We start from the raw sequence: 144,179 nt of genomic DNA on the forward strand, positions 1-144,179 counted from the left end.
TCACAAAATATTCCCTAATCATTCCTGGTAAATCCAAAGGCTTTTCACACTTGATGATTCATTGAGCTTGCTTGCGGTTTTGCAGCCTATGGGGTGGTGCGAGTGTGAGAAACACTGTTCTAAAATTGACCATCCACAATGAGTTTGCCATTCCCTACCCGGGTGCCCTCCCCTCCTAATTCAGTGTGTCATCCTCAGTATCTTTCCCAAAGGCAGACCTGATGGCTGCAGAAAACACTCTTCTCTTATAGCCCAGGAAGTCACTGTGGTTGATCCATCAGATTCCAATTTTCTCTCTCAATAATCTTGCTCTTCTCCATGCACCTTTATGGAGCACCAACTGTTTTCTAATCATTGTGCTGGGTACCAGAGACGCAGAGATAAACAAAGCTTGATTTTTATACCAGAGTAACTGAAATTTAATGGAGGACAAGCATGTAAAGAAATATCTACAACACAATGAGACAAGAATAGGGCTGAGTGGTGTGGAGGAGGAATGACTCATAAAGTAGAAGGTTGTATTTTTTTCCTTCTACCATGTACTTTCTAGTACTGGGTGGTGAATTCCTTCTTGTTTTATTTCACATTCTTTTTAAATCTCTATGCTTTCAAGGCATATCCTTTTCATCTTCTAATACTCTACCTTTGTGAGGGGTGTCACTCTTCATTGTGCCATTTAGACTTACTGAGGATATAGAAATCAGGGAAAGAAGGATTTGGAGTGAGTGGTACTGTGGCATCTGGCTGGTCTTAAGATTCCTGCAGGCGTAGCTGAGGGATGAGACAAAATATGCAGATGTGTCACAGGTGTGTGGCAAATGGGCCTCAGGCCCTTAGGAGAAAGGAACAACAAAATGAGTCAGAATGAATGAGAACAGGAAAACCTCCTGCTCCAGCCACAGAGAGAAGAGCCAGAGAGGTCTCATTAATGCATCTCTCAGGAGATGCCCGCCTCGCTCTGGAATCCTCCACCCTCTGCTCCCCTGTCAAGATGAAGCTAAAAATAAGTGAGATCCCCTCCCTACTAGGACCCAAGCCCACAAGAAGGTTGTACAAATGTCTTAGAACTAAAAGTAGAGTGGTTTTAAAGTGGTTTCCTGAGGAGTGAGGAATGCAGAGAAGCAAGGGAAGTGTTATTACCCAGGAAAAATCAGAGAACATACCCCTCCCTCCCACCCACACACACTTACAGGATTGAACCCAGGGGTGTTCTACAACTGAGCTATATCCCCAGCCATTTTTACTTTTAATTTTGAGACAGTGTCTTCCTAAGTTGCCCAGGCTGGCCTTGAACTTGCATCCTCCTACCCCGGCCTTCCGAGTCACTGGGATTATAGGTATGTGCCACCATACCTGACTCATAAAATCTCCTTATCTTGAAAGGATAATCATGTTTTTGCATAGGAATAATTAACAGCTTATTAAGAACTAAATGAAAAGAATACTAGAAAGAATGTTTTGAAAAGTGTTTGAGGCTTTGGCTGAACCGACAAAGATGATTCATCGTTGGTTTGGAATGCAGAGTCCTAGCCACCCCCCTATACCTGAGGAGAGTTCATCTTGGGAAGGAACCCTTGCACTGAGTGGGTGCCAATGTCAGTAGTGCCTTTGGGAGTAGCTATAGTGGAAACCCCAAAGAGGTGTGTTTCACTATAGACTGGTATGCCCCGGGGGCGGGGGGGTGCTCCCTGCAGACAGGAAGGGGCAGAATGCTGCGCAGTGCTGTAGGGCTTTGGCAGCGGGAGGGCTCTGGGCCTCAGCTGTGGTGGGGGCAGAAGTTTATGCACTCACTTAATATCTACTCACTGAGTGCCACAGTGAGGAGGTGGAGAAGAAAATGAATTGGTCTACAAATCCAAAGGCCTCATAAGGAAGCCAAGCAGCAGATTTGTGGGTGGACAAAATGCCCGGTCTCAAGCTACTGAAAATGTGGACTGAGGGCGATTCCAAGCCCAAGGAGGGTTGTCTGAAGGAGGGGAGACACAAGCATTGGAGCTGATCTGCCAGAGACACGGGATGACTTTCAAGGTACCCGGGGGGCAGAAGCCATCTGATGCAGAGGATCGGCATGAGAAAGTTATTCATTTACCAGGGCTGCCAAAACAACACAGTATGACTGGGTGGCTTATATAATAGGCACTCACTTTTTCCCAAGGATGGAGGCCAGCGGTCCAAGATCCAGGTGCAGGCAGGGTTGCTTCCTCTGAGGCCCCTGTCCACTTGCTCCAGGTGGCTGCAGTCATTTTTTCCCCCATATATTTTAGTTGTTGATAGACCTTTAGTTATTTTTACTTATTTATATGCCTTGCTGAGAATCGAACCCAGTACCTCACACATGCCAGGCAAGTGCCCTACCACTGAACCCCAACTCCAGCCCCTGTGGCTGCAGTCTTGCTGTGTCTTCACAAGGTCCATCTTCTGTGCACCTGTGCCCCTCGTGTCCGTGTGTCCTGAACTCCTCTTCTAACTACACCAGTCAGATTGGATTAGGGACAGACCTAAGGGCCTCATTTCAACCTAATTACCTCTTTAAAGACCCTCTCTCCAAAATGGTCACATTCAGAGGCAAAGATGTTTCAGACGGGATCAGTGGTGATATGGCTGAATGTGGTTTTTGATTTTGTCTAATGAAATGGGTCAACACTTAGATCGCCACAATTCAGTAAACCAGTATTGTCCAAATGTTCAATGCATGCTGTTATAAAACCATGCCTAGATGTGGACAAAAGACCCATTCAAATTGCAAGACGGACCCATGGATTAATGTCACTGATTGGGGAAATTTTAGGCTTTACAGTTCCAGATTCCACATTGCAACTAATCTTAAGAAATTGCTACTTGTCTATTTTTGGTAAGGTTTCAAAGAATAGCTACATTTATATGAAAACTCAGATCTGTACAAGGCCAGATTTTTTCTTTCACTTATTTTAAACTAAAACAACATATTACAACAGATTGAATGCGGAAAATCCAGCTCCTAAAGAGATATTAAGCCCAATACTAAAGATATATGCAAAAATGTAAAAAATATATTGTTATATTGTTAGGACAATTTTCTCAGTAAATTCTTTTGTTTGGAAAAATATAGCCATTTTCATAAAAATGTGCCATTGATGTTAACATGATGAACTTCTTATTGCTCTTAAATGATTTAATAGATATTTTTAAATGTATAACAAAGAACTACAGAGCTATAATCACATGAATCAATAATAAACTTTAAGAGTATAAAGAGATCCTGAGGCCAAAAAGTTTCAGAATCACTTCTGTAAATGTACAACTTCCACCAAGAAGGTATACCATGGAATGTGGAATGTAGCAGAGGATTAACTGAAATTACAAGAAATTTTAACTGAGCAAAAAGCATCAAAAAAATTTTCACTGAGCAAAAAGACTGCCAACAGGACACAATTGGCCACTAAGATGGCCCTCATGACTGTGTACCTTAGCTCATGGGCCTGTTCATGCATTTGCAGTGTTAAAACACCAGCAGCGCCACAGATAGACTCTATAGGCTGTATTCAATAACCCGGGAACACTCTGCAGTCATTCCTTACTATCCAGAGGGGATCGGTTGAGGACCCCCAAGGACAATGAAATCTGCAAATGCTCAAATCCCTGCATAAAATAGTATACACAGTTTACACACATCCTCCCACATTTTGTAAGTCATCTCCAAATTACTTCTAATGCCTGATACAATGTAAGTGCTATTAAATGGTTGTTCTGATATATTGTTAGGGAATAATGACTAGAGAAAAAAAGACTACACCTGTTCAATACTGATGCATTTTTTTTTCTGAATATTTTTAGTGCTGGGTTAGTTGTATCTGTGGATGTGGAGCCTACAGATCCAAAGGGAAAACTGTACATTACTGGTATCCAAAAGATGAGCATTCAGTGACTCTGGACATGGGCTACAGGAGGGCAGGAGACCAGATGTGTCTTGTTCACTGATGTTCCCTCATGTCTAGGACTCATATTTGGTTCTCAATAGACATTTATTACATTAAACAAGAATGAATACCATGGTAACTTTTATACACTGTGATTAACAATCAGCAATCAAGTATTTATTGTGTGGCTCTTAGTTATCTGAACCAGCCTAGAAACTATAAAACATGTTCAAATCATGAAATATGATTTGCATTATCAAGATGTTTATGATGGGGGTGGGAGGGGAAGGGAGGGGCATGGGGTTAGAAATGATGGTGGAATGTGATGGACATTATTATCCAAAGTTCATGTATGAAGACGTGAATTGGTGTGAATATACTTTGTACACAACCAGAAATATGAAAAATTGTGCTCTATATGTGTAATAAGAGTTGTAATGTATTCTGCTGTCACATATAAATAATAAAAAAATAATTTAAAAAAGATGTTTTTGATGATATACAAAGTCTCTGAGTGTTAATGTTATATGTGATGGGTGTGATTACAGAGCTGGGATTTGAGCGAGGATGAAAACAAAATAAAGGGCTGGGGTTGTGGCTCAGTGGTAGAGTGCTCGCCTAGCACATGTGAGGTCCTGGGTTCGATCCTTAGCATCACACTAAAAATAAATAAAGATATTGTGTCCAACTACAACTAAAAATTTTTTTAAAAAAAAGAAAACAAAATAAAGAAAATTCCAAAATCTACATATTCAGGAGAAATGGGAAATACTTTTTGATTAGAGAGAATAAGATGAAACTATGAAAGACTTAAAAGTTAGATGGTTGAATAAAAAATAAGTTAAAAAATTTTTTTGAGCTGGAGGAAAACTTAAATATCATCCAATCTCATCTCACAATTTTAGAGATGAGAAAACTCAAGGCTAGAGATCAGGTAGCTTGGCTAAGGACACATGTCAATCTATGGTAGACAAGACGATTGGATTCCCAGGAAAGGCAATCTGTCATTCATTCTTATATCATGCTGCCAAGATCAAATTGTGACCTGTTGCAATTAGCAATGGAAACAATGATGGTCCCTGAGTCGGAAGAGTGGCATTTACTCAACCTCTATTTATTGTCAGTAAAAGAGCAAAGCATTGTTTCAGGAACATTCTCCCACAGGAGGAATGCAGGAAGATCTTGAAGTCAGGGAAGTCAGGTAGAAAATCTATAAATAAAGACAATCCAAGGTTGAAGTCCTCAACTCTGGTGGGATTGGAGAAGCCTAATGAAATCTGAAATACAGGAATTAGTGACAGTTTGGAAACTGAAATGAAGGATTCAGAGCACTCAGCGATGACCTCCGAGGCTTCCAGACTCCCAGAAGGAAGACCTGACCACATAGGTTTGGAGGTAGTGATAAGAAACAGCTAAATCATTTTCTGATTGTATCCTTTTAGCAACTGATTATCATTTTTAATAAATCTAAAAATATTTTTTTCTATTTAACTTCACAAAAATACATTTAACTGCAACCTGCTTTCTGTTCTTTGATCTTCAGAGATGGCTAGATCACCAAGAACGACCATAGTAATTAAGAGAAATAATTCCAAGCACATAATAAGGAGTGATTTCAAGGACAGTACCTTGAAGGTTGTTGAGGAAGACCTTTGGGTGGCTTTTTTTTTTGGGGGGGGGGCACCAAGATTGAACCCAAGGGGCACTTAACAACTGAGCCAAATCCACAGCCATTTTTGTAAGTTGTTTAGGACCTCACTAAGTTGCTGAGGCTGGTGGTGAACTTGCAGTCCTCCTGCTGGGATTATAGGCATGCACCACCATGCCTCAGCAAGGGGTAGCTCTTCTTGAAGCATTGCCTTAGATCTACATTCAATTAATTTGCTTATCTGCTTTAGAGAGAACATCAAGGGGTCTTTAAGCAAAAACAAAGGAGCAAAAGCCTTTATTGTTAAGGAGCATCACCAAAATAGTATTACACAGTAGTTGACAAATAGAAAGGTTGCTCTAGAACAATAGTAATTCATTCCACGCAAATTCAATGCACTGCACAGATCATTGCTTTGAGTTTTATAACTTTTTACAAAACTTATGTTGGACACAAATAAGTCAGTGGAATGTCCAGAGTGTAACAAGATTATTGGATATTAGTAAAGCTGTGTGGTAGAGAAAATTTTTTAAATCTATGAAAAATCAACTGAGCATGGTAGCATATACCTGTAGTCCTAGCACTTGGGGAGCCAAAGGTAGGAGGATCCCTTGAGTCCAGGAGTTTGAGAACAACCTGGGCAACATAGGGAAATTCTGTCTCAAAACCAAAACAAAACACCTTTGAAAGTCTCTCAGAATGCTGTTACGCATATTGAAACATATATTTCATAGGTTTATTTCTATCTCCTTCTCTCAATACAAGATCTGATCTAGGGCCTGGAAATGTGTCTCAGTGGTAGAGTGTTTGCCTAGCATGCATGAGGCCCTGGGTTTGATCCCCAGCACTACAAAATAATAATAATAATAATAATAATAATAATAATAATAATAATAATGAAAAATAAAAAGCTCTGATCTAGATTTAGTAATAATTTCATGATTATGTACACTATCTTGGTAAATGCACAGTATTTACCTTGTCACATACACTAAGGTAAGAAATTTGAGTTGGGAATGGTGCTACATGCCTATAATCCCCATAACTTGGGAGGCTGAGGCAGGAGGATCACAAGTTCAAGGCCAGCATGGGCAGTTTAGCAAGACCCTGTTTCCAATTTTTTTTTTTTAAAGGATTGGGGATGTAGTTCTGTCCTTAGTGGTAGAGTGCCCCTGAGTTCAATCCCCTGTACTAAACAAACAAACAAGTAAATGTATGCTTGATCTAAGACTACACAGTCTAATACAGCAGCCCCAGCCATATATGGCTATTCAAACATAAGTGGGTTTTTTTTTGTGTGTGTATGTGAGGCTGGGGATTGAACCCATGGCCTTGTGCATGTGAGGCAAGCACTCTACCAACTGAGCTATATCCCTAACCCACTCAAACATAATTTTTAATTAAAATTGAATTTCATTTAAAACTCAGCCTCATTCTCATTAGCCACAATTCAAGGACTCAATAGTTCCATGTGGCTAGCAGCCAGCCACCATGTTGGACAGTGCAGATCCAGAATTGTTGCACAAAGTTCAATTGAACAATAGTGATCTAGAACATAATTGGTAGTTTTCATTTTTAAAATATTTGGTGGTATTAAGATCATACCTGATTTCTAAGCAATGTTAATACCTTAAAAACTAAATTCATCAAAAAATGAGTTCTTTGTTTTGAAATTCTGTTCACAAAGGCATGTTTTTAAAGTAATTAACATGAATACAGCAAAAGAATTTATTTGCGTAGTAGCTTTCTTCCAAGTTCCTCTTCATTTATTCATATTCTAAAATATATATTGAGTTCCTGCTCTGTGGCAGGAAATTTTCTGGGCTCGGTAACAAAATGAATAAAACTTCCTGGCCTCATAGGGTGTATACTATCCCCAATGGGGTGAGAGGCAAATGTTATTTATTTTCAGTACTGATACAAAGGTATCAGGGCACAGAGATGTAAGAATATTCCAATTCTCATTCCAATAAAATGAGACTATTCTAATTCTTAAATTATTGCTCAATAAGAGGTCATAAAAAGGTGCAAATATTAAGAATGTTCATTTCTGATTTTAAAAGCATTTTCATCATTATCAACAACAAAGCATTGCCAAGAATTCAAAAATATAATTTCTGGATAATTAAATCAATGTCTGAAATCCTATTTACCTAAAGAGTAAGAAAGGACTGTCTGTTTTCCAATGTCACCATGTCTCTTTGTGAAATCATGCTGTCACACACTAGTGATGGTCACACTGCTACAGGTTTCCTCCACAAACTCCAGCCAAGTAATTTTGTTCCTGGCTGAGTACTTTGGGTGGCAGAAAGTGTACCACTTTAATGAACAGTAGGGCACATTTCCATCAGTCCTAACTTTATTAGTATTAATAATTCACCTGTCCACAGCTGGAAATTTAGAAAAAAACTAAACATTTGAAGGCAGTTGTATTCCCTCTACCCAGAGAGATAACCACCAATAGCATTTTGGCATATTTCCTTTGAGAATTTATTTTTTCATATATATATGTATACACACACACTTGCAAACATGTATATACATGTGTAATATGTTCATCTATGTAACATGCATGTGTAATCAAAGTTTTACCATTAATATCCTGCTGTTTTCTACTTTGTCATATAGTAAAAACATATTTCCATTCAGATAGAATAGCTCTAAATCATCATTTCAATATCTGTGTGATGTTCCATTCAGCAAATATATCGTGATTTACTTAAACCTTTATCCTGTCAAAGGGTTATGTTCTAAATTCTTCACTATTACAATTTGAGGCTGGGTTAAATATCCTTGTACATATTTCTTCGTGAACCTGATTAAATATCTGACCAAAATCCAGAAGTGGAATTCTTGGGTTAAAGTTTCTGTACTTCTTGAAAAATTTCTGTACCCGTTGCCAAATTCCATTTCAGAAAAATCGTACATTTACCCTTATTCCAGCAGTAATGAGCGGGCCCTTCCTCCCAAGCCCTTACTCATGCTACTATTCTTGGGAGAACTTTGCCTTTTCTCTGTTTTTCACTCATTGGTTCTTAGCTTGCTCCTGGCATAAGCTTTCTAGTGTTCGAAAAAACTGTCAGGTCTCTTCAAAGTCTTCTTTTTTAGACTTAACATCCCTCCAGGATGAATTAGTAAACTATTGTCAACCTGGCACCTGGAGGATCAATAGTTCCGTCCTTGATCTTTTATTTGCTCCACATTCTAATAGATGACTTGGAGGAAGCTATAAAAAGCTTGCTTGCAAATTCTGCTCAACATTTATTCAGTGCCTACCAGATGCAGGCCTTAATGCATTGCTCAAAGGACGTAGTGTAAATACCGAACTCTCTCCCCTGCCCTCTGGAAGCTCCAGAGTGATCGGAGTGAGAAGTGTAGGTGGGACTAGATCTGGTGATTTCCAGTACGGCACATAGAGCAACTGGGGATAATTGCAAATAAAACAAAAACCAAAAACCTAGCACCCTGCCAGGGGACACCAGCCACCTCTACTTTTTACAGGGCTGGGGCACACTGTTGGGAGGCTGCTCTACTCAACAAATATGCATCGAGTACCTTTATTGTGTGCTGGGCCTTGTTCTCCAGAAAAATCCCCTGGGAATTATTTTTGAGGTGCTGGAGCTCCCGGCTCAGCCGCCAGCAGAAGCATCTGAGGCCAGTGCCCCTCAACTATCTCCTGCCTCACTGCAATTTTTTTTTCTGAGTTCCCAAGAGAAATTTTGGCTGGTTAAAATAACACTTAATGGACTTTGAAGAGTTTTGGGGCCCAAATACAGTAACCTTAAAGGGAGACGCCATTGCCAATCCCTCTGGGAGGGAACCAGGCAGCGCCTAACAAATGCCTAAGATGGCAATTCCAGAAGTTCTCTGTGAAACACAAATTAGACTGGACTTGGAAAAAAAATGCTCAAAACTCTAAAACATTCCGCACTTGGAAATTGTGAGATGATCCTGTTACTAATATCAAACATCTAGAAAAGTCTTCTAAGTGGTGCTCTGAGACCAGCCAACCCCTCTGTCCTATGCCCCCTGTACCTTCAGAGCCCAGGTCTTGGGGTCACTTTTCCCCAGAAAGTAGAGCTTTTGTATGCACCAGGAAGTCCCCTGTCTGAGAGGGCTTGACATAGGAATCACCTCCTCTCCACTGTAGCCTGGTCACATGTCCTGACTGGGCTAGATGGACTCAGAAAATATCACTGGACTTTGAACCACTGGGTGTTGGATGCCAAAATCAATGGCCCTTCTTTCCAAAGAAAGACAAAGAGCCTGTGGTTGAAAAGTGAAGTAATGAAGCAGACCATGCTGTATGTCAGATTCATATGTTTTAATCTTTGGACTGGTGCCTGACATTTTGATGTCACAGTGGCATGTGGTTGATTGGACCAGAGTAGTTGATCTTTGCTTCCTGCATATTTTATTGTCCCTGTCCCATTCACTAGAGTTCAGGGAGTGTATTTGGGCTAGCTCCACTTTCCTCTGGCTCCCATTTCTGTAATTTTATGACTAAAAGGAAAAGAAATGATGTGCCTGCCCACCATGGCCTTTGGGTCACTGCCCTGCAGGGCCACTAACATCCTAGGTCCTCACGTTCCAAATCAAGCTCTGTTCACACTCCCCACAGACAGAGTCTATGCCTCCAGGCCAAGTGTGGCTATCAGTGCAGCAAGACCCTGTTGGAAGGATAGACACAAAGGCAAGGCCTGACAGGCCCTGGAAGTGCCAGAAGCCATCTCAGCAGGGATTCCAGATTCTGGAAAGAGCAAGTACCAAGCAACACCCCTGGGCTTACAGGCTCCTTGTCCTGAGCTGTGTTTGTACATGACTTGTCCCCACAAAAACCCACGTTGAGGCTCGGTGTCCAATGGCACAGTGTTGAGAGGCTTGGGCCTCTAAGAGGGATTAATGCTCTTCTCAAGGGGGTGAGTCCCTGTTCTCACAGGACTGGACTAATCACCACCAGAGCAGGCTGTTATGAAGCAAAGCCCACTCCACATGTTCGGCCTCTTTCTCACTTGCTGCTCACACTCCCAGATGCTCTCCTGGCATATAATTCACCCACCATTTTAGGACACAGCATGAGGCTGCTCAGACCAGATAAGGCCATTGGAGCTTTTTGAAACCTTCAAAACATGAGCTAAAATAAACCTTTTTTCTTATAATTATCTAGTCTCAGGTATTGTGGTATAGCTACACAAAATGAACTAAGATACCCTGTGAGGAGGGACCAGGCAGGGATGGAGTAGAGCAGGTCTCCAAGGCAGAGATTCCAGCATTAGAGTATTAGAGTACCTTTGCTTTGAGTCTTTAGGTCACATTGCAGAGGTATACACACACACACACACACACACACACAATGTCTTTCTCCTCTTTCTTTTGTTTTGTTTTTAATTTAAATTTTCATTGAGATAATAGTTGATTAACATGCAGTTGTAGGAAAAAATACAGACCTTGTTCTTGCTGACTGAGTATCCACACACGTGTGAAAGGGCCCTCACTAGGGGAAGACAAGAGCGTGTGGATAGGCCCCTGGCAGGGGTGGGGAATTCAAGGTTGGTACCTGCTCTCCATGTCACTATGAAGTGACGTCTATCAAGGAAGGATCCTATAATATGTTATTTAATGGTTTGTGAGGTTGATTGATTTACATATTTTAAATATTGAGACATACGGTTTGTGGATCTCTCTTTGTAATTCTGTCCCACACCCCTGCAAAGGTTAGGGGTGGGCTTGGGACTGGAGGTGGGCTTCTTCATAAGTGAATTCATAAGGTTCTGAAACCAGACAAAAGAGTTTGCTGTAAATATTGGGAAGGTGTATGGGAAACCGAGTGTAGGGGAAAGATCTTCTTGGAAAGATGAAAGTGAAGAACTCTTATTCCCCTGGGATATGTGATTCATGTTTAGTAAACCTGTCTATTCCTCTGCTTTGCTGTTTTCTTCTTTGTTCTTGTTCTCTGGGATTTCACTTAGCATCCTGGTAAAATTCCATAAGAAAAGCCCCTATATGTCTTGGATAAGTTGAGAGGCTAAGGAAGATGTGGTCCTGACTAACTGGGGAGCTGAGTACTGGGCCTCAGGACAGAGTCAGTGGGACCACGTAGTGGAGCAATGGAAATACCTTGTGAGTTCTGCCACCTTGCCCTACACAGGACTGACCCAGGACCCAGCAGCTTCAGGAAGGCAGAGACTAAGTATGCCCCACCATAGTGCCCAGGTGTGTGTTTAACCCACAGGAGTGCTCATACAGTGTTTGTTAAATGAATGAACCATGTTAACATCTAGCAAGGCACACAAATAAACACTCAATAATAATTGTTGGATAATTATTTTTAAGTGTTTAATTAATTAGTTAATGTAAATATAAACGTGTCATAATTATTTAAATACAAACACATATATTAGTAAAATATAAATGTGAATGATTAAAACAAATTGATTCAATTAAAATATTAAATAATTTTATTGAATGTACTTAAATTTACTCCTAGAAAGTTTGCCTTGATCTAAAGTAAAAGAAAAGCCAATTGTTATGTAACAAAAACTGAAAACAGAGGGATAATTTAAAATAGTTTCAAGCAAATACATCCTGATTTCTTCCTGGCTTTGGCGGATGGAGGGCCATGTTCTGAGTTGTTTGCCATGTACTTGACAGATCTACCCTTTCCCAAGGTGTTTACCTTGGACTGTGGAAGTTCTTCCACCAACCTAATAAAAATCATCACTTCTAGGTCAGGTTTGCCAGGTAAGGTGGCATAAGTGGACTCTGTTTATATAGTTATTTCAAGTTCTGGGGGGAAAATCCCTAGACCATTGTCTCAGCACATGCATTTGCAGTTATTGTGCTTAAATAAACCTATACATCTATGGCTAAGTGACAGGGATGCCAATGATAAAGCAGAGAAAAAGCAGTCCTTCAGCAAGTCGAGCAAACTGAATACCCACATGGAAAGGAATGAAGTTTGGCCCCAATTTTATAACATATACAAAAATTAACTTAAAATGGATCAAAGATGGATTATTTATTAATTTATTTATTGGTACTGGGGATTTAACCCAGGGGCACTTTACCACTGAGCTACATTCCCAGTCCTTTTTATTTTTTATTTTGAGACAGAGTCTCACGAAGTTGCTGAGGCTGGTCTCAAATTTGTGATCCTCCTGCCTCAGCATCCCGAATTGCTGGGATTACAGGTGAGCACCAATGGATTTCCAGGTGAGCACCAATGTGCCCTCAAAGATCTAATTTAGAAGCTAAAACCATAAAACTCTTAGAAGGAAACATATGGGTAAGTCTTCATGGTACTGGATCTGGCAATTAATTTTAAAAAATGACACAAAAGTACAAGCAACAAAAGAAAAATAAATTGAACTACCTTATAGTTGAAAACTTTTTGTGCATAAAATAACATTAACAAGAGAGTGAAAAGATGACCTTACACAATGGGAGAAAATACTTGCAAACCTTCTATCTTATAATGGAGTTATGACTGGTATTTAGAAATACTCTTATAATCCAACAATAGAAAGACATACAACCAAATTTAAAAATGAGCAAAGAGCTTGAAAGGACATTTCTTCATATAAATGATCAACGAGGACATGAAAAGCACCTGACATCCTTTGTCATGAGGGAAATGAACATCAAGGCCACAATAAGAGAGACCTCACACCTAGGTGGATGGACTGAATTAGAAAAAAATGGAAAATAACAAGAATGGAGGAAGTGGACAAACTGGAACCTCATACGTTGCTAAACAGAATGTGAAATGATACAGCCACTGTGGGAAACAGGCCAGTGGTTCATCCAGGTGGCCCAGCATCCTGGGCACACACACCAAAGAATTGAGACAGATGCTCAAATACTTATACCCAACTCTTCAAGCCAAAGGGTGAAAACAACCCGCGTGTCCGACAACAGATAACTGGATATAAATGTGGTATATATTCACAATCCCTGACTTAGGTTGGTTTGACTTAAGTTTTTTTTTTTAACTTTACGCAGGTGCAAAACCATAAATATTCAGTTGAAACCATACTGTGAATTTTGAATTTTGATCTTTTCACAGGCTGGATTATACAGTAAGATCCTCTCTCAAGATGCTGGGTAGTAGCCGTGACTGACAGCTCCCAGGCAGCTCCACTATCAAGTGGAAGGAGCCCAAACTTACTGTGGTGGTAAGCTATGATGCTTGATACAACTAAGTATATTAAATGCACTTCTTACAAAATTTTCAACTTACGATGATTTGTTGGGATGTGACCCAGTCATAAGTCAAGGGGCATCTGTACATACAATGGCATGTAACTGAGCCATAAATTACAATGCTACATGCTTCATTCTATCATGTGGGTGAACCTCAAAAACATTAGGCTAAGTAAGAGAAGCCAGACATAAAATGTCACATATTCTATGATTCTATTTATACAATATCCAGAATAGATAAATCCATAGAAACGGAAAACTAATTTGTGGTTGCCAGGAGCTGAGGTAAGGGCTAGTGGGGAACAGCTGTGAGTGGGTGCAGGGTTTCCTTTCCAGGTGATGAGAATATTTCAGAACTAGACAGAGCTGACAGTCACATGACATGGTGTAGGAAATACTTCTGGATTCCATACTTTAACAAGGCTAACCTTATAAGAGTTTCACCTCAGTAAAACAAAACAAAACCAAGGCAGCGGCAACCACCCCCAGCCCCTTCGCCCTCCCCAAGATGTCACCCTTGGGCCTGGGTCACTTGTGGAGCTGCCTCTGTAGCAATGAGCTGCAGTCTCCACCAACTCTCAGATGAGTCCCTCAGGGCCACGCCTGTCCCAAGTAGGCAGCAAGTCTGGCCTTGTCCTCCACTCGTGGGGCTTGGGGAAAAGACCTAGGTCTTAGGGCAGTTCCCAGTCTCCCTCTGTATCCCTCCTTATCTTCCCCCAGCCCTCTGTTAAGCAGGTCTTAGATGGCATATCCAGGACTAATAACATTTTTTGGAATCCAGTGCAAAATGAGATCGCAGGACCCTCTGTTAAAAAAATCATTAAGAAGCCCTTTAAAAGATGAATGGATGAAGGAAGTGTGGTATATATACATAATGGAATATTACTCAGCCTTAAAGAAGAATGAAATTATGGCATTTGTAGGTAAATAAATGGCTGGAATTAGAGAATATCATGATAAATGAAATAAGCCAATCCCAAAAAGCCAAATGCCGAATGTTTTCTCTAATAAGCGGATGCTGATCCATAGGGTGTGTGTGTGCGTGCATGTGTGCAGGGGGCATGTAGGGAAGAATGAAGGAACTTTAGGTTGTGCAGAGGGGATTAAGGGGAGGGGTGGGGCCGTGGGGATGGGAAGGATGGTAGAATGAAACAGACATTACCACCCTATATATATGTGTGTGTATAATCATACTAGTGGAGTGACTCAGCACCATGTAGAGCCAGAGGAATGAGAAGCTATGCTCCATTTGTGTACAATGTGTCAAAATGTATTCTACTGCTATGTGTAACTAATTAGAACAATTAAAAAAAGAAAAGAAAAAAGAAGTCATCCTTTTCTTGTGAAAAGGAAATTTTAAAAATCATTAAGAATTTCAAGAAGGCAATGAGAGAGTCTTTAGGATAAATGGATAAACTAAACATGGTGTGCACACAGTCTGAGCACTGGGTCTTGTCACATGCACTGGTGGTATCCCAGCCCTGTCTCCTGCCCCATCAGCTGAATGTCCTCCCAGCCTTACCCTCTTGCAGCCTCCCTTTGGTGCTTGGGACTCAGTCTGCCTGAGCTTATAGTGGGCCCTAAAGAAAATCTGTCTGCTACCGAGCTCTCCAGCACCAACAGGAGTAGGTGTGACAGGAGGAGACCCTGCACAGTGGAGGGGGCGGGTCCTGATCATCTCCAAGGCTCACTTGAGGCCTGAGGTCCTAAATTTCAGCCAGGCTGACCCAGCACTGTTAGGTTCTATTTTCACAGATGAGTAACCTGAGACTCAGAGAGGTTGACCGACTTCAGCAAGGTCACAAAGTTGTTTGAGTTTCTTTTCCAGCACAAATGTCACTTAGAGAAACATGACTTTTGTTTTACTTAGCTAATACATATGTAGTTACCTAGTTACCTGCTGGGACTTTAAAGGTCAGAGCTTTTTTTGTTTTGTTTTGTTTTGTTTAAATTGTGTTGGTAAGTTTCAGTTTCGTTTCATTTTCTTCCTATTACTTAAGTTTCAGTTCTGTTTCTCAGGATATTCTCTTTCTCCCTTTGGCGGGATTATCTGATCCTGTTTATCATCATTGTTCTTTTCTACCCTTTAACTTGGTTAAAATAAAGTGGTTATTCTAAGGCAGATATTCCCAAACAGGAATTTTAAACAGACTTAGAAGTTTGGAACCATGCCAATTTATCCTGGCATTGAACAAAATGCATCTACTTTATTAGGTCAGAAATGTGCCCAGGAGCTGCCTCAGGACCTGCGAGCATGCAACCCGACTTACCTATCCTCCCTATAATTCCCTGGTGTGAAAAAGCCACTGAGAATCTCTAACATCCAGATCAGCCTAACCTGCAGAGCCCACGGCCAGGCTTTCTGCCTGACCCAGTGAGTGTTCTGTTCATGAGAGGGAGGAAAGCAACCTATAATCCTGCTTCCTTCTCTCCTTCATGGCTCATCCTCGGCTCTGTAGAAATACAGTCTACCCCAGGGCTGCATGGGATGACAGGCACCAGAACGCATTAGGAACGGACTCTAATCAGTGACCAAGTAGTTAAACCATTCTTCACCTGTGCAGGAAAAGACTATTTTGACAAACACACATGCTTCGGCCACTAACTCACTAAGATACTTGAAAAGCATTTTGCTTGACACTTAAATCTTTGATGTCCCAATATTTGAAATGATTTTGTTTTCCATTCCAAAATTAATATATGCTTAATTGCAGTAAATTAGAAAACAGAAAAAGGGAAAATAGAAAAAAATTCCAAAGGGCAATCCTGCCATTAAAAGTTAACTTAAGGGCTGGGGCTATAACTCAGGGGTAGAGTGCTTGCCTAGCACACGTGAGGCACTGGGTTCAATCATCAGCACTGCATAAAAACAAATGAATAAAATAAAGGCATTGTGTCCATCTACAACTAAAAAAAAAAAGTTAACTCATGTTTTGGTGTATTACTTTCCATTTCTTTTTTTCTACTCTTATATTTGCATATTGTTTCTTGACCATGTCATATATACAATTCCATATCCTTATTTTTTCCCTATGTTTTATCACAGCATTTCCCTGTGTTGATCCAAATTTTGTCAGCTACATTAATAGTTATACAAAATTCTCTCATACATATGATGTAGTTGTTCATTTGTTATTTTTAAGCATTAATATTAAAAATGATCTATTATAAATATGTTTGCATATAAGGTATCTTTCTTTTTATCTCCTTCGGATACATTCCTAGAAGTAGGTGTACTAAAAGGTATACAAAGTTTTAAGATTGAGAATGTTGTTGTTACTTTTTCAAAATGGTTGCAGGAGTCTACGGTCTAAAAGTAGCCCGTATTCTTGGTAAAATAAGCTACTTTAAGCTATCTAAAGTAAATATCCTGTTAAAAGCAGTTTGTGGGCTGGGGATATAGCTCAGTGATAGAGCACTTGCCTAGTATGCGTGAGGCTCTGGGTTTGATCCCCAGAACCACCACTCCTCCAAAACAGTTTTCACATATATAATTTGTGCAAAAATCCTTTATTTGACCAATGCTACTGAAAGATTTTTAGCAGTCTGCTAACATGACCATCTTTGAATTTTAAAATCAAGCTTGAATCAGTATATTTATTTGATAGAGAAGCATACGGAGAAGTATCAAGTGTGGCCCATGTTCCAAAGGATACACAAGACTCGTACACAGAAACAAGGGGGAAACCTGGTTGCATGGTTGCTGAACTGGGTGACCAGTGTTGCAACAGCTCAGAGAGAGGAGCTCCCAGTGGATTGGATGGTTGGGAAAGGCGGGTTGTTCTTTTCTGGGAGTGGTGGAACCTGACACTGAAGAATGACAGGACTTAGATCAATCGAGAAGAGGTGGGAAGGGCCTTCTAGACTGGGAGAATAACATTCATAAAGATTGCTCATCATCACATTGCAAAATGAAACAGAGGCTAAAATGTGCAAGTGGTATAGACCATATGTGTACAACAAAATCTGATGTACTATTTTCTGGCAGTCTACATAAACTCATGAAACTTTAAAACTATGAGACCTTAGCAGTCACTCAACTACCTCCCATATGCTTCATTCTGTGAAGGAGGATGGATATTGGTGAAGGATTTAAAGTTTTATGTCCAGTGTTCTCTACTGGTTCCTTAGTACTAATCCTGTGCATTCAAGTACACCACATGGGAATCTACGGAGAGCAAGACTGTTCAATGCTTTATATGGTGTTATGTTTATTTGGTGAGAGAGAGAAAGAGAGAGAATATTCTTACACAGCCAGGGAAAATAACAGGGTTGGGTGGAAGGATGCCAGGTAGGAGTGATTACGGAGATGTGAGGAGGCGCCTGGTTTTGAATAGCTTTAAAGTTTATTTCCATGCCTCTGTTAGGTTATTTTGGGTGGAATGATTAAAGAGTACAACTATTGGAACTATTTGTGTCTGCATATACTTATTTAAGGAAAGTTTACAAAGTATCTTATAAATTAAACTTTTTCTTGAACCTTAACTACCTATAATTACCCTGTAAATTGTATAAGAAACTCAATGAATAATGAGGAGGAGGATATACCCCCAAGTAACTCATGATTTAAGGGAGGAAATAAGATAAAGAAATATATATCTACAAGTGCAAAATTATTTGGTACAGAGAACTTTTACATAACTTCTATTACTTACGTGGCGTCTTACAAGGAGTGGGCATTCAATACAAATTTGCTGAATGAAGCTGGGAAGGAAAGAGGAAAAGACCATTTCCAGGTGGAATAGCTAGGGGAGAGACCCTGGAAGAGTGGCAATTTGAGTTGTGTCCTCGAGAATGGCTAAGATAGAATTGGGAGGAGATGAGAAACGTTTCAGAGGATGAATAAAACAGGAACCTAAGTGCCTATTCTTGGCAAGTTAGATAAACATGTTCCCTAGTTGCTAAAAATTAACTTTCCAGAATAGATAAATGTGGTAAAACCAGGCACATAGCATAAAATAGCATACACATAGCATAATATTAACACACCCATATATATAGTATAAAATTAACAGTAATCTCACCAAGAGATAATTTTAGGGCAGAGAAAACAATGTAATCTAAAAGCATGGAAAAGTAGATAAATTATTTATCCTCTAAGAAATAAAAACAACTAAACAAGAACCACAACCTAACAACTTTTCACCAAATATAATGCTATAGGCTAGAATAGTCAGAAATGGCAAAATTTCCACTTCTGAGGCTTCTAAGAGATATTAGTGACTAGCAGTAATGTAGTTGTAAAATACTGGTGGACACCAGTTCTCTCCCCATGTGAAAGGTATACAAATTCAGTTTTGTGTGCTTGCCCAGGGCAAAGGTATTGCAAGCACACATGGATCACTCAATTGACACATAATACCTTTGTCCTGAATAACCCTCTGCACATTTTAGACAGTCAGATAAGTAGAGCCATTATTCTAAGCACTAGTCTCTCAAACATAAAGGCTTTCTTGTTTCAAGAATTTTAAACTACAAGAAAATATATGTGCTATTCACAGATGTAAAACACATGTAAAGAACTTTTGTTGTAATTTTCTTTCTCCCTTAAAAGAGTTTCTGTTTTTTTGAATGAAAACAGGCGTAATCATTATTTAATACAAATCCTGAATTTTTTTTTTTTTTGTAGAATGTATGTGGATATTTGGTAACTAAGGTATAAAAACTAGAGGTGGAGATGTTTATACTATGAGCATTTCCCACAAAGTTTTCCATTTTGTATGAAGTATAAACAGAATTAACTAAACTATGAAAAGTATATTGTAGCCCTATAAAAACTAATTTAAAAAGAAAAGGCAAATTGGTGAAGCAGTGCATGCCTGTAATCCTAGCTGTTCAGGAGGCAGAGGCAGGAGGATCACAAGTTCAAGTCTAGCTTCAGCAAATTGGCAAGACCCTGTCTCAAAATTTAAAAAAAGAAAAAAATATCTAGGGATGTAGCTCAGTAGTAGAGCACTGGGTCTCTCTCTCTCTCTCTCTCTCTCTCTCTCTCTCTCTCTCTCTCTCTGTCTCTCACACACAAAAAAAAAAGAAAGAAAAAGAAGAAATAAAAAGGATAAGTATAGCAAATCCTTTCCCCCAAAAGCAATAAAAAACTGGATAAAATTATCAGGAACAACCATTTCAGGACTCTGTAAATTGACCAATCGTATAAAAAGTTGAGAAGAATTTCTTCAATACACACTATTGAACTTCAGTAAGATCAGAGAGCATCTGTGGTGCTTTATCCTGGAGCTGCTCCCACCTACTCCTTCCCTCCGGCTCTACAGTTCCATCAGTGTGAGTAGGTGAGGGAGGTTGCTTCCACAGGGGGAGGATTTCACCTGTAGCAGACCTTGAAAAAAAAAACTGTAGCCCAGGGGCCTTGTCAAAAACAATAGGGATCACAGTAGCTAACAACTAGGGAAGTCCAGCATCAAAGCTAGCTAGCCTCAAGTTAGCTGCAACATTGGTTGGGATAAGTAACACACCAGCTTTAACAGTGTCATCTGGGGACTGAGTCAGCCATGGTAGTCCCTGATAAGCTCCCAAATGTCTGTAGGAATCTGGAAGACTGCCTGCATGTGTATGGTTGTGCACATGCTCAGGAAAGATGATGAGCCTTTAAGATTCTGTGGCACAGACAGTAAGGGCAGAGGTGCAAACTGCCTGTACAGGGCATATGATCTTCAACTTAAACACAAATCCATTCATAAAGGGTAGGAGCTTTATTAGAGGTAGTGCGTAAACACAATTTTCTATTCAGTAATTGGCTGACCACTAAGATGCCCTGACCCAGAGCTAACCCCTAGGAAGTCAGGCTTACAGCAACAACAATAAAAACAATCATAACTGAGCAGAAAGGGCAGCTGATGCATGTTGTAAGGAAGCCAGACTCCACAGTTAATCCAGGCAAGTCATAAAACAAACGAGCAAAATAATAAAATTCACCACCCACAATTGAATGGTATTAGAATCTAAAGTTGCTACAATATATTATATAAAATATTCAGGTTTCAATAAAAAGTTATGAGACACAGAAACAGTATGACCCATACACAGGGAGGACAAAGTAGTCAATAGAGACCATCTCTGAGGGGGCCCAGGTGTTGGAGGTAGTGAACAAAGACTATATTCGAAGAATGAAAGGACAAAATGTCTGAAGAGTTCAAGGAAAAGATTACAACAGCATGTCATCAAATAGAGAACACGCTGATAGGAATTATTAAGAAGAACCAAACAGAAATTCTATTGGAAAGTACAATAACTGAAATGAAAAATTCCTTAGTGGGGATAGCAGATCTCATGTGGTAGAAGAAGAGTCAATGCATTTGAGGATAAGTCAAAGAGATTATTCAGCCTGAAGAATGTTTCAAGGGAAATACTTTCTATGTAATAGAGAATAGCATCAAAAGGCATGGGATGCAGCCAAAATAATATGTAGAAGAAAAATTATAGCTTTAAACACACCTTTAATTGAAAAGAATAATAATCTCAGATCATAATCTAAACTTCCATCATTAATAAACTAGAAAAAAATAAAACTGAACCCAAACAAATCAGTAAGAAGGAAATAATAAAGACGAGACAGGAAATCAATGAAATGAGAAACAGAAAAGCAATAGAGAAAACTCAATTAAATTAAAAGTTGATTCTTTGAAAAACTATTGGCAAAACTTTAGGTAGGCTGATGATGAAAAAATCTGAGAAGACTCAAATTACCAAAAACAAGAATGAAAAAAGCAATGTTACTATTGGCCTTATAGAAAATAAAACTGAATTTTAAGGGAATACTATGAAGAACTTTACACTAACAAACTAGAAAATGTAGATGAAATAGACAGATTCTAGAAAGATAAAAATCACCAAGCTGAGCCAGGCACAGTGGCACATGCCTGTAATCCTAGCAACTTGGGAGCCTGAGGCAGAAGGACCACAAGTTCAAAGCCAGCCTTGGCAACTTAGCAAGGCCCTAAACAATTTAGCAAGACCCTGTCTCAAAATAAAACATTTAAAAAAGGGGTGTAGATGTGGTTCGGGAGTTAAGCACCCTTTATTTCAATCCCTAGTATTAAAAAAAAAAATTACCAAGCTGATTCAACAAAAGAGAGTAAATCTGAATAGACCTATACCAAGTAAAAATCTTGAATTTGTAATTTAAAATATTCCCACAATGAAAATCCCAGGCCCAGTTCTTTTCCCAGGAAAGAATCTATAAATCATGTAAATAATAACACCTTAAACTCTCCCAGAAAATAGAAGTGGGAGAAACATTTCCTAAGTCATTCCAGTAGACCAGTATTAACCTGATACCAAATCCAAAGACATCAAAATAAAAATGCAGAGCAATGTTCCTCATGAGGATAGATGCAAAGAAGAATCTTCAGAAAAATAATAGCAAGGGAAACCCAGCAACAAATAAAAAGTATTCTACATCGTTACCAAATAGAATTTGTCCCAGGAATGCAAGGTTGGTTTAATATCTGAACATTATATAATGTAATACACCATATAATAAAGTACAAAAAACACATGATCATCTCAACAGACCCAGAAAAAGCATTGGAAAAAATCCAACATCTGTTCATGATATAAAACAAAACAAAAAACCTCTCAGAAACTAGAAATACAGCCTGATGTAAGATTGAGCATAAAAGGGCTGGGGTTGTGGCGCAGTGGTAGGGCACTTGCCTAGCATGTGTGAGGCACTGGGTTCGAGCCTCAGCACCACATAAAAATAAAATAAAGGTATTGTGTTCAACTACAGCTAAAAAAATTTAAATAAAAAGATTAAGCATAAAGCAAGGCTGTCATGTCTTACCACTTCTGCTTTGAAATAGAAATTCTAGCCAGTGCAATCAGGGAAGAGAAATAAAAGACATACTAATGGGAATGAAAAAGAAAACTGTTCATTTATAGATTTATGATCCTGCATGTTGAAAACCTTAAAGAATGTAGGTATATATGTATTTAGACACATGAACACATGTGTACACACATGCTTGCTAAAGAGGTAGATGTGGGGTAGCCATCAACAGAGCTGTCCCCAGCAGGGAGCAGAGGCTGGGAGGATGCCACTGGCTGATTTCCCTCACTTTAAATGCCCCTGAGAACTTGCAGCCAGAGGACTAGGTCGGGGAGGATGAAAGAGTGCTGGGGAGGGCTTTTTGAGAACTGAATTTTACACCAGGCAGTCCTCTCAACCATGTGACTGCCTGCCTGAGTCATTAACAGAAGTCCCAGACTCCTCAGAGGTTAGAGGCCAAAGAATGATGATTTAGTCAAATTTCTTTTTTTGAAAAATCTTTTATTTCTTTTTAATTTTAATGTTTATTTTTTAATTGCAGTTGGATACAATACCTTTATTTATTTATCTTTGTGTGGATTGAACCCAGGGCCTCACACGTGCTAGGCAAGCACTCTACCAAACGCCACAAACCCAGCCCTTTATATCTTTTATTGATTTTTTTTAATATTTAGTCAAATTTCTTTGATCATTTCTAATCCTTCTGGCACCATCACCCAAATCCTCCAAAATAGTTCTGCAGGTCACCAAAGTCCAATGGCAGCAATGGTATACATCACAAACTCACTGATTTCATACAAGCACAGTAAAAATCTGAAAATAGGTATCCCTATGATACTGGGAATTGAACCCAAGGCCTTACAAATGCTAGGCAATCACTTTACCACTGAGTTACATCTCCAGCCCTTTTTACTTTTTTGAGTAACCTGTGCATTACTATATTTTATTTTTATTCAACCTCTGGATGTATACTTATGATTTTCATTTTACTTTGGAAAACTATTGTACCTAAAGAAAGGTAAAACAGAATAATAATGTGTGCCCATGTACCCTTCACCTGGATTTACCTATTGTTTTTATCACATTTGCTTTACTTCTCTGTTAATTTTTTTGAGCTATGTGAAATAAGTTGCAGATACCATGACATTCCAGTCTTCAAGGCTTCATCATATACTTTCTGAAAACAAGGCTTTTTTTCCTATATAATTATAATGCCATTATGTTGCCTAAGAAAGTAAGCTTTGATTTATTGACTAATAAGGAATACATATTCAAATTTACCTAACTATACCCAAAATGTCTTTTAGAGTTTTTTTTTTAATCCAGGATCCAATCAGATCATGAATTGCATTTAGTTGTCATGTCTCTTTAGTTTTATTTAATCCACAACAGTACCTTTCCTATATTTGTTCTGATAACACTAATATTTTTGAAGATTCAGGTTAGTCATCTCATATAATATTCCGTAGTCTAAATTTGTCTTATTTCCTCATGATTAGATTCACTTTAAACATTTTAGCAAAAATAAAATATTTCAAATAATGTGTATTTCCAATAATATCTATGATCCAAGGAAGAATACTAGATTGTCCTATTATTGGTGATGTTCACATGGTTAAAGTGTCATCCATTAGATGTAGGCATGTAAAAAATACCTTTTTTAATTAATTGAGGTGATGCTCTGAGAACATGTAAATGGCTCCTTTCCCAACAATTCTGCCCAGGATAGTGAAAATACCTGAACCAATTACTGTATTTGGTCATTGCACAAAGATCTGTTCCTTCTATATTTTTTGGAATTCTTCTATAAAGAGTTTTCTGAGCACCATCCCTCATTCCTTTAATCCCTCCTGACTTTTTTAAACATCAATGATGCCATCTTACTCTTTTTGATACTCAAATTTTGCCAGATTTGGCCAGTAAGAGCCTCTTCATATGGACCTGTGGGTCCTTTTGAGAAGTGGCCATCATGACCAACCAATAAGAAGTACAGGATTTTGTATTGGTTTCCTGGTCAAGGTATAGGAGAGGACTTGAATTACTAGGAAAGGACTTCCCCAAGCCAGAGAGGTTTTTTGGGAAAAGGCTAGATACTTGGAACAAATTCAGGACTCTTTCATGAAGGCAAAATTGTAAGAGATGGTGGGTTGAAGCTGGCTTGACCATCAACAACTCAACAATAATTTGCTGTAACCATGTATTTTGAGAAGTACATGGATTCAGTAAAGTTCATAATATATAATTTACCTGTGTTGGTTTTTAAGACCTTTAGATCAACTTTTTGGGTGTACTCTTTAAAAAGAATTTAATATTTAACTGCTTTAAATGATGTATGTGATCTAACCAAATAAAAACTAATGTGTATAAGATATCTTATAATCAGAACAATTTAAATGATCAAAACAATAAAGTGTGATGATATTGGACACATGTTGGTTGCTTCTCCAGCTTCCACATTTTCCTTCTTCCTTTCCAATGGGAATTCTAATAGTTCTGGAAAAGCTGACTCCACTTCTCTGGACCCAGAGATTGATCAGGCATAGGCGTATAACTTCAGCCAAATCAGCTTGAGTGACTCAGCACAAGTCTGACAATGCTGGGACACATGTCTCTTCACTGTCAGACATGAATGCCCCAGGAGCTTCTGGCCTTTATTTCTGGTTTCATTGTTCACTGGTCTGCTTATTCAACAAACATTTATGGACATCTGCTATGTGCCAAATGGGAGAATACAAAGTTGAAAAAGACATGGTCATTGCCATTGACACATTTATATTATCATGGAGGAAACAGGAAGTGTGATGATAAAGGAATTAAACAGGCAAACAGAAATACTAATAGAAAAAATTTTAGGGATGAATCAGATTGGCTGTTTCAGGATATTATATGCGGTAGAAGCGGATGATTTGAGCACCTTTTATAGAGTTGATATTATTAAGTTTATCAGTCTTGCCTTGAGCCACCAAATTATCTGGGGTTTTGGTGAAATTCTTGCAGTAACCTAACTGTAAAAGGGAGGGCTGTAAAGTCTCCTCAATTACTGGCTAGTGTCTTAATCCAAAGTACAATCTTAGCTTGATAAGTTTTCTAGGTACATAGAAATACATGACAGTAATAATAATATTTCATTATTAAAGAGGCACATAAAATAGTACACTGTGCATTAAATACCATCTAGGGACAAAAGACAACAAGCAGTTTGTTTGCTTAAAGATGTTTTTTATGGGATATATCCCTTTATGCAAGATTAGGATACAAAACACACTCCCACCATGACTATCTAGCCCATCTAATCAGATTATACAGGGAACATATAATATATCAGAGAATCTAGAGCAGGTATTCTCAACAGGGTAGGCCAAGTGGGAGGAATACCTTCATAGGGAGTCATGAGAATCACCAGGGTAGTTTTTCCCAACTAAACACATTCCCATCTCACTCTAGGATTCCCATATAGGCTTCTCCCTTAGTGAATGTGTTCTACCTGTCATTTATGATGGAGCAGAGACAGCACTGAGGGCTAGTCTGGTTGCAGTGTGGAGAAAGAAAGGGTCCTAAAACAACTCATTGAGGGGATAAAAAGCAAACTGTGGAGCTTATGGATGAGGACTCAAGTCATTAAGTTATAGTCTATGCCATTTATGCTTAGGAGCTTTTATTACTGCTTTTTTTATATATTTATTTTTTAGAAGTAGTTGGACACAATACCTTTGTTTTGTTTATTTATTTTTATGTGGTGCTGAGGATCGAACCCAGGGCCCTACACATGCTAGACTAGCGCTCTACCGCTGAGCCACAATCCCAGCCCCTATCATTGTATTTTCTAATGTTGGCCAAACCTAGAAAGACAAAAGAATTCACAAATAAGAATTCTGATGTAAAATTCATACATCAAATGTTGTGGAACATTCATTCCAAATGGATTCTTGTTGTCAAGAAAATGTAAAGACCCTTTGCTTAGGTTCCATGTAAAAATCAACCTGGAAGTGAAGCATTTGCTCACTATATAAGCATGCAGATCTAGAAAGGACATGTGCATATCTAGAAAGATTAGTACTATTATTGATTGCTTAAAGTAGTCAATCCTACGCTTTAGAAATGTAGGAGTAGGAGAAAAGGCAGGAGCAGTTCAGGTTGACAGCAAAATGGGACAAGGATGGTTTAATAACAGTCCTTATAAGTTTGTCTGATTGTAAATTACACCCAAAGAATTTAAGAAAATAGCAGGTTACATGAAAGAATGGTTTTCATGTATTTGCCAACCTGAAATATGTTGAAAATAATTTTCCATCTCTCACGAAGATGATTTAAGGTTCAATTCAAATTTGTACTGAGTTATAAAGCATAAAGTTGTGAGATAAAGAGGGTTCAACATATGTTCTCCCAACAGATGTCCCAACATCTTGGAGTTACAATATGATTCTTATTTTTGTCCATACTCCTTATTATATAGTTGTAGTAGAAATTCTTAGAGCATTGTTGTTGTTTTTAAACCACCTTTTTAAAAAAATTAACCCTCAAATGATCCCTCTGGGTTTTAAAAATTTGGACTGTATCACTAAAAAAAAAGCAACAGTGTGAAAGACATTTTGCAGGCCTTTAAACCTTTAAAAAAAATTAAATCCTATGGTACCTTATTACATTCCTTGAGTTACAGGAAATTCATACAGGCACAAGGATTCAAAGTGTTAGTGTTGGGCACCAAAACGTTATTTAGCAAATTAATGATTTCCAAAAGAAACGTGCGGGAGGGCTTTACCCCAAACTACCATGGAAATAATCTTTTAAGAGCTTTACAGACCAGAAGCAGCCGTTGGGCCAGCGGCGGGTCAGGTCTCCAGTCCCCACCTCCGCACAGAGCAGCCAGTCTGGGCCTGGCGGCTAGCTCGCGGTCCAAATGTCCAGGCCCCCAAGTCACCGCCTTGCATCCCAGCCCAATTCTCTGATCTGCGACACGGAGAATCAACACAAATGATCCCTGTAAAGTTTTACAAGGTGGGAATAATCCCATTGCTGACTTTCATAAAGCCCACCAGGCGGTGGAGGACTTGAACGGGTTCGTCTTGGGGTCTGCGCGGTCCTAGAGTGAAATGCCGGTTCCCGGGACTTGCTCAGGGCGCCGGGACGGTGCTGGCAGAGGTGAGCAGGCGGCTGACGCGAGGAGCACAGCAGTGGGGTGTCAGTCGTCAAAATGGGGTCTGGGTCCTCGGGAAAAATGAAGTCGCCTACTTTCCTCCTCTAACTTGAGCCTCTCACGCTTCTCCCCGTGCCCTGGTGAGACCACTTAGCCCCACCGTCTCACCCGGTCTCCTCCAGCCACAGGAAACGACAGACATTAGGACCTCGCGGAAGTCGCAAGAGAAGCCAGCCAGGCAGCAGTTGGGCGTGGCTTCTCCGAGAAAGGCGGTCCCTGGGGCGGAGAGATCTACGTAACCGTCAGCTCAGATCTCTGATTGGCTGAATTGCAGTGCGCGGAGCCCGCAAGCGTCTCCGCCCGGCCCAGCCGCTCCTCCTCCTCTCCCAGCCGCTGGGTCTTTGCCGGCTCGCGAGGGAACCGCTCAGGCGCCGCCGCCCCAGCCCAGTGCGGACGACAGAGAGGGGAGGCGGAAGGAGGACACGCTTGCTCTCTCCCACCCGCACCAGGGCTCCCATTGCCGGCGCGGAGCCCAGGGGGAGGAGCCGCTGCGGGCACGCCCCGCCTCCGGCCCGGGAAGAGGACGCCAGCGACCCCGCCGGCCGGCCGCCGCCCCCCTCGCCGGTCGAGACCCACCCCCGGCCCTCCCCCGGCGGCATGGAGGGGCCCCACTCCTGACGGCCGCGCCGCCGCCTCGGCCCCCGCCCCACGGCCCCTCCCGCCCGCCCCCGCTCGCATGTCCGCGCCGCCCTAGCCGAGGATGCTGAGGATGAAGCTGCCGCTGAAGCCGACGCACCCTGCTGAGCCGCCGCCCGAGGTGGAGGAGCCCGAGGCGGACGCGCGGCCGGGCGCGAAGGCGCCGCCGCGCCGTCGCCGCGACTGCCGCCCCCCGCCGCCACCGCCGCCGCCCGCGGGCCCGCCGCGGGGTCTCCAGCCTCCGCAGCCGCCGCTGCCCCGGGGGCTCGGGCCGCCTGTTGCTGGCGGGGCGGCGGCGGGGGCGGGCATGCCGGGCGGCGGCGGGGGACCCGCGGCGGCGCTGCGCGAACAGGAACGAGTGTACGAGTGGTTCGGGTTGGTGCTGGGTTCGGCTCAGCGCCTGGAGTTCATGTGCGGGCTGCTGGACCTGTGCAACCCGCTGGAGCTGCGCTTCCTCGGCTCGTGCCTGGAGGACCTGGCGCGCAAGGACTACCACTACCTGCGCGATTCCGAGGCCAAGGCCAACGGCCTCTTGGACCCAGGGCCTCTGGCTGACTTCCGAGAGCCCGCCGTGCGCTCGCGCCTCATCGTCTACCTGGCGTTACTGGGCTCGGAAAACCGGGAGGCTGCCGGCCGCCTTCACCGCCTCCTGCCCCAGGTGGACTCGGTGCTCAAGAGCCTGCGCGCGGCCCGCGGCGAGGGTTCGCGGTGTGCCGCGGAGGACGAGACGGGTGGCGAGGACGGCAACGGCGAGCAGGATGCCGAGAAGGACGGCTCCGGCCTGGAAGGCGGCGGCGCCGAGCCCGGGGCAGGAGGCGGGCTCGGCTTCAGGGCCCAGGAGGAACTGCTGTTGCTCTTCACCATGGCTTCGCTGCACCCGGCTTTCTCCTTCCATCAGCGGGTCACCCTGAGGGAGCATCTGGAAAGGCTCCGCACCGCGCTCCGTGGGGGCCCCGAAGAAACGGAGGTGGAGTCGTGCAACTTTGCCGGCTCCAGGGCCCAGGTAAGGCGCGCGGAGCCTCCCGGGATTCGCGGTTCAGTCAGTGCCGCGACGGCCTCTCGGGCCTCGCCCTGGAACGCCCCTTGACCTAGCCCCATTCTGGTGCAGGTGGCTCGGGATTCCCACCCCGAGGCTCACAGCCTGGGAGTCCTGGTCTTCGTTTTGATGGGCCGTTCAGTTCCCCTCCCTCCCCCCACCCCATGCACACAGAGCCACCCGCCATAACAGAATGCTCTAGAAGTCTGCTCCGTGCCACGGAAGACGTGTAGCTCCCAGCCCAGGGCCCTTTTCGGACGGAGGGTCTCGGGACGTTTTTGGCCTGGAGCATCTCTGCGCACTAGGTGTAGGGGAAAAGTGGAGCGCTAGAAGAGCCTGGCAACGGCAATCTAGCCCTGGGCAGTGCCTACCTCCCCTTTTTGGCTACTGGTCTTAAAGCTCTACCTTACTCCCAGGGGGAGGTGACCGAAAGGTGTTGCCTTTATCTTTGGCATAAAGGGACTGTTTTTTTTTTTTTTTTTTGTTGTTGTTGTTATTTTTAATGCCAGTGTATGTATTCAGTGGAGTCGTGTAGGTCATTTGGAATAGGAATTCAGAGAACTTGGTACTCGCAGAAGAAACCCGATGTGGAGATATGTGAATTGACAGAACTAAGTGGTAAGGCAGGTGGTCTGGATAAAGAAACCTTTTGGAGGGTCGTCCGGTTATGCCCTTTATAACCAACTTTCTAACACTGGAATATCTGTTGGCCTTTATTATAGTCATTAATATTGTCCAAGAGAGTTATTTAAACGCCAAAGTAAAGTAGATGAGAATCTAGATGAGCCACTTGTCACAAACATTAAACAAATGAATTTTTATAGAGCTATGAAAATTTATTTAGGCCTAATAAAGGCCTTGAAAGTGACAATTTAAGGGAGAAGGGGGGTAGGTTTCAGAGTAAATACGATGTACATTAAGAGCTTATTTTTGTGGATCAGACTTTTCAAAATATTGATTTGGATGTCGTGCATTTTAACTTTAGTGATCTCTAGGATGCTGTAGTTGAAAAGGGGATTTCCCACCTCACTTCAAAGTTAATTCAACTTATGTATTTGCTGTCATTGACTGTCCTAGTGCTAAAATTGGGGATTATGTTTCATTAACGGTTGTGTGAACTCAGTACCCATGGACTCAAGTCATTTGGGGGCTGAAAAGTACTTAACAGAATTTAGGCTGAGCGCCTCCTTTAAACTACCAGGATTCTGTGAAGTGACTAATTTACGGTGTAGAATTACCAAGCTCAGGTATAGTAATGCTAGTCCTAGCATTTTCTTGTTGAGTGTGAATTTTTACTATTCTCCAGTGTCTGTGTTCTACTAGCATACAAGTGTGTGTAATGATGTAAAGCTCATTCCACCCTTAATCCTACTCACCAATATATCTGAAAAGATGCAGCATAGCCATTAAAAAAAGAAAGCATGAATGCAGTCAGGCACAATGCTTAGTTAGATATCCTAACATTCTTTTTGTAATAGTGTATATTGTAAAGATAACCTGGAATTCTGGATCTGATGAACTGTCTCACAACCGGAACCGCTTGTATCATTCCATTCATACCATCCAATAAGGATAACAGAGTACACCGCTGATTTTGGATTTTCAAATTCTAGACTTTTTTTTTACCTTTTTTTCTTTAAATTTTTGCTCTTAATACGAATATTGTAAAGCAAGTAGACCAAGGGAAGCCATGTGTGCTAACCAGAGTAATGAGATTTTTAGCTTGACCGCAGTGCATGGCCTTTTCTGGCAACCAGTGCGTGCTGGGAGGAGTGGACAAAGCAGGTTCGGCATCCTGCCATTAATTTCAGCACATTAGTTCTCAGGAAGTGCGGTGCTGTGGCCATCAATTGGAGTGGGGAAATAAATCATAGGGGGTACATTGTACTACAGGTGACATCGAAGGCTATTTCTAGACGCTTAGTATGATGAACTTTTTTCTCTGGGAGTTTGGGGTGGTACCATCATTTCTGTCTTATTAGTTACGACCCCGCATTTTCTGCTTATTAGAGTGGCCTCCGAGTCCTTCAGGTGTGGCTCCTTTGGGCCTTGAAGTCGTTTTGGCGGATCTTGTTGCCCCTAGGCTGTCACTCTGAGGCTGCTGGTGCTGATTTAAATCCTCCTTCACTGCAGTCCACCCCAGCTGTTCCTCTGCCTTGCGCCACCATGGGTCCCCAGGGAGGGAGGGCCTACCTCGGAGTTTGTTGGGAGGAGCCCGAGGCTCGCGCATTCAGCCCGTGGAGGCGCCGTCGCCCGCGGGAGAATTTGGCGGTCACGCGCCGGCGTGGGCCGGCAGACTGCGGTGTGGGCCTGTCCCGCAGGCTCCTCCCTCTCCCACCCCCGCAAGATGGCGGCCGCGCGCCCCCACGTGACCGTGCCGGGTCCCCGGGAGGGCAGGCCGCGCCCGCCGCGCCCACCGCGCCCACTGCGCCCCTGCCCCGCATGCTCTGGGACCGCTAGGCCGTGATGGTACCGTAGGAAACGGGCAATTCGTAGGGCATCCCTTTCCTGCCCCGGAAGTAACCTTGTGGTGACAAGCAACTTCTGATTGCTTAGGAATCCTGTTTTTTTCTTATTGCTGCTCAGACGAAGCTCTTTGGTCTTCCAAAGGGCGTGTTTTCACCCCCACTAAATGGATAAAATAAGAGTTTTCTCCTAATTTTCTATTTAAGAAAAATTATAATAGACCAAAATAGTGTTCCTGGCTCCCTCAAGATTTGTTTCATGTAATATGAAGCAGTTTCTCTTAATTTAAAAAAAAAAAAAAACACGACGTTTACAAGTAGAACATGCTTTTTCCCTTATTTTTTTTTTAAAAACTATGGTATATTATAGTTATAATAGTGGTGTTCATTATGCCATACTCTGACATACAGCTAATTTGACCAATCTCATTCCCTGTATCTCCTCTTTCCCATTGCTTCCTATTTACTTGCTTTACTAATCTCTCCTATTGTTTTAAATAGTGGTTTATAATATTTATATTATTGGGGTTCATTGTGGTATAATCACACATGGACCAAGAGCATAATTTGGTAGATTTCATAGAAAGTGCATTTCGATATTAGTTACAAGCCTTAGAATTTGCCCCCTTTCAGCACATAAGTGTCATGGTTACAATGTTAATAGTTGAGATGACAAGTCCACAGATTACCACTAGAATATACTCACTGGGTCATATTAGAAAACAAAAAGATTGAACGAGTATGTTTTTACATTTTGTCATTTCCAGAGGATTTTAATTTTCAATGTGATTTGGATGATGTCTTGGTAAATGTTACATCCAATAACTTATATAGATTTCAGTAAGTTTATGAATAGTAGTGAAAATACTCATTAATAATGTCCTACAAAATATGTGTGATTGGTGTAGTTAGACCACATGTATAGTATAGTATAGTATAGTATAGTGTAGTTGAAAACACCTGACTGGTTTCAGAAATAGGTCTCTTTATATTACTAGGAAGCTACATTATTAAGTATGTGTTAGGAACAGGAAACTGCCTAAGTATTTTAAAGGTTACTAGCATCGTTGGTGCTTCATTGAGGAGACACCAAACAAGACAAGCTTCCTATGTTTGCATGCTTAAGACACTGAGGTATTTATGAGCATGGATATTCTAATATTGGAGCTTTATCCCCCCCAAATAGCAATAAAAATATGTAAGAAACATAAAATAAATAGACATTGTAGTGGTGTCAGGATTATGAGTTTAGCCATTCTCTGGTGGTTGAGTTTTCAGGATCCTTAAATTTTAGTTGCCTGACTTAGCAAATAGTACTAAAATTTGAATGAAGGATAAAAACTTTTAACACTAAGACACGCAATGCTATATTTTAATGTCATTTAAGCCCATAAATCATGTTTGAACTCAGTATCATTTGAACTTTCAAGAATTCATTGGCTGCGGCTTATTAAAATTAGTAAAGTTACTAAAAAAAAAAGTTCAAAATTGTTACTTTTTCTTAGTATAAATTATCTTTATCATACTTGGTAGACCAAATATTTTCACAAATTTTGCAATACAGATAATGCTGGGACCTGAAAAAGAAAATTGAAAGATTTGAACACAAATGTTGTTACTTCTAGAAAGCTTGATTGCCAACTAGAATAGAGGGAACATCTACGTAAAATGAGGACAGTTTGTTAAGATTTCTGTTGTATTAGACTAAAAAGATGCTTTTAAAAAAATTATTTCAAAAGAATAGTTTTAATGCTTACTGGCATTAGATACCTTTATTTCATTCATTGACTACTGCTAGAATATTTGATATTTTAAAGTGTATCATTGGAGCAGTGGGCCTGTGTAAGGATTCCTCACTTAAACCATTGGGTATGATAACAGTACTAGTATTTGAATTGTTGAATTCAGTGACCAAGTACTCTGGTGTCTGCTACATGGTCTTCAGTAAACATGAACAATTTTAGGTAGAAGATTAGCTTTGCATGGAAGTCAGTAGCAGGTAGTTGTGGATATAGAATCTCAAGAGTGTGGAGCAAGAATAACCTGCAACTGCAGCAAAGAATAAAGGAATAAAAGCAGCAGTTTAGTTATAAGAGCCTTTGGAAGAGGTTTTTTAAAATATCCTAATTAAGTAGTGATTATTTTAATAGCAAGTAATCACTAAAATTTTGTGTATCTTTCCCCAGGTATATTTTTTCTGTACAATGGTTTTCTCAGATAAAAACCCTGAGGGCAAGTGTCATACTAAGGGTGCTGGGGGGGGGGGGGAGAGGGTGGAAAGGAAGCAAATTTTTTTCAAGTTAACTAAGATATGTTTATATCTATGTATCTACATAGAAATTTTTCTTTACTACTTTTTCTTTCTTCTTTTTTTTTTGCGGGGGTGGGGGGCATTGAAAGTATGTTTGTAGAGGCAATCAAAAAGCCTTGAGCTATAGCCATGTTTAATAGAGCCCTTGTTAGAGGTTTAAATTCAAGGTCTTCTACTAGTTCTGTAATATTAACCAGGCCACTAAAACCCCCAGGCCTCATTCTTGTCTGTAAAGTGGGGATGGTAACTACCTTTTGAGGTTGTAGTGATTGAATTAGTAAGTTGCATAATAATTTCACACTGTATCATGAACACCATTCACAGTTGAAAATAATGTTTAGTGCAGTTTTCTTTTCCACTAAGGTACAGCCTCCCATTTTCAGGAATGTGGATTTTTTTTCCTTTGCTTTTCCACTTAGTGAAAGTCTCTGTGGTGGAGTATTTCGTATATATTTCTTTATTGCTATTGGACAGATTGATGTTCAGAAGGATGTACTGTTAAAAAGGCAGTATTTGAGACACATTTATTTGGGACTATTATTTTTCACCAGGAATCTGTTAAAACCTGAAAGGAAGCAATTCTCTGAATTACAGATCATTAAAATATGTTCTTCCTGTATTGTATTAGGAATGGGGAAAATACATTTTTTTTTTGAGAATTTCAATATTTATTTTTTAGTTATCGGCGGACACAACATCCTTGTTTTGTATGTGGTGCTGAGGATCGAACCCGGGCCGCACGCATGCCAGGCAAGCGCGCTACTGCTTGAGCCACATCCCCAGCCCCGGAAAATACATATTTTGAATTTGGAATATCATGAATTACCGTGCAATTATAATCTACTTAAATCTTTAACCAGTTTTCATATTTAACTAGGAAACTATTCTGTAAGTTAAAGCTGTTTTGAAGTTTTGTTAAATTACATGAAGAAAATTTTTATATTTTCTCTTTATAGATGTTATCAAGCTGGCTAATTTTTGAGGCTTATTTAAATTTTTTTTTTTTTTTTTTTTTTTTTTTTTTTTAGAAATGTTAAGTTTGTTGTTTTGAAAACAAGCAAAAAGGCCTGTAATTACTCTCAGCATACAGGGTTTTAATGTTAGTGGCTATATTGTTCATTAAGGAAGACTGTATGTAGTAGTAGTACTTAACCAGAATTCTTTGTGACAGAAGCCTCCTTCATTCGGGAACTATTTTTGGTTCCTATTTTTGTAAATTGTCATTGTAGAAGGGAAGTGCCTGGTCAGGTGTTTATGTTACAGGTGGTAGAGCCTTGGGCCCTTGGTAGTCCATTTCCTTCTGTTCCTATGCTCCAGGGAATAAGTGACCTTTAATTCTTTTCCACTTGTCTTGGTTCATTAGAACTGTCTGATGCTCATTCAGGTGGTTTATTTGAGGTGAGATTTAGGTTTTGAAGGGTCATTTTCCAAGCTTGAGTGCCTAGTATAAGATAGGGATAGCATACTCATCTAATTTATATAACTAGTGTGAAGAAAATATGGCAATAATGTACATGAAAATGCTGGGTAAACAGAGTGAGGTACATACATTGTTCAAAGAATGATTAGCACAATTTGGCTGAAATGGATAAATAAAACTATAGATGTTTAAATAGATAATAAGTGGTTGGGCTACAGAGGGCCTTGAAGGGCCCATTAAAGGACTAGGTTGTCAACGGGTCTCATGTGAGCCAATGAAAATATTTGTGTGTGCACATGCCTGTGTAATCTCCCTGAAGGTCAGCTGTCACTTTAAACTTAATCTGTCTTAAAAGAACACATCATTGATAAAAAAGGATCTTCCAAATCATTCAGTGCTCTCATTATATTTCAGTCACCCAGGTTTGCTTGATCACCTTAATCCTCTTCTCCCCTCATGTCCTGGCTGCCCTTTCCTTATTCTTGCTGACACTGTTCTATTTTGGGACTTTGGGCCTAGACACTTACAGTAGTCCCCTGATTCCCTGTCTTCAGCCCTTCCACTGTTTTGGATACTATTACTAGATACATCTTCCTAAATCAGTATTTCATCATTCTATGATTATGGACCCTGGCCTCTAATAGGTCTTTGACTTACTGTCCCATTTATCCACTCTTTCTTCACATGTCTTGCCTTTCACTTGGGCTGGGTTCGTGCCATCACCTCTTGCATGATGTTCTTTCTAATTATCCTTTTGGCAGTCTTATAAGATTCTTTGCCAATTTCAAATTCTAGTAGCACATGTATTCTGTTAGAGTTTTGGTACTTCTATAATTCTTTATGTTATTGTTATTTTTTTTAAAGAGAAAGAATTTTTTAATATTTATTTTTTAGTTTTCGGTGGATACAACATCTTTATTTTATTTTTATGTGGTGCTGAGGATCGAACCCAGCACCCTGTGCATGCCAGGTGAGCGCGCTACCTCTTGAGCCACATCCCCAGCCCCTATTTTTTTTTTTTTTTGGTTCTTTTTAAACTATGTATACATGACAGTAGAATTCATTTTGATACAATTGTACAAGTATGGAATATATATTCTAGTTAGAACCCCATTCATATGGATGTACATGATAGAGGATTCACTATGGTATATTTGTATAAGTACATAGGAAAATTATTTTGGATTCATTTCACTGGCTTTCCTTTTCCTATCCCCCTCCTTTACCTTCATTCCCTTTCATTTAACTTGATCTGTTTTCCTCTCTCCCCCTTATTGTGTTAGCTTCCACATATCAGCAAAAACAGTTGACCTTTGTTTTTTGGGGGGCTGGCTTATTTCACTTACCACATAGTCCATCCATTTACTTGCAAATGTTATTTTGGCTGAGTAATACTCCATTGTGTATATATACCACAATTTCTTTATACATTCATCTGTTAAAGGCATTTAGGTTGGTTCCATAGCTTAGCAATTGTGTATTGAGCTGCTATAAACATAAATGTGGCTACGTCACTATAGTATGCTGATTTTAAATCTTTTGGCTGTAAACCGAGGAGTGGGATAGTTGGGTCAACGGAAATGGTGGTTCCGTTCCTAATTTTTTGAGGAATCTCCATACTTCTTTCCAGAGTGGTTGCACCAATTTGCAGTCCCACCAGCAATGTGTGAGTGCTCCTTTTTTATATTTTTAAATATTTTTATTTTATTTATTTATTATTTTTGTAGTACTGACGATGGAACCTAGTACCTCACTCGTGCTAAGGCAAGTGCTCTACCACTGAGCTAAAACTGCAATGCAGCCCCATGAGTGTACCTCCCTTCAATATCCTCACTAAGGTTTATTGTTACTTGTATTCTTGATAATTGCCATTTTGATTAGAGTGAGATGAAATCTCAGTGTAATTTTAATTTTCATTTCTCTCATTGCTAGGGATGTTGAACATTTTTTCGTATATTGACCATTTGTGTTTCTTCTTCTGAGAAGTATCTATTCAGTTCCTTTGCCCATTTATTGATTGGGTTATTTGGGTATTTGATGCTAAGTTTTGTGAGTTCTTTGTATATACTGGAAATTAACGCTCTTGAGGGGCAGGTGGCAAAGATTCTGTCCCATTCTGTATGCTTTTTTTTTTCACGTTCTTGATTGTTTCCTTTGTGAAGAAACCTTTTAGTTTGATGCCATCCCATTTATTGATTATTGAGTACCTCCTGTGCTTTAGGAGTCTTATTAAGGAAGTCAGTTCCTGAGCCAATATGTTAAGAGTGTTGGGGCGTCATTTGAGTTGAGTTTTGTGCAGGGTGAGTGAGGGGTTAAATTTTATTCGACTACAAGCTGGGCACAGTGGCACCCACCTGTAATCTCACCAGGTCTAGAGGCTGAGGCAGGAGGATTGTAAGTTCAAAGCCAGCCTCAGCAAAAGCAAGGCACTAAGCAACTCAGTGAGACCCTGTCTCTAAATAAACTACAAAAAACAGGGCTGGAGATGTGGCTTAGTGGTCAAGTGCCCCTGAATTTAATCCCTTTACCCCCCCCCCCACAAATATTTCATTCTACTGCATATGGATTTCCAGTTTTCCCAGCAATGTTCATTTTATTTTGTACCATGTATATAATATTTGTATTATTTTAACATATAAACTGATCTTTCCTACTAGATATTTTAAGTTTTCCTGAAGATTATGCATTATATCTCATTTTTATCAGCATTGCATATATCATAAGTGCTCAGTCATAATCTCATATACTTAAACTTTTCAAATATTGTTCCAAAAATACCAGTATGATAAACTGCTTTAAGACTAAGTGCATCAGGCAGTGATTTGTGTGTGTGTGTGTGTGTGTGTGTGTGTTGGGCGGGGGTGTGGGGGACTTATTTTGAATTGTACTTACCCAGGTACTTTATAAAATATTTGCTGCCATATAGTATAGTCATTCTTGCTTTGGAAATAATAAAAGGAATTCTTTCTTTAGATAAAGAGTGTGTTATGGTACAGATTTGAAACAAACCTTCAGTGTTGAATAGTGGTGTTTATTAAATATTATTTCAAAATTTGACCATTTGTACTCCCTCAATAAACTTTTGTGTGTGGGATGCATAAATTGGTACAAACCTGATAGGACTAAGTTACAATTTCCTTATTCTTTGGGTAGTTGAGTGTGTGGCCTCCAATGTTTGATTTTCAGTTTGTGATTTGCTTGAGAGGTGATGTGAGTCACTTGTGGAGTTGGGATAGTACCTTGCTTGCGGTTAGTACGTTAAATGCTTTGGTCACTGGAGTGAGCACTGTATAAAAATATGTGTTGTGGAATTTTTATGTTTCTTGTTAAGGCTGTCTAAATTGGGATAGTTTCCCACAGTATAACTGATTTTTGTTTTAATGGTTCTTGAGGGGACAGTATAATCACAAATAGACCAAATACTATAAGGTTTGGGAGCACTTTCTTGAGAAGGAGCCCATCCCATATTCAGAGGGGCTGCCCAGTGATATGAGTAATTTTGTTGGATTGGGGAAGTGGTTTGGTTATCTTAGGGTAAGTGCCTGTTCTCACAGGTGCAGGTAATGCCAAATCCTAATATAGCATTTCCCAGCGCTGGAATACTGATAGCCACTCTCTGTTGGGGCTAGTAAATACCAAAATTCTGATCTCTCACTCCTGTGTGAGTTCTATAAATAGCTTTTAAATTTAGTCCAAGTGGTTTGGTACATGATATTTCATGGGTTGATGCATTTAGGTCCTTGGATAGAAGCTCAGACTCTATTTTATCCCTAGTTTATTGAACAGGGGGCTTTTGTTTGATTGATATTTATTTATTTTTATTTTTTATTTATTTTTGGTGGTTTGGGAGATCAAACCCAGGGCCTCACATGTGCTGGTCAGGTGTTCTACCACTAAGGTATATCCCCAGCCCTGTAAAATGTGTTCCTTTTATTTTTATATATTTTTTATATTTATTTTTTAGTTATAGGTGGACACATATCTTTATTTTATTTTTATGTGGTGCTGATGATTTAGTACCTCACACATGCCAGGCAAACACTCTACCACTGAGCCACAACCCCAGCCCTTAAATCATGTTCTTAAAGTTAACTTCAGTTTTTAAAATTGTGATTTTTGATTATGAAGCAAACTACTTTCTCATGATTGCTTCAGTTGTTTTTGGAGGCAGTATGCTCGTTTTAATTTTTATTATGTGAAAATATACATATGATTTGCCACATCACCCCTTTTTGAGTGTATAGTTCAGTGGCATTAAATCTGTTTACATTGTTGTGCAGCTATCAGCATCTCCATCTCCAGAACTTTTCTCTCATCCTAAACTGTGACTCTGTACATGTTAAACAGTTCCTTATACCCTCTCCCCCAGCCCATGGTAACCATTATTATTGTCTTTTCTTTTTGGTATGGGGTGCTTTACCATTAGCCACCTCTCTAGCCCTTTTTATTTTTTGAGACAGAGTCACTAAGTTGCTTAGGGCCTTGCTAAGTTGCTGAGACTGGCCTTGAATTTGTGATCCTCCTGCTTCAGCCTCCTAAGTTGCTGGGATTACAGTCATGTACTGTCATACCTGGCCCATTATTATAATTTCTTTGAGTTTAATAACATAACTTTTAAGTGGAATAATATTTGTTCTTTTGTGTCTTACTTATTTCACTTGAGTACTGTCCTCAAGACTCACCCATATCATAGTATCAGAATTCCATTCCTTTTAACGCTGAGTAATATACAGTCATGTATATACCACATTTTATCTATTCATTCATCAGTGGACATTTGAATTGTTTCCACCTTGTGGCTGTTGTGAATAATGCAGCTGTGAATAGTTGTGTGCAAATTATATTTGAGGGAAAGCAGTTCTTTTGAGCATATATCCAGAAATAGAATTGCTGGATCATATGGTGATTCTTTGTTTAATTGTTTTTAGGAACTGCCATATTGTCTTTCATAGTGACTGTACCATTTCATATTCCCACCATCAGTGCATCAGGGTTTGTACATCAGGGTTTGTGCATCAGGGTATCCACATCCACACTAGCACTTGTTTTCTGTGTTTAGATAATAACCATCCTAATGGGTATAAAGTGATATCTCATTGTGGTTTTGATTTGCCTGTCCCTTATGAAGAGTGTTGTTTTGCATATTTTTCATTTATTTGTATTTGAAAGAGTGTTTTTTGGAGGGAGTACTGGGGATTGAACTCAGTGGCACTCAACCACTGAGCCACAGCCTATTGTATATTTTATTTAGAGACAGGGTCTCACTGAGTTGCTTAGCACCTTGCTTTTGCTGAGGCTGGCTTTGAACTAGCTATCCTTTTGTCTCAGCCTCCCACCTCAGCCTCCAGAGCTACTGGAATTACACCACGGCCGGCAAGACTGTTCTTTTTAAGTTTTGTACCACCTGTGAGCAATGTAAGAAATGGTTGACCCTAGGCAAGAAGCTTCTTTCAGTTAACACAACAATTTGAGAGAGGATTATGACACTTTATTTCTGTTTCCTCCCCTCCCCTCCCCCCCAGGACTTTGTGCACACTAAGCAGACATTCTGCCACTGATCTATACCCCTAGCTCCACATTTCTGTCGATTTTTGATATACTTCAAGCAGTGTTGAGTTTTTCAGAAACAAAGTCCCTCTTAGGCAAATGTGATCCTACAACTTTATAATGAAAGATAATATGTCCTGGGTTAGGGTATAATAATTTGGTTATTATTAAAGGAATTCATATGTACATTTAAAAAAAATATTGAAAATTGATAAATGCCATTAAACTAAACATTTCCAAGGTTGGATGTTGAAATAAAAGGTCTGTGTTCTTCTCATTAGATGGTTCTTTATTGTGGGTTTCAGAAGACACTGTTAGGCTGAAGCTTAGTTCCCAAGAGTATAATGTGGTGCTTTATTCCCACAAATAGAGCTGTCAACTGGCAGCTCATACTCCTCATCAGACTAGAGAGTGTGATTATATAGGAGAGCAAAGTACCTTAAATGGAGATTCTTGGGAATTTTAAAGTTTTTGGATCACTTCATTTCTTTACACAACTAAAAAATCAATGCAGATATATAGAAATGTGATTGGTTCTTGAAACTGTGAGTCAATTTTGATGAGTGGTGTTTTCGATTCTGAAGGGATAAGGTCTATTTTATTTTTTGGTTTAATATGTCATAGTAACAATATGTACATAATAGTGCTTTAATTATGGAAAGCTGTAAGATTAGCATGCTCTTTATTACTACAAGCAGCAGATCTCCTAGGCATAAACTAGTTCATTATTGATTGGTGGAGCCAACTCAATTAGGTTTGCTGTTAGAAGATGTGTTAGTCAGCTTTTTGTTGCTGTGATCAAATACCTGACCAGAACAGCTTAGAGGAAGAAAAGTTTATTTTGTGCTCACAGTTTCAAAGGTCTTAGTCCAAGTTGGTTGATTCCATTGCTCTGAGCATGAGGTGAGGATGAACATCATGGTGGAAAAGTATGGTGGAGGAAAGCTGCTCAGCTCCTGGCAGCTGGGAAGCAGTGAGGAGGGGCCAGGGACAGATATAGGCCAAGGCCATGCCAACAGTGACCTGTTTCCTCCAGCCATGCCTTCTCTTCCTACAGTTACCACCCAGTAGTCCATTCAAATTATTAACCCATCAAATGGATTAATTCATTACATCTCTCATAATCTAATCATTTCATCTCTAAACATTGCTACATGGAGCATCATGTTGCCAACATATGAGCTTTTGGGAGGCCCTTCATATCCAAACTGTAACAGATGACTTGATCTTACTAGTAAATTCACTATCCATATACATTCTTCACATTCTTGTTTTAAAAAAAAATCACATGTATTAATAATAACTTTTGTAAAACTTTTTCCTAACAGAGCATCATTAGTCTGTTACTAAAACCAAGCAATGAGTGAAAATTCTGTAATGATTACTGTTAAAGTAAAAATGCCCTTACCTTTGGATGATTAACATGAAGGGTACCTTTTCCTATGTATCTTCCTTTGATTCTGGTTCAGTGTGGTATAGAATTGACATCACTAGCAACTCTGAATAGCAATATGCAGTTTTTATGTTACATAACAGCTGGGAAAGTAAGTAATTGATAGGGTATTTCTGTTAAATGAAGATAAACATTGATAATTCTTTTACTGGTGGCTTTGACACTTTGTGCCCTTTTGCCCTTAGTGTGTGATCACTTACTTGATCTCTAAAATTTGCTACTAAAGTGATTACCTAAAACTTTAAGAATTTACTCCGTTTTATTTTTATGGGATGAATTATTCTGTGGTGTAGATTAATATGTCCCTCCTTTTCTTCTCTAGAATGACACTGCTCATGGTGATTACTTGCAAAGTAATGAGACTAGTTTGATAGAACAAGCCCCAATACCTCAGGATGGACTTACCGTGGCACCTCATAGAGCTCAGCGAGAAGGTATGCTTCCTCTGTTGAAAACTTAAAATATGGAGTACTGTTTACACTGATGATTAATTCTTCACTTCCTTTTTAGAGTAGTAAAATCCTGCTTGTCCTAGGTTTCATTTAAAAGCCAGTCCTCCCAGTTCTGCCCTCTACATTCTGGGCTCCTCCCTGTTCTTCAGCCATGGCTTGTTGGAGCATGCTCTTATTTGTTCTGTCTCATAGTTGTCTTTTTGGCTGTATTGCAAACCTAGTCATGTGCTTCCAGAGGGCAAAGACTATTCTAGTCCCAAAATATTTAGTAGAGCCCTTTACAAAAACCTATAGAATGTACTTAATGTCTACTGAGAAAACAAGTTTTACAGAGTTCAGTGTAAGAGTGAATAAATTGTTCACAAATCCATTTTCACTGCAATATGACATTTTTAAGTAGAATGGGATAGGAGATGAAAAGACATTGCCATATAAAAAGAAATGAGCTTGGATATTCTCTTTGCATTTTTAGAGTCTGTTAGCCTATATTGGGAGAAAAGTTCAAGTGTAGGCTGCCATCTAGGCTCTAGAAGAAATAAGAATACAATAAGCACTATACTTGGTTATAACAACTTTGAGTTTATGTCAGTATGTCTTCTTTTAGTCACAGTAATAATCCTTTCTGTGTAATTCATTTTTCCTTATAGAGGAGAAAGGGGATGTTTAATGATTTAAAAAGTTTCTGTAATTATCACTTCTGTTTGTACTATCACAGTACTCCTGTCTCTCCAACTAAACTACTTTAATCATAAAGACTTCTTCAGTTAAGCTCATTGAACATATATGAATGACCAGTGAAAGTCCCTTTGTCTTAATAAAGTATTTTAGAAAAACAAAGACTATATCCAAATGACAGTAATTAACTATAAGGTGGTATAGATGATTTTTCTTATATTCCCAACTTTTTAAAAAGTGAATATAATACGTGCTGTTTAATTTTAATTTATGAGGGTTAAGGCATTCTCAGCCATCCCTTGCCACATACTCTCCTGTTTTATCTTGATTCTGGTAGATAACAGCAAGTATTCAAGCTGAAATTCAAGCTGAAACTATATCATGTTCCCATGTCTTATAGTGCCATCATGTCTTTTTCTGCTAAACTAAATTGAAATCTGCCTCTCCCCCCCAAAAAAGTTTCTTTGACCCTTAAATCCAAAGATTTGCAGAGGTAGAGCTGTTTTATTTCTGAACATGAATTAGTTCCCAAGGGTTTTATTTAATAGCATCATTCTTTAAGTAATTCAATAGTTTTGGGAGACAGCAGACTCTCCCATCCCCACCTTGGTTTTTATAATACTGTACAGGTCTTAGGAGTTACAGGCTTCTCATCTGGATTTTAAGATTTCTTTGATCTCCATCCTTAAAATACCTGGCCCAGAAGCAGGCTCCCAAACACTGTGTTTGGAAGCTGACACCAAGCCCTGATCATGCTCCCTGTGTTTACCACGAGCACCTTTCCGTGCATATTTCTGTATTTTATGCTTTGTGCCACCTTTCTCAATGCCCACCTTCCATAGTCTGTGGCAGTCTTATCTCCTCCTCTCTTCTATTGTCACTGTGTATGTTCTATCTATTTCATCTATTTTAACTTTTTCTAGAGCAAATAAATCCTCCTCTTCCCTCCCTAATGCCTGTTCCCCTAAATCCAACAGTGACCCACCATATTCTATTGTTTTCTTTCCTAACGTCTTCCTTGTAACCTGTATATATTCGTTATTGTCAGCCTCTGGTGTTACCTCCCTACTGATTAAGGGCTTCTTCTGTTTATACACTGAACAATAATCTGATTTTCTTACTTTATACTCAGTAGATTGGCCCTTTGCCAGTAGGCTTTTTTAATTTGATTTATTTCCTAAGGTGACGATTTTACCAAAGCAGGTTTAAAATGAGTAGTTGGAGGTTTGTACATTTGCTTTCTTCATGAGTAAACTGATTATTAGTTGAATTCAGAGTAATTATTTTTAAGTTTAATGTCACTGATGTCTCCTAGTTTATTATAAATTGTGGAAAGTTTTGCTGTAACAAACCTTTGTAGTTCACATTAAGTTCAGTTTGTATACTAATTTATAGTGTATAATATTAAGGGCCACATTTGAGAAAAATGACTAATTAGAAATTTTTGTCAGCTTGTTATCTGTTAAGTATTTTTTTTTACTAAAAATTAAAATGTTTTCTAAAGTTTTTACCTAGTGTGTATAAATAATTGAAACCAAATTGAGTTGATCCTAAAAGGCTCTGTTTGTGGTAATCTTAATAAAGTTTTAAAAATTATCATTTAGAAAGATATTTTCAGTACAAGCATCTTTTATTATTACTATTATTATTTTTTGAATCTTTGATGTTAGCAGAGTGCTTGACACTGGGTAGGCACTTAGCATGTTGAAGGCATGTAGAAAAAAATTACTTCGTAGATGAGCATCATATTGCTGTGGCTCTGTTTTACTTCATGACTTACGGCTAGGAGTAAAGATAAAGTAAATAGTTTGATTACTAAAGAGTTGTTAAATTATAGGGTTACTTTGGGTAACTGAAGTGCATGTCTCATCCCTATAGCACAAGTCAGTGTGTGTGTTTTTTCTTTCAGCTGTACACATCGAGAAGATAATGTTGAAAGGAGTCCAGAGAAAAAGGGCTGACAAATTTTGGGAGTACACTTTCAAAGTAAGCTATTCTCACCCACAAAAGATATTTCATATACCTTGCTAAGTGAGTTTTGGAAGAACTTATGGCAGTTTTGCTAATTTAAGGGAAATATCTTTTTTTTACACACACATATATGTATATATCTGCTTTTTAAGTAAGGAAATGTGCTGTTTTCAGTATACACTGCATGGTTTGCCAATTTTTTGTTAAGATGTATCACATTAAAATTACAGTGGCAATTTTATTAAATAGAAATTAAAACCTTAGATTTAAGGAGACAGTTAATATGTAAGAGATACTGTTAAAAAGCAAACATTTTCACCAATATTTTTGAAATCAAGACCACAGGCTTTGTCTCTCCTGGCATTGTTTTTCCATTCTGCTGGCGATGTTTCTTCCTCTCCTTTCTCTGATGTCGGTAGTCCTTGTGTGTTGTGGCTGCTCTCAGTCGTCTGTCCTTGAGTCAGCTCTCTGAATAACCATGGAACCCAGCTCTGCTACTGCCAGGATACAACTTCTAGGTCTCCTTTTTGCCTGTTGACTGTGGCAGATTCCTTGTCCACATCTTCCCAGCTTCTCCTGCTGGGGCTTCACTGTCCTTCCTTTTCTCTAAGCCTGGACCACACAGGTGCTGAAGCCAGGTGGAATGTGGTCATGTTTCTGTGCTGCTTTGCTTCAGTCCTCCTCCCTGGCATGGCATTGTTTGCCAGATTTCAGCTGTACCTCTCTCAGAGTCCCTTCTGACCCTCTGGCAGAAAGTTTCCTCTTTTATCCAAGGTTTTCTACAATCATACCTCTTGCAGTAAATTATCATCTTGTGAAGAGAAGGTGTCTTTATCATCTGTCTTGCTCAGTACAGTTGTTGAATGAATTTCAGGACTCTGGCTTCTACTCTGAAGGAGAAATAGCCTTGATTTTCAGGTTTCCAGTCTCCAGATGTCTCACTGTGGCAGTGTTCTACTCTTTGCCCTGGATGCTTGGCATCCTGGTTCTCCTTTGGTTGCCAGAGCTTCACTGTAACCTTGCTCTGAACCAAGGCCTGAGTTACATACAGCTCAATGCTCCTTCTCAGAGGGCCTCCTTGACATCATAGCTACCCTTGTTCAGTGCCTTGTTCCTCTTCTCAGTAGCACTGATTACTGAGGGAAATTCTTATGCATTCATTTGATTTTATCTGCCTCTGGCATAAGACTGTGAATTCCAGCTTATGGAAGCATCCACTTTCTTGTCCATTTCTATGTCCCCTGACACAAGAGTCAGACTGTGCTAAGAAGCTTCTTAATAAACAAACACTTGAATTTTAATATAGATTGTTTTGAAGGTTGCTGGATAAAATTTCACTTGTAAGTACCAGATTAATTACGACATAATTAATTGATAAGGCTTAGATATAAGCATAGCTCAGGGTAGAAATTATTAATGGGCCACAATGGAGTCTACTAATGTAAAAGTAATCCAAAGGTCAAACAGTGTATAGGTTCCAGTTCTAGCTCTTGTGCTTCCTTAGATTGTACCTCAGTAAATTTACCTTTTTGAGCTTTAATTTCTCCATCTGAAAATGGAGGTGTTCATAGCTGCATCTTACTCGGATTTTAAAGATATGAGATAATGATGAAGTCACCTCATAAACCATATTTCTCCTAAAAATATGAAATCGTACTACCAAAAAGGGGCAGTATACTCCAGTTGTTTTTCTTAATGATGTATATGTAGTAAGTTTCAGTTGATAGAACTTTTGTCTTTAAAAGCATAGACATATACTATAAGAATGTCATTTTAGAGTCCTATAATGTTACCAAAAAATGAAGACATTTCCTTTGTGAAAAAATTACTAAAGCAGTCACATTTTACGGCTGCTTTAAACACACACACACACACGCACACACACACACACACACACACACTCACATCATGCAAATTGAAAAAGTTATTGGAAAACTTTTGAACAAAATTTCAATGTACAATTAATTTAAAAACTTGGAAGAAATATGACAACAGTAGATGAACTTTATATTTCTAATTGTTAATAAAATTTAAGTAAGGCCCTTTGTTTTACATGCAGCTTTTTTCTAGCCAGTTCCTGCTTAAACAATAACCATACAATATGTGTTTTTTTTAAATCAGGTAAATTGGTCTGATCTTTCAGTCACAACAGTAACAAAAACCCACCAGGAACTACAGGAATTCCTACTGAAGGTAAAAATTACAGATTTTGTTGCTAAAATGATTTTTACATAATATACCAGAATCAAAAAATTTCAATGTCAAAAGAAGCACCAAAAAAATTAAAATACCTAGATAAAGGTTGGCTCCGAACTCTGAACATAGCTATAGAAAATACCATGTTATCTGAATGTAAGTTTTCTTATCTTACATAACTAACATAAGGAAATGATAAAGATATCTCCATGCTTAAAAAAATGCAGCCAGGCACCATAGCACACACTTGTAATCCCAGGGACTCAGGAAGCTGAGATAGGAAGATGGCAAGTTTGAGGGTCAGCCCTGGCAATTTAGCAAGACCCTGTCTCAAAAATTATAAAAAGGGTTGGGGATATAGGGATATAGCTCAGTGGTAAAGCACTTCTGGGCTTAATGCCCAATAACCCCTTCCCACCCAAATGAAATCTTATTCCTAGTTCCTTACAGAGATGTACATTGTTGGGTCCTGCTTGCAAGGATACTGTCTTTGACAGGTGGGTATGCAAAACAAGATGGAGTTTGTTTTCTTATAGTACCTAACAACTGTTCAGCCTTCTTTGTGGGCTTCCTTAACTCTTCCTCCATTTCCTCTTTTAGTTCTAGCTCCTCCTACCTACCCTTATCATGTAATCTTCAAACTGTAGGGAATTAAGAAGATAATACTAACGTGTTATGTAGATTTGTATAGGTGAAAGGTATCTGGAGTTGTTTTGTTCAAACACCTGTTTCTTTTATATTAACTTGATTTTATTTAAAAAAAGTATGGGTAAAGATAAATATTAAAAGGAGAGAATAAGTTTAAATGATCAGTAAGCAAACATTTTAAGTTTATTAATAGGAAGATAAAGCAGAAAGTTCAGAAATAAGAACATTGCCAATTCAGTTACTAAGTTTTAGATAAACTATAGTTATTTAACCTAGGCCATCTGAAATTTTCAGACCAAGGCTGTTTTTCAGGTTGTTTGCTTGAAAGCATGTTCTCTTCAGATCATTTGTCCATTCATTCTTAAATCTGTAAGAGACTGGTTTTCATCAGTGTGCAGGACTTTGAACAGCAGATAAGAGGCTGTTTCTCTGAGGATCCCATAGTTAGTATGCTGTTAGTTCACCTGGATTTCTTGTTAGTCCCTTTGAATGAAGTAGCTTGCAGGGATGATTTGAGTGGTTCCATTGTCCTGTGGTTTATTTTAAACAAACTCTTTCAATTAAGCCTAAGTATTCCTTCACCCACTCAAGTTAGTGACTTTCCTGCACATAAAGATGGGGGCAAGTTTTATTTATTTCCACTCACCAGAGGTCTTGTCCCTCTTATGACTGAAGTTCCAAAAAGCTTAATGAGGGAGAAGAGAGTTGTTGAAGGAGTGGGCCTGTGAACGCTGGCATTCAACTGCTGAATTTAGTGTTCATCATAGCCAATAGAAAGCAAGGGAAAAGAGTGGCCATGATTCAGCCAATCCTAGTCAATAAGGCAACACAAAAATGAGCTCCTGGATGGCATTCAGATTATTGAAGAGATAGGTAGAGCTTCCCCCATTCCACCTCCACATATACTTTTAAAATTTCTTCTACTTACACATCATTACCCTAGATACATGTATGATTGCACAAATGGTGTAACTCTACTTCGTGTATAACCAGAGAAGCGGAAAATTCTGCTCCATTTGTGTATAATGAGTTGAAGAGCTTTTTACTGTTATACATAACTGATTAGAACTAATGAAAAAAAAATAGGTGAAAAAAATTTTTTCTTATTTCTAACTCTCCTGACTCTTGATTAGATAAATTTATCAAACTTTAAGGGCAAGTAATTATGAGCAGCTGTATATTTAGGCTGGGAAACAACATTCTCTCATTTCCCTTATCCTGTTGTCCTTTCCATGACACAATTCTAATGCTGCAGTGTGAGTTGCAGGCCATACAGAGCTAAGGCCAAGAAGTCTTGGAATAGGGGCCGAGCACTGTCATCTTTCAAGGCCTTATTACCTGATACCAGTTTGTGTGTGGAGTTACCACCTACTTGTCCATCTCTCTGGGAGAATTCAATGAGGGAGCACATAGCCCACCCCAGCCTGTGGCCTGGCCGCTTTCTCTTATTGGGTTTCCTTCCCTAAGCTTCGTCTATTTTGTGTCTTGACAGGTTAAATTTTTTCAATCAATCACACACTTTTTGTGAAAGCCATATGCTTTACAAAAAAATAAATAAATAAAACAGCCCCAAGTATGTAATTCACTCTTCAGAATCATGACAGTGATTCTCCTGCTTAGCTAACACTTGAGATACTAATCTTCCAAAATAGCATATACGCCTCCCAGTTACATGAAATAATCTGCAGCATTGTTATTTGTAGAAATAAATTGCCTGTTGTAAGAGACGTATTCTAGGTATACCTTTTCCTTTTTCCTTTTTACCTTTCTTTTAACATCTTGCAAAACTTCCAGAGCAGAACCTGCCCTTTTGATGACCTGCACATACCAACACCCTTTTTAGCTTGTGTGGATGCTGTTGAGGTCAGGGCTGTTGATTCCTTTTCCCCGTGGAAATAGCCTCGTCTGTCCTCTACATCCTGGCGCCTTCTCTGGTTTTGTTTTTATTACCAGAATGTCAGCTCTGTGAGGACAGGGATTTTTTTATCTTCCTTTACCTCTGTATCCATGGTTCCTGAAACAGTAGCTTAGCACTCAGTAGGAATTTAAATGTCACTGACTGACTGAAAGGTGTTAGAGAATTTGAATTGTAACGAAATTTTTTTAATTTTTTTTTTATTGTAGATGGACACAATACCTTTATTTTTTTATTTGCTTATGTGGTCCAAGGATCAAGTCAGTGCCTCATACATGCTAGGCAAGCACTCTACCACTGAGCTACAACCCCAGCCCCTGTAATGAGGTTTTTATAAATGGTTGTATATTAGGCCACAGTGTTTTTAAACATAAACTTGTATATCAAGGTACAAAAACCTTTTATTAGTCAGAGCTTGTGCTGAAGCTAACACCACCTCCAGAGTTGGGAGGCTGGGTAGACTAGAGCTGAGATTGAGAAGGAAGAAAATTCAAAACAAGGTACTAAAATATAAAAGACATGATTTACAGCTGTATTTTTAGCCAATATGCTTCCTTTAGGACTGGAAATAGGCCCTGGAAATTGAAGATAAAAACCACTTGAAAAAGCATTAGTTTGCAAAGATTGATGACTACATATCCACACTCTGCCCAGTGAACACAGTGTCATTGTCTTGAGGGAAATTTATGTACTGTTGCCTTCAATATTTAGAGCAGCTGTCAGTGATCCAGTAATTGAAGTGGACTTCTCTGGTAAAGCTGTTTTTCTTTGGCTGTGTCCATGAGTAGAAATTATATTTAAAATTAGTGATATGATGAATGCTTAGTGTCAGAAATCTTTTTTAAAATGCTAATATCAAGTATAAATATTGAAATGAATAGTAAATTGTTTGGAAAATGTGTCCATCCAGAATTTGTTTCTTCCATTAGTGTTCAGAGAATATGGTTTCAGTGGGGGGTGTGAATACCATTTTTCCAGGTTTATTAACAAGAGGAGCTTCATTCTGAGGGACCATCTTGATTCCAGGTCTGCTGTGCCTAAAAATTAGTAGTGCTTTATGATGCCTTTATTAAAGATCCCTTTTCTCAGTTGTTAACCAGAATAATGTGTTAATGGTTCTACTCTTAATTTTAATGAAAGTGCCACTAAAATGTAAAACATTGAATTCTTCAAAGAATTGGAAAGTTAGTTTTACAAAGAACTGGTTTACTGGGGGATTTTAAAGTGTAAACCAGTTAAATAAAATGACAGAATTTGAATTTGGTTTTTAATTTTTTTCTTATGTTTTAATTTTTTTTATTTTTAAAATTTGTTCTAATTAGTTATCCATGACAGTAGATGGATTTTAACACATTATATTGGATTTTAATTTAAAAATTTTCTTGGCCAAGTGATGGGGGGGGGCGGTTCTAGCAGACTGCTGAAAGGGCATCTCCATGATATTGAGTAAAACCTCTCTAGTGCTTTTGATGGAAATAATGTTGACTTTCATCCAGCTGTCATAATTTGGTTATTTATTTGGGGCACAGTGTTGGTATTCTGATGTTGATGAAATTAACATGTAAAACAAGCGACCCAAAAGTGGTAACTATAAAGGCAGTGATAACAACTTTTGGGAATAGTCTTCCAGGACAAAAATAATATCAGTTATGCTATGCAAAATGCTGAGTTTAACTCAGACCTCGGTGTGGGTGTTACTGCAGTGGGACATGTGTTGAGATACATGTGGTGTATACCAGAGGCGTGTTGAACATTTCCAGGTTCCTTTGCATCTCAGCAATCCCCAAGATGTGACCAGAAAGAGTCATTCAGTGTCTTTTTCTTTCTTTCTTTTTTTTTAGTCGTTGATGGACCTTTATTTTATTTATTTTTATGTGGTGCTGAGGATTGAATCCAGTGTCTCACACATGCTAGGCAAGAGTCTACCACTGGGCTACAACCCCAGCCCATTATTGAGTGTCTTAAGGGAAAGACCCATGCTGCTTCAATATTGGGTCCTCAGTCATGAAGGTTTGGAAAAAGAACTGCTTTTGGATGATTAATGAGCAGGAGTTTTTATCTCTGTTTTATAATTCTGATTTGTAACATCTTGCCAGTAAATGAGAAACTTACCTTGAACATTGCTTTTCTTTCCTAGCTTCCAAAGGAATTGTCTTCAGAGACTTTTGACAAGACCATTTTAAGAGCCCTGAATCAGGGTTCCTTGAAAAGAGAGGAGAGGCGACACCCTGACCTGGAGCCCATCCTAAGGTATCAGATTACCTGACTTGATGCCTCCACTCAGCTCAGCGGGTGCTGAGAGTCAGCTTTTAAGGGAGGTTACAGAGATTTCTCTAGAGTACTTTGTAAATCGGACATTTTAATCCTTGTGCTATTTAGGTGTAGGCTCACAGTAAAAATACCAAACTTGCTTTGCAATTGTACCCTTCATTTCTCTAATATCATAAAATGTTGCTTCTTCTAAGATTTGAAAATATTAAATAAAGCCTTTTATTTTCTCTAAATTTATTGGAAAGTGGAACTTGGGAGATGCTTTAATGTCCAGTAAGAAGATTGGACTGATAGATGAGAAGTGAAAGGAATCAAACCTTTGCTGCTGGCTGCCATTTGCTTTTCTGGAGCCCAGTACTGGTTGAGGTCAGGTTTTTGCTTTCATGTGGTTGTTTGGCCATTGGAAAAGGTGGGTGTAGGTGAGGTGAGAATTAATATGATGCCAGGAACATGTAAAGCCTCTCTTAGATATACTCCCATAGTCTTCCATGTGCCATTAGAGGAAGAACTTGAAGATACAGGTGAAGGAGGAATTTGGTAGCACATAAGCACACCCATATGGCTTAGGATCAGGGTCCCTGCAAAGGTATGGGCATTTCATGGTGGAAAATTGAGGGATTTTTTGCCTAATGTTTTCTATTTTCTCTAAAGGGTTGCATAAGAAAGGATAAACTGAGGTTAAGAGATCAAATGCTCGAGAATAGAGGGGGCTTAAAACCTTTATAGGGATCTGGAGGACAACCTGATGAAAGAAAGCTAGTAAGCTGAACAAGGCATGGCATCACGGTGAAGATCAGTACTTATGTAATGGTATCAATCTACCTCTTTTGCATATTTAAAATCTTTCCAACAATTCTGGCCCAGGTATATACGGAAAGCACATGGTTGAATTTGTTCTAGATGGGGGCTTTCTTGGATGTAACAATAGAATAATAAGTCAAGGGAATTGAGGGAGAATGTTCATTTTCTAACAAATGAGGCACAGTCAGATCTACGTTGTGCTGGGAAGCATGAGATAGGTGGGTCTGATAGAGTGGACTACTGTGCTTGGAGAATAATTGTCTTGGGAGTAATTGGGTAATCAAGCAGAGTCCAGTTGGGGTTAGAGAATGAGATGTCTGAGGAATGGATCTTGAGGTGGGACAGTTGTCTGTGGTGTTGGAGGATAGAGTATGCTTTGGGCAGTCATCCCCCTCATCCCTCACTGAAGACTTCTCTTTAAAAGAGAAATTCAGAAATAATAGCCAAGGAGGCAAATGCTATTTTATTGGAAACTGATAGTTATTAATAAGTAAATTAAGTCGAAGTGATGCTGGAGCCCATATGGCTTAGGGTCAGGGCTTAATTGAGACTCCTTTTGTCTGCTCTCTGAACCTAAAGCTGCCTGAGTTAGGAAGCAGACTTCCCAGGGTCGGGAGAGAACCAGGTATGTGTATCACTTAGTGTAATGGCCCTTCCCTCATGAGAAAGGGGCTGGCCCCAGAGAGTATTCTCAGGATAGGTGGGCCTGAGAAGGAAGGAAGGTTTTGTCTTCCATGGAAACAGCAAAAAAAAAAAACTGGGAGGGGGAGAATATTTTCATTGTTTGACAAACTTCAGAGTGGGAGTAAACAACCAGAAAGGGGGAAATGGGAATGAACAAATAGAACAGAAAACCTAAAATTTTAAGTGGCATTTAAGCTTGAAAGGGTGCTCAAATCAGAAATGTAACAGAAAGCATGAAGTTTTTATTTAACCTGTTGAATATGCAAAGATCAGAAAGCTTGGCAGATACTCTTTGGTAATGATGAGCATAAATTGGTAAAAATTCAGGAAAGCATTGGGCAATACAAAATTTAAATCAGATAACCTCTAAATAGTTATACTCCTGGTTATTTACCTCACAGCTCTATTTCCACTAATGATGAATGTTCAGAGATGGTTACTATGGTATATTTTGACTTGAAAAAACCAACAAACAAATGTTGATACAGACTTGGTTACAATAAAATAATAAAAGATGAGGGAAAGTAAAATAGTAAAGGGCATGTTTCTAGGGAAAAAGAAGAGAGTAGAAATAAGTAGAAGCATTGTCTCCTGGGTCACTGTTGAGAGGGGCCTGGCAGAACAGGTGAAGCTCTCAAGGGTGCTGGAGCCCAAATGGGAGCACAAGGGCTCTGCATAGGGATTTCAAGGGAGTAGTGATGACAGCAAGAGGTAGTTTGGAGAAGAGGATTTAAATAAATATATTGAGGATAATGAGAATCAGCTTGCCTCCCCCACCTTTGGCAAAAGGAATTATATAGAAATGTAGAAAACCAGAATGAACTAAAACAAACAAACAAACAACAACAACAAAACAGAATGAACCCTGGAAAGTGGTTGAAATTGAAGTTACTAAATTCATGATATTTAGTATCTGTAGATACAGAAGTGCAGTTGTGTGCGTATATGTGTGTGTGTACACCCACGTTTTCCCCAGCCCTGCCCATTGAAATTGTCTGGAAACCGCAACATTCAGTAATGATAGTGGTGCTCCAGTCTCAACTTCTCCATACCATTCTCCATTAAAAGGAATTTGGGTTTCTTGGAGGATAAGATGATTGTAAGGGATTAGGAAAAAAAATATGAGATAAGCCTGTTGTACAAAAAGCAAGGAAGTGCTCAAAGAATGATATGGATTTATCAAAAGAACACAGAACCAGCTTGAAAGACTTAACAGTGGTCAGATCTGGGGCAAAGAGAACATCACAACAAATAACAATAGTAACATTGAATAAAATAGGAAACTGAATTTCTGTTGAAATAAATAATAAATGAATCCGTTGAACATTTGACAAGTAAGATATTGACATTATCAAAGTCCTCTCATACTGCTTTCCCACAAAATAATGCTCATTAATTATAAAGAGAGAAAGAATAACTTTATATAGAGTGAAGTAGCCTGACAGACTACTTCAAATAAATTTAATCAGTTGTGTGTCAATCAAAATTGTCTGCCATATGATCAGCTGCAGCAAAAGAGCAGCCTCACTTCCATGATCGTCATGCATGAATCTGACCAGACACACCTATATTAAGAATGCTCCACAGAACACCCGGCCTGTTCCTCCCAGCCAGAAGAGCGTCAGGGAAGACTGAGGACAGGAGAGGGGCATGATAGCTGGATGTAGCACAGGAATCTGAACTTAGTCATTGAGATAAAAAGGACACTTAGGAGTCAATTTGCAAGACTTTCATCAGGATTTGAGGATTAGAAGGTAATAATTGATTAGTGTTAATTTCCCAGTATTGATTATGGAAGAACGTAGGAAATGCTAAATGCTTGCTGATACCATCCCAGGAGTTGAGGCAGCAGATAAACTATTTATGGTCCAGTTTTAAAAAATATATATATATATCTTTGCACTGTGTTTCTAACTTTTCTGTAAGTTTGAGATTTTTCAGAAGGAAAAAAGTAATTATTTCCACACAGAACCACTTGTAGAAATTTTACTTTCTACCAGGACTACATTTAAAGGAGTCATCTCAACAGTAATTCTATTTCGTCTTGTTTTCATTAATTGTCTTGGGACATGGTAACACATCATCAGTACATGTAAAAGATCTCATCTTTAATTCTGCGTAATCTGCTTTTAACTGAACCTTATTTAAATCAGTGTATTATGGTCATTTTAGTTGTTTCATAAATCTTTAAATTACTACAAATAATATTTCAATATCTAGGGATATGTTTAACATGTTTGGATACATTTATCTGTAAGAAAAATTTGCAAAGTTACAATTGTCCAAAAGTTATACATATTTTAATATGTAGTATTTCTGTTACTTCTAAAGAGGTAATAGTATTTTGTACCCTCAGAAGGAAGCCTTGTATCTGTTTCCTACTTCAACAAACAAAACATTCACAATTTCTTCTTTTTGACAGTCTCAAAAAAAAAAAAAAAGACATTCTGATTTTAATCTGTATTTTAGTGACCAATCACATTCTCCTGTCAATAGCTTTTTCAGTCCTTTTCACTTTTTTATTAGCCTTATAAGTGTTCCCTTTAAAGGCAGAAGCTCTGTTCTTATTTCTTTTTGTGTGTTTTTTGGTATTGGCAGTTGAACCCAGGGCCTTGTTCATCATAGGCTTGCAGTCTGCCATTGAGCTACTTCCAGCCCTATCTTTATTTTTAACCATTCAGATATTTTAAAAGTTTATAAAGACAGATTTATCAGTCTTTGATGTTTCAAAATTTTGTTTCCTAAGAAAAACTTTTCAAAGATTACATTTAAAAAAATTTTTTAGTTGTAGATGGACACAATATCTTTATTTTTATTCATTTTATTTTTATGTGGTGCTGGGGACTGAACCCAGGGCCTCATACTTGCAAAGCAAGCACTCTACCACTGAGCCATAACCCCAGCCCCTCAAAGATTACATTTTTAATGTGTGGTTTGTTCTGATAATTTCCCCTTTAAAAAAAAATCTTAGATTCACTTATAGTTGATTTTGGTGTAAGATGCATGGAAGGGGCTGGGAGCAGTGGCACATACCTATAATCCCAGCAGCTCAGGAGGCTGAAACAGGAGGATCGCAAGTTCAAAGCCAGCCTCAGCAACTTAGTGAGGCCTTAAGGAACTCAGTGAGACCCTGTCTCTAAATAAAATACAAAAAAGGGCTGGGGATATAGCTTAATGGTTAAGTGTCCTGAGTCTAATGCCAATACCAAAAAAAAAAAAAAAAGATGCATGGAAGGGATATATATCTTCTCCTAAATGGATAGTCTGAGGTCTTCACAGCTAACATGTTAAGAAGCTTCATTCTCAGTTTGTGAATTTTATATTAGTATATCATCATTCATGTCCCTTAACAATTCATGTAACAGTTGTGGGCTGGGGATGTAGCTCAGTTGGTAGAATATTTGCCTCACATGTACAAGGCCCTGGGTTCAATCCCCAGCACCACAAAAAAGAAAGAAAAGTAACAGTTATAATGGAGGTGAGGAGAAAATAAATAAAAATTATAAATAGGAAATTAATTTATCAGTACAATAGAGATTGATTTGGTTGGTATAGGACGTACTGTGTTTAAGTCTCAGCTAAGCTGTGAATTAGATGAATGGAAATATGGCATTAAAATGTACATTTGGGGTTGAATGGTTTCTGTCATGTCAACAAGTAATCTTATTTTTCTTATTCATGTCATTTTGAGTTGTTTCTGGCTACTTTGATTTTAAATTCAGGTGTAATTGCCACCTGTGGCTATGCATTAATGAGCTCTGGCTTTAGTTCTGCAATAATTTCAGCTCCAGGGCTTTACCCATGTGATTTAAATACATATACCTCAGTGTTCCTTTGGTGAATATGTACTCAGTATTTGGAGACACACCTGGGTTGTCCCTTGGGCTCAGGCCTTGAATTCAGATGTGTCTGTGCATTTTGACCAGTTGTAGCTAGGTGTGGTTCCACCACTGCTTCTGTGTGTGGATCCCAGGCTTAGGCAGTACATTCAGAACTAGAAAGTAGAACTAAAATTTAGATAACTCCTTACTTCAGATCTTGGTTATTTTCCCCTTTCTTCATTTCCCTTTGTGTCTTCCCATTGAATGTTTATTTCCACATTGGAGTTACCAAAAAGCACTTTTGCCTAAATATTCAAGGCAACTTTGACTTATAAAGGTCATCTGTTGTGGTGGTATTTAATGATTTAATGACTAAAGTAAATGATAGGTCAGAAATCTTGGGAGAAATTAAGAATTAAAATTTTTAATAAGCATTAAAAGTATACAGCAGTAACTGAGGGGTATTTGTATTTTGAGTACCTATGCAGTTGATAGTGTTACTTATAACCCTAAGGAATTTGAAGCTGAATAGCTAATTCAGTTTATTTATACGGCATTGAAGTAGGATTCAGATCCAGTTGAACTCTTCATGAGACTATGAAGAAATGTAATGATAAAGTCATTTCAGTTCTGGGCTGTGGTTGTGGTTCAGAGGTAGAGCACTCGCCTAGCATGCATGAGGCACTCGTTCGATCTTCAGCACCACATAAAAATAAAATGAAGATATTGTGTCCACCTAAAACTAAAATAAATAAATAAATATTAAAAAAAAAAAAAAGACATTGCAGTTCTTTTTCTGGGCAAAAAGGCAGGCTGTTTCACCATTTGGGCAGAAGGCTAAAGTGACACTTTTTTTTTTCCCCAGAATTGAAACTTTACCATTAAAAGTGAACCTGTTTAGTAGATCCTTGCAAATTAGTCCTGTTCAATTTTATTTACTCCTTTCCATAGTAAATATATTAGAAAATATTACTTCATGGGGGGAAAAACGCTTTCTGTTCCTTAATGAAACAGCCATATAAAGTCTTCTTTATAGGAAACAGACTCTTTTTTATGTACATACCTGAAATTAACAAATCTCTTTTCTCTTTATATGCAGGCAGCTATTTTCAACTTCATCACAAGCTTTTCTACAGAATCAAAAAGTACACAGCTTTTTTCGGTCCATATCGTCAGACTCTCTGCACAGTCTCAGTAAGCATCGTCCATTCCTTGGAAATTTGAAGGGTTTTTTTGGTTTGGTTTTCATGCTTTACCATGTCACTTATAGTTAAATTTGAGGAATGGTGACATACAAATAAGAAATGTTTGTCATTTCTAATGAATTTTACACTGCACTTTTAAAGAGCATAGTATAAAAAACTAATACTACAAAACAGACTGGTTACCAGGCAAAGCCTAATAATCTCTAAGACTATGGCACATGCCCAGTCTTCAGTTCTTTGCCAGACCTGGCTTACAGCTTGGAAAGATGTGGAGGTGCACTGTAGGGTGTGTTGGCTCTCCTGATGCTGTGACCTTCAGAGCCTCGTAGCTTCTTTGTCTCACTTCCGCTTCATGTTCAGCCGTTTAAAGGCCAGCCATTCCATTATTTTCAGCTAGGTCTTGTTTCATGCAGGCTTTTATCTGTAAAGCCCAGCTCTTGACCCACATTCATCTTCTCACTCTCCTCTATGCCAGGGCTATCACAGGGGTAAAGTCGATTGTTAATCCCCTCTTAAAAACGTTAAACATGGGGTGTGAAATGCAAGCCCCATCTGAACTTCTTGAGCCTGCCTTGGGTCTGTCAGGCTCTAGCTCCATGAAGTCTCAGCACTGTCCAGCATGCCTGCCACTGTTGCCGGGTTCTCTGCTCATTTGTACTCTTGTGTGCATCCGTCACTGTCTATTAAAATCACACCTGTGTTGGACCCAGCTGCACCTCTTCCAGAAAGCTTTTCTGGTTTTTTCTTGTGTTTCTCTGTTTGGTTTTGCCCGTATATTTCAGCATTCATCACAGTCTACTTTGTGTTCTTTATATACATCTTCCTCAGCCTTCCTTTTAAATGAATATTTTGCCGAGAACACTGATATGTACTTTAAAGAATTTCTGCTAAATCTAAGAGCAGCCACTGTATCAAGGAACATTTTTTTCTTTAAATCTTTCCTTCTCCTTTCAACAATTATATTTTTCAGTACCTCTAAAGGTGAAAGAAAATTCACATTTCCTCAGTTTGAGGTGGGTGAAAAATATGATTGGATGTTATAACATCTGGATAAATTTTAAAATTTCATTTATTATTTTGAGTGTGTTTGCGCATGCATGTGCTTTAAATACTTTGAGCATAATTAGCAGTTAGATTTAAAATATGACCCTTTTTTGACCAGTTGCCTCAGACAAGATGCACAACTCCATGTTGAATTTGTGTGTGAATAGTGGCAATGGCTTTTGTTAAAGTTCTGGTCATTCTAGAGCTAAGTAGATTTAACAATCAGTGTTTTCTCCCTGAGCCAGGTATAAGTACTTTTTTAATAAATATCCATCAGTAGCATCTGTTTAATCCTAAAAAGGCATTAGAACACACAGTTAAACTTTTATAGTTCAGATTAACAAGATGCTCAGGGGAGCTTACCCAAGTGAGCAGGGAGGAAGATGGGTGTAAATAAGGAAAAGCTTATCTTGAGGGCCTCGCAGTGTTTGAATTACATAAACAATGCAGATGAGGTTGGCAGATTTTGTTTTAAGGTTATATTAAAATACTGTTGAAAGTACACAATTTGAGATTGTAGGAATCCTTGTCATCACAGTGTTTGTACATGTCTGTGTTGTTTCATGTCTCACTACTGAACATGTTGTTGTCAACATTCACTTGCACAGTTTTAATCGATAGCTCTACCATTTTGCCTCCTACCCTGCCTCGTACCAAAGAGTAACACTCTATAATCCTGACAACTAACTCTGAGAAAGCAGTGTTAAACTGCTAGATGACTTAAAATGTTGAACTCTGGTTTGGTTTTCATGCTTTACCATGTCATTTTATAGTTAAATTTTTATAGTTAGCAGTTAAAATGTGTTCTTTGGGTCAGTGCTCATCTACCATTGCTTGTCACTGCTCTGTGATAGAACAGAAGTTCAGAGTAGACGTTGAGTTTTATAGCAGTTCATTAGTGCCATGGCATTATCGTTGTTTTATAAAATTAACTGTACAACAGTGGATATTTTAAAAAATAAAAACACAAATATTTGAGAGGCGCCCCTTTGGTCCAGTTGCTCATTTTGCACAGGAGCACACAGTAGCTAATACATGTGGTGTGTTTTACTCAGATCCTGTGGTGCTTGAGGAGATAGCTAGTTTCACAACTCCTCTCATAGGTCTGGTGCTTTGTGTCGTGTCCACTTGATTTCTTAGGAGTTCTAACTAGTAGAAATGTTTTCTTCATTGCTAATACTCCACTCACCTCCTCCTTGGGGCAGGGGGAATAATCATTATATTTGTCATCTTTATCTGGCTATTACAATTTTGTGAAGAGTTAATAGTATTGAATTACTTCCTGCAGATAATTTACAATCCTCTCTGAAGACCTCTAAGATACTAGAACATTTAAAAGAAGACAGCTCAGAAGCTTCAAGTCAAGAAGAAGGTAAATGTAGATTCACTAGAATAAGTGATTCTGCCTGGTGTTAAATCAGGGTAGACCCAATTAAGAATCCTGGATCCAGACATTATGGGAATTGGGATGTGACAGAGGTGATGTTACAAATAAGTAGGTAAAGAATAGAGTGTTCACTGAAATGATGTACACACAATTGACTTCCAACAAGCCATATGACATACATATATATACATTCATACATACATACATACATACATACATACATACATACAAATATATGTAATGAGATCCCTACTTACATCATGTGTATTCGGGTGAGTTACAACTTGATTTTCTAAAACTTAAAACTTTTTAATGTTAATCTAAATAGACAGGCTTTCTTGAACAAGGTAGAACATGACCATACATTTGACCAATTAAATAAAAGCTTACAAATGATCAGAGAAACCATACAATTAGAAAATAATCCACAGAAGACGAGATGCTATTAGTAGGATATTTAAAGATAAAAGACTGTGCAGATTATACAATGATCCTTCTAAAAAATTTTGAGAAAATTATCCCAACAGATATATGAGCAAAAGATATAAATAGGCAATTCATAGGAGACTTGAACAGCCATTAAACAGTGTGCAGCCTCACTAGTAGTAGAGAAAATGCAAATGAAAACAGTGATATATCATCTCACACTCATCAAATTGTCAAAACACTTTCAAATCTGACACTGTTAAGCATATTAAGCAGTGGGAACCTTGTACTGCTGATGGGGATGTAAATGGGTACAGGTCTTCTGGACAGAAATTTGGCACAATGTAGTGAAGTTGGAGCTAATTTTATGCTGTTGTCCTATGATTGTAAAATTTGTTGTACAAGTGCTCAAGGAGATGTAGACAGTGATATTTGTGGCACAATTGTTTGTAAGAGCAAATATCAGGAAATTGCCTTAATGTTTCAAATGTTAATGAACTTATAAATTGTGATAGATCTATTCTGGGTTGCAGTTAAAAGGATATTTCTAGTATATTCAAACATGCAGCACCACTTTCACTAGAGTATTCCAACAAGTTAGGTACTAGTTAACTTCTATAGAGGGAGGGAGGTGAATGGTCATATCCTGTCTATGATTTTTTTTTTTTAATTTAAAAAAAACATTGGGATGTGACAGATGTGATGTTACAAATAAGTAGGTAAAGAATACAGGCAGAAATCTCGGATGTGGTTGTACATGGGTATTTATTATGTTAATAGATTTTTTTTTTTAAAGATAGAGAATTTTTAATATTTATTTTTTAGTTTTTTCGGCAGACACAACATCTTTGTTTGTATGTGGTGCTGAGGATCGAACCGGGGCCGAGCGCATGCCAGGCGAGAGCGCTACCGCTTGAGCCACATCCCCAGCCCCATGTTAATAGATTTAAAAATAAAAAAATGTTTGAAATACAGCTAGGTGCATTGGCACACACATGTAAACCCAGCTACTTGGGAGGCTGAGGCAGGAGGATCACAAGTTCAAGGTCACCTTGTCGAGGTGTGTGTGTGTGTGTGTGTGCATAGTTTTTGAAACAATTCATTTTTTATTGATTAAATAAGAGTTTTATGTGAAATTGTTGTAGTTAAAGTAGCATGTCCGTATTAGACTTGTAGTTTTGGATAAGATTGATGTACTGTTAGGTAAAACACATTTGAGAGAATATTTAAGATAATTCAGTAACTTATTATGTCTTGTGTTGGAGGGTAAAGGATATTGAGGAGTGAACCCAAGGGTACATTACCATTGAGCAAACTTTTTTTTTTAAAGTTTGAGACAGGTTCTCACTAAGTTGGCAAGCATGACCTCGAACTTGGGATCTTCCTGCCTCAGCCTCCCAAGTCACTGGGATTACAGGCATGTCCCACCAAGCCTGGCTTACTTATTATGTTTTTGAAAAATTGCTTCTTTAAGATATTTTCTTTATTGGGAAATGCTTAGAAGTGCTGTATCCCATCTGTCAACAGTGTTTCGATAGCATAAATTAATAGCATTATCCTTTTGGATATTTGCTGCAGCATTAGTATAATAAATTAATTTTTCTTCTACTCTAGATGTGTTGCAGCACACCATAATCCACAAGAAACATACCGGGAAAAGTCCCATTGTGAAGTAGGTATCTAATTTCTAAATACATATACTTTTGTATACTTTTAAATTGGTGTAACAATTAATTAGATTATGGATGTATTTGGCTATAATTCTGCTTTTTATTTGGCCCACCTATTCTGTGTTTCCTTTTGTCTCCTTTCTTGCCACCTTTTTTTTTTTTTACAGGATTCATAATTTTTTATACGTTTATTTTATTTTATTGATTGATTTTTATGTGGTGCTGAGGATTCAACCCAGTGCCTTGCACAGGCTAGGCGAGCGCTCTACCACTGAGTCACAACCCCAGCCCCTGTTTTTGTTTTTATTTAAATTGTTTTTCTCTTTAATTAGTCTTTATAGGTATATGTTGTATCCGTATTCTAGTTATGCTAGAGAATTTATTATACATCTTGACTTATTAATGTCTGGTGTAAATTGTGCTGGTATCATTTCCCCAACAATTTGAGGACCTTAGATTACTCTAACCCCTTTTCTTTTCCTGAGTTGTAAATCATAGTTGTCATGCATTTTAATTATCTTTATTGTTTGAAGCCCCATGAAATCTTTTTCCAGTATTCATTTAGATTTTACTATTCCTTTATTCCTCTTTATTCCTTCCTTTGTTTCTGAGCACCCACCTGTGACCATTTTCCTTCCAATTGAAGAACATTGAGTATTTCCTACAATTACATCTGCTAGTGATGCGTGCAGTTAGTTTTTATCGGGGGATTGGGTATAATTTGTCTTCATTTTTAAAAGATATTTTTGTTGTCTATGAATTTCTGGGTTGGCAGTTATTTTCTGTTTGCTTTTTGAAACTATTATTTCATTGTCTTCTGGGCAGATACCTTTGGTCTCTCTCTTATCTTCTCTTCCCATCTCTGATTTCTCTTGCAGATCACATAAAATCACTTAAGAGATTTCCAACTTATATTCCGTTAGTTAAGTGCTCTTTCCTTCAGCCGTGTTCCACAGACTTTATACTTCTCACTCGGGGCCTTTGCTGATTCTATACTCTTGCTTCCTTTTTTTTTTTTTTTTAATTGTAGTTGGACACAAAACCTTTATTTTATTTATTTATTTTTATGTGGTGCTGAGGCTTATCCAAAACTGCATGTACTACATCTTATCCAAAACTACATGTACAGTACCTTGTACATGCTAGATAAGCACTCTACCACCAAATCACAACCTCAGCCCCTTGCTTTCTGTTCTTTGGTAGGTAATTTTAGAAGTTCCCAGTAGCATTGAGCCCCTTTTGCTTATAGTGGCAACCTCATTGGGGTCTTTTGCTATTTCCCTCTTCCTGCTCCCTTGCCTCCTACTCTCTGGGACCACCTCTCAAATAAATTATGTCATTCTAGACTTTGTTTTTGAGGCGAATTCAAACTCATGCTATCTGGCCTTCAGTGTTCAGTTAATCTTATTGTTGCTCTTTTAAAGGTAATATGCTTTTTCCTCTGGTTGCTTTGCTTTTAAGTTTTTCTCATTGTCTGGTTTTTAGCAATTTTCCTATGATATGTAGCTTTCTTTGTATTAATCCTTCTTGAATCAGTTGCTATATATGTTGATTTTTGAGAACTCCTAGCTCTTACCTCTTAAAATTGGTTTTGTGCTGTTCTCTTGCTCCATCTTTTAAGACGTATCCCAAGTCCTTATATATTAGACTTTCTACTATGTCCCATGTCGTCTTTTTAACTTATACTTGTTGTGCATATTGCTTCCCTCTCTGTACTTCAATATATTAACTCAAGATAATTTATTCTTAACTGATTTTCTTCATCTGATGGCCATCCATTGAGTTCATTATATCAGTTTATTTTATGGTTCTAGAATTTAAATTTGTTTCTTTATATTTTCTGGTACTCTTCCAAATCCTCAACCTTGTTCTATTCATTGACCATGTGATACAGACTGAAGGTTCATATCCAGTAATTACATCTTTTGGATTCTCTTTGGGCCTAATTCTATTGTATATTTCTTTGGTTTTCAGTCATTTTTTTTCCTGTCCCTTCTTATGTTGGTTATACACAATACTTAGGACAGTGATTTTCTCCAGATACAGAATTTTGTATTCTCTCTGTTCCCAGCCTTCAGGAGTGCAAGATAACCTCTTTGTAGGATTTCTCAAGGCAGAGCACACATTTATTACTATTATTTTTAGAGACAGACATTAGTAATAAATTAGATATGTACCTGTTTATTTCTTATAGTATACTTATTTCCCTTGAACTTACCACTATGTATTCAAAAAATAAAAACTAATAGGCTAAAGAAAGAGTTACTATAGCTTCTTCATTGAAACGGTATAGCAGGTTAAATTATTGAGGATAAATTTCGTAAACTTTTCACAAGGTTATACTTTCATAAACTTTTCTTTTGATAGCAGTATTGGTACAAGCTGTTCTCCATTGGATGGGCTTACCATGAAATATTCTGAACAGAATGGAATTGTGGATTGGAGGAAGCAAAGCTGCACCACCATTCAGCACCCAGAGCACTGTGTGACCTTAGCTGAGCAGGTACGTAGGGGTTTTGTTTTGGTGCAGTATAAAGTATTATTACTCTTTTTCTGTTTTGTAAGCATTTAGGCAGGAAGCATTCTGGTAGGAAGAAATTAAGGAGGATTTCATTGTTATAGACTTCATGCTTTTATATATGATCTAAGTTCTTAGACTTGAGAAAGTATATTTTAGATAACTTTTATTACATAAAATTAATGCACTTTAATATGACAACCAAAATGTTTATTCTAACTAGAGATGCATTAACTTGTTATATCAAATTTGTTTTGCTCTTTTAAGTAATTATTCACATTTCAGTTACTCTCTTGCTATGGGTGATGTGAATTTTCAAACTGAACTTTCTCATGAGTAGTTGGGCCAGTTTACTGGCACTCATGAGTGTAATTAGGGAACATTTGCTTTCTTAAATGGTTGTGATCAGAGAGCAGAGTGCCCTCAAGTATGTTCAGACCACCACAGATTTGGAGGGAAGTATACATGTGTAAATATGGAACAATCCTGTTCTATCTAGAAAATTGATTCATTAGCCTGATTCTATTTTCTGGCCATACTCAGATCCAGATATTAACTCTTCATGGAATGTGTTCTTATGAACTAAGGCACATTTTGAGAAATTATAAGTTATATCAGTTATGCTTATAAAATAACCTCTTTTCAAAGCCCATCTTATTGTACTTTCCCATCCCCTCTGTCCCAATGTCTCTGTGTTCTCTTGGAGTTGACCAAATTGTGGTTATTAGTTTTATTACACTAAACTTCAGGAGAATACTAGCAAATACCAATCACTTGATTATATTTTATTTTGTACAGTAGTCCCTCCTTATTCACAGGGGGTACACTCCAAGACCTCCAGTAAATGTCTAAAATTGTGAATAGTATCAGACACCATATAGGCTGTTTTTCTCATATAGAGTGCATAGCCATGATAAAGTTTAATTTATAAGTTGCGCACATTAACAACAGTAATAATAAAACAATTACAACACCATGTCATAACAGATGTTATATTAATGTGCTCAGCCTCTCAACTGCTATGGACTGAGTAGTGAATACAGTAAAGATAGGCTGAACAAAGGGATGATGATTTGTGTCCTGGAAGGGATGGAGTGGGACAGCATGAGATTTCACCATGCTTCTCAAAATAATAACTTAGGAAATGTTTGTTTCTAGAATTTTCCATTAATATTTTTGGACCATGATTGATCACAGAAAATGTAACTACAGGTGAGGAGGGACTATTATAATCAGAAGAAAAGAATAGAGATCCATTATAAAAGAAAAAATGGATATTTTTCTCATGATTAATATGAAGTATTTATAACAATATGTCAATCTTAGTAGTTCTGATAGGTAACTTCAAAAATAGGTTGGAAATCAAAATTTGTTAGCATATACAACTATGCAGACATACCATTTTAATGAATGATATCCCAGTAAAAGGAAATCTACATCATTAATAATGTTTAGCTCTGTCTGCCTTTTTTTTTTCCTACTAGCATTCTGCTGAAAAACGGAGTTTATCTTCAATAAATAAGAAGAAAGGAAAGCCACAAATAGAAAAGTAGGTTCAATTTAATGTTCCCATTAATAGAATTGATATGAAGAGATAGTAGCGTTTGATTATGAGCATATTTAGTTTATATGGTCTACATAGTATTTTTTTCTGTTAGGTTTCTATTCATATTTTAAATTCTGGGCTCAATTTTTTTTGGTTGAAAATATCAGCATATGTAGGTGATAGAAGTAAATCTGTTGTCAAATATTATGTTGATTTGTACTCATGGTGGCCAGCTACTTGGGAGGCTGAGGCAGGAAGATCATAAGTTCCAGACCTGCCTGGGCAACTTAGCAAGATCCTGTCTCAAAATTAAAAAATAAAAAGGTCTGGGAGTACATCTCAGAGGTAGAGCCCTTGCTTAGCCATGTGTCAGACCCTGGGTTTGATCCCTAGTATCGGGAAAAAAATACTATGTAGAGTTTAGAGGGGCAGAACTCTCAGAACTAATGATGCATTTTACTTGTAGTTGGATTTTTTTTTTTTCTTGCTAAAACATCTTTCAATTACAACAAGTCTTGGGAAATTTTAGGAATATTGTACTTAATATATTTAGTAGAGAACCTTATAAAAAATGGTAGTAATATGTACATTTGGCTTAGGGAGAAAATTAAGAAAACGGACAACAGACTGAATTCTAGAATAAATGGTATTAGACTCTCCACTCCTCAGCATACCCATGGTGGTACTGTGAAAGGTAAGAAAAGTTTTTTCTTTCAATTCTCATCTAAATATTTTCAACATGATACTATATTATATTAGTTGGTCTTAAGCTGCTGTGTCAGATCCTAATATTATAATTTACCTTGCATTGATGTATATAGCAATTTCCAAATTAAAGTGTTTTGAAATTATTGGGATTAATTTAGGGACTATAAACCAGACATGGAGGTAAACATTTCTTGCCATCCTTATTAGGACTTACCATTTACTCTTCTTCTGGTGGTAGCAGTCACCCAGCCTGTTCCTTCCTCAGGCCAGTTCTACACCAGAGCAGACAGAGGGCCTACCATCGTGGAGGGTCTTTTCTACAGCTTTGCAAGCCACCCTCAACAAAGTCTGGGCATGTTCCTATCTAAGTCTGTTTTTAGAATATTTTTGACCTTTTTTTCCATGACTTAGTAACTGCCTTTATGGGACTTTTGAGGAATTCTCAACCTCAGATTTTTTTTTTAAGCTAGATTTGTTGTGGTTTTCACTTACCCACCATTATTTTATAGTCTTTCTATGTTTAGATTCGAGGTTCATTTTACTGAGAAGTCCCCTTCTGTTAATTCATTGATTACTTTTGTGTGTTTTCCTTATCCTTACTGTTAATGATAATAGTAAAGATTGAAAAAAGAGTAAAAGCCCACAGATCACTAGAAGAATATATTGTCCAAGTGTGCACTTAACATATTTACTGACTGAACCCACAAATAAGAATTTTTGTTTTTAAATTTATTTTAATTATAACACATTCAGATGTGATGCAGCATAAATAATAAGAGTGTATTCCTAAGTGAGGCATATAGATATTTGTATAGAGAGAATAAATAGTGATGAAAGAAAAATAGAGTTTTCTGCCCCTCTAAACTCTACCTTTTGAGTCTACAGCCATCTGCCAACTCACTGAATTGGCCAAACTGGGGAAAAAGTGGTATGGGAAAAATCCATCTTGTCTTTATGAGGATCCAGTTCCAGGAACGCACTGCAGCTCTTTATTCTCTGAGAGTCCCTACAGTGATGCAGCTAAGGGCAGGAGGAAAAAGCTAAATAAGGAAGGCAGTAGATGATCTGGAAATAAGATATCTCAGTAGATGACTGGAAATCTACCAGGCCTCCCTGTCACTGTTCCCTCCTAGCTTGTTTTCTGCACTGCTACCACATAGACTTTGGGTCATTCTCCTGATGAAATTTCTGTCAGATACATGCCCCTCCAAACCATCATGCTGCCTCAGCTCCCATGGTTTGAGAACTCTTGCTCACCCAAGGAGAGCTGCTGCTGCTTGCCTTTGTAGCCTCCTATTTTCAGAGAAAAAGTTCATAGACATTGACCAGAAGCAGCTGTGGTTGTGGATCTTGTATCCCTTGTTTCTTAGATGTGTGACTTTTCTCAAATGGTAGTTTTTGCTTTGGTAAATAGGGAATAATGCTGCCTCACTAGGTTATAAGATTAATAATCTATTAAAGCATTTTACTGGTACTGAGTACCTAGCTGTTCAGTAATTTAGTTTCTTTTTCCTCTGCTAATAAGTTAGAAGAAAATATACATTTTATAGGTTATTAAGAACTTTGTAACAACATCCAAATTTCAGTTCTTTTTCCCTTTACCAACCATAGAATTTTTGAATAAGCCAAACCTTATTTCATTTTGTCTTGTATATATGTCACTGACTCATATGTATTTACATTTACAGTGTTATTATGAATAATGTATACTTTGGACAGCTTGCCTCATTGGTGTCAGTTGTATGTCAACTCAGACTTAAAAAACAACTCTATATTAATTTCTGTTTGAAATATTAGGATTCCAAAAAGGAATTATCTTGAGGCATTTGGTAAACTGAAGATACAGTTGAAATTTTTTCCCATTATGGAACAAGAGCTAATAAAATGTAGATGCTATACTGGGTCCTTGTGATTAGTAGATTGCTAATATCTTTAAATAAGCAGTATTACTTAAAATATATATTTTTAAAAATTTAGTTTTAAAATTTTGATCCTATTTTGAGTAATAAACCATCCACATCACTAATTCCCAAATAAGAACAGTATAAAGATTCCTCACTGCATTCTTCCATGTTGTCTGCTCCCAGGAAGTAATCCATGCTATATAGTTGTCTGTGTTTATTTATAGTGTTTCTTTTTTTTAAACTTTGTTTCACTTAAGAGATACATGCATTACTCAGAGACCATTAAGAACTCTTACTGTTCATCATCATCCCAGTGTTTCTCCTGCCCCACTCTGTTGCTGATTATAAATAAAATGTTTGGCCTCTCAGTTTCTTTTACAAGCTTTAGAATGATCTAAAGGTCTTCAACTTCTTAAATAATCCAGAAGATAGATGTGGTTCAAACACCTATGGTTTATATAAATGGTTCTTAACTCTTAACAAACCAGTTGTTCAGAATTACCAATAACCAGAATTTTTGTTAGAGTAATAATGTAAAGTATTGTGGTGGTGGTGTTCTGCCTTCTTGATCATGTGTAAGACCTTTTTTATCATTTGAGACATGATGGCAAATTTAAAAGTTTGTATCTATTTAAAAGGGCAATTTGTGGCATATTCTTTGACATAATTGTTTCATTCTTCTGTAGCTTCTGAATCTCGAGAGGATCACATAATTTCTGACTATAAAAGTTCCCAAGGTTCTGCACAAGTCTGAGCACTTTCTGAATCATCAGAAAGAAAAAATGCTTTTATTGCAATGAATTCCTGTATTTAGTTCTTTGAAAACCGCAGTTTAATATATGGCAATTTGATAATTAGAATATTCACTAGCAAGTACAATGTAAAGGAAATTATGTTATAAATCTCATTTAGAGACAGTGAACTATTCATTTTGTTACCTGCTGACTTTGAAGTATTTATATGCAGATTTTCCATATATATTCCATCATTTATAGGTTTCGTTTTCATGAGTCCAATTTAATACAAAGTTGTTAACCACTATGGCACATTCAATTGTCTTTCAATCTTTGGTGTTGACTTTGACTTGAATCCATTTTTTTTTTAGTCAAGTTATAACTAATAATTCAGAGAGCCTGTTATTATGTATAAATATGTCAAGATTGCTTTTTTTTTTAAATTATTACCTGCCCATATAATCCTCTGCCACTTTTCTTGTAGCCTGATGAAGTTTTATAAATTTTTCCCTTGGCAATTTGCTGTTTAAGTTATCATCCAGAAGGAATTAGCTGCATGTACATTCATAATGCCCTTATTTTTCTTCAATATTCATCCAACATTTGAGTGGCTGGGCTAGGCTAGATCATCTGGGAACAATCTTAACACTGTTATAAATGGATCTCCTTAAAAAGATGCAAGGTAGTCAACTAAATTGCCCTTTACACAAATAGTGTCTTTTCTCTGACACAGCATTTTGCCAAGTAATTAATAACCATTATCTTTGGTTCCGCCAGGTTGCAACAGAAATGATTTGCTCATCTGTAGTTCTTAAGGATACTCTGGAGTTGCTCATATGGGAATTTATACACTAAACATGTATTTTGTATTTGCTGTAAGGTAGAAACTATGCAGGCCATTAGATTTATAGAAATGAATAGGACAGTTCCCTAAGTCTGGCTAGTATATGAATGTCTAATACCAGCTACACCAGTAATCTTTCCTTATGTGTCCAAAACGGATATAGCTAGTTGATTATGGAAGAATCTATACCCACTCCTATCCCTGATATAGTCCTGGCCTTTGGGTGAAATTTAGAGGCTACCTAGTCTACTAGATGGGAAGCTTTTTTATTTTTTTAAGTAATGGGGCCTTGTAATTTTTACTGAATAGGCTTTCTGGAAGTCTACTCTGTTGTTAAAAGGACTTTCTGACAAGCTATGAGAAATTATCATATCTAGACTTAGAACGTGGCTCAAAGTGGTATTATTGGGCTGAGGTTGTGGCTCAGTGGTAGAGCACTTGCCTAGCACATGTGAGGCAATGGGTTCAATCCTCAGCAACACATACATACATACATTCATACATACATACGTAAATGAAGTTATTGTGTCCTTTTATAACTAAAAAAAAATTTTTTTAAGTGGTATTATTGGATAGACCCTACAAAAACCTACAGAGAACCTTAAATTCTGATTTTTTTGTGTGTGTCCATAGATTGACTTGTTCTTTTATGCCTTTTTAAGAGTATGTTTATTATTTTCAGTTAAAACAGTCACTTAATGATAAATTTTTACCTAGGTCAAAAATAAACTTTTTAAGTAGAAAAACTGAAAAACATATACATTTATAGCTACACATAATTTCTAATGATTTAATTTGAAATTTAATGTAACTACTTAACATGATTTTTTTAAAGTAGAATTATTATTTTTAGATGTGAATTTGGACATTGGATCTGGACATGACACATGTGGAGAAACATCTTCAGAGAGTTACAGTTCTCCGTCTAGTCCACGACATGATGGAAGAGAAAGTTTTGAAAGTGAAGAAGAAAAAGACAGAGGTTTGCTTTTAGGATGGGGTAATAGAGAGAGGTGGGGTGGAGGGAAATTTTTATTTTCTCTTACAAAGAATTTTTTGTTCTATAAACCCCATTATCAAGTTTAAATTTGTTATGAAGGAGATGTTAAAAACCATTGCCTTAGAATTTCCTAGCAATGTTGATTTTATAGATTTATTTCACTGCACATGAAATTGAATAGAAGACAGGATCATAACAGTATGTAGTGTTTAAAAATTAAAATTGTGTGTTAGGTGCACTTGTATTTATACTTTAATGTTTTTATGTTTGATTCTTTTATCATAAGATGTCCTTCTTAGTCTCTAGTAACAATTTTTGTCACAGTCTCTTTTGTCTGATAATGATATGGCCACTCCAGGTCTTTCGGAGGTACTACTTGCACAGTACCTATTTTTAATTCTTTTAATTTAAACCTATGTGTGTGTTTATTTATTCATTTATTCATACATACATACATACATACATACATATCAGGAATTGAACCCAGGGGTGCTTAACCACTGAGCCACATATCCAGCCCTTTATATATTATATTTGGAGACAGAGTCTCACTAAGTTGCTTAGGTCCTTGCTGAGTTGTTAAGGGCTGGCTTTGAACTCCTGATTGTCCTACCTCAGCCTCCCAAGACACTAGGATTACAGGTATGCACCACCCTATTTTTCTTTAAATCTGAGATGTGTTTCTTGCATACAATGTAGCACTTAGTTCATGGTTTTTATCCATTTTGTTGATCTTTATCATTTGATCTGAGTTTTTAGTCCACTTATGTTTAATGTAAATACTGATACGATAGTTAACAATTGCCATTTTACTATTTGTTTTCTCTGTGTATTACATTTTCATTTCCTCCTTGCACAGATACTCAGCCAGCCAACAGTGAGAACCTGAAGACTTCTTGGGTCTTTTCTGGGAATCTACATAGCCCATAGGCATGAGCATAGCTTTCTACCATTCCCAGTAATATGAGAAGGCTTTTCAAAGCCTCCTGTGGACATTTCATTCCCCAGTTTTTCAGTTTTAATGACTTTTTGGTTAGTTTCCTGTTAGCCCCAACTGGTAACTGCCTCAGGCAGCCACATTGTTAAGTAGTTAACCACTAATAAATTATGACAAGTGTCCTGTAGATAAGAGACCATTTAACACAGAGTGAGTACTAGTCGCACAGACAAGTCACACATTGACAGTTTTTTAGTGATGGGACTTTGGAGGAACACCAAACATAGGTTCTTTCTAGAGATGGCTATGCTACTAGTTTTTTTTACCAACCATAATTGAGGACCTATTAATCTACAGGGCTATTTCAGAGCTGGAGAAAGAGATGGGATTAGGGTAGGGCAAAGTAAAAGGCCATAAATCTCTCTGTTATGAGATTCAGCTATTTTTTCCCCCTTGGGTAAATGTTCCTCAGATTGCCGCAAGCCTTTTAGTTAATTTCCATGGTTCTAAAAAGGTTCGATAGTTTTTACAGTGGTTCTTATTGCTTTTATAGTGGGTCATTGGAATTTCTTAGTCTACCATTCTGGTTTGAAAGTAAGATCTTAAAAAAACACATTTAATAGAGGATGTCATTCTTTGGAAAGGGGTGGCTGTTGGGGTTGAACCTAGGGTTGCTTTACCACTGAGCTACATCGCCCCATCCCTTTTTATTTCTTATTTTGAGATAAGGTCTCATGAAGTTGTCCAGGTGGCCTTGAACTTGGCCTCCTGAGCAGCTAGGATTATAAGTGCACCTCCACACCTGGCTGAGGATGTTGTTATTTTTGTACATGCTGGCAACATCTAATTATTAACATCTTGGTCCTAGCGTGTAACCCCTACTGGGGTGGGGGGCAAATTCAAGTGATTTCTCTGTGGTGATCCTTAGATCCACTGTTTTAAAAAGCTAAGTCCTTTCTTGTTTGAGCAGTGTGTAGTTCTCTGGGACGTTAGCTTCTATATTGCCGGTCCAGTCATATCTTAGGAGCTATGCTGTGGTGTTGTGATTCTACCACTGGTTCTATTAATCTGAGTCAATATTGTACTTCTGTTCTGTAGCTTCCTCACAAAAGAACAAAACGAAAATAATTTCACAGAGCTATAAGAGAAATTTTTATGCCTTCCCCAGAATAGACAAACTTATATTATGTTTCATTGCATACTGTGTTTGGTTCTGTTGGTTGTACAAATAATTTTGTGATTCTTTAGCCCACTCATCAGATTTGACTTGGTTGTCAGATACTTGGGTAACTTTGTAGCATTCCTTTCCTGTCAACAGATAGTGTAAGTCAGTCGGCCTGTGTGAAGGAACATGGCCTTTTTCATATAGGCTCAGTTGTTAACAAATAAAAAAAATGAGCCTTTCTTAAATGAAAGAATCACTTAGGGCTCTCTCTACCCAGGGGAAATATACATTGTGATGGAGAGTTTTGATCATTTTTAGAAGTTTTAAGTACATGCAAAGGTTGCTTTAAAAATTATGTGCCTTTGTTCTTTCTGTTGGTCATTGTGAAGTTTTGCTTGAGACTATGCTTTCCAAAGTCAGTATAAAAGAGGAATAAGGCCTAGTCTAAATATCTAGATGAGTCTTTACAATGCTCAGAAAACTACTTGGGACCATTTAAAATCATGGGGCCATTTGCTATGACTTAAGAAAATTTAAACAAAGCTTAGTTCATACAGAAATTTCACTGACCGGTCCAGCTTCTTTTGGACTTCATTTTTGCCCTTAAATCTGCTAATGGGATAATATTGATATAATGCCTGAAATAGGTTCTTGATTTGGGGAAACTCTTTGCTTTGCAAAGCTTGGTAAGAAATACCCCAATTATTAACTAATTAGGGGATATTTATGCTAGGACCATTCATTCACTAATTGAATGTTTTCTCTAATATAAATTAAAGTAGTTCAGTTAATAACACTTTTGACATTTCTCTGTCATTAAGTACCAAGTGCAATTCAGCTTATATTTATGAACAGAAAGTTTTTTAAATGGGCACTACATGTAATTGAATGGTCTGTGTATGCATCAATGCAATATCTGGGCTCATGATGTTTAAGCATTGTGAATTCAATATCATCTTATGTCCCCCTTATACCAAAAGCCTGGAAATCTAGGAATCTAGACCAAATAGTTCTGTGTGTAAGCATAAAAGTGATGCAGTAGTGAAAACAAGTGCAGTATAGTTTTTTTCCTGCCAGTTTGCTGTTTTGATTTTGGGGAAATGGCAGTACATCCATATTTGCCTTGTTTCTTGTGTTGTAGGATATTCATTTTATGACTAATAGTGGCTTTAAATTTTCTTTTCTCCATTGAAATAGTAGCCTGGCACGGTGGCACATGCCTGTAATCCCAGTGACTTGGAAGCTAGAGCCAGGAGGATTGCAATTTCAAAGGCCAGCCTGTGCAACTTAGCAAGACCCGGTCTCAAAAATTAAAAGGGCTTGGGATGGAGCTCAGTGTTAAAGCACCCTTGGGTTCAATCCCTAGTGAAACACACACACACACACACACACACACACACAAAGAAATATATAGTAGCAAGAGTATTCTTTAAAAACTCTTTCATTCTCTACCTTTAGATGTTTGAGTTAAATATTATCTTGATTGAGGTCATTTAAAAAATAATCATTTAGGGCTGGGGATATAGCTTAGTTGGTAGAGTGTTTGCCTAGCATGTATAAAGCCCTGGGTTCAATCCCCAGTACCACCAAAAAAAAAAAAAAAAAAATTTATCTGAGACAAACTGAAGATCTTGGGTTTGACAGTGCAGAATGTGAAAAAAGTAGATTGCCTAAAACTGATTAAGGTTAAAAATAGCTAATACTTTTCTTAGTAATAAGGTGATAGTAAATAAATGTCTGCATTTTATACTGGGCTTCATTCAGTCTCCAAATAACCTTTTGATTTATTATTTTGCTTATATCTCCATATTTTAAAAATAAATCCATAGAAAGACAAAATGTTTTTAAAAGGTCATTTTGGACAGTCAGAACAGGTGATAGAGGGACATATTTTATACTTCAGAGCTAACATTAGATATACTTAATTTTTATTTCTATCAAGAAAGATTTAATGGGCTGGGGTTGTAGCTCAGTGGTAGAGCACTTGCCTAGCACATGTGAGGCACTGGGTTCGAACCTCAGTACCACATAAAAAAATAAATAAACAAAATAAGGGTGTTGTGTCCATGTACAACTAAAAATATATTTTTTAAAAAGATTCCAGTTATGCTTGGGTTAATATATATTTGTATTTGTTTTCTTTAGACTCGGACAGCAATTCTGAGGATTCTGGGAATCCATCAACAACCAGGTTTGCAGGTTATAGTTCTGTCAACCAGACTGTCACTGTCAAGCCACCTGTTCAGATCGCTTCACTAGGAAATGAGAATGGAAACCTTTTAGAAGATCCCTTGAACTCGCCCAAGTATCCACATATTCCTTTTATGCCAACTTTACACTGTGTCATGCACAACGGTGCCCAGAAGTCTGAAGTTGTCATTCCTCCACCCAAGTCTGCAGATGGCAAAACAATAGGGATGCTTGTTCCTAGTCCTGTTGCTATTTCTGCAATAAGGGAATCCACAAATTCAACCCCTGTTGGACTCCTAGGGCCAACAGCTTCTACTGGAGAATCAGAGAAACACCTTGAATTGCTGGCTTCCCCTTTACCTATTCCATCAACCTTCCTTCCACACAGTAGTACTCCTGCTTTGCACCTAACATTTCAGAGGCTAAAATTGCCGCCACCACAGGGATCTTCTGAGAGTTGCACAGTTAATATCCCACAACAACCAACTGGAAGTCTGAGCATCGGATCACCAAACACTGCCTTTATTCCTGTTCATAACCCTGGTAGTTTTCCAGGATCTCCTGTGGCTACTACGGACCCCATCACAAAATCTGCATCCCAAGTGGTAGGACTAAATCAAATGGTGCCTCAAATTGAGGGAAACACAGGGACAGTCCCTCAGCCTACCAATGTGAAGGTAGTTCTTCCAGCAGCTGGTCTCTCAGCTGCACAGCCACCAGCTTCCTACACCTTGCCAGGCTCTCCCCTTGCTGCCAATGTGTTACCCACCCCAAATTCCAATGTGCTCAACACAACAGCCACTTCTGCCCAGCCAGCAAGTGCAGGCATCAGCCAGGCCCAGTCCACTGTTCCTCCTGCAGTTCCTACCCACACCCCAGGCCCTGCCCCAAGCCCAAGCCCAGCTTTGACACACAGTACTGCGCAGAGTGAGAGCACATCCTACATCAGTGCTGTGGGGAACACGAACTCTAATGGCACAATAGTGCCACCACAGCAGATGGGCTCGGGTCCTTGTGGTTCCTGTGGGCGAAGGTGCAGCTGTGGGACCAACGGAAACCTTCAGCTAAATAGTTACTATTATCCCAATCCAATGCCCGGACCAATGTACCGAGTCCCGTCGTTCTTCACTCTGCCATCCATTTGCAATGGCAGCTACCTCAACCAAGCACATCAGAGCAATGGAAACCAACTTCCTTTTTTTCTGCCTCAGACTCCATATGCAAATGGACTGGTGCATGACCCAGTCATGGGGAGCCAAGCCAACTATGGCATGCAACAAATGGCAGGATTTGGGAGATTCTATCCCGTATATCCAGCACCCAATGTAGTTGCCAACACCAGTGGTTCGGGGCCCAAGAAGAATGGGAATGTCTCATGTTACAATTGTGGTGTAAGCGGACACTATGCACAGGACTGTAAGCAGTCATCCATGGAGGCCAATCAACAAGGTAATCACAATAACTCCCAGAGGACTTGTTTTTGAATTCACCTGTTTCTCCTTCCTTCCTTTTCTTGATCATGTGATTCTGTTGTAGCAGAAAGATCTGTTTGTGTGTTCATTTACAGATGTGTTTTCAGTGACAAATTATAAATTGCAACCAGAAAAACCTAGTATAGACCCAGGTCACACAGAACCCAAGGAAGGTCAAAGGAATTTATTTCCCAATTAAGGAATAAACTCTAAAGGCACTTTTCAAGGAATATAGCAGGAATTTGAATTATATAACGTTAAATCTCTTATCTATGGCACTTTTTTAAAAAAATACAATCCTGTTTCAAAGAGTAAGCAAAAATGTTTAATACTGAAAAACTAGAAAATAAGCTAGTCATCTGACATGTAAGGTTTTTAGTAACTGTTCAATATCTGCGTAACCAGCTGACCTCGTGTGTATGCCCAACAAATGTCTAAGAAAAAGAAATTCAGATTCTACTGCATTTTAGAGCAACAAAATAAACATTGGTTTGGGAATAAGGGAAGTAGATCTAAGTTTAATGTTACTACCACCAAAATGAAGGAAATGTGCTTATGCAAGTAATGAGTAAGATACAAAATTCAGTGTTGACTTCCAACCATTCTCTTTTACTTACATTTGGCCTTTATCATTTTACCATATCTTACTCAGAAAAAAAGTCTTGATTTGGGAGTATATCTATTTGGTATTCTTAAAGCAAGATCAAGTTTGATGGCTTTAGGTTAAACTTAAAGCACAAGCTTCATATAATTATTTTTTTAAAAATAATTTATTTGCCATTTTGGAGTGGTATTAATGCTTAGAAAAGTGCCTTCTGAAGAGCATGCCCATTTGATATCTTGTAGTGGTTTGTGATGCGTGTCGTTAAAAGCGGTGACTTAGCAGTTCTCTTTCCCGTTTTAGGCACTTACAGACTGAGATACGCACCTCCCCTCCCCCCTTCTAATGATACGTTGGATTCTGCAGACTGAAACAAGTAAAGCTTGCCTACTTAATACACTCAAGTGTGGGGAGTCATGGGGTTTGGAGGGGAGGAAAGGAAAGGTATTTTGTTTGTTTCTTTGTCTATACATTTCCTAGATTTCTATGCAGTTGGGAGTTTTTATTTCTCTTGTACCAATGTCCAAAATAAGAAAGAATGCAATGCTTCTGAGCCTCTGGTCTCCTGGTTCAACAACAGGCTTATATGTATGATACATGTAACTTAAACTTCAGACAAACTATCAAAAGGAAAATGTTGATGCGTGCTTTTTTTTTACACTGAATACTTGCTGTGTGCAATGTTTACTGAATCTTTAAAACTGTGTATTTGACCTTTTTTTACAACACTGGTGACAGTCATATGGTTTTGAAAAAAAAAAAGAAACTGCTTCTTCCCCAGCTTTTCTCACTCTCACCCTAAACTACACTGCTCTGGCCAGCCACCCTTGCCCTTTCCCTGGCCTGCGGCACGAGTGCCTGGCAGTGTACTTGTCCACATTTCTGTAAACTGCTCTGCATAAAAAGGGAGGGTAAAACTTTTCACCTTAATCCTACATGAGAAGTTAAATTCCCAAGATAGTATGTATATATGTAATAAACAGCATCACACAAATACATATATGCAGTGCTTGTTGTCCAAATAAACATGAAAATAAATAAGTGGGAGCAAGAGGAAGAAGTCAAACCATATGAAGCTGAAAGATATGACCTATGGACAGAAAGCTTTTTCTTAAAAAAAAAAAAAAGAAAAGAAAAAGAAAACATCTCTCTCCTTTCATCATACTTTTCTAGCCTGTTGCTTCAGAGAGACACAAAGTGAACACACTGGTGTGAATGTCATTCTCTGTGTGCTTGTGTTTGTGATGAAAGTCGACAGCCAGTTCTACTCGTCGTCTACCACCATGTCCTGCTCAAAGACACTACTTGAGTAAAGATTTCTTCTTTTGCTATACCAACTGTTACAGTGTTACGTTGTGTTTAAAATGTGTGTGGTTTATTGCAATCCGAACAGAAGCTATGGGTTTCTACAAAAAAAGTCAGGTATTTGTTCCCTAACCTGTCTCTCGTAGCAAAGTCACTTTTATAAACGTTTACCACTATGCTTGATTATAATGTGAAAGACTGAATTCTGAGTGTGTTAAGATGGTATTAATCATGTCAGTGTCATGTCACTAAGTTTAATGCTGCTGTTTAAAAAAAATTTTTTTAAAGCCAATCTATGTACTAAATTGCTTCCAGGTAATTTTTGATTTCCTAAAGTGCACTGAGGTTATCTGGAAGATTGGGTGTATTTTTTGGTGACTGCTGCATTCAACAGCAATGAACAACTACCACTGTATAGTCATAGGTTTAAGGGTGGGGGGTTTTGTTTTCCCATTCCTCAGTACAGAGCAGAAATGATAGATTTTTGTGTGTGGAATAACGTTGGTATGCAGCAGAGGAACTTAAATATTTGGTCTTGGTTCAGAAGCCTAACAGATTGCTAGACAAAAGAAAAAACTTGAAGAAAAAGAAGCTTAATTTAATGCTTCATAAGTAGCATTTATATTTATAGCACCAATGTACATTTTGAAACTTTCAGGGGTGGGAGTTATGGGGAAGGGGTTATAAAGGGGTAGATGAAAGCTTTAATTTAGAAAGAAAAAAGTTCGAGTAAAGGAAATTATTTTGATTAAATATATTTTATTTGATCTGGGTATTTTTGGACCACATTATTAAATTAATTGTTAAGCTGCAGTTGGGTTGTTCAGGTGAGAGTGTTGATACGCCACGTGTGAGCACGTTGGGAATCACTTGCCAGTTGTACTTTATGGAGCTTATTTTATGATTTAAAATACTGTACTGTACATAGGAGGTGTGTTACCTTCTCCTTATTTGTATGTTTACCATATACTTTGATATTTGAAATGTTATGTACTGGAAAGGCCACTTATATTTCTAGAACAGATTGGATTTTATGCAACCTTTTTTCCTTGAATTAACAGCAATAAAAAAAAATGAAAAACAGCTTAAGAATTGTGCCTTATTGCCAATTTTGTAAAAATTAAAGGTAGGATATTATACATGGTGATTTTTTTTCTTTTTTTTTCCGGATCAACCAACCCATTTCCCTGTATCATGGACAGTGAATCCCAAGGTCATTTATCACTTATCATCTGGATGTTCTTCACTCTTTCCCCAAATGACCTTAGGTCATCTGTAGGTCATCTGTGTGATTACTGAAAAAAGGGAGACTTCTTTCTGTCTCTGCTGAGCACACACTGTGTGCCAGGGCTACAGTGGCAGACAGCAAAGTCCTGTCAGCCTCGAGCTTGGCTTTCTGGTTTAGGGCCTCCCTCACTGGAAGTATGAAGGACCTAATTCACTTCCTCAGATTTTTTTGGTTTTGTTTTTTCAACCAGGGAACTACCTTGGTTCAGTATTGAATGTCGAAACCATTGGTTCTCTCTCCTATCATCCAATCTCAAGTCAAAGTTCTAAACCATCTATAAGGTCTAAGACACCGGTGGGAGCCACTCAGTGTGCTATTGCTCTGCCTGAGCCCTCAGTATGGCCCCTGCCTCAGCGTTCAACAAGGTGGTGGACACTCAGAAGGGCCAGGCCCCAGGACACTGGATTGTTTTCTGTAGCCACCTTGTGAGTGTTCCCTTTGTAACCAGGCAGTTGAAAGGATTTGATTGTTTACAGGCAGCAACTTTTCCCTTTAGCAGATAAATGTACACCTGAATGTAATAGGTGAGTCTTGAACCCACAAAATTACAAGAATGTCTCCAGTGTCCTCACTTGTGTTCCTTGCCTGTCCCCTCTCTCCCCACTACACTAAGGTAATGGCTGCTTTAAATTATATTATTCCTTTGCTTTTGTCTGTTTTCTCACCTCTGATATTTCCCCTAAAATATACAGCTTATTTTTGCTTTCCTTGAGCTTTATAAAAAGGGTACCTTTCCATACCTCATCTTCTGAGGCTGGCTCTATTTATCTGGTTTTATGTCCCAATGTGATGTTCCTCATGTTTATTCATTTTGCTACCTTAAAATGTTCTTTTGGTGGCAGGAGGAGAATATAAAACAGTTTATCTGTCATTCTGTCAACTGTCATTTGGGTGTTTTTCATTTTTTTTTTCTATTTATGAGCAGGGCTGCTAGGAACCCAATCTTGATGTATGCAGGAGTTTGTTAGGGTGCACATCTAAGCAATCACTGGACATTCAGATGCTCAGTTTTCCAGGATTTTCTGTATTGTTTTCCAAGTGATTTCATACTCATACCAGCAGTGTACCAGAGACTCCTGAATCCATATCCTGACCCTCCCAAGATGATGTCATAGAGCTATGGAAGGCAAGGACAGGGATGTGCAACCAGAAGATGTTGGCCCACAGGGGAGGTGAGTCTGGAGGCCAGGACAGTGTGAGCAGGGTTAGTGGTCACCACATGGGAAAGGAGACATAAAACAGGCAGTTGTATGTAACACACAAATGGCAGTAGTGTGTGGTTGGGGAGGTGGGAGGGGGGGGGAGAGCAATACATTAATAAGGAGAATGTATTAAGAGATTTGTGGGTATAGTTGATAAAATAAGGTGAGAATGGAGAATTTAGAATTGATAGAATAAAAAATAGGGAGTTACCAAGTTGTAAGTAGTGGAAAAACATTAACTATGGTATTTGAGGAAGTCGTTGGGTGGTTGAGGAAAGAAAGCCTGGAAATTCAAAAAATGGGTAGCATGAGGCAGTGGTCCCGACTAGAGTTGGCAGTGGGAACGGGCCATCTAAGCTTGAGCATTGGCATAGTGAAGTCAATTTAGAAAAGGTTTGATACAAAGAGAAGGAACCTTGGGCCCCTGAGCTTCATTTTCCCTGGATGTTAAATGAGATGGTTTATTTTAAATCATGTCTGTGACGATTAAATGCCATAATAAATAGGAAAGGCCCAACTTAATAAAATAGCACCGAGGAGGCACTCAGATGTTTGCCCAATCAAGTTTTGATGAACAGAAAGTTCCATCCACTTCCTGTTTTAGAAGATGGAAAGAGTGTGGAAAAGAATGTGTGAGTCTAGGAGTGAAGATGATGGTTTTTTGGGTGGTGAGAGACCTCGTAAATAAAGTTCTTCTTTCTGTTAGGGTTAATTCTGCTCCATTCTCTCATAAAAAATTCCTTGCCCTTGAAGATTTAATCTAGTCGGAGAGTTTGCCAATTAGTAGCAGACATGGGCTGTATATACATGGCCAAGTCATCCCATCCTGATTACTCCATGCCAAAGTAAAATCAATCCATCATAAGGCAAATCCACATTTTTTTTTTTACATAAATGCTACAAATCAATTTTTTCTGAGAAGGTTCTAAAGAGATTAAAGCACAGTGTAAAATATCTTTCTTCTCTTTTTAACAGGAACCATCTAGTACTTACAAGCATCATCATTTGAGCTTGGAAGACACCTCTTTTCAATTCTGCATACTGATGACAAAAGCATTCTAAGGTTGAGGCAGTGAAGCCACATGGAGGCAAGCTGTGACAGTAGTTCAACCCCACCACAACCCTTCTGTAATCTTTTCTGGAAAGAAGAAAATGTCAACTCCCCATCCCACAAAAAAGGGCCCATTTATTTTCAGAGAAATGAGTTTTGAGGTGTGTGCTCTGACTTGAAACAGGGTCACTGCATTCCTTCAGCTTCAAGGGGTGAGGCCTGCTGTGATGAGAAGGAAGGGCTCCAGGAACTCAGCTGAGCAGCAGGTGTTTCAGCTGCAGTACTATTGACCCTTCAACATGACCCTGAACAGAGAGGGCAGGCCATGTTGTGCAGCCTTGTCCTCCAGGTACCCCCAGTAACATTGACTTGCACAGTTTGTATTCCTGAGGTCAGTCTAGCATCAATATTTTGTTATCACTATGTACAAATCACAGCTGTTGGGTTTATACATGCAAAGTTATATAATTCCTAAGTGCTGTCTTTTTTTGAAAAACACGCCCTCTCTGTTGGAATATAGGTACCTGATTTTTTTTTTTTTTTTTTTTTTTTTTTTTGGCATAAACATTTATCAGCCTTGGAACACAGGGATGTTAGACTTCTCTCCAGTTCTGGAAAGTGCAGCACATCACACTCCAGGGGACCAACGACTGTTCCCTCCCACAGTCACAGCTCCATCTGCAGTGACTGCTGGACTTGGTCACCAGAAGCTCTTCATCCCAAAATTCTGTTTCTTTGAAATTGCTGGGTGGGAGGTGGGGTGAGGTGGGGCTTGGGTGGTTCTTCATCATTTTTCTCTTTCCTCTTGCAGCTCCAGTTTATCCATTGTGGAAGGTCTCAGCCAGCCTCTCACCAGAAGAAATTGCTGATTGGAAAGCAGTGCCACCTGGTGAGAGACAGGGACAGTGCAAGCAAACAGACGTTATTTCCTACTGACCTAATTTAGAGAAAATTAAGCGTTAGAGAGAAAACATTTATGATTGTTAAGTCTGTGCCAAGATCTTTAAAGAATGCAGGCAGCTGGCCATAAAATCAGTTTTGAGTAGTCTCTCTGAGCCATTGTGATCCCAGTGGTGTAGAAAGTATATAAACATCCCAAAGGCATTGATAGTATTTTACAGTTTGCATTGCACTTTCTTCTGTGTTCATTTGGTCACCACACCTGTGAAGGGGATGGGTGACCAAATCTGTCTTACAGGTTAGGGATTCAGGGTTCAGGGAGATCAAGTGGTGCAGACAACGCCATTGATGAAGGCTGGACCCCCAACTTCAATATCTGCTTCTTTACTGGAACAAGTGCAGTGACTTTTAAGGCTGTAGGACCCACAGAACTAACAACCTCTGGATTCCTAAGAGAGGGCTGGGCCACATCCTAATCAAGTAGGGTGTCTCTGAAGGGTTTCTTCAAATGGTTGTGGGGAAAAGTTTCCAGAATTAGGAAACCTTAGGTCTTTCAGAACTGAACTTTAAGCATTTATCCATGTCAGGTAAATTCAAGGAGTATCAGTGCTGTCTATATTGAAGGTTTAAACATGCACAGATACCCTCTGTTGGAAAACAGCTTGGCTCTACAGAGGTTTTTATTATCCCTGTGTGTCTTAAGCATGCAGTGACGATCCCATTAGTTGGAAGACTTCAGAAATGAAGCAGTGGTGCAAGCAGAAAGAAAAAGTACTGATACCATAAAGCTCCAACATTCACATACGTTTTTCCCAAGCACCTTTCTATCCACCCACCTCCCAAAGAAAATCTCCGAAGCAAAGAATGATGGTGGAAGTAGCCCTCATGAAGAAACAGTAACAATCACCCAAGCGGCTTGTTGAGTGCTAAGAGTGCCACCAGATGACTTAATAGTTAATGAAAAGCTCCACTTTGCTAGCATGTCGAAGTTAGGTCATAGTCATTATATGAAATTGACTGATTCTGAGTGCCTTCATAAAAATCAACTTTTACAAGAAGAGGCAGTATGACTTGTGATTTTGTTCCCAAACCCTACCCACTCAAATGTGACCTTTCTCAGGCTGATTTACAGAATGGGCATAATAACACTTTGTGGAGTGGATTAAATCTGCCAAGTATATAAGCACTAAATGTCTGACACATAGTAGGCTCTTAATGTGTGTGTGTGTGTGTGTGTACACACTGGGAATCAAACCTAGGGCCTCACACATGCTAGGCAAGGGCTCCACCACTGAGCTGTGGCTCCTTCCCCCACACACACACCCATGTCTCCTCCGTGAATTTGTAAAGGTAGGTATCACTTGAATGTCGATGATAGGCCATTCGCTTGGCTCATTTCAGCCTCATAATATCCCTGTGAGGTAGGTGCTGTACCCCATATTATAGTTAGGGATCTTTGGGCACAAAGATTAACAGCTAAGTGTCCAAGGGCACAGAGCAGTTAAACCCAGGTAGTGTGGCTTTAGGCTGCTGCTCCACATCTCCTTTGTGTCAGGTTTTATCTGTCACTGGGGTACAGTCAGCCTTGCACTGGAATCAGGCAGGCCCTGCCTTGGACATGATCATCTGGAACAACTGGCTTTCCTGGGTCTTTCATCTCATCTGAAAGCTACATGGATCTCTGAAGTCCCCTAGAGTTCCAAAGTTCTGTGATTTGAAGCTTGCTTATTCACTTTAAATTATTTTTCAAGGTTTATGATTCTTTAGCTTCTTTTTGTTTTGATGGAATTGAAGTCCTCTTCTGGTGTGGTCAGGAGCACAAACCCCAACTCTGTTAAGGGCTGTGAGACAGGACAGTGTGTTCAGGCCTTGAGAGAAGACTGAAATTAGCCAGTCGGTCACTAGGTGGCAGCATAAGCGAAGCGCTAGCTGCACTTGGCTGTCAGCTGCTGGAGCAGTTTCGGTTCCATCTTCATTTTGCTCTTCACTGCTGTATTGATATAGTTTTCATGGGGGCGGGCTGGGGGGTAGCCAGTTAAACAGTGCTCATAAATATGAATCATGCTGAAGGATGTGGGGCTCAGGTCAGGAAATTATATGAAGTTTTGGAACACAAGTACTGCTTTTGCCCTGTAACATCCAAGTTGAATAATTGTGACAAACAAGGTGTGGCCCTCAAAACCTAAAATATTTACTGCCTGTCCCTTTACAGGAAATAAAAACTCACCAATCCCTGACATCTTCCTTAAGTAAAGAGGCACTTCCCATTGTCTTTAAAGTCCTATTCTGTGATTAGGAATTTGCACCCTCCTTTTTGGTAGTGTTTTCTTAGCACAAAAACAGCGTTGCTTAAGTTACTGGTACTTGCAAACATTAGCTGGGAGCACAGCCTAGTGAGGGCCACCACCAGCTACATCATAGTGACATGCCCGCAGGTCACCAAGATGAGAGGTTAATGCTGCCTGTGGAAAATTGCCAAGGATTTCCAAAGGACACATCGTGTGCCAAAAGGAAGAAGGGAAATTTTTCCTTCAGAGTGGGGAAAAATGGCATCATCAAAGCTGTGTTTCTGAAAAACTCATTATGGGATATATCCAGTAAGAGGATGAGAATCTAGAGAGCACTGGCAAGAGCCAGGAAGGAGCAGGCCTGGGTGTGGGTGCCAGACAGGTGAGAGTGGGAAGTGGTTGCAGATCCTCCTTAACCAAAAGGAGCCAAGAGAAGTAGGGATTTGGAGGGTTTGTGTTTGTTTTGTTCTTTGGCACTAGGGATTGAACCCAGAAGTGCTGAGCTACCTCCAGGTCCTTTATTTTATTCTGAGACAGGGTCTTGCTAAGTTAGGGAAACTGGCCTCAAACTTGGGATCCAGCCTCAGACTCCCAAGTCACGAGGAGATTATGGGTGTGAGCCATTGCGTCTAGCTGAGAAATAGGTTTGGAAGAGAAAGACACGAGTTCTGCTTAGCTGTTAGGTCAGCAGTGCTTCTGAAAGTGCTTGGGTCACCTCATCTGAAGAGCTTAAGTAAAAACAGACTCATTGCCCCTCTCTCCCAAACACATCCCACAGAATGGGGATTTCAGAGAAAGCATCAAAGAAAACTGAGAATGATAATTCAGAGACATTGGAGAAGATGGAGAGAATGTACTATGAAGAAAAAAAACAATGGGAAATGACTGTCATTACCATGTGCAGTATGGATGGGGAATACTCTTGTCACTGGTGAAGACCATTGCAGAAGGGAGGTACCCAGGAAGGGGATTGAGAGCAGAGCTGGGAGGACTCCTCCAGGCCTTGGAACTTACTGCTGTTGGGGAAAGAGGAAAATGACCGGATGGCCCTTTTTTTCTTAGTTTAAATAGGAAGCGTCTGCAAGAGGGAGTAAGCCGAACACTGCTGCATAGAGCAAGGGCTGAGGAGCACTGAGTCAAAGGCCCAGCTGCCCTGAGGGCTGGCAGAGGTCACAACCAAGTGCTTGTGTCCATTTATTTCATAGATCAAATACTGAACCATCAGAGGGGGGAAGAAAGATTTTCTTTGCCTCTACATCAGCCTAGACAGCAAAGGCTTTTCTGGTTTTGTTTTTGTTTTTGTTTTCCTGTCAATGTGGGAAGCTAAAGAAAGAGAAGGGCTAGGCTGAAGATCTTGAGCTTCCCTGTGAAGATTCTGTGTTATTTCAACCCCTCTTCTGGACTTTTCCTTCTTTCCATCACTCTCCCAAGGAGCCCATTTCTGTCTCCTCTACAAGCCCAAATGCCTTTCCAGACAGGGCCAGCTCCTGATTGGCCCCCAAGGTCAGAAGTCAGCTGCTCCCCACAGCCACCCTGGGCCTGGTCCCAGGACCCTGCTGCCTCCCCCACCTTCATCCTTCACTTTTTTGAGCTCAGGTTCCTGTCCCAGCTTCCATCATTCCAAATTAAGTAGAGAGGAGACTTACCCCCAGGAGACCTGAGCCTTGTCCAGGGTCAGGAATAAACGTGGTCACACATCACTCAAAGAAACCTGGGGTGCAGGAGAGTCCCTGACGAGGAGCCGTCTTTCTGCGGTGGCAGTGTGCACGCTGATCTTGGCATGCCGGCAGCAGAGCCTGCAGGAGTGCCGCAGCTGGGCTTGGCTGGTGCGCAGGCAGCAGAAGGTGAGTGTCTGAAGTCAGCCTCCTGGGGCTGGTGGGCGTGAGGGAAGAGCAGCTCGCTAAACATAGGAGCATAAATTCTATTTCTGGGGGGTGTTTGAACCAGTGGGATGAGCGACTTCCAAGCACTTTAGGAGGATCTAGGAACTAACAAATGAGTGACCCTGCAATTCTACTCTAACCCCATCTGCTAGCTACCTTTTTTTGAGCAGCAGAATAACATGGATGTCATTGGCGTGGGAGGCTAAAATATGCCACCCCAAAATACACTTCCTCCGCACATTTCGGAGATGGCTATTCAGAGAAACTGCAGACACAGGAACAGCTCTGAGAAGGCCTTTTGTAAAAGAAATGGGTGACTCTAATGGAAATGCATGCTTGTGAAGTAAACAGGGTGTCAACAGACCTCTTGAGGTTCCCCTTCTGCCTTACCTCATTGTAGGGAGGAACATGTGGACATCCCTGCCCAGAGCTGGCCACAGGATGTCTTGGAGCACTTTCTGAGGGCTCTTACCCAGGAGACTTTGCCTGCATAATAAAAACCTTTGTTCAAGGCATGGCCTCACCTCACATAACCCCTGCCCTCCAGGAGCCCCACTGCCCTGTCCCTGTCTGGCTGGCATAAAAACTTCAGTTCATCGGGCCCTTCTTTGAGTCTCATATTTTTCTTGGTTCCTGTGCACTTGCTCGTAATGTATTTGGATTCCTTTTCTCCTGCAGATCTGTCTTGTGTCCATTTATTTCATAGACTCAAATACTGAACCATCAGAGGGGGAAAGAAAATTTTTCTTTGCCTCTACATCAGCCTAGATAGTTTGACCACTGTGGCTGGCACCCAGGCTCCCATACCAGGAAAAAGAATGGTGTCTACCTTAGAGTTGTGTGTGGTTAATAAAATGATGCATTTAAACTTGGTACCAAGCATACAGGGAACACTAAAACATGGTTATGTTTCCTTTAAAAATGTCATCTTATTCAAAACCTGCCTTGCTATTTTAGGGCCTGTCAAAATTAGGAATGCCACTCTTCTCTGGATCAGACTGTGCTTTGTACTTTTGTTTGTTTTAGCTGTTTTTATTTTACATGATTGTAATCATCCTATATATGCATTTTCTTTCTGTTGTACAGTTGATGTGCCAATATTGATACTTTATTACTAAAGTCCATAGTAACATTAAGGTTCACTCTTTGTTGTACAGCTCTGCTGGGTTTGAGATGCATAATGACATGTGTCCACTGTTAGAATATCATGCAGAATGCTTTTGCTATCCTAAACATCCTTTGTGTTCCACCTATTTATCCCTCCCTCCTACCTCACCCCTGGCAACCACTTTTCCTTTTTACTGTCTCTCTGGATTTGCCTTTTTCCAGAATGTCATATACAGAGTCTCCTCCATTTACAGTGGGGTGACATCAACTGAAAATATCAGTAAGTAGAAAATGGGTTTAAGGCAGCTAAACTACCAAACATCACAGACTCACCCACAGACCACCATTGTTCTCTCTCTCTATCCTGTGACTGCCTGGGGGCTTCAGTTTGCTGCTGCCGCCCAGCATCCCAAGAGTATCACAAGGCACATCACCAGCCCAGAAAGAGACCAAGTCAAAATTTAAATTCTGTATGAAATTTGTACCACTTTCACATCATTCTAAAGGAAAATCATAAATTGGATCACCATAGGTGGGGATGATCAACAGTTGGACTCAATATGTAGCCTTTTCAAGTATGTGTTTTCACAGCTTGATGACTCTTTTTTTTTTTCTTCCCCCATCTATTTATTTATTTATTTATTTATTTAGCTGAATAACATTCTGTTGTATGGAAGTGTCCCAGCTTCTTTACCCAGATAAGGACTCCAGGGCATCTTGATTGCTTTCAGGTTTTAGCAAATGTCAACCTGCTGTTGACATTTGTGTGCAGGTTTTGAGTAAATATGTTTCCAATTCCCTTGAAAAAATACAAAGACCGCAACTGCTAGATCATGTGGTGAGAGTATGCTTAGTTCCATAAGAAACCATCAGTCTTTCATGGTGGTGGTACCATTTTGCATTCCCACCCATGATGGCTTAGTCCCTGTCACTCCACATCCCTGCCAGCATTTGTGTTTTGTTTTGTTTTGTTTTTTAACCATGCTAATAGGTATGTAGCAGTAAAACATCTTAATTTGAGATTCCCTAATGTATAATATCTCACATTTTTCATGTTTATTTGCCAGATTCTTTGGTGAGGTGTCCAGATCTTTTGCTGAATTGTTAACTGGGGCTTTTTTTATATTGTTGGATTTTATGTATCTGTGTATGTTTCGGCTATCAGTCCTAATCAGATGTGTTTTACAAATATTTTCTCCCAGCCTGTGCCCTATCTTTTCATTCTCTTCATGCTTTGTTCTTTTTATTTAGATGAATAAATAAATGGAAATGTAGAGACCTGAAAAGACAAAAAGCAGAGGGTTTCATTCTGTCTTCACTCTTAGCAGGTGCAATGCCAAGCAGTCTCCAGCGGTGTTTCCCTGTGCATTCAGCAACATGCCAAAAGTGGGATTCCTCAATGATTGCTAAGTCCCCAGTCCAGAGCTGCCAGGGCTCTATTGGCAGAGGACATGATTCTGAGGACTTCCAAGTCCCTCCCTGTAGTGACAACCAGGTACTATCTTGGGGCTGGACCAATGCTGACCACGCCCCCCTTTTATTACCTGCCCAGGGGACAGAAATTGTAGGCCTGTAGCACTTCCCCTTATAACTTCCTTTGACCTTATTTGTGACACAAATGACTGAGTTCCTCCCCAGTGTATTTATAGGAACATGCGTATTAGAAGGACCAGTGCTCAGGTTCCTGAACCCAGAGGCTTCAGCAGGGGTTGCAGGTGCTGGCTGGTCCCTCCTCCAGTGTGGATGCACCTCTTTTGGAAGGCATGGCAGGGCCATGAGGGAACAATAAATAGTCCCAGACTGTCTATTCTGTCTGTGTCCTACAGGGTGGAAAATCATTATGTGGCAGTGGAAAGCAAGTTCGGCCTACAGAGGCCTTTTCCTCTGGGTCTCCGTGATGCTCCTCCCACCCCACCCGCTCCCTACAATTTGATGCAGTGTCCAGGTGTTTAAGAATAGCTGCCTATCTTCTCTGGAATTCAATTGAATTTTTTTTTTTTGTACTAGAGAATGAAGTCAGGGGTACTTGGCTACTGAGCCACATCCCCAGCCCTATTTTGTATTTTATTTAGAGACAGGGTCTCACTGAGTTGCTCAGCACTTCTGGCATTGCTGAGGCTAGCTTTGAACTCCCGATCCTCCTGCCTTAGCCTCCCGAGCAGCTGAGATTACATGCGTGCACCATCACGCTGGGCTTGGAATTCAGTATTAATATATACCTATTTCTGGCTACACTGGGAAATATGGCAAGGAGGAAGTGGACTGTTTTAGAGTTTCTCTGAGGCCACTGCACCCAGCCCTTCACTGTCTTGGCTGTGGTAATGTAACAGGGGCTCCCATGAAATTGTCCTCTGCTTTCTCTTATCTTTAGGGGGAAAAAATGCCAAAGGACCTGGCCCCTCCTGATTCTGGCGGCAGACTCATCTGCACCTGTACTGTAACCAAGTTCACTCTCTAAGGCACACTTCCCCAATTGTGTGTATACACACACACACATACACACACAATTTTAAATTATCCATTCAACAAAAATGTGTTGGCTTCCAGCCTTTTAGTGCTGTAGGGACAGGTCATCTCAAACCCACTTGGGACTGGGAATCAAGCCGCAAGAGGAGGTTGTCGGGGGGACCCACACGCTGGCTGGGCTGGTGGCAAGATGCTCTAGTGGGTCCCTGGGGCCCCTCAGCCAAGTCCTGCGGCAGGGTCCTTGAAGCCGGCTTCCGCGAGCCCCTGGCTCCCCCCCCCCCCCCCGCGCCCATCTGGCCGTCACTGCAAACTCCAGCTGGCTAACAAGGTGCCCCCGGGCGCCCCCAAGCGCGGGAACTGCAGGGGCTGGGCTGAAGATGGGTTGTCCCCACTGCTTGGGTGGCACCCGGGTGTGGGGAGGAGCCGTTCCAGCGACCCCCGCCCCCTCCCGGCTTCGGTCCCCTTCCTAACCACCTTTAGGGACTGAGGCGGCGCCGAGAGGAGTCACCCGGGAGCACGGCCCTCTAAGACTGTTGACAGGGCTGAGCGTGCAGGAGTCCGAAACGGGAGCGCGACGGCCGGGCACCACCTGCAATGAATGGTCCCTCTTCGGAGGCAAACAGCGCTACACGCGCGAAGTGGGCATCCGCCAGTCCCCGGCCTGAGCGTGCTCCTGGGTCCGCGCGGCTCCCCGGCCGCGGAGCCTGCTGGAGGCCCAGGAGTGGGGCAAGGACACGGCCCTGCCTCTAGTATGCTTTCATACGTGGGAAGAAGGCGAGAAAGGACTCCTCCCAAGGTCCGGGACAGAGCTCACGTCCACTCCAACCCCGGGACAGGACGCGGTGTTCTAGAAATTGCCCCTCCTTGCTCCCTCCAGCTGTCCCAGGCGCCTCCGCTGCGAGGGGCCTGCAGCCCGGGCAGGCAGATCCCCAAGGCCCAGGAAGCTCCTCCCTCGCTGGACGTCTTCCCTCCCTGCCGCACCTCCCCATCCCAATCTCTTCGCCTCCAATTCGGACTTGTTTCATTCTGACCAAAGAGGGACGAGGGAGGTTTGGACCTGTCCCGAACCAAGCAGCGCCCTCTCCTAGGCGCCAATAAACCTTAAATGAGTGAATGACACCAAGGGCCTTCGGGCGGGGATCCTTGTTGTTCTTTCTCTTACCAGTGAACATTCTAGGACCTTAACCCCAAGGAGAAGAAATTTCAGGAGCTCTCCAGGGGGCCTGTGGGGAATCTTTTCCTCTATGGGGGGGGGGGGGAGGAGGAAGGGCCTTCAAAGCCATTAATTTCCTTAACAACAAGCAGATAGGAAAGGCAGGAAGCACTATTCTGAAAGCAAAAGCAGATGGCTTCATTTATTTATTTTTAAAATGGTACATGTAAAACATGAAGACATACTCATAAACAATATTTTTAAAAATAGAGTAGCATGTTAAAACGCCTTGACCCCCTCCCCCAGTCTTAGCTCTGTCCCAGAGATTGCCACTGTGTCCTGGTGCGTGGCCACCTCACCTCATACCCACCTCAGCACTCCACCTGCAGGGCTCCTGCTACTCCAGACTGTTCTACCTGGGGGGTGGGGGTGGGGGTGGGGGCTTGATGCTTATTACCCCTCCCTGCTCAGGCATGCTCTTTCCCCTCCCATTTCTACTTTGAGAGGGCGTATTTTGTCTTTTGTATAACATTCACATAGGAAGGTGCACATGCCTCAGGCGCCCAGCTCAATCCATCTTTACACATAATCACCCAATTCAAGATCTAGACTATTTCCAGCTCACCTGAAAGCTCACTCATGTCTTCCCAGACAGTACCCTCCCCAGGGAACCACTCTTCTGACCTCTGTCTCCATAGATTTATCTTCTCAGTTCATATGAAAGACCTAAAGTTCTCCCGTGTCTCCAGTAATTTCTGTGGCAGTTCATCCCCAGTCTCCTGGTCTCAGCTCAAATGTTACTTCCTGTCCCATCCTTTCCACAGAATTATGCTGTTCTTTCCTTCAGGCAGGGCACATCACAGTTTGCAATTTCGGGGTTGGTTTGTTTTCCCAACTAGAAGGTAAGGGTCCTGTCCTATTCCCTGCTGTCTCCTGGGCCTCTACTGTAGCATCTGGTGCTGTAGATGTTAAGCAAGCACTCATTTAATGAATGAATGAATATGTGCATGAATGAAAAGAAAAAAATATTCTGGGTATTAATTTGTACAGTCCTGAATTTAAAACTGATTATAATTGTGAAAACGCTGCCTTGTGTTTGAGGCTCTGCACTTCTTGTTACAAAGAAAATATTCACCAAATTCAAATTGAAACACTTAGCAAAAATATTGGAGTTATTCCAGTCTGCTTGGAAGCAAAAGTTGGGCTAATTCTCACCCGATTTAAGAGGATTGCCTTTGCCACCAAGATTGAAAAAAATATTTATAAAAGAACTCCACTGTGGCTACATAAAGACTCTCAATAGTTATCATCTCTACTGAGCTGATATGTTTTAATGCCTTTATTCTTTGTCATGTTTTAACAATGGGTATATTTTACTTTTAAATTAAAACATTTTAAGTTGTGGTTAAAATACACATAACACAAAATTTACCATCTTAACCATTCTGTAACTATAGGGTTCAGTAGTATTTATAGTCACATTGTTGTACAACCAATCTCCAGAACTCTTTTCATCTTGCAAATCTAAAACTCCATACCTATTAAACAGCTCCCCTGGTCCTTCTTCCTCCAGCCCCTGGCAACCACTATTGTACTCTCTCTTTGAATTAGACTACTCCAAGTACCTCATACAAGAGGAATTATGCAGTATTTGGTTTGTGGCTAGCTTATTTCACTTAGATAATATCCTCAGGGTCCATCTATTTTGTAGCCTATGTCAGAATTTCCTTATATGTTAGGGCTGAATTCTATTCCGTTGTATGCATATTTCATATTTTGTCTGTCAATTCGTCTATGAATGGTTATTTCCACCTTTCGGCCTTTGGGAATAATGTTGCTAGGAATGTTGAACTGCAAATATCTTTTCAAGACCCTATCTTTTTTTCTTTTTCTTTTTCGTGGAGGGGGGAAACTGGAGATTGAACCCAGGAGTGCTCTATTTCTGAGCTACATTCTTGGTCCTTTTCTTTTAGTGACATGATCTCACTAAGTTGCCCTGGCTGGGCTTGAACTTGCAATCCTCCTGTCTCAACCTCCAGAGTAGCTAGAATTACGGTGTGAGTCACTGTACCCAGCTCCTACTTACAGTTCTTTTGTATATATATCTGGAAGTGTGACTGCTAGATCATAAAGCAATTCTTTTTCTAATTTTTTGAGGAGCCATCATACTGTTCTCCACAGTGACTGTCACATTTTACATTCCCATCAGTTCGTGAGAGTCCCAGTTTCTTCACATCCTCACCAAAACTTATTTTCTAGGTTTCTTTCCTTTTTTGCTAGCCTTCCTTATGGGTGTGAGGTGATATCTTATTGACTTGTGATATTCATCATCTTTGGAGAATGGTTTATTTAAGTCATTGCCCGTTTTTAATTCAGTCTGTTATTTTTGTTGTTGCTGAGTTCTAAGTACATATTACTTTTGAAATCAGAAAATAATTTTATTTTATGGATAAAAGGAGAAACATGCAGAAAGCCAATTAAGAAAGGTGTAGTGATTAAAAGTTTGGGCTCTGAAATTAGAAGATTCAGTCACCATAATTATTTACCACCCACTGTATAAGTCAGGGTAGGTAACTGCTAACAAATAACCCCCAAAGCTCAGTGACCCAAACAATAAATTGTTGTTCCTTTATTTCACATCCAATGTGTTTGGAAGCAGAGGTGGAGGAAGAGCAGGAGTTTTGAAGGGACAATAGGGCTCTGAGTCATGTAGTCATTCAGGGACTTAGGCTGCATCCAGCCTGTGACACTGACATCCTTAACATGTTCATTTAAGGTCACCATGGGAGGTGATGAAAAGTCATTTTTATGGACCAGTGTTTGCCTGTATTACATCAACCCCAACTTGTAACACAGCCAGCCCCACCCAACTACAAAGGAGACTGGGAAACATCCTCTTCCTGTGTGCCTGAAGGAAATGCAGTGGCATTGTTTCGGCCACTGCACAGGCTGTGGTCACCACGCCATGTCATTCTTCTTCCCACACACAGACACACTCATCCCCTCCTCTGAGGAGACACCCAAAGTCCCCTCAATCATTGCATCTAAGATGTCTACATCCTGCAGTGTTCTCCCTCAGGACCAGATAACTATCTTATTGTTTCACCAACCAATAAGCTACAGGGATGTTATCTGCTCCCACCCCACACCCAACATCTGGAGTGAGATAGAAATAATACAATTGCCATATTGCACAGGAGCCCCATCCATGGAACTGACCAGCTAATTCCTGTGAGACAGATACTGGGAGGATCCCTGCCCTGGATTAGGCTAAGGATTCAACATTGCAGTGTCCAACTGAGATGTTTTCCTGTGCCTTTGCTATTCAAAGTTCTTTAATATAGAAGCAATGAATTTTTCTAACCCTGATGGCTCCACACTTCTGGATTCTCTTCCACCTCCTCTTCTCATTTCTGTTTGCAAATGGGCCAGTCCTTCCTGGCTTCATCTCCTCCTTGTAACACCTGACCAAATACCTGACAAGGACAACCAACACACCCTGTCCACTTTCTGTCCTCCAACCTTTTCCTCAGAGCCCATAGCTGAGTATGCACATGATCTGTTCCTCAGGTTATCATAGGAAATCATTTTACCAAGCTTTTTCTACCACACAAAAGGGTTCACCATCTTTCTGACCTCAAACTGAGACAGAAAGAAGGGCCTAATGCTCACCAAGAGGTGCTTTTTATTCTTCCTTCATTGACAGCTGCCCACAAAATACTGCATCAGCTGCAGTACCCCAATGGGGGCAGAGAAGGGGCTGCAAGAGATGCTTTGCTTTGGTCACTTGGGTCACAGGTCCATCCCAGATGACACTACCACTTTAGCTATTCCCAGTCCAATCCGCAATGAGCCGGTACCTATCCAGGTGAAGCAGAAAGCCTGTGGTAGCTGATAGGATACTGCAATGGTGCTCCTAAATTGTTAAAATGCATGTAAGCAGCCTCCCCAGCTGTGAGCCAGGTCCTGAGAGGGAACCAGGCCATGGGGCATTGCCACATGCTGCTCGATCCCTATTTAAGGCTTATAAAGGTGTGTCCTGCTGCCCCCATGAAGCTAACTGGGTGACCTGTTGTGCTGATGAACCCTTGGGAACTGTGTCATCTGACCAGCTATTTAGCCATGTCTGGGAAGCTCCATGGGGCTCCTCTTTTGTGGACACCTAACTCCACAAAGCCAGGCCCAGCTTGAGGTATAGCTAGAATTTCTTCCTTTCCCCTCCTCATGGGCAAGTCCCAAGAAGGGAGCCGTGGCTGCTTTCCAGATGAACAACCATCTCCAACTATAAACTCTTACTTAGCCTGTGAGCAGAGCAGAAAAGGCATCTTGTCCAAGGAAGCAGCATTCTGAGAATACTGTTCAGCCGCCACAGGGGAGAAACTCCTACCAGCCAACAGGGTTTGCCCACCAGGAACTTGCAGCACTCCAGGGGGCTTCTGAGGTCTCTGGAAATATCTAGGTGCAAAGATCCCTTGGGGAATTATCAGGACCTTGAGTTGGCTGGCCAAGTCTTCCCTCCCTCTGGCTCCCCCAGGAGCGCCTGGCTTGTTCTGTCTTTTCATTCACCACTGGGGACACCCAGCCATCATTTCAAGTTTGATTCTTTCCTTGTAAAGGAAACAATCCATTACTTCCTCCCCTTTGTCACTTTTTACCTTAGAAACGTGGAAATTCTCCAAATAGTAGCCTAGATAAAGGCACTCCTAATCTTACTCCTGATAACAAGACTAAGGAACATCAAAGAAAATCAGCTTCTTAGTCATCAGGGGTTAAGATGTATCGTGTTGGATATCCTGAGAAACCAGGGCTTGTGTCAGAAGGGCCAATGTCACCAGATTTCTGTCACCCATAGAGAATATTATCTTTCTGTGGGCTCAATCTATTTGAGTTAGACCCTCTTCATAGAGTCTTAAGTTACTCAAAAAGGAAGGGTGACCAGGGGGTATTTTGAGGATCTCCATGATGACTGATAACTGCGGCAGACACTGTCAGGGGTGTAGAAGGACCTGCAGACTGGCCAGCAGGTCCTGCCCCTCTGTGAGTCTGGTGGTCCCTGGCCATCCTCCAGAGGCATTCCCCTCTGCTCTGTCAGCCTCCTCTGTCTACTGCTGCAGTCTATGCCTCTCTCTCCAGACCTCTGCACACCTTGACCTCTCAGATTCCCCTTCCACCATGAACTGCCTCATTCTCATGCTATTTCATGGTTCTCGTCCCAAGAGAGACAAGTGGGCCGGTCTTTGCAGTAGTTTTCTAGGACTTTCTGTGACAAAGCTCCACCGAGGGGATGGTTGAAACAACAGAAATGCATTGTCTCAGAATCTGGGAGGCTGGGGAGTCCGAGGTCAAGGTGATGGCAGGGTTGGCTCTTTCTGAGTGATGCATGGGAGAATCTGCTCTTGACCTCTCCTCTGCCTTCTGCCAGTTGGCTGGCATCCTCTGACATGCCTTTGCTTGTAAATGTAAAACTCAGCTCTCTGATCTTCTTCTTCATACATGGTTCTCCCTGGGTCTCTGACTCCATGTTCAATTTCCCCCACTTTTATAAGGACTGCAGTCATATTGGATTAGGGTCCACCCTACTCCAGGATGACCATCTCTCAACCTCATTACATCTGCAATGACCTTATTTCCAAATAAGGTCTCACTTGAGGTCCTGAGGTCAGGACTGCTAGATATGTGTTTGGAGAATACAGTTCAACCCATGGCAGTTCTGCTTAGCTTTTGGAACCAGGTCACACCACCCACAGAGACTGCATTAGTTTCCTAGAACTTCCAGAACAATATCTGCAGGCTGGGTGACTTAAAATAACAACTGTGTATAGTCCCCCCGCAACCCCCAGTTTTGAAGGTTAGAAAGTTCAAAGTCAAGGTGTCAGCTGGACCATGCTCCCTCTGGAACCTGTAGGGGAATCTTTCCTATTTTGGAATAAACAACTTCAGCATATCCTTTGGGGGAGGCAACTCAACCCACACCAGTGACCATGTTATGAGTGACTGCTTCTTGGATCAGGTCACCTCTGTTCCAGTCAATTGTTCCAACCAGCTGTGGGGAGGGAGTCTCATGGCTAAAGAGAGGAACAGCTTGCTTCACTCAGCAGAGGCATGGACTTAAGAGACCCCATAAACATGTCTTCCAATACCTGGTTTCAATATTCTCCCACATAATGTGATCCAACTAGCAAAACATGAAACCCTTTCGTTTCATTCAAAGCCACTTTAATTCTTGTTCAGAAACAATAAGGTAGGGTCATTTCAGAAACTGCTTGCTCACCATGGACTCCGTTTCTCCTCTGGTTAGGTTGAGATGCCTTCTAAGTATTTCTCTCTATTATGCAGTCCATGCACTGAATGATGAAGATCGCCACGGCCCGTATACTCTATGTGACAGTGGAACAAGAATGTGACTTCTGCATGAGCAAATGGAGGGCCACCTTCTCCACTTGGCTCCTGGACCCTCAGATTCCATCGATGGCAGGGTCAGCATCATTACTGGTGGTTGTCCCCAACCTGTCCTGAGTTCTACAGAGACCATCCAAGCTTCACAGTGTAGAAACTCCAGCAGTAGACTGACCACCTATGGGTGATGGGAGAATGTTTGAGTCCCCAGGGACCTCACTTGTTTGCACTGAAATGAGCTCTGTGAATCTGACTTCTACAGCTTCTTCCTGGTACCCATGTCACAAGGTTACCTGGCTTTCCAGCTTTATCCTAAGGTTAACTGAGGGACCAACATTCTCTGAAACCTTTGTTTAGTGTGACATATCCCTTTTTAATAGGCTGGGGACTTGGATGGGGACCCAGCTCCTGCAGTACCTCTGGGGACCGTCCATCTGTTCCCACTCTGAGGTGTCTTGGCTTACAGTAAGTGATTTTGCATCTCCATTCATCGGGATTACCACTGTCTTTGGAAAGCCCTGCTCCTGATAGCAACAGTTGGACCCCAGAGACCCAAGTCCCAAGGCCTTCATTGCCTTGCATGACAGGCAGCTTTCCTGTTGCTGAGGACTACACACCCATAAGAGCTTGGAAGCCGAGTGTTCTTCCTCCTTGATCTGATCTTGACCTTGTTGTGTGATTATGGGCTAGACAGCTTCTCCTGGAAGTTGTGGGTGGAGCGCTGTGAATGCACACTATAGACTGTCATTACGTCTTGTGGACAATGTCATTTAAAAATAAATCACTCATTCCAGCAAGCTGCCAGTGGGCCTGCGTTTCCATACACAGCACCTCGCACTCCCGGGGGGCTCCTTGAGGTCCACACTCTCCTTCCCAACCAAGATCTCACTTGATTCTCAAAACAATCTTCAAGTCTGGTTTTAGGGGTCTGACCTAACACTTAGGGAAACTGAGGCAGAAGCCATTTAACTGATTTGTTAAGGGTTACAGGGTAAAACCAAAAACCTTCATTTCCTAACTTCTATCCTTGTTCTGGGCCTTTGATTTGGAACAGCTTTAGCAGGCCAATGTGTATGCTATTTGTCAAGGAGGCAGGACCACATTAATAAATGCTTAAGAAGGTCACCCTACTTAATCCTGCAGCTCCCTTGGGTCCCCCTGTCCTCTCTTCTTCATGGTCTTTATTAGAAATTCACTTTGCTGTCTCCCATGCTCATTACCCATCATGGTTGCCAGGGGGGGGGGATGATTAACTCCCCTACGATGGCTTCCCTTTGTCTCAATCACTTTGTACCCTCCTAGCCTTTCTCCTCAGGAGATCAAACTCTTTTATCCCCTTTTCTATTTTCCTTTGATGCAAGCTTCATGACTGGGAGGATGTGCTTGTCAATTGCTGTTCTAAAGACTTGGAGGTCATTTCAGTTCCTGCTTCTGTAGGAAGAATGAATGCGGAGGCAGGCGACCCCAAGGCCTTGCCGCCCCCCACTCAGCCTGTTTTTGTTTGCATAATCTGTTTGCAGCAGTAATTGTCCTACATATGAAAATATGAAACCTTATTTTGACAGCTGGCAGTGTCTTTGATATTGTAAGATGTCATTTGGAGAAGAGGGCGATGCAGCCGATCGGAAGCAGCCGTTCCACGCTGCAGAAGCCCAGGAGCACAGCTGCAGGGTGCTGAGGGGGGACTTGGGCTTCACCGGGTTTGTGTGTTTCTGTTTTGTGTTTTGCCAAGTTCCCTGGGCTGGATATCCTTAAACTGCAAGCGCCACATTCTGTTTGGCGAGGACCAGGAGTTCTCTGCCTCAGAACACAGGAGGGAGAGAGAGCAAAGAGACCCGAGGAAGAAAAAGAAAGCGGAAGAGCAGGGGAGGCACTCGAGAGTGGATAAGAGTGAAATGGAAGGACATGACTGCGAGGCAAAGGAATCCCAGGAGAAGACAGCAAATGAGGAGGTGACAACAGGGCTCTTGGTGGAGGGACTGATTGCCAGAGTCAGGCTCTTCCCTAAGATCTGGAAATTCTCCAGCCATTTTTGCTGATCAGAATCACAGGGGGCAGGGGGCGGGGGTGGTGGGGCACTGTTGTGCTCCCAGCTACTCAGGAGGCTGAGACAGGAGGATGGCTTGAGCCCACGAGTTCGAGGCCAAGCTGCGCAACATGGTGAGACCCCACGTCAGAGGGGCAGCAGCTGCCTTAGCACAGGGAGTCCCTGGGTCACCACTTGTCTTTACAGGCTGCAGACAGGTGCAGGCAGGCCCGGCCTGGGCGGACTCCCTCTCTGGCAGCTGAGCAGGAGAAGGTGAGGAGTGAAGGCAGAGCCAGCTGGCCTGCTCTGTGGCCGCCTGTCCTCGAGCGTGTGGCCCTGCACGCAGCCAAGGGAAAAGGGATTCTTGCTCTTGCCTGGGGGTCCCAAAACAGCTGGTGCACAGCCCCTGAGGCTCAGGTGCTGTTTCCCCAGGGACAGCAAGGCCTGCAGCTGCCCTGGCTCATATTCCTACCCCAGCTGTAGAGTCGGTCAGGCTGTGTCCCCAACCCTCTACCACACACACACACACACACACACACACACACACCCCTCTGCTTCTTCCTCCTTTCATTCTGTCTCCTGTCCTGGGTGTTCCTTGTCACCACCATCTGCAAGTCCAACTCTTACTCACAGAGCCCAGGGCTTCATGGGAAATTTTGGCCAGCGCCATTCCTGCAGGTTCAGGATCAACACAGAAACTCCAGGACAAGTCTCTGCTTCATTACAGAAAGAAGGCTTCAGGTACAGTCAGAGGTAGGAGCAGGCCTAGGCTCCCCTCCAGAGTGACTAGAGTATCATCTTGGGTCACCAGACTGCATGGCACCATCAGCCCCTGGAATTAGGGAGGACAGCCAGGCCCTCCCTGACCCCTATCCGTAGCTGCTGGGCTGGCCTGTGTGAACTCAGAATGTCACACTAAACCAGGGCAGCTGCGACCAACTTTGACTGCAGGGCAGGATGGGAACCCACAATGCCACTGGGGAGGCGGCAACTAGTGTGGGGTCAGCCGCCTGCTCCTTTCCAGTCTGAGCATGTGCTGCCCTCTGGGTGGCTCAGCCCTCTGAGAGGTTGGGAAGGCTGCTTTTCCACCCCCTGCACTTGACCTAGGAAGACAAGCAATGTTTCCATCCACGTCACACTTAGCTGCTAGAAGCTAGGTGATTCCAGGAGGAGGTACCCTACTCTCCTCAGAGCAGCCTGGCTCCACAAGAAGTGCACAGAGGAATGGTTCTGAGACCCCACCCTCTGTCCCATCACATTGGTGGAGGAGGGGACAGGCAGATGAGAGGGAAGTGCATGGCTAGGGCTGGCAGTCACCTTCCTGGGCCCAGGAGTGGTGGGGTACAGTGTGGGGCAGGTGGCAGGAAGCCAGCAGCCCCCTGGGGGACTGAATCCTCCTCTGTCTCTGGGTGACTGTGTGTGGCCAACAGAATGCAGAAGTACCAGCTGCTCTGGGGCCAAGCCCTTCCCCAGAGCACCTCCTTTTGCTGGCCTTCTATGCTAGCTTCCCCCAGATGCCAGAGTCGAGCACAAATGGGCATGGGGGGGAGTCTCAAGGAGCCCATGGTCCTGGCATTCAGGATTGCAGAGATTGAAAACAGTTTATCTAACACTCCTGTGTACCCGCCCTTCCCTTTTATAAAAATTAATAATCATGCAATTTACAGGAAAGCCTAATAAACACTAAGCAGTTATTTCTTACATAATTTTTTCTCTGAATACATTACATGTATCAGTTCACAAAGTTGTGGCCAATATATGTGATCATATAATTTCATTCTCTACCTTTTTTTTTTACTAAATATTTCATCTACACATCCCCATTTAGTGGTATATTCTTGCAGCATCTAGTAGCTAAAAGTATTTTGCTAATTAATGCTTTTCTATTATGATGTATCCATTATTTCCCATTGTGCATTATATAAATAAAGCTGCTATGGATTTTTTAAAAAGAATTATTTCCATTTTGAGGTAATTTCCCCAAGTGAAACTAGTGGTTCAAAGGATATAAAGAGTTTAATATTTTGTTACATTGTATCAGATTTCTTTTCTAGAAGACTAAATCTATTTTTAGATCACTAATAATATATAAATAACTAGTTTCCCTTTAGGTCTAACAGATTAAATAATTTTTTTTTTGGGGGGGGGGGGTTCTGGGGATTGAATCCAGGCCTACAAACAGGCTAAGCAAGCTGTCATTGAGCTACACTACCAGCTCTTAAAAGAATTTTGTTTGTTTGTTTGTTTGTTTATCTATTCTTCCATACCAGGGATAGAACCCAGGACTTCACACATGCTATGCAAGCACTCTAGCACTGAGCTACATCCCCAGTCCTTTTTATTTTATATTTTATTTTGAGGCAAAATCCAAGTTACCCAAACTGACCTCAAACTTGCAATCCTCCTACCTCAGCCTCCACAGCAGTTGGGATTACAGGTGTATGCCGCCACACCTGGCAAAAATTGCTTTAATTTCATATTTTAGAAGTTAAAATCAGGGTAGAACTTGATCTTCTGATGCCATCTGAAAATGTCAGAGCCTCTTCACCTCGCAGCTTCCTTGCACACGACTGAACTCAATCAGGGACATTTCTTCAAGTGCTAAGCTCCGACAGCTGGCTCATAAATTCACATGACAGGTCAAAAGGGAAGCATATAGGGGCTGGGGTAGTGGCTCAGGGGTAGAGTGCTTGCCTAGCATGTGTGAGGCACTGGGTTTAATCCTCAGCACCACATTAAAAAATAAATAAATAAAAATAAATAAAGGTATTGTGTCCATCTACAATTTAAAAAAAGGTGGCAGGGGAGCATATAGCTGACCTGGAGCATGTCACAGCAACCACTAATTAATCAGGACCTGTCGAAGGGCAGCACTTGAGCAGGGGCTGAACTTGATGCACCTGGGGAGTGTTGGGGAGAGTGTTTGTGAGCCTTCCTCTCTGAAGCTAGGTAGCAGCTACCTACACCTCCCCCAGGGCTGGCTTTCCTCCAGCCTCTGTTCTAGGTATGGCCTGTCCACCCCCTGACATTGCAAACATGTGGCCCAGTTGTCCCCACAAAATACACCCCTTTTTTTCGAGACCATGCTTCTCAAATTTGGATTTGGAGAACATGGTCACTACTATTCTGGTGTCTCAGTCTCCCATCTCATTAGAATGCAAGCCTATTAAGAGTCAGGGTGATGTTTTATTCATCATTCCAAACCTATAGCATCTCTTTCCTACTTCCTACACCATGGCTTGTTTATATGTTTGTTCTACTTGCTCTCTCACTTACAGACAGCAAGTAGAACAAGCTTATAACTAAGAGGTGCTATTCTTTGAAAATATAGATCCTAAAATAGCATCCTCACTTTACTCCAAGCTCTCTCTCTCTATCTGTGTGTGTGTGTGTGTGTACATGTACCAGAGAGAGAGAGAAAGAATGGGTTCCAAAAGTATAATTTTCCTTAATGTTTTGTATGCAACAACGTAGAAGCTAAAGGCAATGATACCCCCAGTGCGCATTATCTATAGGACAAATTCTGAATATTCCCTCTCCTACAGACAACTGAAGGGCAGTGTTTGGAAGTCACCAACTTCCCTGCTTTTGCTTAGTATACAAATTAAAGTTGGCACGGCTGTGAAAGACACTAGCTATGTGCGTCATTCAAATGGAGAGCTTTCAGTTCAGTGCTGTGAATGCATAGTTTTCCATAAATATTATAAAGATGAAAATAATAATTGCTCCTGCAGGAATTACATACTAGTCTGTTATATCCATACAGAAAATTCTCCAGGGGATCAGAGGATAATTCTGGCAAATGTTTTGATTCCAAATGCTTCACATTCTACTGACTTTATCACAGATTCCAGCACTTAGCATTTTTCTCCGGATTCCTCCCCCTCCTGACACTCTCCAGAAGCCAGTCTTGTTGGGTTGGCAATGTGCGAGAAGACTGTAGCCATCTCCAATCTCCGGCCTGAGAATGAGTTGTTGCTGCAAGACTGAAACATCTAGATGGGTCCGGTCAGTGGGGGAGGTAGGGGATGTCTTACACGGAGTGATGAGTTTCATTTGGCAGGAATTGTCATTCATTATCAATTAGGGATTTTAACTCTCCACCAAAGAATTCAAACCACAAACTCAATACAAATGAGGAAGCAGCCTTTGGAGGGTAAACATCCATCATCAGTTACATTGGAAGGTTCCTAGCACAGGTGGTGTGAATCTAGAATAGTATAAAACACCTTCAGCGGGCCCAGCTCTGTCACACCTGGCCACAACCGCAGCCTCCTAAGTCTAGAAAACTCAGATTTCCATATCTTCTCCTGCTGCCTGGTACCAGTCTTTCTTGCCTGCATGAAGGCCGTGAGCTGCCATCAACAGAGTCTGTTCTCTGTCCTCCTCCCGGACCTTCCACTACATATGAACGAGCCCACTGAGAACTCGCACAGTGCTTCCTGGAGCCGCTGCTCCTGGAGACAAAGAAAAGGCCAGCTGGGGCTCTGCTACTGTTGGAGGATGGGGTGAGCAATATGGACTTGGGCCAAGAGTGCTCCACAGGAAGCTCCCTTCACGTGCAGAACCCCAGCTTTGCCGACAGGATGGGAAAATGCATGGTATGTAGATCAGGTAAGGTGGCATGTGTGACCAAGAGACAGCTGGGCCTTGGGACATCACGAAAGGCTCCACACAGAGAGAAACAGCTTCTAGAGCAGCCTGGACTGCCAATTAGGTAAGCAGAAGCTTGGTTCTGGACACCACACCGTGTGAGGGAGCAGAGGGACTCTGACCCGGCACTCTCCACTGGGAGATCCTGGCTCCAACTAGGGTTCACTCATTTAGCACATCCACAAGCCCTCTCCCGGGTGGCCACCGTTCCAGGGCTAGAAGCCCATCAGCAAATGAAACAAAGAGCATGTGCATAGCAGGCACAGAGCCCTGGGGTTCAAGTCCCAGCACCATAAAAAAAAAAATCTAAAATAAATTAATAAAGTTTTTTAAAGGTAGGGGATTCCTGTGGACGCATGCTATAACATGGAGGATCATCGAAGACCTTAGCTTGTCATTATTCCCCAAAATGACGTTAACTGGCCCAGATGAGAAAAAAAAATAACAAGTGCTGCTTTTGCATTAGTCATATGATTTTACCAGCCATCCTTAGATATGTAGGTCAAATTTCTAGAAACTGGTAACTACATTTGTCAGAGGAATCACATATCCTAACCCCTCAGTTTGACCTTTCTAATTGGCATTCATTTATGATACTTTGCTTTTTGTAGTCATTAACCTTAGTCTCTTATTTGCCTGTACTAGAGCATGAATCAAAATATTTAAAAAAATTAAGATTTTTACCCCAAAAAACCCCATAATTGACATTCTTTACATGAATTTTGTATTATTTTGATGCTTAGATCTTATTTTATTCTTTACAACCTTAAAGTAGACTGAGGAAAAATTATTCCATATTTAATCATTGTTTTTATCATGGCAAATGTTTTGATATGAATAAAATCAATTTTATTCATAAAATGAAATTTCCTATTTAAAAAAAAAAAAACTCATTATGCTAAGAGAAATCAACCAAATCACTAAAGGATGATATAATGCCACTTACATGAGTAACTAAAGTAGTGGTTTTTGCAAAGATAAAAAGTAGAATAGAGGTGGTTGCCAGGGGCTGGTGGGAAAGGAGAATGGGGCATTGTTGAGTGGGTACAGAGTTCCCAATAGGTAAGACAAACCTGGAGATTAGTTGAACTCTAACTCAAATGCACTTCACATCCTGAACCGAATAGGGAGCTCTCATTTATGGGGAACAGACTTTCAGTTTGGGAAGATGCAGGATGGGGGGACAGTTGCACAATGATGTGAATGTCCTTAACGCCATGTAATTGTAAACTCAACATAGTTAAAAGTGGTAAATTTTATGTTATGTGTATTTTACCACAATTAGAACATTATGAGAAAATATCATATATCAAGGAAGGTTCACTTAAAACTCAGACCTCTTTCTTTTTTTTTAAAATGTTTTAACTTGTAGATGGACACAATATCTTTGTTTTATTTATTTTTTATGTGATGCTGAGGATCGAACTCAGGGCCTACACACATGCTAGGCAAGTGCTTTACCACTGAGCCACAACCCCAGCCCCAAACTCAAACCTCTTTCTGAGGCCGTCTTCCCCACCTGGCATGTCAACTCCTTGAAGCTTAGGAAATGCCCAAGAATAAACAAGCACATTCTCTGGTGGAAAAGACAAAACAAAACCAAAAAGAGATGGATGTGTGGGAAATAGTGAGAGACTTGCACTTTTATAAGCTTAGCCTGTGCCAGGGGGTCCCAAACTTTGGCATACATCAGGATCTCTTACAGGGCTGTTGAAACATGTACTGTGTTTGCATTTCTAACAAGTTCCCGTGGCATGCAGGTGTTGTTGATTTGGGGTATCTCACTTTGAGAGCCACTGGCCTATCCAAATCCTTTTAAAGTAGCAGAACCATAGCCATGGGGTTCTCAAATTTTGACGAATTTTAGTAAGGGGTCTTCAAATTCTGTTGTCATCCTGGGTTCCTAAGCCCTATACAAATTTGTACTTTTTAAAGCTTCCCCAGAAGATTCTGACACAGGAGGTTCTCATTCCACAGATTAATAAGTGCTGCCCTAAGTGTGCATTCATTAGCTCAGGGGTTCTCAAAGTATGGTCTAGGGGGTCATCCTCAGTAGCAGCAGCAGCAGCTGAATACTAATTATAACACTAAATTCCTAGGCCCCACCCAACCCTCCTGAATCAGATCCTGTGGAGGTGGGACCCAGCAATCCTGGCTTTAACAAGCCCTCTGTGTGGTTCTAGTTCACATTCAAATTTGAGAACCATCGAGCTAGATCCGTCGACAACTCTTTTTATTGATATCATGGTGGCTAAACGGAGTTCTTGGACAATTGCATATGCATTTTCATTATGTCTATAAACCAGTTACTGGAGAAGGGGACTGTTCATTTTCTTTCTGTTGTCCTGGAAATATGGTTTGTATATCGCTGGGGTTGGAAAGGTTAATGAAGAGAATTAGAAATAATCTGGTATCAGAGGCCATGCCTAGCATAATTGATAGAAATTTCAAAGAGGTGACTTTTGGGAATAATGTTAATAGCTCTGGCCATGGAAAGAGTCCCCTGACCCCCGCCACACACACTTTTTTATATTTGATGCATTATAGTTGTACATAATGGTAGGATTTGTTGTTACATATTCGTACATGAACACAATATAACAATATAAATTGGCCCATATCATTCCCCAGTACTTCCCCTCTCCCCCTACCCTGGTCCCTGGAAAGGGTTTTCCTGGACTGTGGCGAGAGCACTCTGTTGAGATGGTCCATCTGCCTGTCCCAAGGGAATCAGGAAGGAACTAGAGAGGGCCAAGGGTTTCCAGGTGCTTGTTGGAACCATGTCTGCCCAGAATCACCTGGGATTGTTAAGAGTCATGACCTGGCATTGCATTGTTCTCGGGTAGTTTTGAAGTCCCAGATCTGAGAATTATTAAGCAAGACAGATTTGATGTTCTTGCCAAATTCAAGGACTGTGAAAAAGAGAATGGAAAGGTTAGTTTATAAGGCTGGGAAATGAGAAAAGATTGAAGAATTTTCTCCTTCAGACAAGAGATTTAAACTAAAAGGTACTACAGATAATGGGGTCTCCAGCTTTACTAAGGGCACCCATAGAAATGTGTTCAGATTATAACAGAAAGGATTTGCAATAAAGGAAGAAAATGTCTTGGAAATATGGACACTGAGCTGAGCTAAAATATTGACTCTGGAAGATTCTTTGCTAGAGATCTTAAAAAGCAGGGTGACTCTTCAACTGTTTGAAATGATGCCACGGAATCATTTCAACTCCCTTCCAGCCGTGATTCTATGTCCAGCCCTCCACAACAGCATATTAAACTAATATAGACCCTTGTGTCCCTCAAGCTTATAGAAGAGCAACCATGGAAGCTTCCTCCATTAGCATTGCTCACAAACCAGAATCAGCAGGGGTGGATAGATAAACTTAACATGCCATTAAGACATTAGATAGAAGAAGAGGAAAGCCCAGTTTTTTGCTTACCTGTCACTTCATCTGCAGGTAGATGACCTAAGAGGCACCAGCTTTTGTCTGAGCATTCTTCCTGTGGAGGCCAAGTCTCCAATAAAGAAAAATCAGAAAGAAATGTCTGCCTGATGTTATCTTTCTATGGTTCTGATTTGGAGTCGTGGTTGGAGTTAGACATCAAGGCAAAAGCCGCTGAAAGGGAAGATCTTGAAGTGAACAGGCAGCCAGGAAGGAAGCCTCTGAACAAATACAGATATGAATAGCAGCAGAGAGAACAGGCCTCCACCCTGGGTATGAAGGAGGAGCACATGGCCAGTCAGGGCAGGGGCTGGCAGAACCCAGAGTGAACCCGCAATTTCAGGAGATGACGACTGAGTATGGGGGCTGGCACATGGTCAGTGCTCTTAGCTTTTTACCATTTGGCAACAGAAATACATGACTAAACTCATAGACTCACTAAAGCAGCACTTCCCAAATGCATGGTGAGACCTGGCACCAATATGTAACAAAGCGTTCAGGATTCCTTAGTGTCTTGGTCCATTTTCTGTTATAACAGAACACCTGAGGTTTGGTAACTTATAAAGGAAAGAAATTTATTTTGGCTTAGGATTCTAGAAGCTGGGAAGACTGAGATTAGGTGGCCACATCTGGTGATGGGCTCACGCTGCTTCGTAATGTGGTAGAAGTCAGCAGGGCAAGCAGGGACATGCAGAAGAGGCGCAAAGTCAGAAGCCTCTCTGTAACAACCTGATCTCCAGGAAACAACTCCTGTCCCCAGAGAACCAGAACCCACTCCCACAAGGAAGTCATTAACCCTCTTGATGACATGGTCACCCCTTAAAGGTCCCATTTCCTACCACAACCACTGTGGCATTTGGATTTTGACATGAGTTTTGGAGGGGACAACCATAGAACTTGGCAAAATGGGAGAAATAAGGACAATGCTATGTCACATAAGGGTGTTCAGTTGCCAATATCTTGGGGGAAAAATACCCTTCACCTTAAGGATGTATCATGTTCTTTGCTTTTGGAAATAACTATCATGGGGGAAGGTGCTTAAAGTTCCCTGTTCTTGACCTTAGAAGATGGAAAGACCTCCTATGCTCTTGGATAGGCAGAATTAATATTGTCAAAATGGCCATACTACCCAAAGTGCTACACAGATTCAATGTGATTCCAATTAAAATCCCAACATCATTCTTTATAGAAATAGAAAAAGCAATTATGAAATTCATTCGGAAATGTAAGAGACCCAGAATAACCAAAGCAAGAAGAGTGAAGAACTTGAACTACAGTAACAAAAATGGCATGGTATTGGCACCAAAATAGATGTGTAGGCCAGTGGTACAGAATAGAGGACACAGAGACAAACCCATATAAATACAGTTCTCTCATACTAGACAGAGGTGCCAAAAACATACAGTGGAGAAAAGAGCCTCTTCAACAAATGGTGCTGGGAAAACTGGAAATCCATATGCAGCAAAATGAAACTGAACCCCTATCTCTCACCATGCACAAAACTCAACTCAAAATGGATCAAGGACCTAGGAATTAGACCAGAGACCTGTGTCTAATAGAAGAAAAAGTAGGCCCAAATCTTCATCATGTTAGATTAGGCCCCGACTTCCTTACCAAGACTCCTAAAGCACAAGAAATAAAATCAAGAATCAATAAATGGGATGGATTCAAACTAAAAATCTTCTTCTTAGGAAAAGAAATGATCAATGAGGTAAAGAGAGAGCCTACAGGGGCTGGGGATGTGGCTCAAGAGGTAGCGCGCTCGCCTGGCATGCGTGCGGCCCGGGTTCGATCCTCAGCACCACATACAAAGATGCTGTGTCCGCCGAAAACTAAAAAATAAATATAAAAAAAAAAAGAGAGAGCCTACATGTGGGGAGAAAATTTTTGCTACATGCACATCAGAGCGCTAATCTCCAGGATATAATAAAAATTCAAAAAAAAAAAACAACCCAATCAATAAATGGGCCAAGGAGCTGAACAGACACTTCTCAGAAAAAGATATACAATCAATCACCAAATATATTAAAAATGTTCAACATCTCTAGTAATTGGAGAAATGCAAATCAAAACTTACTCTAGGATTTTATCTCACTCCAGTCAGAATAGCAGTTATCAAGAATACAAGCAACAGGCTGGAGTTGTAGCTCAATGCTAGAGTGCTTGCCTCGAATGTGTGAGGCTCTGGGTTTGATTCTCAACATCACACAAAAACAAATAAATAAAAATGAAGATATTATGCCCATCTACAACTAAAAAAATTTTTTAAAAAAAGAATACAAGCAACTATAAGTGTTGGCGAGGATATTGGGGCGGGGGGGGGGGAGGCACACTCATACATTGCTGATGGGACTGCAAATTCATTCAACCAATCTGGAAAGCAGTATGGAGATTTCTTAGAAAACTTGGAATGGAACCACCATTTGACCCAGCTATCCTACTCCTCGGCCTATACCGAAAGGACTTAAAAACGTGATACTACAGGAACGCAGCCACATCGATGTTTATAGAAGCACAATTCACAATAGCTAAAAGGTGGAATCAACCTAGATGCCCTCCAATCGATGAATGGATAAAGAAATTATGGTACATATACACAATGGGATATTACTCAGCATTAAAAGAGAATAAAATGATGGCATTTGCAGGTAAATGGATGGAGTTGGAGAACATCATGCTAAGCAAAATAAGCCAATCCCCCAAAACCAAAGGCGGAATGTTTTCTCTGATAAGTAGATGTTAATTCACAGTGTGTGTGGGGGGGGATGGGATGAGTGGAGGAACTTTGGAATGGGCAAAGGGAAGGGGGGAAGGGCAAGGGGATAGGAAAGAGGGTGGAATGAGACGGACATTATTTCCCTAGGTACATGTATGATTGCACGAATGGTGGAATTCTACTTCATGTACAACCAGAAAAGCGAAAAATTCTATTCCATTTGTGTACAATGAATCAAAGAGCTTTCTACTGTCATGTATAGCTGATTCAAACTAATAATAATAATAATAAAGTTTCTTTGCAGCTTTCAGTTAGTCCTTGATTTTTTTTTCCCATGAAATCCCAGAGTCTGGGAACCATTCCTCTACAGGGTGTGCAGGTGGGGCAATCCGGAGGCTGTGAGCTTGGTGGCTGTGTCCTCTGCTCTGACCTCCTAGGGCTTCTCTTTGTGCTTCTCATATTCTTCCTTTTCACATTTTTGACCCTGAGCCAACTCCTCCCTCTCTTTGCACATGTTTCTCACCTGTTCTCTCTCGGTTTTGCACCAGCCTGTTAGGCTATTTCCCCCACTAACACCATCCCCTTCTTGGGTCCCATTTCTCCTCCCCGTATTTCATATCTGTTCCTGGTTTTGCTCAAGATTTCTTTTTTCCAGCCTCAGGTGCCACATCCCCAGTTATTCCCACTCACTGAGGTGACAACAGTAGAGGGACACCCATGCCATACGAGGTGGAGTGGACACTGTTTGTCCCCTCCAGGAGAGGCTTGTGCTAAGAACAGAATGACAACATGGCCCTCAGGATTGGGCTTCTTGTCTCTAGATTAGTGACATGTCACTCACTGAGATGTTCCCTTTTTGTACAGGAGGGTCACTCCTGCAGTAGGAGCATTTATTCCCCAGAGAGAGCCAGCAGGGCCACTTATCCCAGTTTGCCTGGGACTTCCCTGGTTTTACCATTGAAAGCATCTTTGCCAGAAGTCCCTATCACAGGATCAGGTGGTCACTCCATGGCAGGGGGGACCAGCCCTTATAGGACTATTGGTCAAAGATTAGTCATAGATCGGCCTAAATTCAGAGAATGAATGCCTCCCAGAGAGATGAAAGAAGCCAGGGTCATTTAACCCACAGCAGAGAGAGCTGGGGTGGGATGGGCGGCGGCCGTCTTGGTAACAACCTTCACACACATCGTCCACTGGGCGTGCATGAGGCCGTCCAGCTGGGATCCACCTCCACCCAAGATCAGAGGAAATGGGCGTGAGAGGAGCCCAAATTTACTCACAAAGCCGAATTTCCTGACAGTAAGTATTCTTAGACACAAGAATGAGTGTCTAAGACAGATTAGGCATTGTCCTCGGAGGTCTTCAGCACAGAAAATCCCGTGGGCTTTAAGGTGTGGCTCCAGAACCAGGAGGATGGACAAAATACATTTCCAAGATTCCTTCCAAACCCAGGATTCTTTGCTATCTCCCCATCTACTATGGATCAGAGTATTTTTCTTGTCCTCTTCTGCCTGTAGTTAAAGGTCATGATGACTGGGGGGTGGGGTGGGGTGGGTGGGGGGAGCTTACAATGATCCTGATCTCTTGGGAAACCAGTCACGCTTCCCTAGAGCGTGATGTGGAGGAGAGATTAGCATGTTGCTTTGCTTTTCCCTAAGGAGTGCTTATATTTAGAAAATGTTATTTGTTGCTCAATTTAAAGACAGCAATGCTAGAAATTCTAGGCAGGGAGAAAAATTCCCTATATCTTACTATTGCAACTGACAGAGAGATCCAACTCCTTTTCCCACTCATTGTCCTGAGATTCTCCAGGACGTCATAATGTTTAACCTGGTGATTCAGTTTTACCCGTATGGGATTCTTACATTGGACTTTATTGTGGGATTAAAGTAAAAGGCAGAGCAAACTTTTTTTTAGAAAAAATTTTTTTAGTTGTTGATGGACCTTTATTTTATTTATTTATTTGTATGCAGTGCTGAGAATCGAACCCAGTACCTCACATGTGTGAGGCAAGCACTCTACCACTGAGCCACAACCCCAGCCCAGAGAGCAAACTTTAAAAAAAAAAAATTGTAGTTGAGTTATTTCTCATTTTAAAAATCAGTTTATTTTCCTTCATGGAATTGTCTCACATTCTGGGAAATTAAGCGGAGCCAACTGGTGAATCACATTTAATAGGATAGGTGTTGGGGCTTGGTGGTGTATTCTTGTTGTTTAGGGATTTCCCTATCATGTAAGCAGTTTGGTTGGTTAGAAATTGAGCACTACCTCCACCAAATCTGAGCACCTCTTTACACTTTGTAATTCTGAAGTTGTACTTATCACTGATCCCAGGCCCCCAGGGCAGAGGCCACTGGCACAAACTCTTTGCCTGATCAATAACCTATTTGGCTAATCTCCTCCTGATTATCCCCCCATAGGATTGCCCCGGACTCTGTCTCTATAAGTGCTCAGCAGCACCCTGGCCTAACCCTGATGCTCCCTCACCCAACTTAACACGTGCACGTACAATCTCAGCATAGGTTATTCTACATGTTCACAAGACAGTGGTCTGTGAAAAACTTAACCAGCTGTAACCAAAGTAATAAGACTGGGGCCAGGAAAAATCCTTAACTCAAAGGACAACACCTAGATTCTTGTATGAATAGCTTTTTCAGATATATATATATATATATATATATATATATATATATATATATATGAATTATATACATTATATATGGAAATATATAATATTTATATAATATATTAATATATAATTACATGAAATATGGAATATATACATTTTCAGATATATATGAAAATTATCTGAAATTATATATTACCAATTTATATCCATATATATTTATATACATATACATATATAGTTTTGCCTTTTACCTTTGGATGTAAACTAGATGAAATTAATTATGTTTGGGTGTGGGATAGCATACGAGACCCTGCAGAGATACTGATTTTGTATTTAAAGAAGTGATTCTTCACAGCCCAGAGCCAGAAAGCAGAACACACTGCAGGAGCCTGTGAGGAAGACCCTTAGCCTGGTAGAACAAGATTTAGCAACAAGCCTGGGGTTTCCCCACATGGATTCTTCCTCTAAAAAGAGGAGACGTGCCTTTTGTCCAGTTTTGTTTTCTGCGGGCATCACTTTTAGAGTTAGAGGTGTTGTTAGAGGCACCATAGCTATTGAGATCACTCTGCGTTTGTATTCTGTGTATATGAAGGAGACGCGTCCTAGTGGTCATAATTTTTCTACATACTTTTCTAAATCACAGCTTTCTCAGTAAAACTCATGCAGTCTTAAGCATTAAGTGCATTTATAAAACTATCTTTCTGATTTTTTCTTATTATATTCCTTCAGCTACCCTCCCCAGTCTTGCTGTGCTCCCATGAGCACCATCCCAGGCTTTAATGCGCGTCTTTCCGTCTCCTTGCGGCCTCCCCCGTGCAGACCTCACTTACACAGCTTGGTTGTGCTAGCCGTCTCATTTCACTTATTTTTTCACTCAGGGTGGTTTTGAGATCTAGCCATGTGGATAAAAGTGTCTTATTTAGTGCTTCTGGTTACAGTCTAGTTTTTTCATCCTATGCAGACGCTGCATTTTACTTATCCAAACTCCCACTAAAAGACAGATTATGTCCAACTGTTTACATTGGCAGTTAATGCTACTGCAAACACAGTGACATAAGTCTCTCTGAGCATCTGTCAGAAAGATTCTCTAGGTTGTCACCAAGAAACAGTATTGCTGGGTCACATTGAGAACATACATATACATGTTTTCACCAAATACCACTCAACTTGCCCTCATAAATGACAGCCTCAGGTGACTCCTGCCAGTTTGTAGAGTAATGCATTCTACTTCCCACATCCTTGCCTGCCTGTGATATCAAACACCTTTTTATTTTTGGCCAGTAAAACAGTTGTAAGTCAGTGTTTCACTTTAGACATAATCTGCATTTCTCTGTTGATTATTGAGTTGGAGTCTCTTTGTATATTTTTTAGCCATTCCAGTTTTACTTCTACAGATATCTTACGTATTTGCCCACTTTTCTATTTTCTTCCTGATCTGGAAGAGTCCTATTGATGTTTTAGATTTTAAGCCTTTATCCTAGTTTTGCAAAAGATCTTCCAGCCCATCTATTACCTTTATCTAGTGTATCTAGTTCTGGAGAGAAAACTTTACTTTTGATGGCATCTTATCCATCCACTTTGCCTTGGAGATCTGTCCTTTCTGTGCCCCTGCTTGAATCATCCAGCTTTTGCCGCATGGCACTCCACTCCAAGGCATGGGGGCCTACACCACCTCGGACTCCTCCCGGGGGTTATCAAGTGCTTCTTTTGGACTGGGCCTCATGGGCTGGGGTTGCAGTCTCCGGTCCTCACTCACAGGGCAGGAGCTCGTCTGGGATGGCCAGACCTCTCACCCACAGCCTCTCAGCCTCCAGAAGACATTCCCAGGAGGCTTCACAGGGTGTCTCAGGCCTTCCAAGGAGGACCAGCCCCATTTCTAGCTTCTGCTTCCTCGTATTTGTCAACACCGAGGGACCAAAGCAAGCCTTGGCCAAGCCCAAGGGCAAGGAGTGGAAAGAGAGAGCACTTCCTCGTGGGAGAGGCTGAAATCAGTGCTGTTTCCCCCGACCTACTGTGCCATTCCCAGCTCGTATTGATATTTCTCCTATATTTCCTTTTAGTAACTTTGTGATCTTATAATTATTCAGCATTTCTTTCTTTATGTGGTTGTGATTTTTTAATTTATTTAAATTAATCATTCAAATCTTTAGATATTTAATATATGATCATATAATTACATTTGGTACATGAAATTAATTTAGGGACAGTTAACATCTATTCTATGCTCAGTTGGCCCATTCATAAGCATGGTATATGTATTTCTATTACTTGATTGGTCTTTTGTATTTCTTTATTAGAGTTTTTATTTTTGTCTATAATTCCATGTGCGTGTGTGGGTTTGTTTTTTGTTTTTTGTTTTTGGCTACGTTAATCATGGATACTTTACAGTTTGGGTGGTATTTATTCAACTATATCAACAATGTTGCTCTCCTCACCCATGACATTTCACCAGACTTCAAATGATGGAAATGTGGACTAATGGCAGAGTTGAGATGTTGTAATGAAACTCTGAATCTGTATACAAAGCTTGTTATCCAGTAATATTAATATCTGAGATGACATCATTTATCATGCTTTCTAAAATGCATCAAATGACTAGTTTCAAAATGAAATCAGCCTGTTGGAGTATTCACCCAAGAGATTTTAATAGGTCTTTCTCTCCCAGTAAATGCAGGAGGTCAGTTCTCAGTAAAACACACAAAGGCAAAAAAAGGTCATGAACTACTCTCTCTGAAATCTCCTTTATTTCAACAGCTCCCAAGTGTTAGGGAGAATTAATTGCTCAACTGTAAAAACTGGGTCCCAGAGAAGTTTCAAAAACCAGCCAGATGGGAGAGAGTTTTATGACCCACGTGGTCTTATACCCTAGCAACGAAAAACCAGAGGGGGAAAAAAGGCTTACAATCCTTTGTCAGCACAATGACTATAATTTTCCTTTGTTCTGGAGGGTAAAAACTGAGAAAGATGAAGGCTAAACTTACATACCTGAATTTTCATAATGTTGGGTGCTTGGGGTTGTAATCACTTGCTCAGAAAAGGATTATAACTGCTTGCCATTTTTGCCGAGGGAAAAGAATATAATGAACCTTTGAAGAAACACGTTTAGACAGTTTAAGAGTGCTTTGTTTCATGGATGTATAAGTGCATTCAGCAGGATGATTACTTGGTCTAAGGAGCAAGTATAATATACATTCTTTGTTTAAGATTTTTTTTCTTATTTTTGCATTTCTTTTTCTTGGAAGACTTTTGTTGTATTTTAATCCCTCTTCGATATGCATTCATTTTTAATATCTGGATGCACTACCAGTACTTCTGTCCATGGGGTGCATGACACAGCCCAGTCTGGGTGGTACAGTTCAAAGTACCAGCTCTCCACTTGGTTGAAAGACCTTGGGCAAGCCACACTTCTTTGTACTCATCAGTGTACTCATCTGACACAGGAAGGGTTTAGATAATCCCAAATGTCCTCTCAAACTCTAAGATTCTGAATATCTTCTAGGACTCTTGGCCTCTGGAGATAATTTTTGAAGTTTCTATAAATCAAAGTGAAAATCAGCCACCTCCTTAAAACCAGCGAAAAGCTTAGAGAACACAGTAATCACCAGGCCTCTGTAATCCCTGCAGAACTGAATCAGAAATTACAGGGATGCTGGGGGACCCGTGTGATAGTGAGGAGCAACGTGCTGGCTTAATATGTCTTTCCAAAGTCCGTGTTTCTTCTAGCAATTTCATGAATTGCCATGAAAATTTGAAATGGATGAGAACTTTGGTTTGTCCAGATAAAGTGAGTTGATCTGCTTTTTGTTTAGACCAAAAGGTGACTTTACCAGAAATTGTGCTGAACATCTAAGGCATTAATCTGGATGAGTGAGCTCAGCCTGACAAAGACGCTCGGATGCCCTTCTCGGCAGCAAGGCTGAAAAAGCAATCGCTTTCCCTTGCTGAGGCAGGATCTGCTGCCAAGCGGGGTGCAGGGGAGGGAGAGAAACCAGAAAACCAAAGCCATTCCAAAGGGACAATTGAGAGGCCTCAAGTAAACAATCAAGCAATGTCCATTGTTTACCTACCCATCAAGACATCAGGTCTACATTCTCTAGTAGCTTGTAACATTGTTAATAGGAACCCTCTCTTCATGGAAGGGGACCCAGAGCCTGCAACTCCTGCTGAGATGGCACCACACCCTTCAGCTACAGCCCCCAGCCCAGTGTCATTGCATCCTTCCACATTTGGTTTTTTTCCAACCTCTTGCAGTGGGAATCTGGGGAATCTACCTGTTGGCTGGTAGCTGCCTGGGCCCTGACATGTTTCTGGCTAACCATTCTTCGTTCTTGGAATCCACTCCTGTTGCTGTTGTGTTGGCCTTTCCACCATCGTCCTGGTTCTGCTGTGCTCTGCAGCCCAAGACCCTCCAGGCTGGTTGGGCACACTGGGGGTTCCACTTCTACATCCTAGATACCCCAGGGGGCCTCATCTGCTGCCGAGAGCTACCCCGCAGCCTGTCTTCTCTTGGCTCTTGATGTGGCTTTTAGTCCCTTTCTTACTCTGACAGGTCACCCATCATGTCCAGAATGTGGCCTGCTACATTCTTATGTCTACAGCAGAGACCAACCAGCAGAGCAGGAGCCATCTCTCCTTTGTTCTGAGATCACTTCAGGGCTCCCTCGGAGGATGCACACTGAGACTTTTCTTGAGTTAGAGCTGTGGAGTCATTAGAGACTGTGGCCACTAGTGTTTCCCTGAGAGATGACCAGGACAGACATGGTCATTCGGGATTGAGTTCCTCTTCCTTGCCCCATATCCTCTTCCTCCAATTTCTTTTTTTTTTTTTAATTTTTAATATTTATTTTTCAGTTTTCGGCGGACACAACATCTTTGTTCGTATGTGGTGCTGAGGATCGAACCCGGGCCGCACGCATGCCAGGCGAGCACGCTACCGCTTGAGCCACATCCCCAGCCCATCTTCCTCCAATTTCTATCAATGACACCACGGTACAGCCAGTGACTAGATCTGGAAAACAGCTACCTCCTCGTCCTAGTAGAAAACCAACCACCAAGTACGTCTGAAAGCTGTGTCACTGCTTTGGTCCGTCTGTGCTGCTCCTCAGCTCAGGCCCTCATTCTGTCTCACCTAGACCAATGCAATATCCTCTTTCCCTGAAACTCCCATCCCACCCTCGCCCTTGACCTTCTTCACCCTAACCTTCCCGTTGCTTCAAGAAGGAGAGTTCATGTTTGCCAGCACAGCAGCCAGAGCTCTCCATTAATTGGCCATCTCTCATCACTCACTACCATGTACCCTTTGAAATACGGTGAAGAAAGGCTCAACATTATCCCTAATCTGATCAGATGTTGCACCTCTCATTAAACTCTGTACCCAGCACAGCAAATGTCCTGTTGCTTAAACATGCCCTATTTCTGCCTCTGATCTGAGGTATGAGATTCCTCTCCCTGGGACTTCCTCTCGGTCACCTCCTGTCTCCTCTTAAGCTGACCTCACATGTTCCTGCCATCCCCTCAGTCAGCACAATTCTCTTCTTTGCACTATCATGAAGTTTTGCACCTTTGTTCTCAAGATGTGCACAGTTGTTTATGTGTCTACCTTTTCTATCAGCTTATAAACAATCTGATTGAGTCCAGAGAAATGTAATCTTTCTCTTTATGGTCATCACAGTCATTGGTAATGGTAGGTACTCAGAAGTGTTTGTCAAAATGAATCAAAATTATATTGTTACATTGTGTAATTATGTGCAAGTATGGATATATAGCAACAAATCCCACCAGTGTGTGCTACTATAATGCACCAATAAAAATGTGGGGAAAAAATAAATATCAAGATGAAAAAAAAAAAAGAATCTGTCCAAATATGTACCCAAAAGCCTGCTTCCAAATACATGCACACATTCTTGTACTACAGGCACACCTATGTACATGCATGTTCAGGCACACATGTATATGTTCATGTATACACATATGCACACCTACCCCTGCACACTTGTACACATTCATGGACACACATAAAATCACAATTCATACGTGTGTACATATACACACTTGCATTAAAGGCAAACCTATATATACATCCACACATGTGTATACATGCAAATATTAAACTCACATCTGTATGCACATGAAGGTGCACCATGCATTCATGCACCCTCACATATATGGGTAAATATGTGCCCACACATGCACACAGGTACACACACATTACCATTCCCTAGAAAAATGAGGCTGGGGTTGTAGCTCAGTGGTAGAGTGCTTGCCTCGTACATGTGAGGCCCTGGGTTCGATCCTCAGCACCACATAAAAATAAATATATATAAAAAAAATACAATCCTTTAAAAAAAACGAGGTCTGCCAAGGGCGGTTGCATGTAGAATGGAGAGTTACTGGCTTGTGGTGAGGGAGTAAGGCATTGGGTGGGATTTGGGGAATACTTATTTCCACAACTGACAGCTCTTTCAGGAGGAGGGGCTCTATGTGACATCCGGGCTTGCTGTTCCCTTTGCTCAGAGATCAAGTAATTTGCCTAACAGGAAATTTAGAGAACCAACTGCTGTGATTGGCCCTGCCCCTCCCTGTCCCCTTTAAGCCATGCTGCCACCTGGGGACCTGAGTCAGAGAGGGCTGGAGCAGGGTAAAGTTGGTCCAGGTTGGAGGCTGCCACCACCCAGGCTGCTGAGAAGGGGGCTCAGCGCTGGGAGGTTTAGAATCAAAAATGCAATAAGGTGGGTACTGTAGTCTCCACTGCACATGGATCAGGCAAGGAGTGAGCAGTACCTGTTGGCGCCACTTAAGACCCGAACAGAGTTGGAGACTGAGGACAAAACTCGGGTAAATCCCCTCCTGTCTGGCTCATCAGTGGCTTCAGATTCATAGAACGGAGAGAGGCTCAGGAAAGTCCCTCTGGATATGACTTGGTGAGTCTATTTATGGATTGTCAGGTATAGGACAGCACTGTAGGTATACAGCTGATCTTGGCTTTCTCTGGTCTTAGAATCTAGTTGAACAAAAGGCCACAGTCATGTTTACCTCAGTTTGTTTACAGCCAACTGAGCTGGCGAGACTCTGGTACTCTGTTGGCTGCATCTCCTGGGGAGCTGGTTTCAAACCCTGGGGTCCTCACTTTCCTCCCCTGGGTGTGACATCATGTGTCGGCCACGCTGCGGCAGCAAGTGTGTCATCCATTAGGAACTGTTTCCTTTGTTGTGATCTGCTACTTCTGAAGACGTGGCTGAGTTGACCTGAGGGTCACAGTGCATGGGGGTGAAACAGCCCCTGCACTTCGTGCCCTGTGCAGTTCTGCCTTCTTCAAGGCTGAGACAACCAGAGAAGATTCTAGATTAGCTGGGGTTAGGTTGACAAATACAGTGCTGAGGATAGGTTAAAGGGAGGGAACTGTCGGAGGGACAAGCTTGAGGAGCAGGACAGAAACTGTGACATTCAGAGCTTGGTGGTCGCAGCATTAGTGACCAGCTGGCTGGTGTCTGTCACCACTGAGGAAAGGCAGATAGGAAACAGCCTTAGGCTGTGTAGAGGGGTTGAGTGTCTTGGATAGGTGACGCCAGGACTTGGTGGAATCGACTTTTCTTGAAGAGCTTGACAATTAAGATCGATTTTAGCCCACCTGGCTCGGCTAGCACTGTAAGTCTCAGAAAGAAGCAATAAGTCCGGTTCCCCTGCTCATCAGGAGGGGGTTGGTGGTTTTGCCTCTGCTTTGCTCTGGGGAGTCCAGTAATTACTGCACACTGGCTTCTCCCAGGACCCACTCAGACAGAGGCGACACTGGGGAGCTCACGGATAAAAACATGACAGTTATCTCTACCTCCAGCCAAGGGGGCTGCCCTTCTTAGAGGCCTGCCATGGCCAGCTGTGACTTAGAGTATATGTTTCTTTTTAAAAACATTATACCTAAATGAAAGAACTGTTTCTAGAATTGTGCACTGTTTTTGAGTTTATGAAACTGGAGTGGTAATCTCAAAGGATTACACAGACCATGTGATATGTTCCCTGTTGGTCCTTTGCTAACGTCCCCAACAAGGCCCTGTGGAGCCTGATCGTGCCCCCACCCAATTGCCACCACATGAGTGAATCCCCTCCTCCTAACACCAGCACAGTTTCCAAAAATGGGACATGTGCCTCTGCTGGTGTTTAAGGTGATTTTAGTGACATACAGATGGCCTCCTTTGTTTTACTTTAATACTTAGGTATTTATTTATTTTTTATGTGTAGAGGAAAATAATCAAAGGGTAGATATTTCAAAAAGAAGGGAGGAGAGGCTGGGAATCCCATGAACAAAGGAAAACGCATGTGTTTGCTATTTGTAAACAAGAGGGAGAAAACTGTGGAAAGAGTACGACAAGGTTCCAAGATGGACACAGGAAGGTAAGTTTAGGTAGAAAATGTGGGGTCTGTCAGGGAGGACCTTGACATCAGTAGCAAGTGTGATGAATGTCATGTAGCTAATAGAACACGGGCTTTGGAGGAAAAAAGATGGAATAATGAGATGAAGTTGCTGAACTCTCTGACCATGAATGCAATGATGGCTTTTTTTTTTTTTAAGCTAATGGAAAATGGGATCCTGGTGATCTGTGGGTCATGATGGCGTCACAACTAATTAAATTATCCACTGGTGGTAGTCATGCCTCTGGCAATAGCTAAATAAGTTACTACTATCAAGCTTGTTTCTGAAAACAACAGAAAGCTGAACTAAATATAAAACAGCTTTTTAAGACACTGGAGAGCTACTAAGGTACTAAAAATTTCCAATACCAAGATTAGAGTGCTTTCTCTGACCACAGTGAAATCAAACTGCAAATAAGTAAGAAAAAATTAAGGAGAAATTCCCATGTTTGGAAATTATGCAAAACACTTATAATGCCCACAGGTCAAAGAAGAACTAGAAATTATACAAATTAGAAAATGTTTTGAATTAAGTTATAATCAAATTTCTATATTTCAAAATTTATAGGATGCAGTTAAAGCCAAGCTTAGAAGTACATTTACACAGTTTTAAAATAAAATATTATGAAAGAAAAAAAAGGCTGAAGATCATGAGATTTCCATGTAGAGAATTTTAAAATAATCAGAACACCAAATCTACTCTAAAAAGAGGAAAATAAAGGAAGGACCAGAAATCAGTAAAATAGAAATCTAAAATTGAAAAACACCAACAATGCCAAAAAGACAAGACAAATTAACACAGAGAAGACACAATATAAGAAATTAAATCAGAAGAATATTACATCAAACCTACATTTAAAAAATAAGAATATCAAAAAAAATTTGTGTCCACAAATTTGAAAATTTTTAACAAAGTGGACAAGTAAATTTTAAAAATATTTGATTTGAAAAAACTGACAAAAGAATTTAAAAATCCTAACATTCCTGTATCTAATAAAGAAATTAAATCCACTAATTTTAAATGCTATTACAAGCCAGGAGTGGTGGCACATGCCTGTAATCCCAGCTACCTGGAAGGCTGAGGCAGGAGGATCATAATTTTGAGGCCAGCCTGGGCAATTTAGTGAGACCCAGTCTCAAAATAAAACAAAAGGGTTAGGGATGTAGCTCAGTGGTAGAGCACCTCTGGGTTTAATTGCCTATTCCAAAAAAAAAAAAAAAAAAAAAAAAAAAAATTAAATGCTAAGACAGAAACAAGAAACTTCCCTGATATCTAAAATGTTCCAACATTTAAAGAATTTCCTGGGGGCTGGGGATGTGGCTCAAGTGGTAGAGCGCTCGCCTGGCGTGCGCGTGCGGCCCGGGCTCGATCCTCAGCACCACATACAAACAAAGATGTTGTGTCCGCCTAAAACTAAAATAAATAAATAAATAAATATTTAAAAAAAAAAAAAAAAAAAAAGAATTTCCTGCTAAGAATGGAAAAATAAGGAAACACTTCACATTGTGTTTTATAAAACTAGCAAAATGTTTATATTAAGGTTTTGAATTTTATTGATCTTTCCAACGAATCAACTTTTGGCTTTATTGATTTTCTCGATTATTTTCTATTCTCAATTTCATTGATTTTTGTTCTTCAAATTTTCATCCTTTGGCTTCCTTTTAGTTTCATTAATTCTCAGTCTAGTTTCTAAGAAGCTTAGATTAATGATCTTAGATATATTTTTTCTAATGTGAGTGTTTAATTCTATAAATTTCCCTCTAAGCAATTAGGTTTCAATCCATAAATTTTGAAATGCTGTGCTTACATTTATTCAGTCAAAAGTTTTTAAATTTTTATTGAGATTTCCTTGTAGACATTGGACTACATTAAAATTAGGAACGTCTATTCACCAAAAAAATAGAATTGAAAGAGCAAAATAACAAATAAATGCAGAGTGGAGGAAATTACTTATAGCACATATAAATTGCAAAGAGCTTGGATCCTGATATATAAAGAACTTCTAAAAAAATCAATAAGGAAAAGACAACTTAATAGAAAAATGGGTAAAAGTTACAAATCTTCACAAGCGAGGATCTCCAAATGGCCAATAAATATATGAACAGCTGCTCAATCTCAGTAGTCATCAAAGATGTGCAAATTAAAACCACAGTGATTGTACAAGATGTAGCGTCACACCATATGTGCAGTCATACATGTACCTAGGTTAATAATGTTCATCTCATTCCACCATTTTTCCTGCCCCCATACTCCCTACCCCAACCCCTCCCTCCCCTTTGCCCAATCAAATTTTCTCCATTTTTCCCAGGCATCACATACAATCAGAGAAATGAAAAGTTGTGCTGCAATTGTGTATAATGAATCAAAATAAGTGCATTCTGCTGTCATAAATATTTAATTAAAATAAATGGTTAAAAAAACACAGATTTATTTCTGTACTTACAAGGGCTACCTGTCAAACTGAATGTTGGAGAGGGCGGAGATCAACTCTCATGCAAAGCTGGTAGGAATATTACTTGGTACAACTTTGGGGACTGTAATAAAGCTGAACACATGAGTGTCCTATAACTTTGTAATTCCATTCTTAGGCATACACTCAAGAAATGCAGAAAGCTTATACCAAAAGACAAGGAGCCTAATATCAACAGAAGGTTTATGCATAATGCTTTGTGGTAGGCTGAATAACGGTCCCCCAGGGGTGGATATGGAAACTGTGAATGTTACCTTACATGGTGAAAGAGTCTTTGAGGATGTGATAAAATTTTGTTGAGATGGGAGATTATTTTGGATAATCCAGGTGATCCCATATCATCACAAGGAACCTTATGAGAGGGATACAGGAGGATGAAAGTTAGGAAGAAGTAAGACTGGAAGCAGAGTTCACAGGGGAGAAAAAAAATACTAGGTTTACTAGCTTTGAAGATGGAGAAAGGGGCCATGAACCAAGGACCTAGGTGGCTTTAGATGGTCCTAAAGGCAAGGAAATTGGTTCTCTTCTAGAGCTTCCCAAAGGCAAACACTCCTACAGACCCATTTTAGACTTCTCACCTACAGAACTATAAGATAATGAGTTAAGATAATTTATTTAATGTCATGAAATTTATGTTAAGTTGTTACAGCATCAACAGGAAACTAGGTACATGCTCCAAAATGGAAACAGCCTCAATGTCCATCATGAGCTGAACCATCCTGTAAATGGTGGTATATTTCTTTGGTGGGAAATTCAATGGCAACTAAAATGAACAGCAATAAAAACTTGATGAATTCTCATAAACACGAGCATGATCAAAGAAGCCGGGTGCAAAAGAATACACACTGTATAGGATTCCATTTAATCAGGTTTAAAGGTAGCATCCTGCCCCTGTGGCCTATTTGAGTGTCCAGCAGGTAGGAGATGGTCAGTGGTTACAGTGAATTCAGTCACATGGAGGCCCCAGTTGTGATGGTCCCCTGTCCTCCAGTAATTAGGCATTGCCAGTCATGGGAATAAGATAACTCAAACAAGTACTAGGGAAATTCTGTTCATGTTGGGTTCTTGGCTTCTTCTGACAACATCGGTATTCAGAGGCAGAACTTCATAAAATTGAACAATAGGATAATGAAAGGAAAGGCATTCCCTTTGATTACCTTTCAGAGGCTGATAATGGGCTAGGAACGCACACTATTCTGCTTTATTTCTAAATTGCTAAGCAGGAAGCAAGCCTGAGGGTGGAGTTGGCACTTCCTCACATACTAAAGGCCCTTTCAAGAAGGAATTTAAGGGAGTTTTGGCTGTTTTACAAGTCTTAAGTCCTAAGAACTATTCCTTAGGCTGCCGTGACTGAGAACTGCAAATTATGGGTTTTGAAACAGGTTCTCCCCTGGGGAAGCCTGGGGCCGCTGCTCCCTAGCAGGAGGGGGCAGGAACACCGCCCACCTGAGTGTATTCTACCTGAGTAAGCCCATCCGAGGGGAAGAAGGTGATTAACAATCTGAATGTTCAGTCCCAAAGTGTTTTACTGAAAATCAAGTTTGGCCCAGCAACTCAGGAGGCTGAGGCAAGAGGATGACAAATTCCAGGCCAGCCTGGGCAACTTAGCAAGGCCCTAAGCAAAGGAGCGCGACCCTGTCTCAAAATAAAAAATAAAAAGGGATGCAGGTGTAGCTCAGTGGTAAAGCACCCCTGGGTTCAACCCTAGTACCAAAATTTTAAAAATAAAAATAAGAAAGTCAAGATCAGGTTGGAAAAACAAATATCACTGTGTAAAGTAGACTTTCTCACCTCAAGTAAAACCCACACACTCACCTGGGCCAGGACTGAGGACCTAGTTCCCAGCAAGCTGTCTCACACCAGCACTTCCTTTTGACCCTGGCACAACACTGTGTACTCCTCTGGGACTTTCTGGGCTACTAGTTTATTCTGGATGGTTCAAGTTCCACCTTAGAGCAATGTTCCACAGAGAGCAGTCTAGATGTTTCTCTTGGTAGTGAGTTCTCTTCTTCCCCAGTCATCCTGAAGAATGTCACATTCCACATTTTTATAGAAAGACGGCAGATTTACCTGCTTTTCATGATTTGTTGTTGATGTTTTCTGCAGTGCTGATCTTAGACCAAACTGTAGTGTGAACCAGAGTTTTCTCTGGAATTTTTCACCCTGTCACTGGGGTCTCTGCTCCATATTTTAGGTCTTATGTTCTTTTTCCAAACAAAAACCCTTCTCAAACAAAATCAGAAGACAAGTCAGACTGAGGTAAGATAGAAAAGGAGACAAAGGAAGGGCTTTCACCTAAACTTGGACCTAAAAGCCTTGTGAGAAAGTTCTCATACCTTCACTCCCCAGGCCAGCTTTCCCGTCAGGCCTGTCACTCCCAAATTTCTGGGAAATCTGCACATTTTCATTCCCAGTCTTAAAGTGACTAGAAAATTCACCCACTTATAAAAATTGCCTGTGTGTTGTTCGCTAGCCCCTGATACACATATTTTTAGAAAAGATCAAAAAAAGGAAGAGATGAATCCTAGGATATCAGGTGCTTTCCCAGCATTAGCTAGTCATCAGGTAATGGAGAAGGCATCTACCTAAGGATCCTGAGAATTGTCAGACCATTTTGTAAACTGTTTTGTGATCACCAGACCCTCATCGTTGCCATGACCATTCCTTCCATGTCCACCTCTTACCAAGTTTCCTTTTATTTTTTTATATTTATTTTTTAGTTGTAGTTGGACACAATACCTTTATTTTATTTTATTTATTTTTATGTGGTGCTGAGAATCGAGCCCAGGGCCTCGCACATGCTAGGCAAGCACTCTACTGCTGAGCCACAACCCAGCCCCCAAGTTTCCTTTTAAAGAGGAGCCTGGGAACCACAGAGGCAGCTCTCCCTCAGGGTGGGGGCATTCTCCCTGGAACATACTCCTTTCTTTCCTCAGTGAGTCCTCATGCCTCAATATCTGGCACATGCTAAAATCCTTTCCCATCAGGAAAGTCAAGGACCCTGTCCTTTTGAGGTGAGGTCTTCTCTGGGACCTCCCGGGAACCCTCCAGGGATTGTCAACAACTTTCAGCTCAACTTTAAGGCAGTCAGGGTCTGCAACCAAAGGAACTATGCACCCAAACTAGAAGTTTCAGGGAACAGTAAACAAGTGGGTTTGTTGCTCAAAGAAGCTTTTCCTGTGCCCCAGACATCACATCAAATTATCAAATAATGGTTTGCAACATCCTCTGAATCCCTCTTTTAATATTTCAGAATTGGCAAATGGGGATTTAAAACAGCCATGACCGTTGATTCATTAGCTGATTCAATTCCAGGTTAGAGATATTTTGAGTCATTCCTCAACCCTCAATAAAACAGCAAGCAATTTAAACACCAATTACCTAAACATCAAATCCTTCCTTATGAGAAAAAGTTATTTTCATAAGTGGAAATAAGAACTTTTTTTCTTATTCAACCCTCTGAAGTGACTACCTCAGCAGCCGAATGTTGTAAACAGACTCCGAGGAATAAGACCAGAGTGTGAGCTGCTAAGGGATCTGCAGTCACAGTCTTGTCTGTCTCAACAAGGTGGTAACATACTTCAGCTGAAATGTCACACAGTCTTAGCTGCATAGTGGAGCGAGAAAAGAATGTTTTACAACAATGGCTTTCACAAATTTTTACTAAATTTTTCAATATTTTCTTGGGAAACCATAAAATATCAGTTATCTGGACTGACCTGAATTCACCATTTTTGTTTCCAACTTGACATATTTACGACCAGTCTTCCAAAATTCTGTTCAACTTTATTCTTTTTTTTTTTTTGGTATCAGGGATTGAGCCCAAGGGTGCTTAACTGAGCCACATCCCCAACCCTTTTTATTTTTTTTTATCTTGAGACAGAGTCTCACCTAGTTGTTTAGGGTCTTACTAAGTCACAGAGGCTGGCTTTGAACTTGCGATCCTCATGCCTCAGCCTCCTGAGCTGCCACCATGCCTGGCTCAGCTTTATTCTTTTGTAGTTGTTCTTTTTAGTCATACATGATAGTCGAATATATTTTGGCATATTATATATACATGTTCAGGTTATACTTGATGTGGAGTTTCACTGGTTGTGTATTCATATATGAACATAGGAAAGTAATGTCTGATTCATTCCACTGGCTTTCCTATTCCCATTCTCCTTCCCTTCATTCCCCTTTGTCTAATCCAAAGTACTTCTGTTCTTACCTACCTCCCACCTTCTTATTGTGAGTTAGCATCTACATAACAGAGAGAACATTCAGCCTTTCGTTTGGGGGAATGGGCTTATTTCACTTAGCGTGATATTCTCTAGTTCCATTTACCAGCAAATGCTGTAGTTTCATTTCTCTGTATGGCTGATGATAGATAGATAGATAGATAGATAGATAGATAGATAGATAGATAGAGATAGAGATATATTTGTTTTTTTTTTTTTACTTTTTCTTTATCCATTCATCTGTTGAAGGACACCTAGGCTGGTTCCATAGTTTAACTATTATAAATTGAGCTTCTATAAAAATTAATGTGGCTGCATCACTGTAGCATGCTGATTTTAAGTCTTTTGGGTATATACTGAGAAGTGGGATAACTGGGTCAAATGGTGGTTCTATTCTAAGTTTCCCGAGGAATCTCCTCACTGTTTCCAGAGTGGTTACACCAATTCTCAGTCCCCCCAGCAATGTATGAGTGTACCTTTTCCTCCACAACCTCACCAACATTTATTGTTACTTATATTCTTGGTAATTGCCATTCTGACAGGAATGAGATGAAATCTCAGTGCAGTTTTAATCTTCAGTGTAGTGTTTTGTTTTCAATTTTTTTTCACTTGTTTAATTATTTATTTATTTTTTGTATGTGGTGCTGAGGATCGAACCCAGGGTCTCCACGTGCGAGGTGAGCACTCTACTGCTGAGCCACAACCTCAGCCCCTTCAGTGTAGTTTTAATTTGCATTTCTCTAGCTGCTAGAGATTTAACTTTATTCTTAAAATGACCTCTACATCAGCAATTTTTCCAATCTCCTATTTTTAGCAAGAGTATTTCCCTTTTCCTTGCTGTTTTGGAAATGTTAGAAATGATAATAACTCTAATAATATTTATATTTTGAACCTTAGTGCTATTTTCAGTTTCTAAAAGTCTTCAGGCATAATATTGATTTCACTGCACACCTACCTGGGAACTAGCCAGAAGGATAACGAAATGGATGTTTGTCTCATCCAGACTTACATCTCCAGAGGAGACTGCAGAGTACATTGGCTGCTCCTCTAAGCCCTGGGTGGGATGGAGAATGGGGTGAGAAAGTACACGGGGAGGAGGACAGGGAGGGCACGCTGCTGCCCTTTGTCCCCACTGCAGAGATTTTTTAAATTTTAGATTTTCCCCTGTCTGTCATACAGCCATGTGCTTTTGGAGCCCAATGTGATCTTTGAAGAAAGCACTTAAGAAATGGAACAATCACAGCACAAAGGATTAACATGCTGTCACATGCTGAGATTTCTTGGCAAAACTTGGGAATTCCCATGGTTTTGAGTTTCAGTGGACTCTCCATGTCCACTCCCTCCCTTTCTTCCATGTGCCTCCTTTTCTAGTGTTTAGAAAGCTGGCTCAGGAGCAAGGAAAATCTATGTGCATGCCTGTGTGTCCAGAAAAGTTAATCGGCAAGGAAAAAAACCCTCACGGTATTTCAAAGTTGCTCAGGGACAGACAGCACTCGCCATAGGCTTGCATGCCTGGTGCCTGCTTTTTGGCAGATAGTGGATATGAATGTCAAGTCCGACAGCACACTGCCTGATGGAACATTTCCTTCATTGTTAACAACAATGTAGTATAAAATTTACCTCTTACACTGGTTATACCCCTTAGGACAGCAATTTAACCGTGGTATCAAGTGCTATTAAAGTGTTTATCCCCTTTGACATAATAATCCCACTTGCTCCTGGAAACAGACCCTAATGAATATTTTTGTTAAGCTTTGTACTTAGAGATGTTGACTGCAGTGGAATCTGTAAGGAAGGATGAGTGTGAAAAAAGGGACACATGAATTATTCAGTATTAGTAGAATAGCTATATAAATTATAGCATATTATCCAGTGGAATTTTATGCTGCAATTGAACATTGTAATTATATAATAACATAGGAAAATGTTGATAATATAATATTAAGTGCAAACAACAGAAATCAAAATTGTACTTGCTCTATGATTAGGAATATGTAAAAATCTCTGATGTCTGGGAACACAGCCTGGGAGGAAATGTAGAAAATTAGAATAAATGAATTCAGATGCTGGACTTGAGATGAATAGTAGTGGTGGGGGTGGAGGTCTTTCAAAATTCCTGTTAATGTTATTTAATAGACATTTGTTTGCTTCTGTAAACAGGGCCTTGTGCATGCTAGGTAAGTGTTCTACCACTGAGCCCATTTATTAGAGATCTTGTAATAATAAGTAAAAATAAAGATAAAATGCAAGATTGCAACTACTGAGGAGAGTCAAAATAAGACTATAGTCAATCTCAAAAATTTTTTGGTTCTAAGTCACTTTTGCAAACATGTTGACTGTAAGAGGGCTTAAGTACCATTCATCATGCCAGATTCTCCAAAGCAGAAGGCTGAAGCTGGTAGAGGACATGGTTAGTGTTTAGGGTTTGGGTAGCAACATCTTTGCTGTAATGAAGATGTGCTGTCATATTTTTTTGCTCCAGACACATATGCTAATGACCTTTGTTATGTTGGACTTAATCACAGTACAATCACACAACATCTCAGTGGATAACAGACCCTGCATATGACAGTGGCCTCATGAAATTGAAATAGAGCTGAAGAATTCCTATGGCTCAGTGATGCCCTAGCACATGCATGACTCACCTGCTGGTGGTGATACTGATGTGAACAGGCCTGCTGCACTACCAGTTGAATAAAAGTACTGCCCACACAGTCATGGACAGTGCTCAATACATGGTAATGGTACTAATTACTGGTTCATGTGCTGACTATATTTTGTATCATGATTTTGGAGTATACTCCTACTTATTTTTTTTAATTTTTTTATTCTAAATTGTTATATATGACAGCAGAATGCATTATGATTCATATTACATATATAGAACACAATTTTTCATATCTCTGCTTGTATACAAAGTATATTCACATCATTTGTGTCTTTTTCATACATGTACTTAGGGTAGTGATCATTCCACCATCATTTTTTACCCCCTTACCTCCTCCCTTCACCTCCCTACTCTTTCTACTTATTAAAGAAATAAAGGTACCCGATACGGTGGCTAATGCCTGTAATCCCAGCAATTTGGAAGACTGAGGCAGGAGGATCACAAGTTCAAGGCCAGGCTCAGTAACTTGCAAGGCCTTAAGTGACTTAGTGAGGCCCTGTCTCAAAAGTTAAAAAAAAAAAAAAAAAAAAGGAATGGGGTCTTGGAATGTGGCTCAGTGGTTAAGTACCTCTGAGTTCAAGCCCCAGTACCAAATAATAACAACAACAACAAAATAAAAAAGAAAGGTTATTACCATATACCAGTATACTGTGTTCCACAGCGGCAGCCCCACGCATCTGTGTTTACTGGTTGTGTGGAGTGATTGTCCTCTAGCATCTGTGTTTGTGTAAGTGCTCTCTAGGATGTTCACACAAAGACACAATTGCCCAGCAACACCTCTCTCAAGAGGTATCCTCTTCCTCAAACACTGAGTGGCCATACTACTGGATCCTTTTTAATCCTGTAACTAGGAGCAGATCCTGTAGGAACAGTTCCTGGAGGAACTACCACAGATGAATACCACGTGAAGCCCAGGGCTTATTCTCTGGCCAAGAAATGGACCTGAGACACAGTAATACAAAGTCTGACTAGTGTGATGCCTTTTGAATTAAAAAGGACGACCATGGGCAGTGGAGGACGGAGAGAGGAGACAGTTCAACTACGGTGCTGTGGGGAACCGAAACAACCATGTTGAGATAGGACTTCAACAGAGAGCATCCCAGGATGGACAGAAACTCGGGCAAGACCCATCCATACTCTCTGGGGGGATGTCCAGGGCACATCCCAGCACGGCTGGTTCATAGTCAGGAGATGATCAAACCAGTGCTTGGAGCAAAAGGGAAAGACATTGTCATGGTCCCTATCACGCTTGGCACAATCTGGCCTTGGTGAGCACACAGTCGACACTGAGTGGCTAAAAGGAAGAACAGTATGGAAGCCGGGGAAGAGTGCAAGGACCCGACCCAGGGCCACACCGGGGAAGTAAGGGAAAAGAAAGGAGTGGGAAACCAGTGGGGGATGGAAGTGGGGGTGGGAAGATGGTTTCAAGGTTGAAACCTGAGAAACTGGGAAAATAGAGCTGTGGCTAAAATTGCCTAAGAAACAGCCATCCGGGCAAGGTTACTCCAAAACTGAAGCAGAGTTAACCTCTCTATTCTGTCTCCTAACTCATAAAATAAAATGAAAGTGGAAACTTACAAAAATTTATTACAAGACACTAATCTGGCCACATGGGACCAAGGGAAAAGGAGACGGGGAAAAAAAAAAAATATATATATATATATATATATGTATATATATATATATATATATATATATCTCCAAGGTATATGGCCAGAGGTGCTCAGGGCTAGGGATGAGGAATCATATTTTATGGAAATGATGAGGTCTCCGGAGTATCTCAGCGTCATAAATTGTGTTGAAACACATTTCATGTAGCTTCCTGGTAGAGCTGATTCTTTGTCCTCAGTCTGTCTGTTGTCACGGGCTACCAATCCTAAAGGGAAAACTCACTCTGAAACAACTGATTAAATAAATTTAATTAACTTGGAAAACATAAATGGGGCCTCCTGAGACTTCATTCTGTTTGGCCCAGCTTTTAAGACACTGTCACAGGACTCCTGCTTCTGCCCTGAGACGTGCTGATTGCCACATGAATTTCCTCTAAAGTGTGCATCTGGTCCTCACACACATTCTTTGCGCCCAGAGAGTTCTCACTCACCCAAGGGCTGTTCTTTTAAAAACACTGCCTTGGCTGTACAAAGGTAAGGCTGGTCATGGGGAAAGGGTGATCCTGTCTTAACAGGCCCAATTTTTGCTTCTGATGGACTGGAATACTCACTACAGTATCTTTTTAAGTCTATTGAATTTGAGGCAAGGTCATCAGCGTAATAGGTAAGCCAGAGACCTTAGACTTCTCCCTTGGGCTAGACCAGTGGTTCTTAAGAGGGGGCCCAGGACCAGCAGCCTCAGGCCCATCTGTGAATGCACTAGAAATGCAGATTTGCAAAACTGCCTCAGACCTGTTGAATCAGGAACTCTGACATCAGTCTGGGAAGTATGTGTTTTAACAAGCCTAGAGTGATTCTGCTACAGGCTCAAGTTTGAGAACCACTGGGCTACAGTCTAGATAGCAAGACTAATTTTTTAGATTGAACATCATACAAATTGATATATTTACCTCCTTTCAATCAATCACTAATCATCTTTGTGAGGATGGGGACAGTGCCTGCCAGATGTCAGACATCCATCATCATTCATCATCAGTCTAGGGGTATAAATAAAGCAGCCAGGATTTCTATTCTTGCACTGGGTTCCCAGATAAAATATAGGATGCTCAGTTACATTTGAATCTCAGATAATTAATAAAAAAAATACATATTTGGTAGTGGAGATTGAACCGCAGGACACTTTACCATTGAGCTATATCTCCAGTCCTTCTTACATTTTATTTTGAGACAGGGTCTCACTAAGTTTTCCAGGCTGGTCTCAAACTTATGATCCTTCCGTCTCAGCCTCCTAAGTAGCTGGGATTACAGGTGTGCCCCACAACACCTGGCTGAAAATAAATTTTCAGTAAAAGTATGTCCCAAATATTGCATGAGATATGCTTATACTAAAAATCATCCTTTGCTTACCTAAAATTCAAATTTAGTGGAGTGTTTTTTTTACTTGCTAAATGTGGTAGCCTTACTTTTGTGGTGCTTACATTCTATTGGGAAATAGAAAATAAGCGAGTAAACTAATATGTATGAAGTGGCAATGGTTTCCAATAGTGATATGTGCAATTAAGAAAATAAAACATGTCTAGGCTGTAATTCAGGGGGGAAGTGTTTGCCTGGCGTGTGCAAGGTCTTGGGTTCAATCCCCTGCACCACAAAAGGAAAGGAGACAGTAATAGGGTAGAAAGTGGAGTGCACAGGCTGCTTAGGGAATGACTTTCTGGGAGGCCAGAGCTGGCTATTTGTAAATCCGAGGGAAGAACACACCTGACAAATGGAACATCAAGCACAAGTCCTTCAGGTGAGAATGTTGTGGCTTTTTGGTTTTGCAACAGGGTTTAACTATGTGACCCAAGCTGGCCTGGAACTCAACCCTCCTCCTTCTGCTTCCTAAGTAGCTGGGATTGCAGGGATGTGCAGTCATACCTGGCTCAAAGACAGAACATTGTGGGTTTTTTGTTCGTTTTGTTGTTTTGGGACAGAATCTCCCTATGTTGCCTAGGCTGGGCTCAAGTGATCCTCCTGCCTCAGCCTCCCGACTGCTGGGACTACAGGTCCATGCCATCGTGCCCCAACTCAGAAAGCTCTTAATGTATTCTAGGAACTGGATGAGAAGAGCACCAGAGGCAGGAGGCAGATGCAAGCACAGAGAAACTCAGTGGAGGCTTTAGCAGGCCACAGCAGGGAGTTATCCTCTTGCTGGAGACTTTGGAGCACAGAAGATCAAAATGATCAGATTTTGGTTTTAGAAGATATCTCCTTGTCTACAAATTGAGGAGAGCAAGAGTGAGGAATAGGGAGGTCAGTTAGGAAGGGTTGTGGAGTCCAGGGAGGAGGTGACAGAGGCTTGGACAGGCAGTAGGAATGAATATGGGAAGAAATGGGTAGATTCAGGACTTGGTGACTGATGGCAGGCGGGGGTGGGCAGGGGAACAAGGTGGTGACTGATGACACTTTTAAAAGACTGGGATGAAATTGATTCTGGTCAGATGAAACTGAGTTTCTTTGGGGACAGGTTGCATTGTGATATTTATTAAATAGTCTAGATGTCAAACACATGTCTGAATACATCAACCTGGAGTTCAGAGATTTCAGGAATAGAGATAAGAATCGGGGAACTATCAGCTTATACTTGGTATTTAAAATGTACAACTGATTAATATTACCTAGGGAGCAACTGTGGATGAAGAGAAAGGAGCCATCCTAAAATCAGAGGCCAAACCAAGGAGGAGGAGCCAATAAAGGGGGCTGAGGAGCACAACACCAAAAATCTCAACTATCTTAAAAGCCAAGGAGAAAAGTCCAAGAGGAGGTGGGAGGAGATCAATTGTGCTAACAAGCCAAATAAAATACAGAAATGTGACCATAAGAAAGAAAGCACAGAGTGGAGACAGCTGCAGGTAGGATTTGGCCAGGGCATAGAGAAAAAATTTTAGGCAAAAGCATTTTTTTATTCAGTATCAGCTTTATCATAAAATTGTGTGTGCATATGTGTGTGTGTGTATTATTGTAGTTCTGTGCATGTGTGTGTATATATATATTTGTATACTATGTCACTTCTATTTAAATTAAAGACTATCACAGCTTGATTGGATGCAATCACAAATTATGTGTATGCCAGGAACAATTCCAAATATATTTCTGCCCCATTTTGGTTTTTTTAAAAAATTGTGGTAAAAACCACATAACTCGAGATCTGCCATCATTATAAATTTTAAGTGCATAGTGCAGTATTGCTAACTAAATGCACACTGTCATGCAGCAAAGCTCCAGAACTTTCTCATCTTCCTTGACTGAAACTCTATCCCATCAAGCAGCAAAACCTCATTTCTCCCGTCCCCAGCCCCTGGCACCCCTCATTCTACTTCCTGCTTCCGAGTCTGATGACTTTAGATGTCTCATAGGAATGGAATCCTGCCCACGCTTAGTGTAATGGCCTCAGTGGTCATCCTGTTGTAGCATATGCAGCTACTTTTTGTAGGGCTGAATGATATTTCATTGTATGTACATATCACATTTTCTTTAGCCACTGGCCTATCAACAGGCATTTAAGTTGTTTCCACCCCTTAGCTACTGCGAATAATGCCACAATGAACATGGGAGGCAAATATCTCTTTGAGATCCTATTTTTAATTTTTCCGATAAATACCCAGAAGTTGCTAGATCATATTGGAATGCTATTTTTGACTTTTAGAGAGACCTCCATACTGTTTTCTGAGCAGCTGCACCATTTTATATCCCCACCAATAGTGCACAAGGTCCAGTTTTCCCACATCCTCACCAACACTAGTTCTGTCCTTCCTTTCTTCCTTCCTTCCGAGAATGGCCATCCTACCAAGCATGAGATGACATCTCCTGGTTTTGCTTTGCATTTCCCTTATTAATGACGTCAAGCACCTTTTTATATACCTGTTACTTATTTGTATGTCTTCTTTGGAGAAATGTCTATTTGAGAACTAGACTTGAGTTATTATTTATTTAATTTTTGCTATTAATTTGTAGGAGTTCTTGACATCTTTTGGGTGTTAACTCCCAGTGAGATATAAGGCTGGCAAGTGTTTCTCTCCCCCTCTGAAGGTTGCCTTTTCCTCTCTTGCTGGTGTCCTTTGCCTACAGAAGCTTTCTTGTTGGATGTGGTCCCACTTGTCTATTTTTACTTTTGTTGCCTGTGGTGTCATAGCCAAGAAATCATTGCCAAGACCATTTGGTTTCTTAACAGCATTAAGAGTGTGTTATTTGTTCCATAGAGCAGGGCGCCTCCAAAAATTGTATTTAAATTACTTCTGCAAAAAAAAAAATCATTCTATTTTTGTTCATGAATTTTTAAACTAAATTTATAACAGAACATCAATAATTCACAGACCTTTCACTTCTGAAAGAAGAAACCCCTTTACATTGATTCCATGAGTTGCACAGGCATGAAGAGCCGTAATTGGGCTGAACTGCTTCTCTCTTTGGAACATCTGATGACATTATCAAACCACCATCATTAGCCATTTGCAAAGTTCTGCTGCAGATAATGGAGCCAACAGAAACAGCTAACGCCTCATTTTTCAAATCTGCAATAAAACTAGAAATTAAAAAACAAAACCAACGAAGGAGAACAGTTATTTGATGTAAACAGAAAGTCGCACTCCCTGAATGAGATGTAAATGACAGCTGCACATATCAAATTGTTGTCTCTGAGAATACTTAAAATAACTGCTCACAGTAAATACCATCAGCAGGTCTGTGCCCTCTGCTTTCTGCGTGGCTGTGACAGGATGACAGCTCCCGTGTAGACGGTACATGTCCACAAACATTTTGACCAACCTACACATTCAGCAGCAACTTTCATAACGTGAAAATTCTGATCTTAATGTTTCACACAACCTGCATTTACATACTTGTTTTAGCTTCTCGCTGATGAAAGTTTACTGCAAATTTAAAAAAAAAAAGTGTTTCTAAAAACAAAATGAGGCCCTCTAAAATTAAACTTCACAGTTTCCCACTGACCGCCTGGGCTGGTTCCGTGTGCGGGCTCAGCAGTGGCCACAGCATGATGCTGAAGCGCCTGGAGAAACAGGGTTTTTCTCCCGCTGTCTCCTAAAACCAGGAGTTGGCTGTCCTGAACCACTCGTGTCTAAGTGCGTGCCATTTTATTAGTGAATTTAACATGGAACAAGGAGCTGGAAAAAATCGAAGGGAAAAAGAAATTAATCATCCCCCATCAGCATTCAGACATAGTCACGTGTCAGAGCAAGAGGGCTCACTGCACGTGTCTCGCACGCTGCTGTACTTGATCGTGGCAGAAGCTGAATGGAGGCCTCCCCACCCTGTCCAGGCTTACTTGCAACAACTATTAATAACACTCCTTAACAAGTGACAGTCTCAGGACAAATGCTAAACCACGGACACTAGGACAACAGTCCCAAATGTACCAAGCCTCTCTGAGGTTGAACACACTCTGGTTTACCATCTCTAGTTGGCTACAGAGTTCTTGTTCTAAAAGTTTGCTGTGCTGCCAACCTGTGTTGCCCTTCTGCCTCACACAGTTTTGGAGTCCCCATTTTTCTAAATCCACAATTTCCCTTTTTTTCCACCTGAACCCTCATTTTGGTGGAGCACTACCTCCACCATTTTCCCTTACAAAGGGGATGTGGAAGGTGATATTTATGTGATGCCCCTGCTTGCCTGGAAATGGCTTTAGTCTTTAATCTTCCCATGCACCTGGTTGACGGCTTGGCTAGATGTAGGATTCCAGGATGAAAACAGATTTCCCTCTTGTGGCTGATAGCTTCCAGTGTTGCTATTGAGACAAATACATCCTGATTATGCTTGCTTATATGTGACCTGATTGTTCTCTATGAACACTCTTTGGATTTAAAAACAAAGTTAGGCATAGTGGCGCAAGCCTGTAATTCTAGTGACTTGGGAAGCTGAGGCAGGAGGTTCACAAGTTCAAAGCCAGCCTCAGCTACTTAGTGAGGCCCTAAGCAACTCAGTGAGACCTGTCTCAAAATAAAAAAGGGCTGGGGGTTAAGCACCCCTGGGTTCAATTCCCAGTACAAATAATAATAATAATAATATTTTTTAAAATAAAACCAAACCCCAAAATACCTCTATGGTATTCTTTTTTGGGGGGTGGGGGGCGCAGACATTCACTTAATACAGTAGCTACAAATCTCACAGCAGCAAGAATAAGAAACACATACAATGACCTATTATATGGTGTTCTTAAATTTTCCCATGTTCTAGCTTGTTGTGGGTCTTGCCCATTCTTTGTTCTAGGTGTTCAGTGGGTCCTTTAAAATCTGGAAAGTCAGTCATCTAGTTCCAGGAAAACTATTTTGTATTCTGTATTTGAGATCTCTCTTTGTCTATAGAATATACCCTTCTTCTTCTTTTTTTGTTTTGCACTACTGGGGATTGAACCTTGCACATACTAGACCAGCAAGCCCTCTACCACTGAGCTACAACACTAGCCTTTCATTAAAGTTTTATTTTTGTTTCAAGACAGGGTCTCGCTGAGTTGCCCAGGCTGACCTCAAACTTGTGATCCTTCTGCCCCGGACTGCTAAGTGGCTGGGATAAGAGGTGTGTGCCACCATGCCCAGCTGATTTCAGAACATTTCCATCACCCTAAAAGAAATCCCGTACTCTTTAGGAATCTTACAGTGAGTGTTCATGTCTGGCTGCTTCTGCTGTGCTGAATGTTTTCAAGGATCATTCAGGTTGTAGCATCAATTAGTATTTCATTCTTTTTTGTAGCTGAATGATATTCCATTTTATGGATGATTCTACATTGTATTCCCGATTTCCAAAAATCCTTTCATGTTCTCTGAATTTTGTTTCTTTTTGAGGACGCTCTACATGTGTCATGGACATATTATCTTACCTTTCTAAGGATATCATTCATCTTATTTGTTCGGAAATCATCCTGCACTCCCTGTTTCCTTTGAACCCCCTTTTCTCTTTTGTTTTGTTCTTAGGCCTTTGTATTACAGGCTTTCATCAAGTATCTGGTGATCTTGGATGGTGTGTTCATCAAATTGCTGATCAGCAGTTCTGTGTGTGCACAGGATTTGTTGCCTGGTGGGCTCACCATGAGATGGTGGGGAGCACCTGGCTTTTCCTCTTGAGCTACTCGGTTTCCCCAGATGCCCCGGGGAGCACCATTAACACTGTAGTCTACAGAATGATGGATCCCTAAAGTTCTGCAATGGCCCTGCAGAGAAGCAGGTGGGATGGACACAGGAGCCTGCCTTACATGACTTCTGAGAGTCTTACTGATTTCACTGAGGCTTTGGGTCTTGTGATGCCTTGTGTTCCCTGGATTAGCGCATCTCTGGTTCCCCCTCTTTGTTGTATAGCAAATCTTCTGTCATCTGCTGAATGGTAGCTGAAATGAGATTAGACGCCCTTTGTGTAAATACTTCTTCCCAGATTTTGCTTATCCCCAGCCATCCACGCTTTCATTTTATTCCTGAGTGGCTGGCTCCCTTAGTGGGTTTGGAGAGGTAGAAACACAGGCCTGTGTTCAGTCTACAGAGTTAATGCAGGAGGACAGTTCCCGGGGAGAAGGCAAGCCTGGGCGAATCCTTACCAGCATCAATCTAGGGATGCTCAGGCTGGGAGCCTAGTCCATCTGGGAGCTGCACTTGGAGGGGGGCGGGGGAAGTAAGTACAAAGAAAACCCTTAATTTACTTCACAGTTTTATCTAGAGATGTCGAAGATGAAGCAAACAAATATCTAAAATAGCTACCAGGTTTTCTCTTGAGTGACCAATAAAGCAGCTGCATATAATTACAACAATGAGAAACGTCCATTCCACCCAGAACTCGGATTCCCAGCCCTTTGTCTTTCCAGGCCATTATCTTTCCATTAGGCCAGGTTGCCTCTCACAGATGCTGCGGCTGCAGCTGTGGCTGCGGCTGATGCTGATGAAAGCCGACACGTATCCTGCACTTAGTATGGCCAAGCACTTTACATACTTCAACGTTTTAATCCTTACAACCATCATTTCCTGTGGTTACTATTATCGTCCCCAGGAGGATAATATCACACATAGCGGTTAGGTAACTCGTGCAAGTTTACACAGCCAGAAGAGTTCAAATAGAATGAGTGGTTAATAGCTCAAACAGAATAAATGACTCAAAGCCAAGATTTGAACCAAGGAAGTCCCCCAGTACAGTCTTGGCTCTTACAAATGCACACGACACATAACAACCCTGAATGTCTGCATCACCCCACCACTTCTAAGGCATTTTCTCACCATCGCATTTGATCCTTGTAGTTCCATCATGACTTGAGGAAAGTCAAGTCCATATGATCCATCCCAGATCTGTGGTTTACCTATTTTACTGAGTGATACACTGCTATACTGATTTTCAGGTTTATAGTACATTGTAGCCCTAAGCTTCTTTCACTGGTTCACTTTGGTAACTATGAACATTCATTTCCATGGGATTCCAAGAAGAGACGATACAAAGGCAACATAAATACTTGAGTGCAAATTGTAAATGGTTGGCTTAAAACTCAAACTATTTTTCCAAAGAAATAACCTGAGTCATGATGAGTAAGTGCACAGGCTAGCCCTCAATTGCCAGAATGTTACTCACTGTTACCACAGTAACAGCAGCACTCTGAGGCTGGTGGTGGACAAGAGCTGGGGCAAGGAGCAGAGAGTCGGATGGTGGTAGCATCTCACAGAGGGACAAGGCGTGGAGGGATCTCTGTGAGGGGCTGTTGGAAAGTTGGCTCTGTAGCCATAGTTTGTGCTTATGGCTCTGTACACAATCCAGGCCACTTAAATACAAGAGAATAAAATTTGCCATTGAATTAGAGAGATTTCCTGGAATAACAGACGTTGCACATTTAATGGGCAGGGGCCCCTAGTTCCAACGCTTTAACAAGAGCGGAAAGAGTCAAATGACCGGTCTGAGGCCAGCTG

General features: G+C 40.5%; 1 protein-coding gene and 1 non-coding gene across 9 annotated transcripts; both read left to right on the top strand.

Annotated features, from left to right (window-relative positions):
• The first annotated feature begins 28,410 nt into the window (after window positions 1-28,410).
• Window positions 28,411-86,324, top strand: Zcchc2 (zinc finger CCHC-type containing 2). 8 transcript variants are annotated; one of them, XR_006848146.1, is made up of 18 exons: window positions 28,411-29,364; window positions 42,916-43,027; window positions 45,630-45,706; window positions 47,813-47,884; window positions 52,588-52,700; window positions 59,127-59,221; window positions 61,565-61,648; window positions 63,704-63,761; window positions 66,127-66,262; window positions 67,762-67,826; window positions 68,423-68,517; window positions 72,867-72,995; window positions 77,261-78,754; window positions 79,682-79,822; window positions 83,031-83,143; window positions 84,149-84,385; window positions 84,800-85,113; window positions 85,423-86,324. XR_006848146.1 is itself a non-coding variant. In XM_046428183.2 (14 exons), the coding sequence occupies exons 1-14, from the start codon at window positions 28,426-28,428 to the stop codon at window positions 79,747-79,749; spliced, it is 3,537 nt and encodes a 1,178-aa protein (XP_046284139.1). In that variant the 5' UTR covers window positions 28,411-28,425; the 3' UTR covers window positions 79,750-81,764. The 8 variants fall into 8 exon arrangements, 2 of the variants coding, with proteins under 2 accessions (XP_046284139.1, XP_046284141.1); XR_006848147.1 differs by having other exon boundaries at window positions 85,828-86,324; XR_006848143.1 differs by having other exon boundaries at window positions 84,800-86,324.
• On the top strand, window positions 76,632-76,704 carry Trnaa-agc (transfer RNA alanine (anticodon AGC)). The gene has a single exon. It is a non-coding gene; the product is annotated as a tRNA-Ala (tRNA).
• Window positions 86,325-144,179: the final 57,855 nt, after the last annotated feature.

The sequence above is a fragment of the Marmota monax genome, unplaced genomic scaffold, assembly GCF_021218885.2.
Source record: "Marmota monax isolate L192 unplaced genomic scaffold, Marmota_monax_Labrador192_F-V1.1 WCK01_AAM20220418_F8-fsc00201, whole genome shotgun sequence".
Lineage (NCBI taxonomy): Eukaryota > Metazoa > Chordata > Mammalia > Rodentia > Sciuridae > Marmota > Marmota monax.

Coding starts and splice junctions, on each gene's coding strand:
- Zcchc2 (XM_046428183.2), top strand. CDS start 28,426: ATGCTGAGGATGAAGCTGCCGCTGAAGCCGACGCACCCTGCTGAGCCG. Junction 61,649..63,703: donor AGCTTCAAGTCAAGAAGAAG/GTAAATGTAGAT, acceptor CTTCTACTCTAG/ATGTGTTGCAGCACACCATA. Junction 68,518..72,866: donor CCATGGTGGTACTGTGAAAG/GTAAGAAAAGTT, acceptor TATTATTTTTAG/ATGTGAATTTGGACATTGGA.